The sequence below is a fragment of the Desmodus rotundus genome, chromosome 1 (genome assembly GCF_022682495.2).
Source record: "Desmodus rotundus isolate HL8 chromosome 1, HLdesRot8A.1, whole genome shotgun sequence".
In the NCBI taxonomy this organism is placed as follows: domain Eukaryota; kingdom Metazoa; phylum Chordata; class Mammalia; order Chiroptera; family Phyllostomidae; genus Desmodus; species Desmodus rotundus.
In genome coordinates this window covers 168,749,187-168,870,664 of record NC_071387.1, presented here as the reverse complement: position 1 = coordinate 168,870,664, position 121,478 = coordinate 168,749,187, and the positions used below count along the sequence as shown (strand labels likewise).

The window sequence follows — 121,478 nt, the reverse complement described above, 5'->3', positions numbered from 1 at the left end:
AGATAGTTAACGTGACCTAAAAAGAAAAATAATATGTACCAGTGTGGTTGGAGGGGCGGTATTGAAAGGGTTTCCTACATGAACCACAATATGAACCCCAAACCAGGTGTTCCTCCGAGCTCTGCCACACCAGGGTACATGGCCTCTGTCACATCATCACCATCTAGAGCTTCCTTTCTCACCTGTAAAATGAGAGGATTTGACTACATAGATGGTCACACTGGATGTCCCTCCCGAGGCTGACTCTGGGGCTCTACAAGGCCATCATACTCAGCGGTTGCACCCAATATCTTCTTTCTCGGGGTCTCTTGCTCAGTGACAGAACAAGCCGTATATAACGTAGTGTGCTGTGGATTTGACTAACACCCAACAACTAAGAAAGCTGTTTCAGAAAAGTGATTACAAATAAGAAAGTATCTGAAAAAAGGAGGAATTCCTCTTAGTCTCAGATGATTGTACCTTTATCTATACCCAGCAATGGGCAATACTGTGAGGACTTAAAGGTGAACGAAACACAATACTGTCCTAGGTGGGGTGACAAGGGCTCCCAAAATTCAAGGGTAAGCTTCGGTGACTGTAGAAAAAGCTCCAGAAGTGATGTCTAAGCTGAGACCTGGCATGTGTGTGTGGTGCACAGAAAGCAAATCCTAGGCAGAGGGAACAGCTCACACCCAAGTTCAGCGGAGAGCAGGATCAGCGTGCCGGGGGCCCAGAGAGCTCAGAACGGGAGGGCGTAGAGCGGGAGGCCTGGCGTCTTGATTCCCTCCAGGTGGCTGCAGAAGACGTCCCCATGGAGTGCTCGGCAGAGACCCCCAGGATGTGGCCTGGCAGTCTTCAGAGGTAGTCTTTTGGCCTCAAAAGGCCAGTGCAGCCTGTCCTGAGTCAATGACATTCCTTTGTCACACATACTCCTTTTGATCTTACACTGTGCTCCCAAACCATGGGGTGTTGTTGGCCTATCCCATTAGAAGTCACTATTTGCCAGAAATTGAAGTATTTTTCAGTTTCTGATTCCTCCAGAAATTGAAGTATTAAGCAAACATGTGAAAACGCAGGGTGGGAAATCATCACCAAAAGATTTTAATTACATCTACCAGACCCACCTTAAATAAGTATGTTGTTTTCTATTCCACTCTAAGACTGTTCAGTTTCAAGAAGGCTTCCCGGCCTAAACCTAGGGTGACCGACCATCCAGGTTTGCCCGGGACTACCCCGGGTTTAGCTCTGAATGTCCCGGGTCCCGGGAGGCCCCTCTCCCAGGGAAGCCCTGACAGTTGGCCGCCCTACCTGAACCCCTTCCTGTGTTTATACCCCAGTTCCCCCAGACTTAGGCGCATCCCCGATGGGGAAGGTAGTCTTCTCCAGCTGGTATTTTTCTGCACATTGGAGGTAACTCTTTTCCACTTTTTTTCCCTGTCTTCCAGGCAAATCAACAAAGGTCTATTAAGGTACTGTGCCTACATTTTTCTGTCATTGTAATTGTATTGCTCGTCTAAACACTTCCCTGTGTCCCTGCGATGATCGTTGATACATTCTTGACTCATGAATTGGTCTCCTGCATAACCCCAGATCTCCATTTTCTCTTTGATGTTATATTTGTACATCTTGAAAAGTCACTGGAACCAAACGTGCTGACGACTGTTGGTCATGACCAGTTCCTTTAAGATGAGCAGGTTGGCCAGTTCTCTGGGGGTTCTCGGCAGTTGCACAGAGGCCATGTTTGTGGGGTGACCTGGCCATACGGTGTGTACAGTGGGCACATCTCTATTTCACGGCTCGGACCCTCCCCGCTCACACTGAAAATGCGTGTTATTTTAATGCCATCCCATGGATTTGAATGCTGTGTGGAAACTGATGACTTTTACAATTTGTCTCCAGTCTGTACCTCTTCCCTGATCTCTAAACTCATATATCCCGCTGTGCACTAAGAGCTGCATCTGTAGGGCTCTTTAAACCATCCCAAATCTAACATGACCCCAAACAAATCCCTGAGCTCCCCAAACTACTTCTCTCCCTAGGCTCTTCTGCCTCAGCAAATGACAAATACATCTTCAGTTGTTCCAGCCAAAAGTCTTGGCCCTTTAGCAAATCGGATGGCCCTGCCTTCAAAATACATGCAGTGTAACCCTTTCCCCTCACATTCACTGTTAACTGCCTTTGTGCTAGCCAGTCACTTCTCCGCTGGATTCCTGCAGCAGCCTCCCAACTGATCTTCACGTTTCCTTCTCTGTCCTCCCGTTTATTCTTCACAGAGCAGCTAGACTAACCCTCTAAACATGTTAGGTCACACCGTGCCACCCAGTGCTCCAAACCTCCAAATGGGTTCCCGCCTCGGAGCAAAAGCCACCACCCTGACGAGGGGCCAGGGGCCTTGTCCCATCTGTCCATTGTCTCTCTGACCTCATCTCCTGCAACTCCCCCCGATGGACACATTCCGCTCCGGCCAACTGGCCTCCATGCTGTTTCCCCAGACTCTCTGTGGGTGCTTCCACGTGGGGCCTAGGGGCTGTGGCTTTCCTCAGCCACGCTTTTCCGCAGGTGACTCCGTGATTCTCCACCTTCTCCCGTGGGTCTACGCTCAAAGGTCATCTCAGGAAGCCTTCCCTAAGCACCGTTTTCAGCTCCAACCTGCACCACTTCGCCAGCACTCTGCTTCCCATGTTTGTCTCCACACCACACGTCACCATATGACAAGTTCCATACTTATTACCTGTAAACGCCGTGAGGGGAGGGATTTTTGTCTATTTCCCTCCTCGCTGTATCTCAGTGACTGTTTTAACAGTTCCTGACAGGTAGTAGGTGTTCAGTAAATATTGGTTGAGTGAATGAATCAAGGTACTTAGTGTCAGGCTGACACAGTGGTTACAGGGTGGGTGGAGTTGTTGGAAAGTGGGTTTGGAATTAGACAAACTTGGGTTCAAATACTGTCCCTGCTACTTAGTGTGTGGCCCTGGGCAAGTCACATAAGTCTTAGTTTTCTACTCTGAAAAAGGAGTGTAATAAACCCTGTCCTGCCGGACTGTTGCAGGAATTAGGGAGGGTGTGTTAAATTAGGCAGGAATGGACAGTCACACAGAGTTGCTGTTAAATACAACTTTTGTAACCAGCCTGGGCATGTGATTGCTCGTGAGCCAGAGCCTGGGAAACACCGACACCCAGCGGGGCCCAGCATCCTGTCACTGGAGGAAATTTTAATGGGCCCTCTGAGGGTTAAATGTGGAACTCTGCATAGATAACGCAACATGGGAACCAGAGGAGCAAGCAAAACTCTCCCGTATCAGGATACAATGTCCTTTTGTAGAACCTTCGTAAATATTCCTTGCGTCCTTGACCTTGCTTTTAAAGCCCGTAACAGAATTTATTTTCAGATGCTTTTCTGTAAGAATAAACTGTTTTCTGAACATGTCCAGCTTGGATCTGGAATCCCTAACATTCACGCACAGTAAGCACACAGCCTAAGTGGCTGTTTTGTGTTAAACAAAGACCCTAGTGGTAACTGCCACAGCCCAGGGGCACTGCAGCCTCCTGTCTGGACTCCCTGTTCCATGAAGGTGGTAGCATCCTCAGGGCCACCGCAGTGTCAGCAAAAAGGCCAAATCAGTTGGGTGGGGTGGGGCTGTGGGGTGGGGAAGTAAAGGTTATTTTCAAGCCAAGAAGCTGTTATTTAGAATAAAAGGCCATTTTCCTGACATAACTATGTTGGAAAGAATTCCTCTTTCCCCATTTTGTAAAGCATGATTTTTTAAATTTATTGTCAGAGTTTGAAAAGTTCAGCTGAAGTAGAACTCTGAAAAGTTGGGCTCTAACCACTTATTGAAAATATAATCACACCACATATTTTGCTTTTAGGATTCGCTAAAGCCAAAGCCCTCTGAGCCCATGTAAAAAACTCCCATCCCTTCTGCAGCCACGCAGGCCCATCGGATCACCGGCTACAACAGCGTCGGTTCCACTGACTTGCTGGAGGTCACATCACAGCGACTTCATTTTGGCTCAAGACTCCTGATGCCAGTTACACACCCCCAGCCAGCAAAACCGTATAAATCACCACGTACAGACAGCAAAACCGTATAAATCACCATGTACCCTTTTCCATAATGGACTTTGCTCAGGAAGAATAATGGCCTATCCTGTGTCACCAGCTATTTTACACTCATGTTCAGTTAGATAAGAACCCAATGTTGTTTCTAGCTTGATAAATGTCCCTTGTAAACGAACCATTTGCACAAGCATTATCCTAGGGTCTCATCAACATCACCGCAACGATTCCTCTGGCTCCGCTGCTCATACACCCTAGGCCGGGGTTTCTAGCCCTGGCGCCGTTGACATTTGGGACCAGACAGTTCTTTGTTGTGGGCGCGGTCCTGTGCACTGAGATGCTCAGGAGCATCCTTGGCCTCTACTCACTGGATGTGATTTCATTCAAAGTGAAAACATGCCTTTAGTAAACTAATTTTTAGGGCCTTTGACTACTTGTAAAATCTATAGCAACTTTCCTACCCATGTACCTTCTATCCACAGCCAGCTACAAGGCATGAAAACAAAACGCAAAGTTTGGTGCCAAGCTAGCGCAGCTCGATGGGGAGGAGAGTAGTGTGTGCATCTCATTGTTGTTTCTTCTTCTTCCACAGCTCTGCCTTTTTTCCATTTCCCCCCAAGGTAGGTGTGGGTCGTGAGCCAAAACAGGTTCAGTCTGAATTGTTCATTTTGATTCAATGTAAAATAGTATCTCTTCAGACTCTGAGGGGAGAAGGCTGCTTCCACCCCAGGACAGTGTGAGACAGACCTGTGTGACTAATTCACAAAGCGGTGATTTCCCTTCATTGGAGCTTTTTGCATCTCCGGGCTTGACGTGTTCTTCCTGCGCACACACACGACTTTATCTCCCTCTAATACTTTTTAGCCGTGCACTGGTAGTTGTGTAGATGCCTGCTTCCTCTCCCTCACTGCAACGTAAGTTATTTGAGAGTAGGATCTGTGTAAACTCCACAGCACTTACGATGGTGCCTTGCACACAGCGCACGCCAAACAAATGCTGCGAGCACACAGACGCGGTGCTAGAACAGACACAGGTGGGCGGCTGTAGTCACCACGCTTATGAGGGGTGGCCAGTGGCACCAAATGGAGCAGAGGGGAAAGGACCACTGCGGTTGATGTGCAGCGAAGTGAAAGCCATTTTTAGAGTCTAATGAATAAGCAGCGAGCCAGTACGTGAGGATATCTTTTTAAAGAAGTTTGGTGGCAAAGGAGAGTGACAGGTAGTAGCTTGATTGATGGCAGGATAAAGGCTGTTTCTATAAGAGAAGGTCTTGCAAAAGGGAAGGCTTGATGGTTCTGGAACAGGCAGACAGGCATGGGGTCAGGTCATAAATGAAGAAGCTAACCCAGCAAAGGAGGGAGGGGGTTCACCTCACTTGGAAGGAGGGATGAGGGAGAGACCCAGCAGGGACAGAGAACTGTTGAGCTAGAAAGGAGGGAGACTGTGGACATATCATACGGCTTAAGTTTTCTTGGTAAAGCAGGAGTCAGGAACACCCACTCAGAGTTCTGGGGGCAAAAGTCTGGGGCTTCCGCAGAGCAGAAAGGCGAATGAGGTGAAAATGATTCCGGGACAGAAACAAAAGGACTGTCGGGTTGAAAAGGGTAGCTGTGAATGTGTAGAGGAGTCTATTAGCCTGATGCTACGGCTTTGTATACAAAGCTTTGTCGTCAGCACACAGAAAGAAACGACTGCTGATGTATTGGGTCCCGGGGTTGCTGTAACAGAGCCCAAACCTGGGCGGCTTCAGAGAACAGAACAGTACTGGAGGCTAGAGGTCCAAAACCAAGGTGTCAGCAGGAGAGCACACCAGCCACGTGGTTCTCTTCTCCCCGAGTGTCTTCACCTTGTCTTCCCTCCCTGTGTGTCTGCCCAAACTTCCCTTTCCTGGGGACACCAGTGATGCTGGATGAGGGCCCACCCGAATAATCCCAATATAATTTGGTTACCTCTGTAAGGCCCCTATTTCCAACGAACAATTCTAAGGTACTGGGGGTTAGGGACTCAACGTATCTTTTTCGGGGGACACAATTCACCCCATAACAGGTGGGTCCAGGGATGGCAAGGGGGCCTTGGTAAAGAGAGTGAGAAGAAATTGAAGACACTGAGCTCATTGATGGGACAGTCGACCTTGGGGCCCAGTGTGGGAGGAGGGTGAGGAGGGTCTGAATCCTGGAGATCACGGGGGTGAGCAGCAGGGTACAGGCTACAGGCTGGCAGGGAGAAGCTGGCCGAGCAGTTGTGGGATGAGAAGAAGGGGAGACCGGGAGAATGGGACTGCAGGTCCTAAGCTCTTGGGTTGGTGATAGGAGGTCTGGCCACTGACTACTGGAGGTTCGCTAGAGGGAAGGTACTCTGTTCAGTTAGGGTCATCCCAGAGGCCAGGGTGCTGAAAGCAGCTTCCACCCACATGGAAGAAATACAGAAGGTGGTATTTAGGAAAAGGACAGAGGACAACTGTTCAGACCTCACCATCATCCAGGAATGTGGAAGTATGCTCTATAGCTCAGGAGGGAAGAGCCTGGGGAAAGGGTGGTAGATTGGAGAGGAAAGACTCCCAGACGGGACAGTTCCCGAGAGGGAGCGAGGCCCACGTGCGGGAGGAACCCGAGTGGGTGCAGCACCGCTCCTGCCGGGCAGCAGCACAGGGGGGAGATGGTCTCCTTCGGTGAGGCCTGGAGAAGTGAGATGGGGATGCGTTGGAGGGAAAATGAAGGCGACATTATGAGCTGAATATTAGCTAGATGCTTCATCCGTGATGGCTATTCCTGAGTCAAAGATGCTTCGTGATTTATCTTGTACCTTCCTCTTGCTACAATAAGGGAATGGCTGAAAAAGTGCTGCCCTTGATAAACTAAAATGCCAGAGCAGACTGGGTCACAACCCTCTCTCTAAGGCAGATTCAGCTTGGCTGGTACAGGGCCCGTTTTGGATTAACTGCAGGCAGGTGGAGGCAATACGCAGGGTGAGGGCCGGCGGCAGCCAGACCGCACACAGGGGACAGTTCCAGCTTCCTCACTTGGAACTGGGGTTCCCGGCACCCCCCGCATGGGGTTGCTGGACTGCTGGTGTGCACGGAGTCCTTGGTCAGTGTGGCTGGCTGTTGTTCTAAAAGCCACGGACTGAGGGAGAAGGAGGGGAAACATGTTGCTTAAAACCATGGTAACTATGATGATGAGATTCCCTGTGTCTCTCTCCCTTTGCTGAAAGATAAAGAACATGTTAAAAGGAAAAAAAAAAAAAGAATACATCAAAAACATCTTAGAATATTTATTTCCACAGGTTTCTGATGAAAGAACAGATCCTGAATAAAATTACACCCTGTGCTTAAAGGCAAAATTACACAGCAAGCAAGAGCTATCCCCAACCCCTTTCACTACGAAACTTCAGGAACTTCCCGCCTCCTGAGACTTGTAATTACCCGTGGCTCCCATGCACTGCAAGCCCCAATCTTCTCTCTCCCCTGCTTCTCTGCCTGAAACGTGTTTACATGTTGTGTGTATGCGTGCACGTACAGGAGGCCCAACTGACCTACTTCATGAAGCAGCTGAGATGATGTGCTGGAAAAGTTACCCCAACACGATGGAGAAACTACCAGCCAAGGAAGCTGGCTTTCTCCTCTAAAGTCCTTACAACATTCCAAAAATGCCACTACAGGTCCCTGAAACCTGAAAGCCAGTGGGTCTTGTGTTTGCACCTGTACTGCGCTTCTCCCAGTTTGAGTCTGGTGGTAAGACACAGGGGAAGGAGATGTGGGGACGAGTGGACACTCACAGCCTGCTCAGGCTGAGTGCTTGCCCCAGAGAGAAGGGGGACAAGGTCAGACCCAGGATGTGCAGCTTGCCTTGGCTGAAGGGAGAGAGATGATTCAAAAGCCTGTGCTTGAGACCTGATACTTAAACCATGGCCTCTCCGCCACCATCACTAGGCCTCAGGAACCTTCAACGTTCAAAATTGGCCCCTGTCCCTCAGGAACTCCACCGTGAGCCTCAAGAGCTCCTTTTAAGGTATTCAGCTGGTGGCTTCAATCTGAGCACTAGCCACGTTCACAGTTCTGCCACCCTTGGAACTACATGGACAGGCAGGGACAGGGCCAGCATATACAGGACATGACGGCTTTCACAGCACACATGGTCTGCTTTAAGGAAAGGAGAAGGCGGACGGAGGAGCTGAGGCAGCCATCACGGTGACGAGGAGTCCCCTGATGGGGGCTAGTGAAGTCCCCGTGGCGGGCTGGGGCCTATGGGGCCCTGTCAGGCAGACGCCTTTGCTGCTCTCCGCGCCTGGTGCTCCTGCTTCGCCCTCTCCCTCTGCTCCCGCTCCCTCTGGATCAGGTAGAGCCACTCCTGATGCCACTGCTGCAGCTTTTGCTCATAGGTGGTGATATCCTCTGCTTCACAGGCAGGGAGCTGTTCTTTGACGAGCTGGGTGGTCAGAGTCAGAAGGCTTTCTGGCTCAACTTTGCCCAGCGCCTGAAGTTGAGAATGTAAGGCCTGTTGGAAACAAAGACACAGAAAAAGAGAAGGAGGTGTGTGTGGGGGGGGAGAATGGGGGCAGATGGAAGAAGACTACAGAGGAAAAGAGATTACATCGCTTGCAAAATCTCCACATATTCCGCTTGTAGGAAAAGGCACTTTGCTGGGAACCTGTCAGGCTGCCTCTCATCCAAGCCCTGTTAGCTTTGGCCCTTTTTGTTTCCAGCCTAGCAGGTCTGCTAGGATGCACTACATGTGATTTCCCCCCCTTCACTTGCAAACGGTAAATGGAACTCCATATGCTGTGATTCCCTCTAGTTTCCTGTTTTAAATCACAAAGACAACATAAGTATAACAAATCGCATTTCCACTGAGTTGCACAGAACCAAGCAGCAAACCCCAAGAACAAAGAACTCGGAGATGCAAACAAAATGGTAGAAGCAGATGAAAAACTGGAAGCACATCCCCATCTTTTCCTTCAGAATAACTGAGATAAGTGTTTGCCTGACGCGTGTTCAGCAGATGGAAACCATTTCAAGGGCCCCTCGCTAATGGCTTGCTGAACAGCTCCCGCGAGCTCTCGCACCGCTATGGGCTTCCACCTGCTGTGCTCGCAGAAGGTCAGCCTTTGCGAACTGACTGCTGACAGCTCCATCTGAAATGGCAGCTTGGTTTGCTCGGACTGTGTTCCCGGAGAAGTGAAGTAGGAAAAACACTAAGCTACTTAAGTGCCTTGAGATGGAGATCATCAGAGAGAGCCACTTACGGCCTGGCCGGCTACGGCTTACACCACACCCCCACGTCCCACAGACAAATGCAGCTCCCTGGCACAGGTGGTGGGGACTGCGCTCATGGGGAGCGGAATGAGGCAGGCTCATGGGCTTCCAGGAGGGGCCAGAGGTGCAGTGTGACGGGTCTGTCATCAAAATGGGCCCCAGACAAATAACCTGAGACTAACAGATATCAGGCAACAGAAAGAAAAGGAAATGTAAACTGATGATCACCATCCACGTGGTCTGAGGCCGAGGAGATGGCTTGTGACATCGGAATAAGGGCACAACTCTGAGCCAGAAAACTGGTTCAAATCTAAGGGCTGGTTTCTCTCAGCCCTGGTGTCGTGTGCCGTGGACGAGTGGAATTGGCCACGTGAGCTACGTGAGGACAGGTGAAATGCGGCGGAGTCTCCCGCACAGCTGGCAGTCAATAAAGATTTGCCTCTTGTCTTTTCTTGATTTAAAAAAAGTGCTTTGGAAGAGTGAGGGCTAAGAATTTAATGCAGGTGCAGATTTCCCTCCTCTGAGATTAAATACGTAAGAAACGAGAAAGAGGCGGTAATTTTAGGAAAGGTGTGACAACCTCAGTCAACATGAATATGGGAAATGATAATTTTCTGCTTTTTATTTAGCTTTTCTAAATTTGCAATATTATGCAAAGTTAAGAGGAAAGAACAGGAATGTAGTTTGTTCTACTGCTAATCCTCTGTGAGCCTTGGGGGCATCGATTAAACTTTCCCTCTCCGTTTTCACATTATAGAAGAGGGAGGTTGAGTGATGACCTTACAGAAAGAAGTACTGGGAGAAACAGCTGCTAGAAGTGCAGTAGAATCCCCCTTCGGCTGGGGTCGGGGCAGGGAATGGGGGGCAATAGGTTTCCCAAAGCTGATTCAGTATAATTACAGAGAAGATTTGAAGGTAAAATATACTGACAAAATTTACACTCTGTCCCCAAGTGTTATAATCGGTCAGCTGGCATGGATCAGAATTGTTTTCTGCTTCATACAAAGAATTCTCCTCAGGCAGCACTACTTTCTCTCAAGAGGCCAAGGGTTTAAACCTTGAACGTGACTCCTCTTCCCTGATGAGCACAGAGTCCTTTGGGGTGTACATTTGCAAGCTACCAAAGGCACCTTCAGAGCCAGGGCTGTTTTGAAAAGAAACAGTGGAAGCTTGTCTCCATCTTCTGTGTGATGCAAGAGAGCACTTCTCATGGCCCTAGTGCACAACTCCGAGCCGCCAGGATGGGCAAAGGCAGGCGCCCGCACCGCACCTCCGCCACTCTCGACGTGGCTTTGCATTTCTACCCGCATTTCTGGGCTGTCAAGCACGCTCAGTGCAAGATGCGGAAATGGCCAGATCCTTTCCACCCAGGGTTGGAGTCAGGTGGCTGCTAGAAGCAGGCAAGCTGTTACCCACCTATCAGGCACATGTCAGGGATGAGGCAGTAATGACATGCTGCCTCAGGGAACAAAACTGTGGTCCATTAGCTCAAGTACAAAAAAGGATGTAGAAATTCCATTTGTTTCTTTTAAGACCACTTTCTGTGTGAAGCAATAAAAGTGCAATTTTCGATCAGTCTTCAATGCCTTTGTGTGTGACATTAATGCATGAGAGCACTGCTTGTCAATCACTAGGGCAGAGCTGCATGTTTAATGCTCAGCCGAGAGGGACTCCGTTCCTGCGACTCACCTGAAAGCGTTCCAGGTACCGGGGAAGCTTGGACTGTTCCGTTTCCTCCACGTCCAACTGCTCTATCAGCTCCTGGGAGCCCCAGCGGTCCTCTCCTTTGTGGGGCTGCTCCTCTGGAGCCCCGGGGGCCGGGGCAGTCAGAGCCCTCAGGACTCTGTCCAGCACGTCGAGCTGTGGGGCACAAAGGGGGCAGGGCCTCATCAGCCAGTGGCCCTGGAAGCCCATCGTGAAGAGGGGCTGGAGAAGGGAGAGGAAGGGAATCTGGGATCTAAAAGTCGTGAGAAGAGTTCTCTTATCAAATTATAGGAAATGGAAATGGTTATATAATTTCACATTAGAAACACCCTGTTGGATGGCATGAAAAACTTAGTATGAAACAAACAATACAAATAAGCCAGCTCAGAATTGTTTGTATTTAAGTCAGTACAATGGCATTTGGTTTTACTTTTAATCAACCAGGTAGGACTCCAGGAATTATGCTTGATGGGCAAAAAGAATCCCCCCCACCCAACACCTCCATGCCTTTCTTCCTCAATTGGTGTGGAACTGGGAGGGGGAAAGAAAAACCCGTACAGACCGCAACCAACAAACCGCAACCAACAAAGGGCCATTGTGAATGCACCCGGAGGCCTCTGAGTCTAGGCCAGGGCCTCCTTCAGAGGAAGATCCTAGCTCTCGGGTCCGTAAATTAGGGACCAGAGCAATCCACATACACTGCTGGCAAAGACCCAGGAGGCACACATGAAAACCACTTTAACGAGGTGACTTCTGCAACTGAGAAAGTAAGCAAATTACAAAACAGAGGGTTTCTTTTTGTTTCGACCCCTCTGCCTCACCACTTCCACCTAGAGGCACACCTCGTGCAGCAGGGAGGGACTAAGCCTCAGAGATGGGACGGAAACAACCGCATGGCCAGCATTAGCACCTGCTTCAACATGGATTAATTCTGTCCTTGTCACAACAGAACAAAAATCCAGAAGTACCTGGAGGCCTTTTAATGCCACTCATACATCACGCCCAAAGTCGGCACATGCCCCACTCTTGCCGACATCCGAATCACATTCGTATTAAGTCAGAACACAAAGCATGCAAATCTAGCTCAGATTGGAAGGAGTATTTCCCTGGCAAAGTGTTTATGCATAATTTTGTTTTCAATCACTAGTACCGACTATAGCAGGGCTAAGTAGGAATATATATTTAGAAATGCTTAGTCATAAATGCCTGGCAAAAAACGTAATGATTCACTAGAAATTAGTATAAGGAGGCCCTCTAGGAACCAGACCTGCACATCTCTCGACTGGAATGAGAGCCAAGCCATCAGGGTCAAGACAAAACAAAGCAGCGGCTCAAAGCTAACTTTCACGCCCTAGTAACAAAACCACCAAGGTGCTTCCAGTCTTCTCCGACTACACAGGCTGCTTGGACAGGAGCGGACCCTTCGGCTTCCTAGGGCCTGTAAGTGTCATGTGGCTCTAAGATGCTACATTTCTGGTAGCCTGAGCTAAGTCTGGTGACTTCATAGTGTCAAGAGTCCTAGGTGACCAAGAGAGATGAGCCCTGGGGCTGAAGGACAGGTTCCTAGTCCAGGCAAAGTGAATTCCTGAGAACTTTGAAAGGAACCTGTGACCCAGACCTCAACACCGTGCTCCCAGCATGGGAAGGTTTAATGGAAGGAAAGGAAGGCTGTCCTGTCTCTGGTCCCCAGACTCTTTTCTTGAGGGTTTGAGAAAAATGACCGTGTGGTCTCCCAGGACTCTAAGGGAACAGAAAGGCCAAAAAATCTTAAGTGCAGTCTTAGCCTCTCCTAGCCGCCCCTGCAGTCTTACTGGGGAGAAGGCAGTATTTATCAGTCAGGGAGGGGGGGTTTGAATTTCAGGGGAGGGGAAGACTTCTAGACAGTGAGCTATAAAATCAACAATAATCTTATTTTCTAGGACATTTTGTCAGTAACATTGAGAAGGTTTGTCATTTTTCATTCCCTTTCAATTGGATAAGTACATGATTCTACAGAGATTTTTTAAAAAGTAGAGGATGGGGGAAACAAAACAAATCTAAAACCTGACGTAGGAGAAACAGGAGATGGCTAAACGCCACTGAATCGGGACCGAAGACGTACCGCTTCTCTGCACAGCTTTCCGTCTTCCGGGCAGGAGGCCGCCTTCTCCATCACCTGAAGAGCTCTGTCAAGGTAGCCCGGTCGCCACAGCAGAGGCATGTCGTGGTACACAGCCCGCAGCCCGCGCTGCAGCTCCACCTTCCCTGTGGCCGAGAGGAGCAATGGAGGGGGCTCAGCCTCGCCTTCCCACAGCGTCTGCGGCTGAGGACTCCCAGGCCCGCGTTCGTTTGCACCCAGCAGCCCTCGGACAGGGAGGGATCACTCACCTCCATCCCAAGGGCCCCATCCCACCCAGCAACCTGGTGGCATTTCGGATGGATGACGGAAACGTGGTAAAATCCACTGCACGTGTGTTTTACTACACACTTTTATAAACTTGTTTTTCCTCTTTTCCGCCTGCACTGGCGGGGATCATCAGGAGGATGTCTGGAGCACAGGGCTGAGGGAAGCTGAGAGAGGTTGATACATCTGCCTCTAAGCTGGAGATAATACCCTTGTGAAGTGAGTCAAACAATGAAAATACTATTTTTGTTTTAAGAACAAAATTTTCCTCAGCAAAGCAGATTCCACAGCTTCTCTACAGTGAAAGTCTTGTCAACACTGGACAACTGGCCCTGGCAGGAAATGAACGTGTGACATTTTTCAAAATGCTCCAAAACATCCCACTGACTGTCAGTGTGAAAAAAAGAAAACACACTCCTTTTATTCTTCTTTCCTTGACTTGAGCTCTGTCAACCTTCAAGCACGAAGTCCTCATCACCCTTTGCCTCTCAGGACAGGAGTGTTTCTCCTGGTGCCTCAAACCATCAGCCCTGGAACTCAAGACGTGGCCGCCGGACGGCAGGGTCCTCTGGTGGGGGAGGGGCTGTCTCTACCGCTGTGGCGCAGAAGCCCTCTCTGTGCTAATGAGCAAGGTCACCTTGAGCTGCCAGGTCTTAAATCCACCTTCACTCATCTTTCCTGGGGAGGAGGATTTGGAAGAGCTATAGCAGGGCATAAATAGACAAAGCTTATCAGGTGACAGCTAATTTTAGACCTTTAAGGTGCTTGGGGCAAGACTGCAGCCACATTCTGGGAAGCCGCTTCCGTCTGGGTTGAGTGGGGCTGCCCAGCAGGTGATGCAAAGGGAGAGAAGAGCTTCTTGAGGTGACTGACGGCTGCCAGGCCCGACGCACGGGGCCTCTGCTCAGAAACAAGAGTAACTAAGTGCATTTCCTTAGCCAGACAACTTCCTGCAGTATAATAGTCCTGAATGCTAATCTGGAGGCAAAACACGTAATAAATCCATACTGAAAGTAGATGGCAAATAAGGAGAAAACGATTTTTAAACTAAAAGTGCTGGACTCTTTCGTTAGTCTGATGGTCAGTCTGGTGAGCTCTGAGATTCCTCTCTGAGTCAGTTTATATCACAGTCAGTACGAATCAACTTCCATGCAGCCAAACTGCTATAACTTTGACGATTTTCAAGAAACGAAGGTAAGCAGAGCAATGTCTAATCGAGAGAAGGTGCCATCTCAAATGCCTGTCACTTGAGACAGAGAATGAGAGAGTGATGAAGTGATGAGCATTTAATAAACCTCTGGAAAACGGCACACTGAACATTGAATGTTACTTGCCCAGAGTCCACACAACCAGGTTCTGAGGCCACAGCTCAGAAGGCTGCGTCCTGCTGACCTGCCTGATCACAGGGCACTAATGTTAAGCTACCGCCGCCGCATGGCACAGCCACACGGAACCAACGAGTCCCTCTCGCCTTTCCCCAAGTGCTACCAGTTGTGCGGGGTTTCTCCTCCCTCACCTGAAAACAAGGCCCAGGAGAGAACCTCCACCCTAACTCTTAATTTCTCCCTGGACTTCAGATCTAGAGAGAGAGAAAGATGTTTGTTGATACTGGCAAAGATTCTACTGGCTTGTTCTCCCAAAAGAGGGCCAGAACTGCCCTTTCTCTACCCCTTCCTCACACCGGCTGCATGATCTACAGACACCAGCTCTGGTTCTCCATGTGCAAGTCAGGGGCAGGTCTGGGACCCTCTTTAATTCCTCATGCCACAACTGTAAAGCTGTCAAAGTCTGTTTTTTTGTGTGTGCCTAAAAATGAAAGCTGTATAGGGATTTCACTAGCAGATTTAAATCCAACTCTGATTTTATTACGAAGTGATAAATACAATAGTTCTACCCGTGAAAAACAAAACTGGTGAGGATCACTTTGCTTACCAAGAAGGGCATAGCCGTACAACTGAGAGCTCAGCCCCACCGAGTTCTTCTGCTTCAGGCCCGGGAGCAGCAGGGACGCACCGAAGTCCCTCTCCTCTTCCCACTGCAACAGAAGGTGCCAGGTCACGGTCCAGACACGCAACGGATGCTCAGTGCAAAAGTGTGATTTTCACTTACCCGGAAGAAAAAGAACTCATTATAGCAGTTAAGTTAAAAAAGAAAAATAATAAAGCCATAGATAGATATATTATAATCCCAATTTTGTAAGTAAAAGGTATTTATGTTTAGTGAAAAATACAGAAAGGAAGTACCCTTAATGTTAACAGAATTCTGGGTAGTAAAATTATGAGTAATTTTGGTTTTCCTTTTTGTACTTTTCTTTATTTTCCAAAAATCTGACAATGAATAAGAGCTCCTTTTACAATCAGGAAAGTAAAACAAAACAAGCACAAAGAGTATGCTCTGGACCAACACTGCCTCGAGACAATCAGAACCTGACCCACTGCTGGCCGTGTCCACTCACGTGGCTATGACACCGCGGAGCAGGCTTTTCAATTCTAAACAATTCGGCAATGACACGAGTCCTACTTGACAGTGTTAAAATAAATACCACTATTAGGTTGCTTTTAGATAGATTTGTGCCTCTCAAAAATAAATTAGGTGATCAGAAACACTTAGTGATCATTTCTTTCCACCCAGGGTGCAAAATTACACTTCAATAAAACTGGAGCCTTTTGAGACAAGAGAAAAATGGGGCAAACCCATAAGCATGGATCAGCTTGCTGCAGAACAGTGACGGCAGGGACTGGGGATGGAGACACACTGGGAAAGCAGGGCCCAGAGGAGAGCCTTGGCAACTCCCCAGACATGAGAGCTGTGATCCTCTCGGTGCTCTGTGAGTCCGCCCGGGCCTGAGCCCTGGCTCTGGCTTGGAAATACAGCACACAAAGCTCAGGCTGCCCTGCACTGACCAGTCTCTGCACCCAGAGGTCAGGGAAGAAGCGGAGAGTGAATGCGGTCTGCAGGCTACAACTGCAGCCCGGTGTAAGTGAGGCACCCGGGTGGTAATGGGCACCCAAACCTTTTCACTGGGGATGGCCTTTGTGGGAGGAAAGGGTCATTTTTGAAGGTCTGAAAAAAGCAAAGACCTTGGGAGGAAAACAAAACCTCCCCAGGCACTTCTGCAGCACAGATCCGTGAAACTGCTGGTAATTAAGGAGCAGGTCATTCCACTTGCAAAAGCAAATCACTCTAAGGCTTGACTTTCTCCTGCATAAACTGCATGAAAAGGGGCCTGGTGAATAACAAATAAGGAGCCTTCCAAACATTTTTTCTTTTCTTCAAGGGAAAAAATGAATGATTTATAGCATCAGAACGCAACAGGACTAACAGCCAAGTAAGCGGTACCCTTTCTGTGCTAGGAGCCCAGCAGGGCGGTGATGGTGACAGGAATGGTGACACTCCCAAAGGACTTTGAAAAAGATGAAAACAAACTAACAAACATGAATGAATGTCTCAGAGGGTTTTTCCACCCCAATGGTCTGGGAATAAATGCAACCACTGCTAAAATACTAGGTCTGTTCTAAGCCGCTAGCTTCTGCTGTAGGTACGGACTAAGCCAGGTGCTATTTCACCAATGTCCTCCTGTAGGTTTTCCCATTTTATGCTTCTGCCTCTCACATTGATACAAAGCAAAGTGCCTCATTTCCCCTCTTCCCCCTGCTCCACTCCACCTCACAGCTAGAAATCTCAAAAGACTTGCTTATTCTAACTCACTCCACAATCCTCTCCACAATCTGCTCCAATTTGGTTTCCTGCCCCTTATTCTATGGAAACAAAGGTTACAATTTAGTGCCTTCCTGTTGCTAGATTTAATGAATTGTTCAAAAGTCCTCACTTACTCAGAAGCAGGCTATACTGTAGACCACTCTCTTCCTGTGGATTCTGTGGCCCCACATCCCGAATTCTCCTTTTGCTCTTTGGCTGTTTGCAGACACTCACATGTGCATGTGTACATTTGATAAGCACTCCAAATTTTCCCATTAAGATCCTCATTTCCCTTGTGCAATCTCTTGACTGTCTCAAAATGCAAACTCTTCAGAGCCAAATTAATGATTTTCCCCATAAAACCTCTTCTTTTTCCAGACTTCCCTTTGCGAACACATGGAAACCCTTCTGTCCAGATATAATACACAAGTCAGAAACTGAGGAGATAAGATTTGACCCCTGCTTCCCTGGCTCTGCATCTAGTTCATCATCATGTTATTTGCCCCCCAAATATGTTCATCGGCTACTCTGCAACTCCCCCCACGCCCGGGTCCCCGAATGACCACCACCCATTGCGCACACAGCCATGGTCATCTCCCAAGTACTCGGACCACAGTCTCGCCAGCCCGCTCTGATCTGTGATGCCCATTATAGCCAGAGGCATCTTTCAAAACACAAATCTGATCATGTTACCCCCTCTGCTTAAAACTTTTCAGTGGTTTTCCACTCTTTTTAGGATGAAGACAAAATGGCTAACTTAGCGTGCTCGACATTTTCCACCCTTATCCCCCCTGACGGCCATCCTACCTTCTCTCGGTTGCAGCTACACTGATTATCTTTCTCTCTTTTTCCAGCCCCTTTCTGCTCACCAAGCTCTTTCTGCCACAGGGCTTTCGCACATGTCATTTCCTCTTTTTGGATTTTCTTCCCCTCTTCAGTCAGTTAATTCCTATTTGTCCTTCAAATATTAACCCAGGAACCATTTTCTTAAGAAAGCCTTTCCTAACCTAAGTTGAAAACACAAACAAAAATTCCCTATAACATAGGCTTTTCACGGACAACATCTTTGTATTGCTCATCATAGTCGTAATTTTGTATCTGCGTGTCCCATTGTTTTTAACGCCTCTATTCCTCTTAGACCATAGGCAGGAAAGGTTCGCTCGCCTCTGGGAGCGTGTATGGAACGTCAGTGGTGCTTAGTACAGATTTAGTGAGACCACCAATGCGGTGTTTGCATAGGCTATGACCCTCACCTTAGGAAAGCAAAGCACACCATAAATTCTTTAGAATGCAGGCTGGACTAGATGACATTTTCAGTTCCTACCCAAACTGGAACGTTTTTAATGTCATACTGAATGAGGGGCAGATATAGCACCAGACTTCCTCCATGAAGTGGCTTCAGGCTATTAACTGACATCTCTGTGCCCCAGGCTTCTTGTCTGTATAGAGTTGTGAGAATTAAACGCACTAATAAATTTAAAATACCAAGAACACAGCCTGGCATAAAGCAAACGCTCTTTCAGTAATAGTTATTGTTGTTATCACTGTTGTTATTCTTAGGACAGCGATAAATAATGACTAAGTACCTAACCTAAGGGATAACACCAAAACCCGGTATTCTGGATTGACCCGGAGTAACCTTAGGAAAACACTGATATAAAGTGAGTAATTGGTATTTAATACCTAAGGCTGAGGTCTAAGTCAGCACCCAATCGCTTGTTTGATACGCCACGTCCAGCTCTCACCATCAGTTACCCGTTTCTGAATGTCCGAGGAAGGCTGGAACTAGCTCAAGTTTCAAAATGTGCACAAGCACATTGACTTGAGATTCTCGCGAGTGGAGGAACGTCCAGGTCCACTCTGTTAGAGGCCAGCAACTACAGCGTACAGAGTGGACACTCATTCCTGGGTGGCCATGGCCCTGGGGCCGCACATCGGACAGCTCCGTCCAGATTCTGACAGCCGGAGCTTCCTCTGGCCACCTCATCCCTACTGAGCAGCCACGACTTGCTTTTCTTTTTCCTCCGGCTCTCGGGACTGCCTCAGGGTGGATCACTTACAGTGAAGTCCGCCTTCTTTGCCAGGCAATGGTGTAAAACATGGAGGGAGAGGAGTTGGGTGGAAGGCACTTCAAAGGCTTCTTGCATCATGACCTCAAAAACCACGGATAAAGCATCTGGCAGGGAGATCAAAGTACACATGAGAACAAATTAGCTGCAGGTAACATCACCGTATCTGTGTTTAACTATAAACACTCATAAAAATTGGGGGTGGTGGAAAAATAAGCAGAATTAAGAAGTAAAAAAATGTGGTCTCTGGTCCTTTTCTTCCCACACCTGTGGTTTCTGCTGTACACACGCGTATTTACTACACCAGGTGCTGCCGCACCACTGCCCTCAGGGGCACTGAGTAAACCACTTACAGTCTCCCAGTGTCCTCTTCCCAATGATACAGTATCTTTGTCCCATCTACTTCAAAAGACTGTGGGACAGTCCAACAAGATAACACATATGAAAATGCCTCATAAACTGAGAAGCAAACTGAAGGCATCATGTCTATCAGCTGGAGGAGCTAAGACACACAGAAAAAAAGGCAGATATACAGGGTTCGCCATAAATAGTGCCCCTTTTTTATTACAAAATCTCTTATTACAAAGTCATAAGCATGTAACTCTGTAACATAATAATATCACACTCAAGCACACCGTATGACATTTTAGGTGAAATGTTCAAATTAAAACAAATTATTACACCCAAATTATTACCCTACCAACCACACTCAAGCAGGCCTTCCTTCTGCCAGACCCTGCATTCTCCAGGTTACCCTGACAGGCAGAGCAGGGCTGGGCTGACTGCACCTTTCTGTGTTCTGGTACTTTCTTGTTGGGGCAAAAGAGGGCAAATGCTAGAGGCAATCCTAAATCCTAGGTGTTATTTCAAAGATAAAAAAACTAATGAACACAACAAAGACAATCGAGCTCAGTTTAAAAGACCTGAACGAAGGGAAAAGAAAATGCTTATTCATAAATTATAAGCACCTGGGTATAATACACAACATACTCGTTTCCACAGGAACACTGGTCATCGGGGATCAGACCTCGAGCAATCTTTAGTTTCCCTCACTACTCCACAAAATAAACAGAAGCCAAGAAAATCAAGTTCAAAGAATTTCCTTTGTTCTTTCTTTTTTAAAAATCCTCATTCAAGGATATGCGTGTTGACTTTTTAGAGAGAGGGAGAGAGAGAGGGAGAGAAGCAGCGATGTGAGAGAGAAATATTGATGGGTTGCCTCATGTAAATGCCCCGACTGGGGACTGAACCAGCAACCTAGATGTGAGCCCTAACCAGGAATCGAACCTGCAAACTTTCAGTCTATGTGACAATGCTCCATCCAACTGGTCCACACTGCCCAGGGTCAATTTCCTTCACTTAATATTTGTTGTTACACATCCCCTAAAGCAAGGGACATAAAGGAAAGAATAAACAAATGGGACCTCATCAAAATAAAAAGCTTCTGCATGGCTAAAGAAAACAGCACCAAATTACAAAGAGTACCAACAGTATGGGAAAACATATTTGCCAATGATACCTCAGACAAGGGCCTGATCTCCAAAATATATAAAGAACTCACTCGACTCCACTCCAGGAAGACAAACAACCCAATTAAAAAATGGGCAAAGGACTTGAACAGACACTTCTCCAAGGAAGACATACAGAGGGCCCAGAGACATATGAAAAGATGCTCAGCATCACTAGCCATCAGAGAGATGCAAATTAAAACCACAATGAGGTATCATCTCACACCAGTCAGAATGGCCAACATAAACAAATCCACAAACAAATGTTGGAGAGGATGTGGAGAAAAGGGAACCCTTGTGCACTGTTGGTGGGAATGCAGACTGGTGAGGCCACTGTGGAAAACAATATGGAATTTCCTCAGAAAACTAAAAATGGAACTGCCCTTTGACCCAGTAATTCCGCTGCTGGGATTATACCCTAAGAACACTGAAACACCAATCCAAAAGAATCTGTGCACCCCAATGTTCATAGCAGCACAATTTACAATAGCCAAGTACTGGAAGCAACCGAAGTGCCCATCAGCAAACGAGTGGATCCAAAAACTATGGTATATTTACACAATGGAATTCTACGCAGCAGAGAGAAAGAAGGAGCTTATACCCTTTGCAACAGCATGGATGAAACTGGAGAGCATTATGCTAAGTGAAATAAGCCAGGAAGTGAGGGACAAGTACCATATGATCTCACCTTTAACTGGAACATAATCAATAGAAGAAAAAAGCAAACAAAATATAACCAGAGACATTGAAGTTAAGAACAATCTAACAATAGCCAGGGCGGGGGTGGGGGGTGGGGGCGGGGATAGTGGGAAGAGGGTATTACAGGAACTACTATAAAGGACACATGGACAAAACCAAGGGGGAGGGTGGAGAGGGGGGAGGGAGGTGGGTTCACCTGGGGTGGGGTAGAGGGATGGGGAGAAAAGGCATACAACTGTAATTGCATAACAATAAAAAAAAAAAAAAAAGAAAGAAAATGTCAGGTAAAATTAAAAATTTAAGACCCCCTAAACATTTTTTAGCTTGTATCTTAAAATTACTCCTAATATGAAATATCTTAATCATATCAGTGGTCTTTAAAATGACAAGGTATATTTCAGTGATCTGTACTGTGATCAATTATATGTGTATTTTTCCTATTACTATTTGAATTAAAATCAAACTACTACTTGGTAAAAAAAAAAAAAAAAAAATATTTGTTGTTACAGAATGTTGGTCTAAAATGTGGTGCCTGCATGTAACAGGTACAAATATTTTTGACTGAGTTGTTGTGTTAACCAATTTTCGCTCACACTCATAATTACAAGAGTTAGCAGTGATTTGATATTCAGAGAATAAATTATGAAAATTAGATTATGTGAAAGCAAATTATCTTTCAATTGAATTCAGGAAGTGCATGTTTAAAACCGAGTAAGAATGGACAACAAGGGATAGTCAACATTTCGAAAATAATATGCAGCAAATATCCCTTGGTAGTCAGCAACTGTAAGCCTGTGAGAGAGAAGATAAAGCGGAGATCCAGAGAGAAGGAAAGAGCGGGGTGCCCACACTAAGGGCAGAAGTGGCCAATCCCAGCCTAATCACTGAGTGCTGATGCAGGGGAAAAGGCCGAGGGTGCTGGCATGCAGGGATGGAACCCCAAGACAGGATCCCAGATGGCAAGGACACGTAAGGGACCACCAGGGCTCACTTCAGCAGCACATACACTACAACTGGAACGGTACAGAGATTGGCATGGCCCCTGCGCACGGTGACGTGCAAATCTGTGAAGCATTCCATGTTTTTAACTAAACAAAATAGAGGCAAGCAATATACCAGATGCAGAGTGCAAAACATTTGTTTTAAGGATGCTCAAGGGACTTAGGGAAAGGATGAATGAACTCAGTGAGAACTACACCGAAGAGATAGTAGGCATAAAAAAGGACACTGAAACCATAAAAAAGAAAAAAACAAACCAGTCAGAAATGAAGAGGACAATATCTGAAATGAGTAAACACATTAGAAGGAATCAACAGCAGACTAGATGAAGCAGAAGATCGAATCAGCGATTTGGAAGACAAGGTAACAGAAAACACCCAATGGGAGTTCCTAAGTGACCCCAGTCCACATTCACGGTCCTGAGGAAGTAGCTACCCTAACACAGGTGTGGCTCCCTCAGGGCTCCTGGGGACCAACCTGGCCTGGGCGAAACAGTGGACGTGGAAAGCCAGTGTGTGTCTTCATACAATGGCAAGGCCTCCTCTTTCCTGTCTGACTGTCTGCACAGCTGCAAGCACAAGTGTGCTCCACTGCATGCACTCCCGGTCCCCTGGAGACTGGCAGGGTCCCCCCCGGCTGCTCTGTAGGGTCAGCTGCAATCACCATCTTTCCCTGGCCTCCCTTATTGCAGCTGAGGTTAAGAGCCACTTTAAATTAATTTCACAGAGTTGGAGGATCTGGGGGTTAAGAGATCTCAGAGATCACGGATCCACTTATTTACAGATGAACTAACAAAATTCTAGGGAGAAAAAATGACTTTCCTTCATAGTGAGGGTACTGCTCTTTCCAGGAGAAGTCAACTGATTTTATGGTTTTGTATTTTACATAATACAACAACTCTGATTTAAATAAAATAAAGGTAGCAAATGGTGCCAAAAAAGGGGGGCAAGCTAATAACAGCATTACTATTATCTTAACTAGCCATGGAAGCTCAGGCAGGGTTTTTTTGCTTAACTAAATTCACTGTCCTTTGCCTAGAGAGAGATGAACAAATAAACTTGAGGAACTCAGAGGAAAACACCCGGACATAATTTTCCTCTCTGGCCAAGTGGCATGGTAAATCAACTATTTCTGAGTGATGTAAAGACAAGTCATTAAGAAATGTAACAGGGAAAGTGACCACATTTACTTCTCTCTGGGAGCTGAAACCCCATTATAAATGGACCTGGGTTTGGTTTCTTACCTTTGTAATTGTCTTTCTTTATGAAATAATCCATCAGTAAGTTGAATGTAAAGTTATCTGGAAAAATTCCATATTGGACCTGCAATGAAAATGGAAATAAAAGGAAAATAAGAGAAAAATATCCACTTTGATTTATAATGTATGCCTATGTACTACTCAGGACAAAACTCGCCACCATTAGCTTTACAGTCTTTGCCTATCACTCTCCAGCATCTGCGACCGCGAAGCAGGCGCTTGACCCGTAAGTTCTGGTCACTGGAACTGCTGGTCGGGGGGGGGATGTTGTGAGGAGGTGTCTGACATAAGACTATTGGTATATGAAACATAAAACTCAATTCTAACATGTCATAGCTCAAGAAATAAATCAATACCCCCCCCAATACTCCATGGGTTCAGAGATTCTTTTTGTAATCTAGGGTACGAATATCAGTGTAAAAAAATGGACTCCCATTTTAAAAAGTCAAGGCAATAGATTCTCCCCAAAAGCTTCCTAAAGAAACACATCCCTGCCACTACCTTGACGTTAGCTCATTGACATGTTTCACACTTCTAACATCCAGAAATCTAAGATAACAAATTTGTGTCATTTTAAAGAAAAGGACTCCCGTAAGAAAGCACACATTATCTTCCTATGCAGCATTTTTTGGTCCTCAGACAGCGTGTTCCTCAACTCTACTGAGATTTGATTGGCATATAACATTGTGCAAGTTTAAGGCATGTAACATGATGGTTTATACGTGTTATGTGGAGAAGTGATTGCCATAATAAGGTGGGCTGGCGCCTCCGTCACACACGTTACATAGCAGAGGAGTGCTAACTACAGTCCCCATGTCGTCCACCAGGCCCTCCAAACTCACTCATCTTACAACGGGATGTTTGTGCCCTCTGCCCACCACCTCCCGTTTCCCGCACCCCCAGCCCTGGCACCCACCATTCTACACTTCGCTTTTGAGTTTGTTTTTTTAGATTCTACATATAAGTGATATCATAGGGTATCTGTCTTTCTCTGATCGACTTATTTCATTTAGCATAACGCTCTTAAATTTTGTCCAAGTTGTAACAAATGGCAGGATCTCCTTTTTTATAGCTTCCTAATATTCCACTGTGTATACAGACGCACCTTTTAAGAAAATCCATTCGTTAGTTAATAGATACTTAGGTTGTTTCCATGTCTTGGCTTTGCAAACAATGCTGCAATGAACATGGGTATGCAGGTATTTCTGATATGGTGATTTCACTTCCTTTGGATATATATCCAGAAGTGGGAATGGACAGCTGGATCAAATCATAGTTTTATTTTTAAGTTCCTGAGGCATCTCCATTTAGTGCACAAGGCTCCCCTTTTTGCCACATCCATGCCAGCACCCCTTTTTGTCTCTTTGGTTTTTAAAGACCCAAGAAACATGCCAATAAAATATTACTAATCAATCTCCTCAGATGTCCTCTTTGTTCACAAGCAGCTGAATATCCGAGAACCCAGATTTCTACAAACGTGGACTGTTTAGCATCTGCACCAGGATTTTCTAGGCACCCACTTAACAGGGCAGATTCTTAAGCCACAGACTTACAGAATCAAGATGTCTAGGAATGAGGCACAGAACCCTGGATTTTAGTGAGCTGCCCATCTGATTTTCATTTGGTCAAGGGTGACTAATAATGATCTAAATTGTGGTTATATTTTTGTTTTAAATTCTTACGTCTGTAGGCTTACACACCATGCTCCATACCGCCCCATTCTTTCCCCACCAACCACCAGAATTGCCTGAGGACATTTTTCACACTATACCATCCTCTTGTATCCCCTTGAGACATCCAGATGGTCCTAACCAGCGCCCCCATCCCCACCCCAGTAGTGAGTCACTGCTGAGCTGAGTCACTGCTGCTGGTAGGCTGGATGGGATGCCTCAGGTGTGCTGGAATGGAAAAATGTCTGTAAGCCGTTATTTGAAAGGTTGGAGCTCATGGGTGGCATCTGCATTTCTCAAAACCATCATCCAAATCAGCATTAATTGTAGGGGCAGGGTGAACATAAAATGTTTTAGAATGATACATCATTAAAGCTGGAAGGAGCCTTAGAGATCAACCAGCCAGTGTTTCGCAGCTCGGGCTGCAAATCAGAAGGCACATGGGAGCCTTAAAAGGATACCAATGAGGGGACGTACAGCAGAACACAAGAGGATTTCAAATGTAGAAAAACTACGCTGATGTTGTGATAGTAGATACATGTCGTACCCTTGCCCAAACCCATAGAACGTACGGCACCAAGAACGGCCCTAACGTAAACTGTGGACTTTGGGTGGTCACCGTGTGTCAATGCAGGTCATCAACGGTAACAAACGCACTGCTCTGGTGGGGGATGTGGATACTGGGGGAGGCTGTGCAGGTGTGGGGCCAGGGAGCAGACAAGACATCTCTGTACCTTCTCAATTTTGCTGTGAACCTAAAACTGCTCTAAAAAATTCTATTAAAAAAAAAACACATTTAAAAACCCATTAAAAATACTAATGCCCGGGCGTCAGAAAGATCCATTAAGTGAAAATCTTGGGGGTGCATCATACATTTTAAAGGCTGCTTTTGTCCTCCTAGTGGGCAGCAGGGTTGGAAACCACTGACTTAGTGCCACTCCCATGACTCAGAGTTGACAGAACTAAGACCTAGAAGGGTAAACTGTTTGCCCGAAGTTACAGTTCACTAGTGAAACTTACGGGGCTACAGCCTGGGTTTTGGGCTCCTTGCCCAGTGTGCTTTCCACAGAAGAGCAGGAATAGCAGGAAGTGAGACAGACTTTCCTGCCTTTCCAGACCCTTCTTGCTTTGTTTTCACAGGCATCTTCTTTTTTTAGTATAATCTGTGTCATCACACTGAAGAGAGCAGGATTCAATCTGTTCTTCCCCTGGGCCTAATATTAGATTTATCAGTGAACCTGCTTACCTGCCGTATTGAATGAAGAGTTTCCTGAGGGTAAGGATCGGATAGGACATTGCTCATTTTTGTGGACACTGCCATACCCAAGGCAATGCCTCACATATGAACTGTCTGCAACGAATATTAAGTTGAACTGGGGCCAGCTCATGTGAGAAAAAAATTCCCCCAAACAAAATTAGTATTTCCTTTAAAAAAAATGTACGAACATTTGTAGTATCTCCTTTTGAGTTTCAACATACAAGGTCTAACGATACTATAGGCATAATGCATTTTCATGGAAATATTGTTAAACTCTTTTTATAGGTCATAACAGTGTTGCAGCTTAAGAATCAAAACAACAATGTTCTAAACTTTTGCTTATTTCGTACTTTATCCCTTAAGGGGAGGAGTCAGGGAATTTGGAAGACATGCTTTGAGTGACCAGGAATACATCTTTTTAAAAATGTGTAAGGGAGTCTGAACACCAGGGTCTCGACCATTCCCCTAAATATCACCAGGGGACCAGGTACGAAACCGCAGGCTCAGCGATCACGAATGAATGAGCGCCGGTGCAGAGTCCTCACGGCCAGACTGCCTGAGCTTCTGCCTGTCCACTTCTGCATCCTTACGCTGGGAACAGCAGCAGCCACGGGAATTTTTACTTTTAACCTGTTGATTAATTCACACCCAGCTCCATTCTCAAAAGGCTATCTGAGGGCAAATAATTTAAAAAAGTTTTCTTGTACTATTTTTGCTATACTGTAACAGTTTCAAACACTGTATCATCTAAACTCAAAGGAATAAGCTGTCAATGCCAGGAAAGCACTCACTTTATTCACAAGGGTATACAGGGCTTTGTCTTGTGCACCGTATTTTAGGCACTGCCTGATCCAGGTGTGGATAGTCCAGTCTCTCAGGTACCAGCAGTTGGGGCTGTGTCGGAATCTAAATAAAGCGTAAGAGAAGAGAAAACTGGTGTTAACTCTTAAATGTCAATGCCAAGTTCCATCTTTCACCAGCGGGTACTTCTCTTAGGTATTTACAGGTGTGCAGTCCACGTGACCAAAGTCATGAGTCAACAGTCTATGAAAACTTGAAGATAAAACTTACTAATTATCAAGTCTGAAATGGGAAAGAGAAGGCAAAATAATAGTAAGTAACAAACAAAAATATTGTAAAAGTTGTATTCCTTATTTAATGCCCCCTAAATCAACATCCTGTTTTCATATGAGGTTTATGAAAAATGATTTGGAAGAAATACTAACCATAGTGTTACGTGAATACACAGCTCAGCAGAAGAGAGATGTGAAGCTGGAGCTGACACCTTAGAAGTTCATAACAACACATATGAAGCAGAGAGCAACAGAACAGCATAGCAACTCCATAAGGAAATTAGCTTTGTGTTATATTGGTAGTTCTTGTGGTACTTAGGAGAGACTGGGATACTTTTCACTGAACCAAAAGGAAAAAAAGAGGAAAAAGTTATAAAAATTAAGCAAAATTTAACAGGCAGGCCCTCCAGGTCTTCAGGATCCACAGTCCCACTGCCTTCTTCATAGCTCTACTCTAGCTCCTCAGCCTCTCTCCTCTGGCTCCCGCTGCTCCCGGTGTGGTTTTAAAAGGCAGTCCAAGCTAAGGTGCATATGGTAACAATGTTGCCACAAAGAAAGGAATTTGCAATACTACTCTTGCCTTGAGTTTGCACACACTGGTCACGTGTTGGGTCTGAGCCTTTCTTCTTGCTGCTGGCAGTCCAGGCCACAAGACCCAGTGGGAGCAGACAGTCTGACGGGCTTTGCAGTCCGCTCTTTGTTTACCTGTTTTGATTGGGATGGATCCTCAAACATCATACATATGTCAACTAACATGCCCACTTATTTTTTAACCTGATGGAATTAGAATTAGGTCAATCTCTGGGCCCTATAAAAATTGAATTGTTTTCTTAAAAACAAAAAGGCAAGACAAAAACTTGGAGCACAAGGATTTTGTGCCAGATTTGAAAGTCGGGGCTCTGGGCTTGTATCAGTTTTCCAGAGGCTGCTTATGCTATCTGCCACCTGCTAGTCCCTGCCATCTGCTACTGGGAAAGTTTCCTGCTGAACAGGCTCTCTTGCCAAAGAGCGAGCAGAGAAAGAGAGAGGAAAAGTGAGAAGTAGTATTTAATTTAGGCTATTTATTAGTGCTCTGGTTAGAGATTTAGCAAAAATAAAATCTGAAGATTTTTTATGGATTTAGAATCCTCTAGCCCTCTTCAGTCTTTTGAATATCTTAGATTTGGCTAGAAAATGTCTCTCTCACTGCCTTTCTCTACAGAATTAACCCCTTTAAAAGCATAAAGGTAGAAATTGGTCAAATTATGTTCAGGCTGAGAGTGACCTGGCCCCAGAAAGGCGTTGTACCAGGGCCCGAGGAACCAGATCTAATGAGACCCTCTGCACAGAAGTAAAACAAAACGTTTTTTATTATCTCAGGCGTTCCCTCACATTTTTAAATCAGTTTTTGAGCCACTTGAGCTCCTCTCCTTGTACTCAGAAAAATCTGAGATCTAAAGTATAATGGCCAGTAAAAACTTAGTTTTAGTTTTTTTAAGAAAACAAGTCGTGGCATGCCAGCTGTATTGCCCGAGTGATGGCGATGCTTCCTCCCTAGCCTGCAGCCTCCCTGGGCAGGCAGGGCAGGACTGGCGTGCTCGGCACCGACCCTCAGTGCCCGATGTGATTCGAGGCCCGTGGCAGGTTTCAGCAATAAAAAAAGAGCTTTAATCAGCATGTGGGTTAAATGCTATAATGTACTGATCATTTTGCCACCATCTACTACATGAAGAAATGTAAATTCCCTGTTTGGGGCATTTAAAATCTGACCACAAAAACGAAGTATACAAAGTTTAGTAGTTTCACAAGGTGGAACAATAAATGCTAAAAGGGCACTGCTAGTGGCCAAGAGGTGTTTTTGGTGGTAGGTTCAGTACATTTTCCCTTTTAAACACAAAACACAATAAAAATGTCAATTACTTTCTTTACCCAAGATTATTTTAAACCTAATCCTCATTTATAATCTAGTCTTCTGCATTAGGATGTCTCCAATGACCACTAAAATGAGGACTTTCCTTTTTGATGGACTTTAAAATAAGAGCGCCACGACCAAGTCCAACCAAGCACCCTTTCCTCTCATTCATGAGCAGCAGACCATTTTTATAGGCTTTGAGCGAGAATAGCGAAGACTGAAAGGACCTAGCTACAGAGCTTCAAAGCTTAAATTAAAATCTGTTTAAAGCCATTTGCTAAATAACCTTCTGAGGCTAACTTTCACACATAGAACAAAAAAGTCTCTTCGTCTCACCCTCTATTTTTTAGAAGCCTAAAGTGAAAGTTACTCAAGACTTCCCACCTCCATGAAAATCGCTGCACTGCAGCCCTCTGAGAGATTTGTCAACAGGCTCAAAGGGGTCGTTCCTAAGTCTCCTCAGTCTCCCATCCTGGAACAGGGCTGTGTGGGATGATCTCTGCTCTCTAAACCTGATAATCCAGATACACAACCATGACTAGGACATTCTCAGCTAAGTGGCAACATTAAATTGGCTTAGGAGTAAGAGGGAAACATTTCCACATAATTATGAAATATGCTGCCCGACGTGCAATTCCTGAATTTCTCAGCCAGGCAGCAAATACACCCCCATCAGTGGTAAAAAGAAATTAGGACACAACGTATGGGAGTTGCTATTTAGAAAATAAACAACTCAAAATATTGAGAGAGTAGGGTCCACCTTCAGATGGTGAGTTTGTAAAGAATTCCTCCGTCAATGATTTTTGAAGCAGTTCAGACAGATTAACTTGGGCCCTTTTCAGAACTGCCAGGGGTAATATAATATGACAGGCAGGTAAGTCTCAGGAATGGGTTCTTGCCTGGAACGAGTCTGCAGACTGCTGGACCAGCATTTGCCCTTCCAGCCAAGAGAAAGGCAAAGAGACAAGAACACAACTAACACACTGGTTTTCCAATTTGCTTGCAAACAGACTGGCCTTTGTTCTCGCCTGCTCTGACCACGGGCCTGCCAAGCTAGAGGCAGCCACGCAGGAGTCCCCTCTGTGCCCCATGCCATCAGCTGTTTGCTCTCTTCAACAGAGTGTTATTATTGTCCGGCCAGCAGGCTGCCACGCTAGGCAAACCTTGTGCGTGGGGAAAAGATAAATGCAACCCGAGTAACCCCGGCACTGTGCTCATGAAGGCAATGGGCATTCTGAGCTCCCATTTTATAAAATACAAGAAAACTTACAGCAATTTTAAAGACATTAGTATTTCTTGGAGGAATGAGTGTCTCCAAAAGGAGGAAAGAATAAAGGAGTAAGCTCTCAAGTCCCAGCTCTAGTTCTAAAAGCTGGGTACCAAGGGCTGAAGGGATCTCTGTCCACGGTGCTGAGTGGGGTTGCCAGGTGAGGGCGGAACCTCCCGAGGAAGCCAAATCATGCCAATGAAATGGCAGGAATTGAGAAGCTGCCTCTCCTCAAAACTCAGGCTACATTCAACTCTTCAGGGCACCTGCCTGCACTGTTGCTCATTCAAGACTGATGTTGACAGGAAGGACGCAGAGCAGAATCACAGGCTACAAAATTGACAACGGGGCAAAAGTCTCCGATGCCTTAGAGATATCTTAGGAGGGAAGAGCTGTTACATAAAAGAAGTCAAGAGTGAAGGGAAAAACACCAGAGACTTACTATGATTACATAGAGGGTAGTTTATTTCTGTAAGTCACATGGGATTTCCTATTTGTGACCAGCTTCATCCTCTCATTAAAAAAGTAAGTGGGATAGAGCCTCTCTTTCATGGGATTCAAATAAAGGTTGCTGCTGAAGGCAAAAGTGGCAATGCTCACCAGCTCTCGCAGTGTGACGGACAGAAGTGCCCCTGGCCGAGCAGGGCCGATGCACAGATGCCAGAGCCTGGAGCTCATCTGCTCCACCACTTAGCGGCAGCACCAGCTCTTCCGTATGAATGAGCAAGCTTTCCACAACATTCATCTGATCATGACAGCCACCACCCTGAAACACGCACATGCAGCTTTCCCTCCCCCGAGTGAATCTGAATTCTGTGTCCTGCAGCAACAGGCTTCACAGATGGAGACCTCAGTCCCTGCGCTGGGCCGACGTGGAGATGGGTAATCGGGTAGAGGGAGGGAAGAAAGAATGCCAAGAGGAAAATACAGCTGGTTCCAGCCCCAGCTGGGTGGATCAGTTGGTTGGAGCATCGTCCCACACACCAAAAAGATGTGGGTTTTATACCTGGTCAGGGCACATATGGGAGGCAACTGATCAATGTTTCTCACATCAAAGTCTGTCTGTTTGTCTCTCTCACTTTCTCTCTCCCCCCTCTCTTCTTCTTTCTCTAAAATCAATGAACATATCCTTAGGTGAGAATTAAAAAATAAAAAACAAAACAAAACAAAATAAAATAAAATTACAGCTGGCTCCAAAGCCCGTAATGCGAACTGGGAATCTTATCAATGAAGAAAAGTGTGTAATCATTAAAAGGTTTGAGTGCGTCGTGAACAGAACCAAAGGGGGTGTCATGTGATGATTTAAAACAGAATCTGATTCAATCACTGCCACCCACTACAAAGATAATGAACTCTTTTGCATCCTGCTGGAAATTCTGCTTTCATCAATTGCCAGTTGCCCCTACCTACCACAAATAAAATAAAATTTTGATGAGATCATTTTCTAATGACTATATTTTTGTCGTTTTAAAAAGGGGGCAGAGTCCAACGTAGGAAGTGATAATTAAGACATCAGTGGATTAAAATCCTTTTTCTGCTTGAGATCCTAGATGCTCACTTGTAGGGAAACTTCAGCTAATTTAACTCTCAGTAAACACGCCCCGAGAGCACTAGGCGAAGCCACGGGAGCAGGATCCCCTCCGACGCACACCCCGCCGGCCCACTGGTCGACCAGTCTGGGCTTGAACACTTCCAAGTAATTCATTATCTACCTCATGAAGCAGATGGAAATGTCTTTTTTTAAAAGTTCCAAAACTTTTTTCTTTTTTAAAAGACAGCCTTACAGAGGTATAAAGCACAAAGTAAAATGTATACTTTCAATGTACAGGTCTATGAGCTTTGACAATTGCAAACAGTTTTGTAACTACCACCGCAACCAAGATACAAGAACAATTTTGCAGTCCCTAAAAATTCCCCACTGCCTCCTTTGCGGCCAACCCTCCCAGAGTTTGCTGTCAATTTCAGCAAATTTTACATAGATAACCTCCTTGGGTCTCTTTCTAACCCCACAGTTATTAATTTTGCAAGAGGAACAGCAAATAAAAGTAATAAAACTACAGTTTTTATCTGTTAGTTTATAATTTATGTTCTGTCAATTCCCAAAAAGAATCTGAAAAAATTATAACCCAGTTTGGAAGTAGTTTTCTGAGTCCTATATACAGTCCTTAGACTTTCTGGCATCACTGCTTGTCATTCTAAAAAAGGGTGACAAATAAGTGAATTTTTCATAGAGAATAACACAGGCATAGAACCTCACAAATTGTGCTAAGTAAATGCAGCATAATAACACATTTTTTGAAGTGAAGATGGATAAGAGAGGCTTGTTAGGTATCAAAGTCAGAGTCTAAATTTGTCAGACCCAGGGCTTAAAAATGAGGTCATTAGCATTTCACCTGAAAATACTAATATGATATATGAGAAGCCAGGAGAAATGCTGTATTTTCCATGTCTTCTCATGGACCAGAAAGAAAGCAGTGACAAGCAGGCCCTTATGCCCCCAAATTACTTCTCTTCTCTCTGATCTGGCAGTTGTTCTGCCAGACCTTTCTCAGTCTAGGAGACAAATTTCTTATTCACAAAGTCAGTGTGTGCCAGGCACAATGATTCCTGTCCTATCCCTGTCGGCCACCCAAGCTTCTCTAACTCCAAACCACCTTAAAGATGACATCGCCCCATCCCTGATACACAAGGAAAAACACCAATAGATTGACCAACCTCTGTTGCTCTTTTTTTCAAGGAAGGAGCCAGTCAGAACGAAGCCAAGCGTTCTTTGTTTGAAATGCTATTTTTACCAGCTTCCAAAAGGTGATATATGTGGGTAATAGGGGAGAATTACTTGTGGGGTGGATGGGAAAAAAGTATTTACAGTGTTGGCTGAGGTGCCCTCTTGGTGACGGTCTAACCAGAAAAAGTCTGTGTTTGTGGCCAACTGACTTCTCAGTGGAACTGTACCCAGAGGCACCTGGTGGGGCCACTCTGGCCACTTTAAACCTGGACACACCATTAGCCTCCTGCCTGAGGGACACTTTCTCAAAGGCAAGGTAGGGCTAAAGGGAGAGGGGCCTTTAGCTAGGATCAGCAGGAAGTCAAGAAAAATTGGATTTGGGAACCAGTCATATTTGTAAAAGAACATAAAGTTGTGGGAATTGCTTGGTTTGGGCAGAGATAAGGAAAATATTTCTGGTTTTGAGTAGGAAATCTATGCACAGTGAAAAACCAGTTTTAATAAGATACAAACATTTCCTGGTGTCTTCTAAAGCTTTGGCTAGGAACTTCAGATAACATGTCTGCAAAATCATGAGTAATATAGTGACTAAGATGGGAAATCACATATGTTAGTTAATCACCAGTAAGCTGTCTATCTGAACAGTTATGGGGAAAAGAAAGGTCAGAAAGAAAAGAGGAGGAAAACAAAAGACTAGAAATCAGAATTTCTGGAGTATATTCTAGGCTTAATGAGGTTGTCAGGATTAAGTCTGCCAAAAAAGAAATGAGCAGGCAAAGACGCCCGCCAGTATAGAAGCACAAAGAAGCACAGCAGTATAAAGGCAGGGGAGAATTGAGCTGGGTTTGAGCAGATTTATGGGTTTGTGTGTGAGATTATGGATTTCTGTAGGGGTATTTTTGAGGAAAGAGAAGCTCGGCATTAATCTGGATTTCTTAAGAATCAGATTTTTTCCCCCTTTAATAATGCATCTCAGTGTTTTAAACATTCTGATTCTCTAATTCACAGAAAAGTTGAATTCCTAATGATTCTCTGTTTATAGCAAAAGGTAAGACTGGATTTAGTTCCAATTATACAACCCAAGTTTGTGTCTACTTTCTGTAACTCTACAAACTCCTCTGTTAAGCCTTTAAGTTCTTACAAGGCAGGAGACACGTTTCCTGTCTTTCTGTGTCCTACAATAGAAGCCGCCTGATGAATGGTGACAGTGACCAGGCCCGCTAAGATTGTATGAACGCCGGTAATGTGCAGGGGTGGGCAAAAGTAGGTTTAGAGTTGTGTGTGAAACACAGTTTATTCCCGTATTATTATTTATATTTATTATTGAATTACTTATTTGTATTATTTCTCATTATTATTATTATGTAGTATCATTTATGATTTATCTTTTAGGGAATGATGGCTGGAAATTTAACCTACTTAGGCTCACCCCTGTGTATTGAAGTTCATGAGTATTATTTATATTTGAAACAGTGATCCACTTGGTTTTGAAGTATCATCCTGCCTGTGAATGGGTGAAGCGAGGAGGAGATGCTGCCTTTGCAGCAGAAAGGAGGACGGCAGAGGATGTGCAACAGGATGTGGTCAATCTGGACGGCTACCTACTCACTTCTCCCCCCTGCCGTCTCCTTCCCATCACACAGAAAGGGATGCATGGATTCTGTAGGACAGTAAGTTCAGGGAACAGACAAGCTGATAGGAGAGTGAAACCGAAAAGATGAGGACAGAGTCTATGAGTTCAAAAAACTCCCCTAATAAGTTCTAAATCAGAACACTTAGGCTTCTCTCAAGATTGGAAGTGACCTTGAAAGCCATCTGTGTCAAATAAATTGAGGATGGGGGATGAAGAAAGTTTACACAGAATTAGAGATTCTATAATTTAGTGTTGGTAGGCACCTTCAACATCCACTGCTTACTGAAATATTTATTGAAAAGCCACTATTTACCAAGCCCTGTGCTGGGTCATGTGAAATTGTCTAGTCTAATTCCTTTACTTTATAGATGAGGAACATTGGTGTCCAGGGAGGTAAATGATTTGCCCAAGATCATCAGTTAGCAACAGGACCTAAACTAGACTCTTTACTCTTGCTGTTCCACCACCGCCTCTCACTTCTTTTATCATGTTTGTAAGGCATCTTTAAAAAGCATCCCTTTCAAAAGCAGTCTGACCAAGGTCTCTGGTATGCTGAAAAACAAATAACATCTCTCCTAAACTCAGAAGCAGAATTCAGGGAAAAACACTCAGGCTGTGAAACAGTTCTGAATTGTCCTGAACTTGCTTTGGAAAGTCACTCAGTCCTCCAGGGGTTCAGTTCCTATAACTATAAAATGAAGAGACAGGATTACCTGGATCACAAACTCAGAAGCCTACAGGGGCCAGTCAGTTAACATAAATGCAGGAAGAATTAAGACAATAGGTGCAAAGCTGCTCATATCGCAACCAAGCAAACTGGTTGCTAGTTATACTGTTTTTGAAAACATATGATATGGGCCAAACTATGTGGCAGAACTGTGGACTACACCAGACGCCGAAACTTCCAGTTGCAAGTTTAATGACCCTAAAGAATAGGAAGCCTCCTCCACTCATTAAAACAGTTATTTACACATTTCTATTGAACCAGAAAAAAGGCAGTGAACACAGATTACGGGGTGAGCAGACCCTGCCAACTGGCATCTAAAATTTCGAGAGGAAATGATACAATCATTAAAGTTAAACTCAGGTCCCAAAGACGATTTAAATTGGAGATCAAGTTTTGTAGGAAATAAAATTTTAAAGTATTTTCCACTCAAATGAATACTTCATTGTATTCAATTTATAGCTAAAAGTTACCCATCCAAATTAACTTTCTTATATAACACAAATTGTTTTATATGTTGCTGCGGTCTTTTACTCCTTAAGTGAATTAGTGTAAGCCGTCATAATCATCCAAACAGTTCACCACCACACCTTACTTATTTTTGGTATGAAACCCCCTGGCATCTGGCAAGGCCTAGGTCAGCAATGGTTGAACCCTTTAAAAAAAAGAAGGCATTAGATAGGGATGCTCATAGGGACTCTAGGAAATTATGTGCCTGTTTCTGGAACCATAAAAGGACATAATCACTTTTTGCAGCTAAAAAGGAAAAAAATTAAAAAACTGAGATTTAGATTTGTCAGTTCAATTGTTTTTCAGGAAGCTTTAATTTACCACTTACCAAAACCCCTTATTTATATATGAAGGTAGAAAAAATTAAGGTGATCTTTCTTTTTTGTTCTGCCAAATTATAAAAATTAGGATAACTGCATTTAAGAAGCAGCTCCTCTATTTAGCTCAAGTCAACTCCCTCCATATCAAAACCAAACTTATAAAAAACTGAATATTTGGAATTGTACAAACAAACATAATATGCTAAAAAAACTCTTGAGAATGACCAAATGCAAATTTCATGCCATTGGAAGGCTAAGGGCCAGACAATTCCTTTTTATATGCTAATGATCATAAGAAAGAATGATTATGAATTTTAAGCAGGAAAGAGCTAGTTCTTTAGTAAAATACCAAATACAAAGGTCCAGGTTCATCTGTTCTGCTGGCAAACCTTCCATAAGCCACCATGCTACAGCTAAACAAGAGCGCCTAGGCTGGCCCAGAAGGAGGGCACGGACAATCTGAAAAGCATCTTTTACTGCATGAGAACATTTTTTGAAATGTCTGAAAGTGCCAGGAGAGCTGTCTGCCTCAATGCGACTGCAGGCAGCCTTCCAAAGCCCCTCTGCTTCTCTACGTCTGAGTCATAGGGAGAGGGGAGCGCTCCTTGGCAAAGCAGTCTTTCCTCTGGTTCCACCCTCCCTCTCCTTTTATTTTATTATATATATAAAGTTTGATGGATAATAGTAAAAAAGACTCCAGACAGGCTTAACTGAAGAAGTCTGAACACCAGGGAAGCAAAATATCATTGCTAAAGTCTCTGCTGTTGCCACAGTGAGCCACGGGCACAGGGACGCACCTTCTGCACCCCCGAAAGGGCTGGGCCCGCTGCTCGTGGGCCGGTGATGACTGCACTTCCTGGGAGAGGAAACGAGCCATGAGAACACCTCCCCTCCCCTAGCTTCTAAACATCATTAGCTCATCTGCCGGACAACTCAGCGAGCTAGCTGGAAAGAGCAGACACCCGTCCTTTATGAGTGCACGTTAAGTGGAATCCCAACTGCAGCAGCTGCAGGCTGTCCACGCGTGTCTACGTGGCTGCTACAATGCATGCGGCCTTCAGCGAACAGGCGCAATTTTTCAATCACGAACTTTAGGCAAAAAAGCAAGGGAGCTAGTTAAAAAAATTTTTTTTTAAACATAGAGTAACATTAAGGAAAAGCTGAGTGTTGAACTAGAGAGAATGACTCCACTTCTGTACCCATGCGGAATCACGCTGACGCAGAGTGGAGAACTGGCGAGGGCAGAGCTGCTCTGCTCTGCTCTGTGTGTGATCGTGCACCAGCCCACTCTGAACCAAGGTAACGTGCTGGGCACCAAGTGACGGAGAGAAACACGCACGCTTCTTGCCCTCAACGAGGTTAGATGTGGATTGTCAAAACCAAGTGTTTTCGTGGGCGTCTAAAACAAGCTTAGAAGGTTAATTCAGAAGCATCATATGCAATCCCTCACTTGTACAACATTGACTGACTGTTTCATAATACGCTGGCACTGCACTTTTAAAAATTGGCTCTCCATAGAAAAGGAAATTCAACTTTTCTCTCCTCTTCCCAATAATCTGTCTTTTTATTTGTTCTCTTTGGATATATTTAAGAAATACAATGTTACAGAATAAATAAAGCTGTACTCACCTCCTTCTACTTTCCAGAGGAGAAAAGTTGGTGTCCCTCATGCTCATACACGTTTTTATACCTGTATTATATACCTGTATTATACCTGTATTTTATACCTGTATTATGTGTCCTGTGTTGGGTCCTTTAATTCAGGTACACAGGCCTTTTACCTCTGCATCTAAGGGCCTGTCCTATAGAGGCCTGGGCCAAACACAGTAACACATGCTTCTTCAGGAGCAGCAGAAACAAAAATTTACTGCTGTCTCCGATGTGCGGAGGCTTGGAGGCCACCTTTACTGTGGAAATTGATGAGCACCACCACCACCACAGGAACCCCTGATACAGTGTTGGCTTCTCTGCCTTTGACTGGAACCCAGCCCTGACTCACTCACAGACTGGGTGAAATCAGCGTAAGAATGAGTTTTGTCATTCATAAAATAGAGGTGGTAGGTAGTACCTTCAGCACTGGGTAACTCATGGAAATCAAAGGAGAATTAGGCAAGTATTTTGACAATTTTTAATCCCTTTTGGAACCAACGAAAGTAGAAATATGCACACAAACAAGTAACATTATTGTTACAGTCTATCTACTTACCATAGCCGCAGACAGACGTCATTCCTACTGTATAACCCCAGGAAACTGACAGTACAACCCCAGGATCCCAATCTGTAAAATGGGAATAAAAGTGGTGCCCACTTCCTGTGGGACATCTCTGAGCTGGCGTGAGGACTGGGGCAATAGGACCTGTGAACTGCTTGTACAATGGTTAGCACACAGCACTTGCAGGCAACCTGGACAGAGCAGCTGGCAGCAGCCGCAGGCAGAGGGTCACTGAGTTCAGTGTGAATGCAGGACTATTTCCCTCCACACGGGATGTGACTTGCATAGTGCTGGGGACATGCGTGCAGCAAATATCTGACTGCCACTGGCCACCTGGGATAGGATAGAGTGGGAAGGACGGGGTCATTCAGAGGGTAAAGAGTCCTGTACCCCCCATTCCTCCAGAGGCAATCTCAAATGGGGAGCTGGAAGGTGGAGCAGAGGGGACAACAGAGAGGCTTTTCACAATCACAAAGGCTCAAGGCCAAACAGAACAGGGTGTGCCAGTCAGTCTGATGACTGGTAGCAGGGTTTCTGATCTTTCTTATGATAGAAGAAGGTCCAGACAGGGAGAAGGGAGTTGGAAGGTGACCTAATGAGGAGTTATTTTATCCATCAGTGCTTTTCTGCCCTTGGTCTGGTTTTCATAAGCTTGGCAAGGCAGTTATAACACAACAGAGTTCATGCCTGAGTCCTCTGTCTGTTCAGTGCCCACCAGCCCCTGGCTGGAGTCGACAGTTAGGGAGAATGGACACCTACTGAAGATAAAACGGACCACTCAAACGAGAAGCTGCAAAGTGCATGGCTCTGTCTATGCTTGGGAAAGAAACCCAGAGGAAGGAAATAGGTATTGATATCTACGTAGGTCATGCCACCTATTCAAGCCCAGGAAATAAAGGAAAAGAGCAACAAAGGCAATGCATTTGCTGCTGAACAAGCCGCTGTCCCAGCCCACAATCTCTGCACCCGCTGAGCAGCCAAAAACCCTCTTGCTTTATCACTTATCCAGCCCTGGTAACCCCGAAGAGGGAGCCCCCATCCAGCCCCAACCCAAATGGAGCCCTCAGCCCTTCTTTCGGATGACCTGGAGAAAGCACCTGACAGCAGCCACATGACTGCAAAGGGTCAGTGAGTTAATGAAATACCTATGAAAAATACGTAACGGTTTTTCTCATGCTGGAAAGAAATGTGGACTCGACTACCACTACTAACTGTGTGTTTAGGATCCTGTGTTAAGATAGGGAAGAGAGAGAGAGAGAGAGAGGTACATGCGCGCAAAGACAGAGTGAGCTGTTGCTATAGTGACCACAGAATTTGATCATTTCTAGAATTTTCCAGACTCCCATGCAACCACAGGAAAGTCTAATTTATTAGCAATACTTGCACTAATTATATTTCTATGAATAAATGAATGAATACTTATAAAAGGGCCACTTACTAATAAACAGCTTGCTTTTTTGAGTATTTAGAAATATTGCCAATTATGATAACATGGATGTGAAATCAGGCAGATGGAAAATAACAAGAACCATCTAACTTCACTCACATGTGGAATATAAAACAGAGAGCAACAACTGAACAAATAAACTCATAAACACAGACAACAGTAGGATGAGTATGGGGGGGGGTGGGAGAGAACGAAGGGGTTAAAGGGGTCAAATTCAGGGTGGGGCAGCAGTAGGTTTATAGTTGTTTGTATGGAAAATAATACAGTAATTAATATGTAATAATGCAAGGATGAGCTTTGTTTTGCGTACTTACAACTGTAAACCTACTTTGCCACACCCTACACAGTGAAGGAAGATTAGACTTTGTATGAGCCACAGCGTAATATACAGATGGCATTTTATAAAGTTGTACACCTGAAACTTCTACAATGTTATCCAATGCTACTCCAATAAATTTAATTCTTAAAAAAGAAAAAACAATAAAAGTGATAATTTCCTTATATATATTCAATATTCGGAAATAAGGATAGCAGATGTGGAAAAGGGCTAAGAGTCTGTACGTCAGTGTCTAACCACCCCTGACGTAAACACTCACTGCGTAATTGCCGCAACAATTTTTTTCCGTTAGGCAACTGAAGATGCCAACCCACAGGTGATGTATTCAATGATGAAATCAGCACCCAACATTTTTTTCAACTCTTACATTATTCCAGTCACTGTGCTAACCACTTTCTAAAGACAGTGTTCATTTACGTATGTGAACAACTATACATAAGGTAAGTTATTATTATACCCATTTTATAGATAATGGAAATTGAACATCAAAGGATTAAATAACTTCCCCGAGTTCACACAGTTAAGATAAAACAAAGCCAGGATTTAAATCCAGGTAGTCTGACTGCAGAGCTCTTGATCACTGAGCTACTGCCTGATACTACAAAAGGTGATTTTAGGGGCAAAGTCTCTGTTAGCTTTCTACCCAAAACTGAGACCTCTTCAAGCTCTAGTCAGGCATCAACGATGAATGGGAGGCACTATTCTAATTAAGATCACCCTCTTAGCAGAGGGCATTTGGCTAGAGAACCTTGCCTTTCCGAAGTCAGAGAAAATCATTTGGTTTGAATCATACTGTATTAAAGTCTTTGTCATTTCTCTCCTGATTCTGGAATAAAATATTATAAAATATGGTTAGCAAGGTACATCAGCCCTACAGTTTCCACTATGACTCACTAATGACAATCAAATGTCACCACTGGCTATGATATCTCCCCAAGGGCTATATGCATCTAATGGTATCACACACATGCGTATCTCTGTCTCCCTGATATATTTCCATGCGTAATAGAATTATCTTATTCCCTTACAGATATACGCATACACTCACATACGAAAATGCTATTAAATGGATAATATGTATCTCATATTTAAGAAGCAGAACTATAGCCATTCCAAAATTTAAATACCTAAAGGTATTTGTAGAAGAATGAGTAAAATAAAACTTAAGAGGAGGGGTAGGTGGGAGAAAGGACCATGCTGACTCAGTGGCAAAGCATCCTGTTATCAGAATACTGTAGAGCTGGAAAGAGGCTCTGCAAATGATCTGTTCAACCCCTTCACTTTCTTCAGTACCAAAAAGTGAGCTTGAAATGCTTATGCAAACTTGGCCAAGAGCTCTTGGACAATTTCAATGTAAATTATATTATCTGAGCCTTAATGTGTTGCCCTCGTTCTTTTCCCCCAGCTATCCAACGTCATTTAGCACTGCAGTGGGTGTGACTGCAGAAATACAGGGGTGAGGCAGAGTGGAGGCAGTTCAGAAAGAAGCCTCACTGAGGAGTGGGAGTTACTCCATGTGCTCTGATTTTAGGCCTTTGCCTAAGTGATCCTCAAAACAGTAAGTCTGTTATGCTCATTCCCTCATAGAATGTCTGCCAGTTCTGCACTTGGTGCCTCTATGCTGACTCATGCTACGCTATCAGATCAGAAGAAAAGATGAAAACGGTATGAGAGTCCTTAAAGCCTAAGGCAGTCCTCCACCGATCATCAGAGGATATTGCTGATCTTAAGGACGCTGTCTGTGGTGTGTTCCTGTGCAGAACAAGGAGACATGCCATTCCTGGGAAGCTCAGGATTTAGGGCCGTCCCTAAGATGATTTCCTAAACACAAATGTAAGAGTAAGTATAGTAGCTGTGCAACACGTCCTCTACATATCACTGTATGCAGAAAGGAAAACCGCCCGTAAGGTGTCCCAGGTACCTGAAAGTTCAGCTTTGATTCCTCACCCCACTGCCCATTTTAAAAATAACTGTAATGACTTTTAGTGGGAATTTTAGAACTGTACCCTATTATAAATAGCTTTACCTTAGGGAACACTGCATTTTTAGTGCTTACACTGTATTTTTCTCCCCATACTAAGATGATTGCAGACTTTTTCCCCCCCCGGCTGACAAGTCTTTTTCTCTCCTCTCACTATGGGCTGCTAGAGAGAAACTGACCGGTATGCCTGCTACATTCACCCACAAGCCTGAATCAATGAAATCTGGCCTGGTGGGAGCTCCATTGTTTTCATGGGAATTCATGTGCATGGATTTCATGGGTGGTGTGTTCCAGAAGACCAAAATTTCATATTCCAGGCTACGTGGGGAAGAAAGAATAAGAATTGAATTTTTACGACACCCCAAATGGAGTGGTATTTCACTACTGTTATATATATTTATTAGGTATGAATTGGAGTGGTGGTAGTAAAGAGATTTTAGAAATCGCTGTCTCAGTTCAGATAGGACTTTGTGTTTCTATAGAGTAGTTAAATGCACTGCTTATTCACCCAAGGGTTTGATCAAGACTTGGAGAGAATTTCAAAGATCAAGAAGAGTACACGACAAGAAGAGATGACATCAGAGATCTCTAACCAGAGAAGCTGCCAGGAAAGCCCATGCATCGAAGTGAAGGGACCTGCTGTTCCATGATGCACTGATGCCTAATGTGTGATACAAAGGACCCTACTATATCCTCTGATTTTTTACAGGCTTATCAAGCAAAAGGATTCAACGAATTTTGTGCTTTCCATGATCCAGGCTAAATATGAACCATTCTGTCTTCATGATTTCAATGATTAAAGACCTTGGGTGGACATGTAGGTAATAAAAAAGCTTAGCTGCAGGTTAACTATTGAATCCACCTCTCCAGCCCAAGTATCTCCCAGAGCTCAGGCCCATATACTCAATCGCCTCCTAGACTCTACTCGAGCTCCTGTCCTCCTTTCCTCAACCATGCTTAAACTTTCTGCATTCTTCATCTCCAGTGGTCTAAGGCCACTTAAGATCACTAGGATCACCCAATCCAGAAAACTCTCTGCTCTGAATTCTGCTACCAGACCTCCTGAACATCTGTTAGTCTCCATTCTACCCAGTTAAAAAATCCAACTCTTCCCCAGGAGCAAATTCTTCACAGGCTTCCTTTGAAACCCTTTTTTTTTAAATTGCCAGCTATCTCTTCTGACATAAATACAATTTTCCTGTAAATTTAACTATTATAGAAAAGTACAGAAAAGGTAAAATCACGTGAATTCTCACCACCCAGAGCTAGTTTTCCACTGTTTATTTAATGAATCCTCTAGTGATTTACCCTAATAGTGATGGGCACTGTCACCACTATAAACAAATTACTAGTTTTCTTGACCCATGTACTTGTCACCAAGATCACCCAATGCAGAAAAATTTGTGCTCTGAATTCTGCTACCAGACCTCCTGAACATCTTTATTTCTCCTCAGAATAAATTCTTTCAAAAAAGTACCAATTTAATTTCCTACCAGTTTGCTGAGAATGTCTGTTGCCCTGAGAATGGGTATTGATAAACTTTTAGTCTTCCTCAACATGATGAGCAAAAAGCATTTCATCTGATCATTTATTTACATATTCTATTTAGTGGTAAGGCTGAACATCTTTTCATGTTTATGGTCTACTTGTCTTCCTAGTTTCTAGAATTACCATTTTAATTTTTTTCTACTGAATGTTTATTTTCTATTATTGATAACTGAGAACTTATTTTAAAGGTCCTTTGCTAATTGTCATGTTTTATGAAACAAGGTTTACTCAAAATGCAGATAATCTCACAAACTGATACTATCACAAAGGTAGGCCACATGTGGCCACCGTAACCTGAGTGCCTTGAACTAAGCGTGAGTCAGGGGGTCACTGCTGGCTGGAGTGACCTGAAATGGCATCATGAAGTCTGGGCACTTAAGATTTGGCAGACTTTTTATGGGAAAGAAATGAATCCCCAGGGCAAGAGCAGGGCCTGCTTTACAGAGGAAACATAACTAAATTTGTTGAGCAAAACTGAATGAGTCAGGAAAGATAAGTCCACAAATGCAGGGTTTATGTTAGAGATTAGTAGTATCCGGCTGGAAAGTTAAGTTGGAACCAAATTATATAAACAGCCCGGGCTATCCTTGAAATATGTGGCATCGGAACAGGACTGAGCTTTATCAAGGAGATGGGGAGGCTGCATAATCATCCTATGGCCCCTCTAACTTCCAATCTAGTAAATGATAGCGGACCTACCAATAACTGTCAGTGCATGTGAGTCACACTGCTTTAGCACCTCCAAAAGGAAGTCCACTCGGACAGACATCTCGTCGAGTGTAAAATAAGTGAATGCTGATGTCCACATTTCTACTTTACAACTGGGACTCGTAAATACAAGAAACCATGAATATAACTTGGAAAACAAAAGCGATGTCTAGTGTCTTGACTGAAAAAGGAGCCTGGTTCTGTTATGAAAACCAAGAATATGACTTCAAGTAGATCTACAACATTAAAATAAGACCAAATACCTTATTTTAAACTAATGATTAGATTTTTGAAATAAAAGAGGATTCTGATTTGATATTAGTTACTGATATTTTCTCTTCTTTGAAGTTTTGCTATAAACAAGATTTGAGTAAGGACACTAGAAACAAAAACAGAAAATAGGTTAGACCTTGGCCTAGGATGATATTCCACGGGACAGAGAGGGGGGAAGATACCAAAATGTGGAGGGAGAAATAACAGGCCCTGTAAACTAGATAAAAAATAAACCAAAGTTGCTGGGGTATTAAAAGTAAATCATGGCCCTGCCCAGTGTGGCTCAGTGGGCTGGGTGTCGTCCCGCAAAGTAAAAGGTCACTGGTTCGATTTGTGGTCAGGGTGCGTATGAGAGGCAACCGATCGATGCTTCTCTCTCACATCAATGTTTCTCTCCTTCTCTGTGTCTCTAAAAATAAAATAAATAAAATCTTTAAAAAAAAGTAAGTCATGAAGAAAGGGGTGGCAATTTAGAAGGGTACATATATCTGCCTACCTATGCAGCAGTTTCTTTGTTCTCCAAGAAAAGACATCGAGCCTAGAACATCAGATACCCACAGAGCCTCCTCCCACGTCTAAGGCCCGCAGCTTCCTGGTCTGACCCACTCCTAACGTGTTGTGGAAGGGGGTGTCTGTATCAGCTTCCCTCCAGGATCACTCCCTGCAGGGCATGCACGACCGCCTCGTCTCGGCAAAGGGGCTCAACAGCAGCCTTCCCGCGGCGGGGATCTGAGTGTAAGGGAAGTCCCCACAGTGGCATGTGTGCTTTTCATGCTCTATGTCCCCGCTGCCAACTCAGTTCCTGGCCAGACGGAAATGACAAGGAAAATGTTACTGAACTACAAAAGAAGCGGAAATAGAAAGGGAGCCAGACATGTACTGTGCGTTACCATTAGGTTCATGAACCTCTTAACAAAGCAGAAATCATGTTTACTTTGTGGCAAAATGGCCCCCAAGCCTCCCCAAAGTGGGGCTCACGGCTCGAGGGAAAGCCACCCAGAGAGCACAGCCCCCTGCACGTATAAGACGCTTTAACCTTTCCAGAGCATTTCTATAAGTATGAGCCGAGTGATTCCTACACAATGTCTATCATTGTTGTAAAGGTAAGAAAACCGAGGTTGGCAAGGCTAAGTGACGTGCCCAATATCACACTACGGTCATTTTGGGGGGCCACATGGAACTTCCAATTCCAGTCTGTGGCTCTCTGCCAACCCCACGTTCCCCGACTGATAACTCTGCTTCGAAATGAGATTTATTTGAAACTTCCTTAAAAAACAGGTCCAAACAATGTATGAACAGAGGAGGACAATGGATATGCACTAAGAATTTTAATTAGCATTACTTTACTTATAGACTTCTGTCATTCATTCGACAAAGACTCACTGAGGCTCAGCTATGTTACAGGCATGGCTGAGTGCTGGGAATACAGAATCAAGTAAGATATCATTATCCTTAAAAAGTTCACCTTAGATTGGTGGTTTTCCAGAAATACATTTAGTCCAAGTCAAAATGCCCACAGTCAAAATCAAATTTACTGCTGCCAAATATGTCGATATCAAAACAAATTAAAAAGAATCTGTACTATCTTGCAGTAGTAAGATATCAAGATCTTTAAAAAATAAAAATGTGTGCTCAGATGTTGCTTTCTAAATGAATATCCAGGTGAACTATGTGAATCACTCCAAAATATTCTGCCAGAAAGATCTGACAGTACAGTCCAATGATTGCTATCTGCAAAGAAAGGTAATACTTGGAAATGCAAATGGAGAGGAAAAAGAAAAAAGAATCTACAGGCATTAAAAATGACAATACTTGCACAGGGACCCCCAAGCTCAATAAACCTGGGCACCAGAACCAGCCCCAGCAGTTTCCCTGCATAGTTGCAAATCTGTATTGTCTCCACAGTTGAAAGCTGACTTTGTTTCTATGGTAGGGAAAGATCGCCCTAAATAAAGCAATCTAAAAGTCAACCCCTTAAAATATAATACAATTTTGGAATCATAAACATGACAAACTTAATTTACCATAGGACTGTATCACAATATAACCTTACTCTCAAAATCACTGTCTTTCAATCTCCTAAAAGCCCAGAGGCTTATGGATCTCTACTAACAAGTCAAAACAAATTCTAGGCAACTTTTGCCTTTGTCCTTAAAAACATGCTATTATTTTTGCAGCATGAGTGTTTCTGAATAGGAAGTAAAGTGTTCTGGCACCACTAAGGGAAGAGGATATGGACGTGCCAGAAATATGAGCATATACTTTGAGGAGGATGAAACACATCACCACAATTTCATGATGATTTAAATTTAGCCGACCTGGATGCTTGTGGGGCTGACAATGTTTTTGTGAGATTGGATGGTATGGGAAATGTATTCTTTCAGCCCTGGAGAAAGAACTCTGAACCTCAGAAGACCTAAGGCCTTCCGCTGCCACTGGCTATTTGGCCTTGGAAATCTTCCTCTCTGGCTTACTTCCTTAATCTACAAAAGAGGGCAAAACAATACCTGCCCTTTCAGTTTTGCAGGATGATAAACAAAAATGACATGATGATGCATTTTTGTATAGGTACAACGATTATTACTGTCTGACTTTTAGGGTGATGACGCACAATGCCATTCCAATTGATAGGTGGCCCACTGGGCTTCTGAGAGCTTTATTCACTCACCCCAAAGTAAGCATTCCCAAAGGCAGGGCATTAGTGTGAACAGCCATTTGTACTTCCACTTAAGGAAGCACATTGCTCAATGATGTAATTAGCCAGCTCTGGGGCTGGCAGCTCCAACGGGAAGGTGGGGGCAAAGGAAGGAACGGGCATCTGGCTTTTCTGGTAATTCTTTCACTGACCTACATTGTTTGTATGGTGCACTACAATTCAAGATCGTTTCAAACAGGTCTGCCTGGGAAAGTGGTTCCTTCTGAGCACTGCCTGAATGTGTGACTAGGGATTACATTCAGCCCTAGCAACTGTATAACCAGTTTATAGGGTTGCATCTTTCAGAAAATACTACTTTCCCCCTAATTCATTTGTCTAGAAAAGGCAGTTTTTCCCTTATTTGCACAAAGATGCCCTAAAGGCTGTGTGAGGTCCTGGTCACACATCCGAGACTTTCAACTACCACTTTAGCTTTCCCACTAGGAAGAGAGCAGAGAATGTATATTTAAATAAGGTATTTGGAAAATATTTCTTCTTCTTTTTAAAAAAGATCTTATTCATTTATATTTAGAGAGAAAGGGAGTGAGGGAGAAAGAGAGGGAAAGAAACATCCATTGGTTGCCTCTTGCACCCTGACTGGGGACCTGGCCCACAACCCAGGTGTGTGCCCTGACTGGAAATTGAACCGGTGACCTTTCCGTTTATAGGACAATGCCCAACCCACTGAGCTATACCAGTCAGGGCTGGATAATACTTCTAACAATTAATGAAATAAACAGATAAAAGGGTAGTAAGAAACGGTTGAGCAAAAAGGTAGACAGAATTGTGGCCTTTTTCCTCAGATAAAACATAGTAGGCAGCAATAATAATTAAAACAAGTGTGATGCTGCTGAGTGAAAAAGCAGATCAGCGGAACAGAGCGGGAAGTTCAGAAGACAGACCCAAACACAAACAAGAAATTAGCATATGACAAGGCAGCAAGCATGTCATATCAGTAGGCAGAAGATGGATTATTCAATGAATGGCATTAGGATAACTGAATAGCTATTTGTTTAATGACTGTGCAGGAGTACATGTACTTAGGAATCTGTACCTCACATAATTAAACCAAAATAAACTCCAGTAAATTGTATATTTACATGTTAAAAACAAAAGCATACATTCACTGGAGGACGAAATGGGAAAATTTCTTGGGATGGAGAATGTCATTCTTAATCCGATCCAAAAGCCATAAAAAAATAGACTGATAAATTGAGTTACATAAAAAATAAGAATGTTTATATAGCAAAAACTGCCATAAGGCAAAGTAATTTAAAAAAAAACCCAAAAGAAATAAGAAAAATATTTATCAATTCAAGACTATTTTCTTTTCTTTTCTTTTCTTTTTTTTTTATAATAGGGTCCCATTGGGGATGCTTCCTTTTTAAAATTTTTATTTATTATTATTATTATTATTATTATTATTATTATTTTTAAATTTATTTATTTTTATTCAGTTACAATTGTCTGCATTTTCTCCCCTTCCCTCCACCCCACCCCAGCCAGTCCCACCTCCCTCCCCCACCTCTACCCTCCCCCTTGATTTTGTCCTTGTGTCCTTTATAGTAGCTTCTATAGACCCCTCTCCCCACTGTCCCCTCCCCACTCCCCTGTGGCAATGTTCATAGCAGCACAATTTACAATAGCCAAGTACTGGAAGCAACCTAAGTGCCCATCAGTAAATGAGTGGATCAAAAAATTATGGTACATTTACACAATGGAATTCTACGCAGCAGAGAGAAAGAAGGACTTATACCCTTTGCAATGGCATGGATGGAACTGGAGAGCATTATGCTGAGTGAAATAAGCCAGGCGGTGAGGGACAAATACCATATGATCTCACCTTTAACTGGAACATAATTAACAAAGGAAAAAAGCAAGCAAAATATAACCAGAGACAATGAAATTAAGAACAAGACTATTTTCTAAAGATTAAGAGAGGTCCTACAAACCAGTGAGAGAAAGACCAACAATCCAGCAGAAAGGATATAAGAAAGTTCACCAAAGTATGACTCGTAAGCATTTCATAACATGTTAATCTCATGAATAATAAAATATACAAAATAAAACTACTTTGAGAAACCTCTTATCTGCTCTAGAATATCGTAATTTAAAAATCTTCTCAAGAAAACTCTAGGCCCAGATGACGTCACTGGTAAATGCTAACAAACATCGAAGGAATAATATGAATCTACAAAATTTCAGAAATAAAAGAGGGAACAGTTCCCAATATGTTTTATGACATAACATAATCCTGATGCCCAAACAACACAAAAATGTTATAAGCAAAGAAATTTAGAGACTAATATTACTGACAACATAAATGCAAATATCTCTAACAAATATTAACAAATTAACTTTAAGAACACATTAGGATAGTACGTTCTTGGGACTTAATCCCGATAACACAATGCTAAATTAACATTTGAAAACCAATCAAAGAAATTTATTAAAATAACAGAATAAAGGTGGAAAAATTCACATGATTATCTCTCCATTCATAGAAAAATATTTAGCAAAAAATTAGCACCCATTCATGATAAAAACTCTCAGCAAACTAAGAATAAAAGGGAACTTCCTCAGCCTAATAAAGATCATCTAAGAAAAACCTACAGCTAACATCATTTTTAATGGTGAAATATTAAACACTTTCCCCTAAGACTGGGAAAAAAACAAGGATATCTGCTCCCACTATTTCTATTCAACACTATATTGGAGGTCCCATCTAGTGTAATAAGGAAGGCAAGAAAAAGAAATTAAAAGGCCTAAAACTTGGAGAGGAAGATATAAATGCATTTCTATTCACAGACAACATAATTACATATGTAGAAAACAGTAAGGAATTTACAAACAGGTTTTAGAACTAATAAATGAGTTAATCAAAATCTCACAAGACAGGCACAAGATATAAAAATCAGTTGTATTTCTAGTAGCAAACACCTGGAAAATAAAATTTTGAAAAATAACTTCAGTTACTTCAAGATCCATAAAATACTCAGAAATAAATTTATAAGACTTGCAAGATGCCTACACTGAAATTTACAAAACACTGCTGAGAGAAAGTAAAGAAGACCTGAAAAAAAGTTAAACCATGTTCATGGGTTGGAAGACTCCATTTTAAAAAAGATTTTACTTTATTTTTATTTTTTTTATCCTATCCAAGGACATGTTTCCACTGATTTTTAGAGAGAGAGGAAGGGGCAAGGGAGAAAGGAGGGAGGGAGGGAGGGAGAGAAAGAAATGTGAGAGAGAACCATTGGCTGGTTGTCTCCCTTACACACTCCAACCGGGAATTAGGCGGCAACCTAGGCATGTGCCCTGACTGGGAATCAAACCAGCAACTCTTTGGTGTGTGGAATGATGCTCCGACCAACTGCCCCATGCGGCCAGGCCAGAAGTCTCAATATTTTATGACATCATCATTATTAAGACACAATTAAGATGTTGATGCTTAAACTAATCTCTAGATTTAACAAAATCCCAATCAAAATTAGGGACAATTTCTAGTTAATAGAAATTAATGATCTGATTCTAAAATGTGTACATAAAGGTAAAGGACCTAAGGGAGTCGGAACAATATTGAAAATGAACAAAACTGAAGGACTTACAGTATCTGGCCTCAATGCTTATAGTAATTAAGACTGTGGTATCGACATTAAGAAAGACAGATTAATGGAAAAGGATAAAGAAAACAGAAACGTCCATGTAGAAAAAAAATGAATGTCAACACTTACTCCATACACAAGAATTGGTTTGAGATATAAAATTAAATTGAGGCACAAAATCTAAAATGGTAAAGTTTTAAAGAAGAAAACGGAGGGGTATCTATGACCAAGGGGCAGGCAATAACTACTTAGGACACAGAACCGTAAATTATAAGGTAGGTAAAGTAGATTTCATCAAAATTAAAAACTTCTCATCAAAACATACTAAATAGAATAGCCGTATATTAAGAGAAAATATCTGCAAAACAGATAGATGACAGAGAATGGAAATCAGGTTTCTTACCCTCAGAGAAAGGAATTACAAAATAAGGGACCGGTTAAGACTAAAATGAAACCTTAAGCGTTACACTGAAATAGGAGGCACCAGCAGGATGGTTTAAAACAGGTGGCAAACACGAGGCCCGTGGGCCGAATCCTGTGCTCCACCCTGTTTTATCCGGCCCCGCACCTTGTTTCTACCTGGTGGCAGCGCCGAGCTCTCGCTTAACTGTTAAGGAGTAGTTACATTTATACAGTCCTAACATTACATTGGGCCTGTCAAAGGCAGCCGCCAGGCTGATGTGGCCCCCGGTGAAAATGAGTTTGACACCCCAGGTAAAACAGTATGAGGGAGGGGAATCCAAAACCCCAAGAATTTTTTAATAAAAAACTGTGTATTTATCCTCACATGTTTAAACTTCAATCACCTTCAAAGTACTCTCCATTTGATCCAATACTCCTATCAAGGCATTTTTTTCCACTGCTCAAAACAGGTTTTGAACTTGTTGATTATGATGCCTTTTACTGCTTCTGCTGTTTTTTGTTTCATTCCTTCCACACTGGCAAAAAATGTTTCCCTTTGAGGACATTTTTCATCCAGAGAAAGAAAAAAATTGCCTGGGTGAGATCAGGTGAATAGGGAGGGTGCAGCACGGGGGGCATGCTGTTTTTTTGGTCAAAAAGTGCTGAACACTCAGCGCAGTGTGGGCAGGTGCACTTGTAAACCCATCATGCAATGGGCAAATGCATTGAAAGAGTCTTCAAAAAATTTTACTGAAGCCCAACACAGCCTCTCACAACACCAGCTAGGGCACTGATACAACGGGGTTCCTAGAACTCTCACCTAGCGGGGAAGCCTGTACTGCAAGAGGTTTGCCCTCCAGAAAATAATTCTGGTTTTTTTTGGGTCTCCCCTCATATATACAGGTGAATAGATGCAAGGACAGACTGATGGATTTTCTAGCTCTGCCCATGGAGAAAGCCTGGGAACAGGGACCCTCCAATAGCAACGAGCACAGTGACATGCTGATTTTGACTTCTGAATGCCATTCTCCTCTAAAAAGAACCAGGGCTCTTTGAAAAAATGGCTAATTCCAGGGCTGGGGCAGATAAAGTGAGACTAAAATACATCTTTGTGCTGGAAAATAATAACATGCTTCAAGGATGATGGGGTCCTATCAAAAGAAGAGTCAGGGTCTCCACTGATCAAATCTGGGACATTTTGAGCCTCAGAGTGATATGGTAACTTACTGAATAAAATAAAATCATGAGTCATTATGGTAGAAATGAACGTATAAATAAATAAAAGAGGAGAAAGGACAAGTTCTTTCTTACAGTAGAATGCTAACTAAAATACAGAAGGAACGATGCAGTTGGAAAAATCATCAAATGCCAATATTAGTGGGTGAAAGTCTGTTAAGAAATATATTTCATAATCTTAAAGTACCTACCCACACATTACTTACTAACTCTAAGGGGAAACAGTCAATTTATAGTGGGCAAATGTTTTAGATACCACCTTAGTAAGGCAGTCAAAATTAACACTACCGACACAGGAACAAACTGTCACCATGCCCCTGCTGATGCTGACGCACTGGGAAGAACACGACATCACTTCTATGGCACTCCTGCCCACAAACCCCCTCCTTCCTAGGAAGCCCCAGAGAAAGTGCATGGAGGGACATTCCACAGAATAGCTGGCCTGTACTCTTCAAAAATGTCAGAGTCAAGAAATACATGCACACAGGCTGTGGAGCAGTTTCCAAATTAAAGGAGATTAAAGAGATATGACAACTGAATATAACATGTGATCCTGGTTTGGATCCTAGACCATGAAAAAAATGTCCATAAAGAACATTAATTAGGCAACTGACAAAATTTGAATACCGACTGTGTATTAGATTAGATTACAGTTAAACATTCTGACTTTAATCATTGTGTAGTGATTATGTAAGAGAAATGCCTAAGTGAAAAGTCAAATTATCAGCATCAATAAAAAATATTCATGTAGGTTAGGTGTCTCCCAGCCTTTGTCTTATTCTGGAACCTGAGTGAAAAATGAACACAAGCTACACACCTGTCCCAGGGCTGACGATGATTCTATTTGTGTTCGTCTGGGGATACAAAATAGCCATCCGACTTACTGTTCCTCCTCAAGCTACAAGTTGCAAAATCAGATAGCCTGGGAGTTGAAGCTTCAGTCTCTGGTTTTTTCCCCTTCAAAATCAAACAAAACAGTAAGGATGAGTGAAAAGACACACTGGGAGTTTCCCTTCCAAACATGTTAAGAAAAGGGAAGTAGGTGAGAGTATATAGATCATGGGTTGGCAAACTGGGGCTGATGGGCCCTATCCGGCCTGTGGCCTGTTTCTGCACAGCCTATGAACTAAGAGCAGCTTTTAGTTTGTAAATGGTGGTACACAGAAAGCAGCCGTATCAGGCCTGAGACTTAGAAAGGGGGAATTATCTGGCCCAACCTGGCCCAAACACATCACCCCGTTTTTCTTGCCAAAGTGGACTTTGACCGCAGTCTGGCCAGTCTTACCTCAGGACTTTTCAAGAAGGATGTGAGAAGGAAATAGCCTCAAATCTGTTCAAATAAATATGTTTAACAAGTGTGGAAACAAGTTTTTTTTTTTTTTCTCTGCTATGAGAGAAGAGATTAGGACATCATAAAGTATTCAAACACTCAGGAAAGCACAGAGAACAAAACACTCACGTACCCAACTGCCTACCTTCATCAAACTCTAAAATCTGTCACACTTTTTTAACGAAGCAAAACATAAATATAGTTGAAGCCCCTCTTTGTGCATCTCCTGATGCTATTCCTACCCCCACTCTTTTTCACAGGTAAATAATACCCTGAATTTTTTGTTTATTGTTCTTGGGCATATTTTTATGCTTTCACACGTGACCCACGTATCTATATAAGCCTAAGCTGTACATACTTGCAAACCACAAAAATGGTATCATACTGCACAACGATCCCACTTGCTGTGTGTTTGAGGTGACTGTGCTGGTGTGCACAGCTGTAGCTCCTTCATGCTTTCTCACTGCTGCATGGCATTCCACTGTACGAGTCTATCACACTTTGTTTTCCTGTTGGTAACATTTTAAGATGTTTCCAGCTTTTTACTATCATAAACAATGTAACGAGGAATATTCTTATTCTTATAACTTATTCCTTGTACATGCCAGAGTTTCTTTAAGGCATCCATCTAGGAGGACACTACTGAGTAGAACGCCAGGCCCATCCTCGCTTTCACTTCATCTTGCTGTTATGCTCTTCCCGGTTGCTACATGACGTTCAAGTCCCACCGGCAGTTAAATCCGAGCTCCCCCTGCTCGTCTTCTTTGCCGTAATGACGACTGTCAAGACTTTCATTTTTGTTTCTGATCAATGGGAAAATATGCAGCATTTTAAACTGCAATTTAACTGATCACTAATGAGAACATCTTTTCATATATTTATGGCCATTCTGCTTTTTTATTCTGTGAGTTATTGATTCATATCCTCTATCCATTTTTCTGTTGGATTATCTTCTTACCTTATCGATCCATAGATATAGTCTAGATACTAACCTGTGTCAGTTAGATGCAGGGCAAATCTTTCCCTTGTCAATGGCTTGTTTTTTAATTTGTTAATGGTGTCTTCTGTGATATACTTTTAATGCATCAAAATTGATCAATTTTTTATCAGTTAGTTATGTTTATATCTTGTTCAAAAAAACCTTTACATGTCATACAAATGTAAATACTCTCCCATATTTCTTTCTAAAAGTTTTATGCTTTGCTTTTTCCATGTAAGTTTTTAATCTACTTTTAAAAATGTGCATGTGTGTTTGAGGAGTTTTTTCCATATATATAATTAATTGTCCATGTACCATTTATTAACTCATCCATTCTTTCCCCCTCCGTAACTGTGTAGAACATCTCAGTTTCCGTATGTGTAGAGATCCATTCTGGGCTCTCTCTGTTCTGTTCCACTAGTCTGTTTGTCTAAGCCAACATCTTATTTTATTTATTACAGCTTTCTAAGTCTTATTATCTATCTGGTAAACCAATCACTTTATCTTAGTCTTCCCAAAACTGACTTTGTTATTCTTGGCCATTTACTCTTTCATTTGAATTTTACAGTCATCTTCTCAGATTCCACACAAAATTCTGCTGAGATTTTGGTTGGAATTGCATTACATTTATAGATGAAATCTGAGAGTTAGAGTCAAATAGTTTAAAACAAATAAAATGGAAATATGTAGTAAAAAAGCTGGCAGGAAACACTAAGAAATGAGTGATGTTTCCTTTACAAGTTGAAAAAAAAAGCATGTGGTACTTTTTTTCATAAGTAAAAAGTAATTTTTTAAATATGGGAAAATTTATATGTTTTAACCTATCCTGTAGGGCCATTAAGAGCCCAGTTTTTTATATAACAACAGGCAACACAAAGAGAAATTCTTAATTTCTGTAGCAGGGAATAAACCAATAAATTAAAATAAATAATGGGGATGGCAATAATATTAAATATCTTTAGACATTCTAAACTGTTCTTGTGCCCTTTAGACAGCGGAGCTAAAATCACTGAGAGCAGTCCCTCAATTTCAATGTCAACTGTTTCACCGTTTTCCTGTCATGCTCCCAGTCCTTGGAACAGACCTCTCTTTCTGTGTCTGGTCTACAGTTTGATTACTGATTCAGTAACATCTTATCAGAGATGGGTTTTGGTGCAGGCTGTTTCTAACTGGGAATAGCCGCCTTTCTGTTTCTCTCTCCACAGAAGGGAAGCAGATGACTTTCTGCTGCCCCCTTCTGGTTTCCGGCTGCTGGAAGCTTAGTAACGCGAGTATACTTATGAGACCTTCGATTAGGGTCAGGCAGCTTCCTCCAAAATGTGACATTCTTTTCACCCAGGTGCTGATCTACTAGTGTTCATAAACATCTATTTTCCCTGACCCCGAGTCGTGACCATCTTTGCACCTTCATGCCCTTGGGGTGGGGGTGGTGGACACAACCAGGGACTGATTATCAAGTCTTAGAAATCAAAACTGGAGCTTAAGGTACCTTTTCTCTAAGGAGAGATATATGGGAGGGAGTAGTCTTTGTTTTTCAAGACGTTATATCTATTACAGCTGACATTAAAGCTAAAATTTACTGAGCATTGTCTTTCTTTGTCCCGAGACTGTTCTAAGGGCCTTATTAAGCATTCATTTCTTTAAGTTACATAACTATCCCAAAGCACAGGCACAATTTTAACCCCCAAATATATGAATGAGGAAACTGTGGGACAGAGAATACAAGTAACTAAACCATACAGCGAATAACAGATGGCACATCTAGGATTCAAATCTAGGCGGACTGGCTCCATCGGCCATGCTCTTATCTACTGTAATATACTGCTTATCAAATAAAACATAAAAAAAGAACCACATATTTGTGATTAGTCAAAAAACAAAACAAAGTAAGCACCCCTGACTAGATTAAAGAAAATTCTATAGAAGGGGGTCAGAGAGAGCACATTCAAACAGTGAAAATCATGCAAGTTCACGGATGTAGCAGGATTTGGGACCGGCCTCACTAGACAGGTTATATTCTGTCAGAAGAAGATGGGGGACAGGGAGCTTGGAGGTACATTCCAAGAACAGGAGTCTGAAAGCACTGTGTAAGAGGGCCCCGCACCCCCACTGTGATTACCTGCTAAGTCAGCAAACAGAGGGCTTCAGTAACCTACATGTACGAGATGCACACAATTCTCATTTTTACAAATAGTTTTGGGTTCTTTCTATCAAAATTCTGCCCAGGCGTTTATCAATGAAGACTGAGGACCAACTTGAGTTTGCCTCTTGGTAGCTTCGTCACCGGGCTGTGTGACAGCCAGTGGGTAATAACCACACTGTCCATGTGTTATAATGGTCTGGACTGGAGGACCTGCTTTAAGTCCCAGTCTTGCTCATTACTAGCCATGTAATTTGTGATCCCATTTGTCTTAAAACCAGCATTGCTATGAGAAAGACAGAAGAGACCTCAAAAATATGAACTCTGTCTGGTAAAGAAAACCATAACTGAAATCTATCTTGGGAATAGCAGCAGCCACATCAAACACTTCCTGCTCCTCCAGCGTCCGCCTGCCTAGACACACAGCATCTGGAACTATTCTGGGATTGATTTGCCAGGGGCCTCAAAACCAAGGAAGCAAACAGCAGAAACTTCTGTTCCCACAAACCTCTTCTTGAAGCTTCTGTTTCTCTACTCATCTGCCCCTTAAACAGTGCACCAGCTCCTGAGATCTCTTAATTATCTTCGAAACCCTACTGGTCTCTTTACTAAACACAAGACAATATATTTACTTATGCCTTTCTCTCTGCCCTACAACTGTAATTCCTATTACCTTTGTTGTGACTTCACGGCTATGAAAATAGCCAGTAAAAGGAATTTTGGATCAAAGGACTTTATACTGTGGAAAAACCAACTTGGGATATATCTTTTTATAGGAAACGGTATGAGTTTTCTAGGTTTAGTCCACAAAGGGTTGTGCAGTTATTAAATTCCATCTAATTAAACTTTCAAATCCTTTTAAGTCCCATGTCTGGTAACATCTATTAGTTTTTTCTTTCAATATTCACAGTTAATGTGGCTGAAACTTCAATTCCACCGTTTAAGTCAGTAAGGTTGAATGAGAGACTAAAGACAGACCAGAAGCCCATGCTTTCACAGTTGGGCTTCTGGTGATAGAAAGTCTAGCTTCTGTTTCAGTGAGATGGAGAAACACAGAACTTTAGATTTGTAAGGTGCCTTGGGAGGCCAAGATCAGCGGTTCCTCTAAGGAAGCTGATGTTCAGAGAGTTTATTAACTTGTTCCAAGTTACAGATCAAAGTGGGAACTCACCTGGTCCTCTGAAATCCAGTTTATCTGACCCTTTCTCCTCCCGTCCTGATTTCTTCACAGTCTTTTCAGCACTTTTTAAAAATCTGAATGATTATGTATTTTTACTGTGGAATCTCTGTATATGCTAAGTTTTTTCTGGGTTTAATTAATTTCCTGTCACTTTGTTGTAAGGATTTCAGTCTTCACTGAGTCTGCATCTCCTGGTTTATTACTTAGACTGCCTTAGGAAAAAGGACGGGCACAGAGAGATACGCTGGTCTAGCCAGTCAGCCTCCGCACTTGTAGTCAGGCCTTAATCCTGACGTAGTCTGGACTTGGCACAGGGCTCTAAGAAAGTCGCTTGGTCTTCCCAGGTCTCAACTGTACAAACGCTGACAGTTGGTAGAACTACAGAGACCACCTACTCTAAAATACCCAGATGGGGCCAGGACGCCAGGAAGACCCTAAAGTAGACATGTTTTGGCAGCTGTTCTTTCTCCAAAGGTCTGAGGCCAGTTCCTCTCAAATGGTTCAGATGTGGTCAGGAGGCCTGGTGATGCAGCAAACTTAGAAATAAACCTTTATGTATATAATATAAAAAGGAGAAAGAAAAGACAGAAGAAAAAACCTACCCTCTTGCTGTCTTCTAAATCTGCTTATAACTCAATATTTCTATCAATGAAGTAGCCATTTTCTCATTTATTAAAGATTAATTTTCAGTTCATTTTGGCCCTCCTTGTTTTCTGTCTTTATATTCAACCTGTCATTAATCCTGTTGATTGATTTTTCCCCCTCCTATATACAAAAGATTTCTCTCTTCATTTCCACTGTCAACTACCACAGGACAGGCCCTTTAGCACCTTATACATAGACAATGTCCCTCTAACACACTTACTCCTTTCAACCCAAAATTTACTGTAATTAATATTCCTGAAATATTTTTAGTATGATGTGTACTTCTAATGTACTTCTAAATCTACAATGACTAACTATCCTGTAGATCTTTTAAAAAAAATATTAATTTGAACCCTGGCTAGTGGATTGAGTGCCAGACTGCGAACCGAAGAGTCCAATTCTCCGTCAGGGCACATGCCTAGGTTGTGGGCCAGGTCCCCAGTAGGGGGCATGCAAGAAGCAACCACACACTGATGTTTCTCTCTCTTCCTCCCTTCCCTTCTGTCTAAAAATAAATAAATAAACATCTTTAAAAGAATGTTGTTTGAATAAGTAATATGTATTTATGATATACAATTCAAAAAGAATAAGAGAGAATTCAGTGAAGTCACCCAGGTCTTTCCCCCCTAAGAAACCAATGTTACCAGTTTTTGTGTGTACATATGTATGTATTATCCCAGAGACAGCCCATGCGCACACACACACATATCGAAACACATACATACATATTACATAGAAACACACAGAAACCACACTTGTAACAGAAAAGTTCTATACCTGTTTTTTTTTCACTTAATGCACTTTATAACTTGTTCCATATGAAATACGATTCAAACTGCCTCATTCTTCACTATACAGTATTCTATCGTATGGCTATGGAATAATTAATTTAGCCAGGACTCAATTGACGAATATAACCTTTTACTTTTTTGTAGTGAATATTATTTCACATGTGTGCAAGTGTATCAGGAGGCTAAAATCCTAAAGTTAAATGATTGTGTCAAAGGGTATGTGCATTTGTAATTTTGGTAAATTAAAAAATTCTTCTCTTAAACCTTCTATTGGCTTCAGAACTTCCCTTATAAACAAAGCTGAGAATCATTCTGTCTTACAAACATGAAATCTGTCTTCAGGTATTTTCATCTCAAATTCTGTTAGAAACGTTTAAATTTCCCTTAAATGGGCAAATAATGCTTACTGACTTTTGCAAAATCAATCTCCCTTCAGATCCCTCAGAATCTTACTTCTTACCCTTCATGTTTCTAAATACGTACTAGGCGTCTGACACACATTTCTAGAGTTGACCATGCTCCTAATTTCACTACAGTAATAGTGTGTGTGGGAGAACACACTGAGACAGGGTGGTGCGAAATTTGATATGGGATGCAAAGGGCCTAGACTAGCCAAAATAATATGAAAAAGAACCAACATGATTTCAAAAAGAACTCACACTAACTGATTTCAAGACTTATTACAAAACTGCAGCCATGAAGACAGAGTGGTATTGGCATCAAACAGACAATGGAACAGAGATCAATGGAACAAAACAGACCGAAAACAGACTCACAAATGGTATATGAACAACTGATTATTGACAGAGAGTCAAAGGGAATTCAGTGCAGAAAGAATATTCTTTTCAACAATTGGTGCTGATACAACTAGGTATTCTTATGCCACAAAATTAACTTTGATCTTTGCCTCATAAAAATAAACAATTCAGAATGGATCACAGTTCCAAATGAAAACTAAAACTATGTCACTTCTAAAACAAAACATAGGAGAGAAATCCTTGTGATGCTGTGTTAGGTAAAAATGTCTTTGTTGTCATCAAAAGCACAATCCATCAAAGAAAAAAACTGACAAACTATACTTCCATCAAAAATAAAAACCGCTTTGAAAAACCCTGTTAATTGAATGAAAAAACATGACTGTAAGAAAAAAAATTCTCAAAACTCAGTAAGAAAACGTGAGCACTCAACAGTAAAAGGCCAAAGATCTGAATAGATACTTCACCAGAGGAGATGTATGCGTGGCTGAGAAGCACATGAAAAGATGTTCAACATCATTAGTCGTTAGGCAAATGCAAACACAAATCACAGTGAGACACCACTAAACCCCATCCGCATGGCTAAATGTGCTGGCAAAAATGCGGAGGACCTGCAACCACTGTCGGGGTTGTAAGGGGTGTAACCACTTCGGAACACAGCTTCGAAAACACACCTACCAGATGTTCCAGTCATTCCAGTCCTAGACATTTATTTCCCATTCCCCTCGTCCCATAAAAACATACGTCCCTACTTGTACATAGGTGTTTGCAGCAGCGTGGACTGCTGTGGAGTCCTAGGATCAAAACCTTCAGGGGATCCATTCATCACACTGGAGGAATAAAGGAGAGTAACTATCCAAGGTGTGAGAGCACTCTGGGAAATTAGGTGGAATGTTAGCACTGAAGCCAGGAAAATACCCTTGAAGGTTCCCCTGTACCTCTTCCATGCCTTCCATGGTCAGGCTCCAGGATGAAACAACAAGAACAGTAGGGAGAGAAGTACAAAGTCTAAAGGCTGGGGAGCTGAGGGTTCTCACTCACCCTAACTCCCATCACAAAGCTCCACTGAGGCTCCTACAAGGCCAGGACAATGCCCCTGACAATCAGCTATTCTCTAGTGCACAGTAACAATAAGAACCTCTCCCAGGCCCAAGGTAAGGATCAGCAAATAAGAGCTAAATAAAGCGCTTGGCAATATTAGAGTCTCTAAAAAATTCTCCAAGAGTCATTTAACTCCCCTAAGACTCTTACTCTTTTCCCAATAATGTTCAAACATAATGAGAGCTGGCAATATGCTAACAGAAAAAACTTTAACTCCCTCTCATTGATGTAACACACAAACAATCTCTATGCCCTCAAAGGAAAATTATTACTGCTTCAACTCATGAATGCTGTTTTGTCCCCAACACCCCTCACTCCCCACTTTCTATAAGCAGACGTGCATTCTTACAGTATAGGCCCGGGGTAGTACGCTGGCCTTCCAAGGAAGCATCAGAATATTTTTGCTTGTTTGAAGTGAAGTTATTTTGGTCCTTCCTTTTTAGGCTGGCTGCCAACCAGGACCTGGAGACACGCAGGCTGCCATCTGCCTCACCCCAGCTGTTCCTGACCTGCCATCCGTCTCCAACCAGGGACGCCTCCTATCTGCCAGGTCAGGTGAACAACTGATGAAAGAAGCTTGAGGCCAAGGTACAGCGTGGATGAATGTATCGGCAGCACACAGCCTGTGAAGCAAGCTTGACTTCCTCTCATTAATGGGTGGCATGCCACTCTCCATGACAACACAGAGCTGTATTCTGAGGAAAAGAGACCTTCCCACAGAGCTCGGCAACAATCTTTTCTTATTGTATGACAGTTAATTCAGCTAAAAACCAAAAGGCTACTTGTTAAAAAATGTTATATTCTTAAGACAGAATATGTTACATGTGTTACAGATTTCTATCACCTATCCTTTAGGAATGACTGTTATGATGCAGACTAAATTAACAGTTCTGATTATTGGTGCTCTGATAGTAAAAGAAGCACGTTTAATTTCATGTATCTCTAAACTGCCGTGGTCCCAATATGATTTGAAATTCTAAATAAGCCTTTCAAAATGTAATTTGCATACATCCTTGGTGAAGAGGAGGATACCACAAGGAAAGATGGAATTTTTATGGCTTGAGGTTGCATTCTACTAATGCAATAATCAAACACTCTTACAAGGATTTGTTAAAGCTCGTTATAACTACGGAAATAATGGCTTTTACTGATGCTATGATTTTACATGCAGTTTTATCTCCCGGAAGGGGAGACACAGAGCCTGCCTCAGGGCGCACTAGTCTGCACACATGGGCTTGGGAGGTGCTGAGCTCAGTACAACTGACTAGGTGCCCAAGGAAAGCGATTCTCTCCACAAAATGAAACAGGAACACTCTAGATAAGCTCACTGTAAAACAACATTGCCTCAAGCTGACCGATCCCAAAAGGGGATTATTTTGTGAAGGGAGAAGCTAAGATGATGGTTCTTACAAAACAAACAACAAGATACATGGGATTTCCTCTTAGCTCCTCACTTCAATTCTCTCCTGCTCCACTATGCTCTCATCTGGGCTCTAGTCCCATACAAGCCCTTCAGTCTCACTCTCCCTGTTTTCTTCTTGGTCTATTTTCCCGCCCGCCTAGCCATATCTACACATATTTTATGAAGTTCCTGGACCAGGTCCTTCTTATCTTATTTATTTATTATGTTTTTATTCTTATTTTAACCATTTTCTGTATTTTGTTGCTGCCCAACAGTTCTTAGCGTGCCTTGTCTTCTTGTTTCTTAGCTTTCACATTTTGTTTATTTTACTTCCATTTAGCCTTTTTACTGTTTTAATCATTTTTACCCTTGGTTTATTTTCCCTTTAGACTGCGTAGAGTATTAACAGGTTTTGTTTTTTTTTTAACTGTCAACCTGTATAGTTTCTGGTATTAACTGCCTTAATCATCTTTATTCACATTATTCTTTTGTTTAAAGGATCATTTCCCTTTTGTTGGTGTTTCCAGGCTTTATTCACAAGCAGCAGGATGGAGCTGATCAGAGGGCAGTGGCCTCCAGAGAGCACCACACAGCCCAGTCCAGCTAGGTGGTTACATATTTGTTCTTCCTCCTAACATCTGAATAGCAGCCTTTCCAGCTCTCCTTAAAAGCTCCCTGGGATTCTTCAATACTGAAGCCCCTACACTTTCAAACCTTTGTACTTCAGGAGATGCAAAGGCTGAAAGCCTCTCCAGGGATGACAGGATGATAACAAGCTGGCTCATGTCAGCAGCATCCTGAACTGTTGGAACCTGGAACTGCTGACCTGAGCACCTGATACAACGGGAGAGGCTCAGTCAGCTCTCCACGGGTCACTCAAGGTGTCCACACCTCTTTGGCTCTAATGCCCTTTGCACGATCACTGGGGAGATTTGATCACTAGACGATGGGACCATGTCGCAGCTACACTGGGCGTGCAGTGTCTGATCTCTACAGGCTGAGGTGGGGAAACAGTTGAGCTAATGACAGAGGTGGCCGCCTGAAGTCCTGCTGTGGGCCTTACCACCCTCAAGATGGTACTGGCTGGGGAACGAGAAATCCTCAAGGCAGATCAGCAAAAAGCTGCTAGTTGTAGGATTAAGAAAGAGCCTCTATATTTCCTCATTCTAGACCTGTGATTGTAAGCTGACTCTGAGATGTGTAAAGTGATCCCATGTAGAGACACTGGCATTGCGACCATGGCATGCTGAACACCTAGCAGGTAGAAATACTACAGGCCCTCGGTGTCTTCACGATTAACCCTCCTGATTGCAATTAATGGAGATAAACCCCAAGAGTTCACACCTGTAACTTTCCATTTTGCCGAGGCATTACTGTGTTTTGTATTTATTCTCTGAGCTTGGAAAGCAGTAGTGAGACTCTTAGCTAATGGGTAAATCTAGCCAACCTCTATTATCTACAGCTGAATGCAGCTTTATGGAGTTATACATGGTCTCTTATATGTATAATATTCATCTTAAGAAGTCATAAAACCACATTTTTCTTTAAAAAATATGCTGAGGAAAAGAGAGCTAATTTTCTTAGTAATAGAAGGAGGAGAAAGAATAGGAATAAAAAAGTGATGCCATAGTTAAAACAGTTTTAATTAAGCAAAGGACAGGGAGATAAACAGAGGCTCAGATTTAAGACGGACAAGAGTCTTTTGTATGAGCTATACAAAAATAGGAAATAGAGATTTTGTAAGAACTTTCAGTAAGACTCTGGGCCATATAAAACTGGACATCATGTGAAGATTTAATCACAGAAGACCTCAAAGGTAGGATTTACATTTCTCAGTTAGCACTTGTTCATCACTGTATGTCCAGCACGGCGGACAGAGGCTGGGCACCCACTAGGCACTCAGTAGACACTTGTTGAACCACTGAAATCGATGACATGTTACAGAGGTACTCTGGGACAGAAGAAAACTTGGCACACATTTCTTCCAAGACTATGGCACCATGTTCCACAGGACAGAATTCTACAAAATAGTTTCTACTGAGGAGTTGAAACTATTTCTGCATTTGCCATAAATAAAGCAAAAGAATGACAGTTGGGCAGGTGCCAGTCCAAATACACCTTTTGCCATAGGCAAAAATAACTACCAAAGGAGCCCCACCAAGGCCAATGAACCACTAAAGGCAGGGCTTGCTTTCATCAAAGGATCCTTTCATGTTTGTCTTAATGAAGTGTAGGAGGGCACGTACAGTTATGGTTTCAGGGCCTAGAATTTAAACCTACTGTCACGGGCACTGTTAAGGGCACCCTTAGATTTAAAATAAAGGTTTCTTTACTGTGTGGAATCTAATCTACTTGGCATGTATATTTAAACTGAAAACACCAAAAAGGTGGTAGAATTCACCCAATTCAGACAGGGAAAAAAAAGTCTCATTACTATTTTGAAAATGAAATAAAAGAAAATTGAGTAAGTTTTCACTAATATAAAGAAAGCTTTTAAAAATGCACCCAGATGGAAATAACTGAAACTTTCTTGATCAAAACAAAATACGATCAAATGGGAAATTCTAATGTAATGCTTACTGGAAACACTTTAAATTTCAATCTGAGGCTATTTTTGGAACCAAGGAATTGGTACAAATCATAAATCAGATTTTTAAAATCACAATAAGGAAACACCACAAGAAGTTAGTTGTAAAGTACCATTTTGACAGGTAGTTGATAGGTAGAATATCAACTATAAGGATAAGCCATAATTTATTTGGCCAGTCACTTATTTAATGCGTTTGAGGTTATTCCAGGCTTTTGCTGCTATCAACGGTGCTGTACTGAATATGCTTCTTGTACACGTGGGTGAGTGTGTCTGTGTGCCGTTCACAGTGGGGTTGCTCACAGCTGAGAGAAAGAATGAAGTAACTATCACAGTGTAGAAAAAATTTAAATATAGTATTAATTAATAACAAGTGCCAAGTAGTACATATAGAGTATATTTACCTCTGAGTAAAAAAGAAGAGATAAATATATAATTTTTCATCTATCAGATTATCAAAAAAATCCGAAAGTGTCACTCCTATTTGCCAAGCTGTAAAAACAGGCCTGTCTCATATACTGCTGGTGAGAACAAAAACTGGTTAAAACTGCAAAGGAAAGCAATTTGGAAACAGCTATTGAAATTACAAACATACATACTCATGAGACTTATGTGCAAAATTACATATGTTTAAGGTTATTAATTACTACATTGTATATAATACAAAAAGAGAGAGAGAACAACCTAAAGACCCATCAGCAGGGGACCAGTTTAAACACTATATTTGTGGTACGGAGTATCATGTAGATCTAAAAAATGAAGAAGCCTCCTACATACGTATAGGGAAAGATTTCCAAAACATAAACTTACAAAGACAGGTTTTGAAAATATACAATACACGCCACCGTTTGTGCTAAAAAGAGGTGTGAAATAGGAGCGCACACAGCCCGATGAAATGGCAAACTTACTTGTACAGGTAATACTCTGCATGGTCTATCTCCTCTCGAGATGAAATGTTGTCCACAAACTGAAAGACGAAAAAGAAACCTTTGGTTGAATACAAATTATGCCATATATCGGGCCTAATTCACATAATAACCTTAAAAAAGACAAAACACCCATTCTGTTGGAGCAAGGTTCACATGGAGTGACTCCATCCCTGAGACCCCTTTGTGCTAATCCAAACAAAAAACACCCAGGGGTTTATCTTTTTCTTTGTATAGAACAACTTTGGTCACGAAAAGATGTATCCGAAAAGTCAAAAACTCTAATGGCTAAAAAATATGGCCCAAGAGATGAAAATCTAAATTAGGGAACTCAATCTTGGAACCATTTTTCTTACTCTCACTTAAGTTCTGCTATGGACCAGTCAACCAACAAAGTCTCCCTTTGAATCATAAAATCTGTGAGTGTGCTCCTTAATTCTAACCCAAACAAGCAAACACAAAGGGCTGTCCAAGGATAGATTCTACCCTAAAGCAGAGACCCAGAAAGATGGAGTGAGAAGATAATGCATGTGGTGAATAGAATTAAAACCTCATAAAGAGGGAGAGAAGAGTAAAAAGGGGGGACTTTCTAAAAATGCCTCAGGCTCACTTGATTTAGAAATCTCATTAAAGGGCAGATAAAATATGGTGCAAACACAGGCACTCGAGGTTGAGGACGAGCTCTCCTGATTGCTCGCTGTGTGGCCCAGACAGGTGGCAGAGCCCCTCTGGAAGTTAGTTGCTCCATCCGCACAAACAGAATAAAGGCACCTGTCTCACTGGTCTGAGGCTCCAATGAGAAAATGTATATGAAAGCTTTTTAAATTCTGCAGTGCTGCCTAAACAAGTATCAGGTATTATGACAACAGAGACTTCATTCATTATGTAAGGGAAGAACCAGTGGTCTTTCCGTTCCCCTTCAATCTGAACATTATGAGTCTATAAAATTTAAGTTATGACATAGTTAACCTCTTCCCCTACTAAAGGGAGAATATCAAGAGCCGGAAAGAACCTAGACTAAAAAGAATAGTTTCTTTCCTTTTCCTCTTCTAGATTTAACAATAACACTGAATTTTATGGTGCTATTAATTTCTACAAAGAGCTTTCACAACTAAGATCTCTTTTTAGGGTTGCATCAGCCCTGCAAGGGAGATTACCATTGTCCTCATTTTGGAAATGGGGAAAGTGAGAGGGGCCCAACTGCCCAATGTCACAAAGTTAATTCATGATAAAGACAAGCTCAGATATTATTTGAGGGAAGAGAACATCAATGTCATAGAGACCTGGGTTTGAAGCCCAATTTTTCCACTTAGGACCTTGGTGAACTTGAGAAATTTATCAATCATTCTGAGTCTTGCATGTAAAAGGAGATAAAAATGCTCATCACCTACAGCACTGTGAGAATTAACATATGAGATAATGTATGTTAAGAAACCAGTACAACAGATGGCATAGAAGGTGTTCAGCAGCGGTTACTATCAATTACCATTCCTGATTTCCTAGCCTAATGTTATTCTCTATTCCATTGCTTTGCATTAACATACATTCTTTTAAAGACTTTCTCAGCCACCAAAAATAACTCCCAATATTAGCAAATAAATACTATTCATCTGAAGGGTGTATAAGCCAAGAAAAAAAAATCATGATATTATATGACAGAATACCATATCTGGAAAACTCAAAATAAATCAGATATGTAACAATGATCACTGATGGCAGAGTCTGGTAAATTAGCTTTTATTTCAGTCAAAGAAATTTGCTACTTCATCATAAAATATCTATTAGTAACTACAAAAACATACCATACTCTGGAAAAGTATTTCCTATGAAAGATATTCTTTATTCGCATAGCCTCCTCTATATAAAGAACAGTTCTTGTTTTCTTCCACCTTCTTATTTGAAAATACATATATTTAAGTTTTCTTACCCGTGCTATTGTTAAAGAACTAACAGGCAACTTTCTCTCATATGTCTTATCCATTAAAGATGCTAGATCAGCTGTGAAGACAAAGAGGAAAAAAGAAGCTTGTTACATATACATGTTTACCATGGAAAACCTAACAGATACAACTCCTGCCAGATGGCTGTCATCAGTCTGGAACGAGAATTAGAACAGATGCACTTTCTTGCTCTTTTTAGAAATTATTTTTGTATAAATTAAAGAGGATAAAAATATTAGTAACATTTAAAGCTGATTTATTTAATTGCAGTAAGGATAATGTTTAAAATGCCAGCATATATTTAGTTTTTTAAAAATGTATCAATAAAGCGTCTCTGGAAGGAGACACAAGAAAGTGTTACTACTGACAGACTCTACTCACAGGAGTACGTGGCCAGAGGCCAAGGGAAGAGCACTCTTCACTGTTTGCATGTTAATTCCTTTTGCACTTTGAAACAGGTAAATATATTAGCTATTCAAAAAATTTTAAATTGGAATTTATGAAATGACTTTTATACTTTCCCTGAGCAAATCAGAGAAGGCACCCTGGCTATACTTAGTGATTCTCAGCCTGGACTACTCCTACTGTGGTTTCTTTTAGTACAACCTCCACATGAATACTCGGTATTCCTGAGATTAGACTGTTACCTCTGTCTAAAACTATTTGAAATCCTAGGCAACATAAATTTCCAAACTGACTGTTTCACACCTTTTCATTGCTTCTCTAACTTCTAGTACTCTCTTTCCCCCCTCCCCTCACTCTCACTCTCAGCTCCTGATTTTGTGCCTTATTTCTGAGTGTAAAACATAGTCAAAGGAGAACTTCATTCTCCTAGCATCAAGTCTGCCAGGCTACTAGCATTTGGGCCCATATAATCTTCCTTCTTCTTGTTCTTGTTTTTCTTTCTTTCTTTCTTTTTTTTTTTTTTTTACAAAGGATAAACTTCATTAAACAAACCAAAAAACAAAAACCTCCCTTGACATCATATCTCCCCCTAGTTCTCCTGTGCTCTGCCCCCCTCAGTGGCAAGACAACTCGACTCATACCCGATTCAACGGTGACTGCTTCCTTAGTTCATTCTCACTTGAACTCTCTCAGATCAGGTTTTGGTTTCCAGCACTCCACTAATCCCAATGCCCCCCTCCCCATTGTTAAATCCAGTGGTAAATTCTTTTCCTGGCTACTCATGAGCATTTGATATGGTTGACCTTTGTGAAATACTCCTCTCTCTCTCTCGGGTTCCTTTGTAGGATCTCTGCCTCTTCTTGAGTCCTAAATGTTAGATTACCCTAAGTCTAAACAGTAGACTCTTCTCTTCCCCACACACTCTGAGAGCCTTAATCATCATCTCCAGATTACTGACTCCGCACTTACATGTTTGCCCTGCCTCCTGCCTGTAACTCCAGGCATGTATTTCCAACTGCAAAGGTAACATCTCCATTTGAGTGTCTAGTAGGTAACTAAACACTACATGTCCTCTTTATTCTCCATCCTTCCACTCTGCACCTGCTTTTCTCCGAGCCTTTCCCATCTCAGGAAATGACCACTACCTTCAGTGGTTCACTCAGGCCAAAGATCTGGGTGTTATTCTTGACCCCACTGTTTTTCATACTCTATAACCAACTGTCAGCAAATTTTATGGTCCAGACTTGAAATATAATTACTTCTCACCACTACCACTGCTAAACCACCAACATCTCTCCCCTCCTGACTAGTCACCCTAACTATGACCCCCACACTTACAATTTAATCTTCACATAGCCCTTTAAAAGATAAATCACATCCTCTGGAGAGCATTATGCTAAGTGAAATAAGCCAGGTGGTGAAAGATAAATACCATATGATTTTACCTATAAGCAGAACCTAATCAACAAAACAAATAAGCAAACAAAATATAAGCAGAGACATGGAAATAAAGAACAAACTGACAGGGACCAGAGCGGGGGTGGGAGGGGATAATGGAGGGAAAAATGGTAAGGGTTGTCAGGGAACATGTATAAAGGACACACGGACAAAGCCAAAGGGGGATAGGATTGAGGATGGGAGGTGGGGAATGGCTGGGTGGGAGGGAGTGGTAGGGGGAAAACAGAGACAATTATACTTGAACAACAATAAAAAAAAGAGAGAGAGAAAAAAATACACAGGAGGATGTTAAGAACAGTACAGGAAATGGAGTAGCCAAAAAACATGCATGACCCATAGACATGAATTAAGGGGGAATTGCTGGAGGGAATGGGGAGTACCTTGTGGAAGGGGGCAAAGGGGGAAAATTGGGCAACTGTAATAGCATAATCAATAAAATGTATTATAAAAAAAAGATAAATCACATCCTGTCATTCTCTTTTCTCAACCAGCTAATAGCCTCCGGTTGTTAGGGTGGAATGAGGGGCCAGAGGGGAATAAAGGCAGGGCCCTCAACATTACAATCTAACAAAGAACTTAATACAGGAGGCTGGAAGCAAAAGCTCACACGATAACCCAGTCATCCTGAGCCTGGTCTGATAAGGCTGCCAGGCATCTGGAACAACAAGTGAAACTATGATAGTGTGTGTGTGGGAGCCCTGAAAGTCTGTGTATCACCCCCACTGGCTGGAAAAAGGAAAACCTTGAGACTGTGTATTCATTCCAAGGCCTGGAAGGGAGCAGGGGAGGGAGTCCACAGTGCCCAAAGAAAAAACCTATAAAACAGCTTTGGTTAATTGCCTGCCTCCCATCACGTATGCAAAATGAACAAATAGACTCTAGAGAAAGATAAGGATTCAGGCTAACAGACCCCCACCCATACCTACGTTTGGGCAGCCACGGCTCCCTGGGAAAGCTGGCACCACCTTTATCCGTCAATCAATATGTAACTTCTTCACCCCCACCCCAACTACGTAAGTCCTCAGATCAAATGACTCTTTTGACCTCCTCTCCTGGCCTTTTCTCTTGGCCTCGTGGCTTTCTTGCCACACGGGGGACCCCTGGCCAGCCAGCCTCTGGCCAGGGGTGGGGACCCTGGCTACCCTTTTTGGCCACCCGGCTTCTAGCCACATGGCCCCTAGCCATCAGGGTGCCGGCCACCCAGCCTCTGGCCACCCTACTCTTGCCACCCCTGCTCTAGCACGCTTGCTTTGCTTTCCTATTAGAACTTAGCGCTAATGAACTTCATGTGCACGCTAGTAGGCTCACTGGCCTGTAATTCTTTACTGTACTGGCGAGAAGAACCAAGTTTCTGGGAGTTTCTTCCGTAACACTATCACACTTACAATAAAATCCAAAATATTTCCTATGATTTGCAAATGCCTATAAGCTGGTCTGTGTTTGTATGTATGTATGTATGTATGTATGTATTTATTTATTTCTCTCTTTCATGCTTGTAAGTAAAATCCATGAAGGCAAGAAATCAATTCACTGATAAATTCTCAGTCTGTAACAGTTCCATAAAAGGCACTCAACAGCCATGGCTGGTGTGGCTCAGTCGACTGAGCACTGGCGTGTAAACCAAAAGGTCCCCAGATGGATTCCCAGTCAGGGCACACACCTGGGTTGTGGGCCAGGTCCCCAGTACAGGGCATGCGAGAGGCAACCACACATTGATGTTTCCCTCCCTCACTTTCTCCCTCCTTTCCCTTTGTCTAAAAATGAAATAAATAAAATCTTTAAAAAAAACGAACTCAATAAATACCTAAAGAAATGAATATACGAAAGAAAGGGAAAGGGGGAGGGGGAAAAGAATGGAAAGGAGAGGGAGGATGGAAAAAGAAGTAAGTGGATTTCCAAGGGTTTTTTTATGTTCTATTTTTTCTGTTGTTATTGTTTTTTCTCCCTAGTGGAAGAAACCAGCATCAAGTAATAGGAGACAGAGGTAATCAATGGACAAGTATTTGCTGAAGCCCCACTGCAGTGTATTTAGCCGTTTCTTCCTCTCCTTTCCTGGAGGTAATGATCTCAGCAATTCAGTAGCTACTAGGGGAAAGCAACTTTGCGAAATCCCTAAAACTTAATATGATATAAAAGTAATTAGCTTTTCTTACGACTATTTTAAAGGCATTAACACCAGGTGATTAAAGAGTGGTAAAGACAGCTCCCCCCACACCCACTGCCACACGAACATGCAAAGATGTCCCTAAAACCCCTTCACACGAAGGCAAATTAATACTGTTACATCTATTTGCTCACGGCACATTAAACAGCACTCCCACGACACCAAATCTTTGTAATCCCTTCACAATGGAGGCCCTGGTGTTGAGATGATAGGCATTATAAAAAAATAGGTACCCTTACCCCAAATCTAAACTCTAACTTCAAAAAACATGGATCAGGATCTACTGGCCTAATTAAAACGGCCTCCATTTCCTTGTGGGTTTCACGGAGGGCACGACGTACACTTAAACATTGGATTAGAGTGGTTTCTGTAGAGTGGTAACTCAAGATTCCATTCTGATCCTTCACACCAAGACATCTTCAGCCAAGTGAAATCGGCTGGGGCCTCAAAAAGGGCAACAGCTGCAGGCTCAGCACCTGATGAGTAACATTTGCATATTACCAGTCAGAGGAAGGTTTGCTGCTAAATATAACATGTGACCAATCACCTCGGATGATAGTGTTGGCGTGATGAATGAGGCAGAAAACTGCATGGAGCAGGGCCGGCCAGGAAAGCTGGGGCAGCCGCGCCCGCAGAGGGCCAGCGCCACAGGCTTCTGGACTGTGGGCCTCAACAGTCAAAATCACACTTGGCGTTTCACTGAGGGGCGAGCAGATGCCCAGGTTCCGTTCAAAGGGATGTGCTACAAAAGATGCTTTCCTGCCTGTCATTCAGCTCCTCTGGGGTACACATAACAAACACTATACGGAAAACGGATCTGAAAAATTCTTCATTTAACAAAACATAAAAGCTGTACAGATAATGTAGATTATGTCCAGAAAATGACGTGCAAACTAGTGCAAAATGCCCTTCTCGTTTGGAGACAACAATACCACTGACGATCTAAGGACATACATGTTGAGCACTCCACACTATTTCAAAGATAGGGCTGTGATGGGTCACAAACCTGGTTGAGGATCTGAATCATCCGAAGGGCTTCAAAACTCCAGATTCCTCACCTCACGCCCAGAGGGCAATTCTAACTCTGCAGGTTTGAGGTAAGACCAGAGGAATCCAAATGTTTAAACACAGCCCAGGAGACTGTGAAGGCGACTGCTCACAATCTGCAGACTAGAGGGGATTACGTTTGAAAAACGCCATGGAGGGAACGCAAAATAAATCTTGGATATTCCTCCTAAGCTTGAAGAATATACTAAATGGAATTTTGTTTCTGAATAAGGTGGAACTAAATATTCTTTAAAACATTCCTCCTCCTATAAAAACACTTAAATATTTCTAAAGTTTCTTTCAAATATGGCTGAGCTTGGTTGCACAGCTCTGTGAATGTACTAAAACCATTAAGTTGTACGTGTTAAAGGGTGTATTTTATGGTATGTGAATAAATCTCAACAAAGCTGTTACTAAAAAAATATTTATCTGCGCTTTCACAAAGGGAGATGTAATTGTCAGAGGCCAAAGGCAAGAGGGGAGCGCAGACCGCGAATGTGCAAGGGAGCAGTGGTGGCAGTGGCGGTCACCTGAGAGCACCGCAGGTCCCCAGTGACACAGAGCTTTGGTTTGGCGGCTTACAGGGGACAGAGGGTAAAACCAAGGACTCTGCAAGACCACAAACTGTTTCAGAGACCCTCAGGTAAAGCCAGGACCAGCTAGGGCTGCACTTGCAGTGACAGGTGAATTAGCTAGAAAATAATGCACCCTGAGAAGATCAACAGCAGGGACGCTGCCCCTGAGGATTCCACACGACAGAGTCAGCGCTCACACCTCTGAGGCCCTAATTCACACTTCCTGTGTGATGTAAGGTACACCAACCTGAGAATTTTGTTGAAAGTGGTTTAAGGAGGTGATTTTATTGCATAAAATTATACAAAATGCAAACTAATCTATAACGACAGAGCACATCAGCGGGTGCCTGGGACTTTGGGAGGGTGGGCAGGAGAGGATTAGAGGTGTGCGAGAAAACCTGGGGGTGGCAGGGGCACCTGTGCTCATTTTGATTGCGTGATAATCTCATGGGCATATACAAATGTACACATGTCAAAGCTTAACAAATTGTATACTTTAAATGTGTGCGGTTTACTTTCTGTAAAGACTACAATAAAGCTGTAAAAAATAAACAGACTTCCTTCATGCTGCCTACAGAGGTGGCAGCCATCTCTTCCTCGGCACCATGGCGGCCGTCGGACCCCTGGTGAAACCCAAGATCATCAAAAGGAGGACCAAGAAGTTCATCCTGCACCAGTCAGACCGGTATGTCAAAATTAAGCAGAACTGGCGGAAACCCAGAGGCACTGACATAGGGTGTGCGGAAGATTCAAGGGCCAGACCCTGACGCCCAGCGTTGGCTGTGGGAGCAACAAGAAAACAAAGCACACGTTGCCCAGTGGCTTTGGGAGTCCCTGGTCCACAGCGTCAAGGAGCCTGAAGTGCTGCTGCTGCTGCGCAACTAATCTTGCTGTGCTGGGACTGCTCACAACGTCTCCTCAAAGAACCAGAGCCACTGTGGACGGAGCAGCCCAGCTGGCCATCAGAGGCACCAATCCCAATGCCAGGCTGCGCAGCAAGGAAAGTGAATAGACAGATTGTACGCACATTGTATCTGTGTTAATAAAACCTCAGAATTCTGCAAATAAATAAATAAATAGAAACTTGATCGGTAAATTAAAGAACAGGTTAGACTCAGGTGAGGTGAGAGTCAGTGAATGAAAAGAAATTACACCCAGTGCAGCAAAGACAGATCAAGAGGAAGAGTATAAAAGAGGAATAGAACATAGAAGAAGGCCTAAATTACCCTTACTTGAATTTCTGTAAGAAGTTAAACACGGAGAATGGGGACAAGTGGTACATAATAATAGCTACATAAATTTTAGGACTGACGAAAGATATAAGTTTTCAGATCCAGGAAACATAAAATCTCAGGTCACTTAAGTAAAATTATACCCACATCGTGATACACATGATTCACATCATGAAAAATAAGGGGATTTTAAAAGTAGCCAGAAGAAAAAGATAAACTACTTACAAAGGAAAAACAACTACACCAATGGGTGTTTTCTCAGTAGGAACAACAGAAGCCAGTAGAATAATATGCTGGGAATAAATACTCTCATAGATTAACAAATCTAGTAATCTTCTCTTTTAAAATTATGGGGAAAATGAGATGTTTTTAGACAAACAAGAATTGAGAGAATTTATTAGCAACACACACTTACTAAAGGAATTTTTTGAAAGTAGTATTTTTTTAGAAGAAAGAAAATGATCATTTCAAGAAGACTTGAGATGCTAGAAGGAATGGTAGGTAAATAAAATTGCTTAAATTCTAGGGAAAATTGACTGTTTAAAATAATGTCTTGCTCTGGCTGGTGGGGCTCAGTGCTGGCCTGTGAACCAAAGGGTCGCCAGTTCGATTCCCAGTCAAGGCACATGCCTGGGTTGTGGGCCAGGTCCCCCGTAGAGGGCACATGAGAGGCAACCACACACTGATTTTTCTCTCCCTCTCTTTCTCCCTCCCTTCCCCTTTCTCTTAAAATAAATACATAAAATCTTTTAAAAAATGTCTTGTAAGTGTGTATTTTAAAAGATAAAACTTCAATATTAGGCAGAACATATGGTTGGGGGGTATGTGTGACTGGACTAAAGGACGCAAGAGTGTGATTAACACTGGATTTTAAGTTACATGTGTGTGTCAGAGTCACAGAGCAAGATGTGTATTTAAAATGGTGGAATCTACCATTCTAACAGAGTAGAAAGTGGGTCTATCATTTTTAGACCAGTAGGAGGAAAAATGTAAAAAACAAAAACACAGGTAATCAATCCAAAAGAACATAAGAAAGAAGAATCACAAAAAATGACAGAAGTATATTCAAATATGCCAGTAATTACGGCAATGTAAACAGACTACACTTTCTAGTTAAAAGACAACCGTCGGATTGCTTAAAATAGAAAACCTAGCTCTATGAATCACATGAACACAGACGAGTTGATAATAAACGTACAAAAACTACACGAGGCAAACAGCGGCCAAAAGAATACTGGTATAGCTGCATTAGTCTCAGACACAATAGACGTAAAGGGAAAAAGCACTTTTTTATACATATATGGGTCATTACATAGTGATAAAAATACTCATTTTTCTGGGAAGATCATTTCAACCTGGTGTTCACCAAAGCATCACAGCTTCCAAGTATATAAAATGCTCGGGGGCGGGGGGCAGGGCGGGGGGGAAGGCAATGTCCTAAATGACCAGAAAATCTGTAGTAGAGAAGTGCTGGGAAAGAGCCTCTTACAAAAGAAGGTGGTGTCTAGGTCAAAGCTGTAATGAGGAAGTTCATTAAAGCAAAGATGAACCCTGTATTGCATCCTGGGAACTTCAGGTGAGAAGCTACTGGGTGGTTTCAGCTTTCCATGATTCCTATGTAACCGTACATCACTGTAATCCATTTGGTCAACAGTAAGCTCTTTCTGGGCTCAGGAGCGTCTGTGCACCAATCTAATTCATGTAAGAAAGAACCAGACACATTATTGCACTCCCTAAAAGAAGTGATCTGGAACACAGGCTGAAACTGTGGTTTTGTCTCCCACGTTTAAAAAGAAACACAAGGACAGACAACATGTAAAATGTATAGAAGTAACAGAAGGAAGGAGAAAAAGCTAACTTAAGAACCTTTTAAAATATAGATATTTAGATTAACTTCTATTTGTCTCTCTCTATGTCACCAGAAACTTTAAAACAAATAGTTCCGGTAAAGGACAAATGTGAAGGCAAGCTCTGCACATTCACACACGTAGGAAATGAGCCAAAGGAGGATGATGTGCCTGGTGAGGCCATCTCCAGAGCAGCCAGCAGATGGCAAATATGAAACCTGGAAAATGAATAGACGTCAGGGAGCTGCAAACACGGAACTGCCAAAGTTGGGAAGGCAGGCTTCACAAAATCCTCACCGGGCTTCGAGAGCAGGATTGATGACAGCAAAACAAGCCTCGGCTGAAGGAGGACGTGTCAGTAAGACAGGACCACAGTGCTCAGTCTCAAACTGAGTGCAAACGTGTCAACGGTACGCTCCACTTCGGATTCGGAAAGGGAGCTCTTAGAATAAATGAACTGATCTCGATGGAGCATGCCAACGCCTTTCCCCACCGCTTCTCCCCAGGTGCATTTTCCTTGTCTCTCTTTTTCTTTCCTCAGCTCCAAGGGCCCTTCTTTTGCCTCTGTGACTTGTTTCCTGAGCCCATTCCTTCTATAACTCACTTATTCTACCTCTGTGGCTTTTTAAATAAACATTCTATTAAAAAAAATAAAAACACACACACACAAAAAGTAACCGAAAACCAAAGATGTCCCTTACTTTATGATTACTTATAAACTGAAAAATCAGAAATAAAATATTTAGGTCAGTAGGGCTCAGGAATCCAATTCAGTAAGCAGGGTGACCCAAGCAGACTTCCTCCCATAGAACCTAGAGAGCTTCCCCATCAGGCCTGTCCATCTACCTGAACCATACCCAGTTCCCCAAATCTGTTTTCTCCTAAACCCTATTCACTGTGGATCCTAGTATGAAAATAAACAGTTGCTAACTGGCTAATGCTAATAACTTTCACCCTGTACCCCCGCAACAGATCTGCCTAGTTGAATTTAGAGGCAATGCTTTAATTCAGTGTTTATTTTAACCAAAGGGAAGCCAGTACAGAAACAGTCTAAAACTGAAATCATCTGACTTGAGTTGGAAAGCCCAAGAACTCCTAGGTTTCTATAGACAGACCTCAGTGGATTAAAATGAGTGGGGTACTTAAATCCATGAATTCATGATGATATTTAAAAAAACAACAAAAAACAAAACCTTATCGATCGTCTTTGGAGTACAGTAAGGGCAGTTTTCAACTCATTACTGAAAACCGTCTCTTCCATACAAAGTGAATCTCAGGATAACTAAGCTGATGATAAAAGGAAATTCTTTTACAAACATTTTCTGGGTGATAAATGAGGAAGGCATGGTAGAATTAGAACAGCAGCCTTGTGCAGTTCCCAGTGAAATAACGGATCTAAGCAGCGATCAGGAATGACCCTTAACATACGGGGCAACCAAGTGCTGTGTGTCTCCTGACAAAAGCAAACAACGCTGACGAAGTACTCACGCCAAAAGAAAAACAGAAACAGAAAGACCTTGAATTTGATCAAGCTTCCTTCTCTGACAGTTTTATAGGGCATATGGAAGGTAGAAGAACACGTTAAAACCACCGTAAGGATAAACCAGCAAATTCAGAACGTGGGAATCTATATAAAACAAAAGGCCTGGTTTTATTCAACAAGTAAATTGCAAGAAAGAGGAAAACCTACAGATTAAAAGATACTTAAGAGACTTTTCAACACATTACAAACATGGACCTTATCTGGATCCATTCAACAAACTATAAATTAAAAAGAAATTTATAAGATATTTGGGGGAAATGTGAACATTAATGTAATATATAATGATGTTAAGGGATTAGTAATTTTTAGATATGAGAATGGTGTTATAGTTATTTTTATAGTTATAAAAAACTATAAAACTATAAAAATTGTGTGTGCAAAATATAGTTACATATAAAAACCTGTATCTTTTAGAGGTACATATCAAAATAAATATAAAATGATCTGGTAACAAGGATTCGTTAAAAAGTAATCTGGTGATAGGGTAGGGAATTGATGAAACAAGACTGTAACAGGAAAATTGTAACAGTGGGAAACTGTAAACCGCCCCCCCCAATGCTTTTGACATTGTTTCTGTAAGTGCTGACTCTGACTAGTATGTGGCCTGTAGACGAACAGCAATGTTTGTATAAGAATCCTAGGAACTAGTTGCAAAAGATATAAACTCCCATCTTCAAGCATCCCAGCTCTGGGAAATTTGCTGACCTTTAATCAGGGATCCAGGATGACGTGGAGTCCGGATGACTAAACTAGGCTGACGCACGCCGGACCATCACTTGCCTTATGGGAATGCACTGTGCTCGTCTGCACGTAGAGAACTCTTCAACCCCCCCGCCCCCCAACCTCTTTGTTCTGTTCTCCTCTCCCTCCTCATAAAAAATCCACAGCCTCCAATGAGAGGTGAAGATGGACTTTGTGACATGAGCTCCCATCTTCCAGGAGATGGGCTTTGAGACTTGAGTCTCCCACCTTCCAGATGGCCAGCATCTGCAAACAAACCACTTTCCTTTACATCAGCACCTGCCTCTCGAGTACTGGCTTTTGTAGGGCAGGCAGCCAGACCTGTGTTTGGTTGTAAGACTGGCAGGGAATTGATAACTGCTAAAGCTGGGAGACAGTACCTGGGGCTCATTATACTACTCTTTCTACTTCTGTATATTTCTATTAAAAAAAAAAAAGACTTTAAAAGAGGCAAGAGAAGGGAGGGGTCAACAACATAACCAATTGTACCGTGTAGACCTTATGTGCAACCTGATTTGATCAAACAATTTATGGCAGTATCAGGGAAATGTGAACATTGACTGGATATTTCATATTTAAACAATTATTAATATTTTAGGTGTGATGATGGTATTAAAATAACCTAATCTTTTAGAGGTATACAAAAATAAATTAATTAGAATATAATAAATTACTTATGGCTGAAATGACATGCTACCTGTGATTTGCCAAAATGACCCAAAGGCTCAGGACCGGGGAATGAAAAGTGGAGAGGAAGTACAGATGGGCCATGGCTGAGAACTGTTGAAGCCAGGTGATGAGTAAAGGGGATTCCCTGTACCACTCCACTTTTGTATGTTTCAGATTTGCCACCAAAACATGAAAACATTAGCCTATGGTGTTGTAAGTCAGGATAACGGTTGCCTTTGAAGAGGAGAATGAGGGCTGCAATTAGGGCTTCTGGGGTTGTTAGGGATGAATGTTCTATCCTACATGGGTTTGTTCACTTTGCGATAACTTATCAATCCATGTATTATGATTTGTGCACTCTTCAGTATATATTACACTGCAATCAAAAGGTATGTTTTGTTTTGTTTTTAAAGCAAGAAATCCACAGCTTTGATGCAAGGGAAGGGCTCTTTGGTAGAACTGCAGGTACTACAGCAATCACTGGGAAAGGGATTTTTGAGTGGAAAGGCAATAGAATATAGTATGGCCCCAAGCAAATGTCTGAATGTGGCATTTCATCTCTGAAGGGGAAGAGCAGCAGCTGTCTTTGCTGGCTGTTGAGCATTAAATGGAATGATGCGCGTGAAATGCTTTACACAGAACTAGCACACAACCAGCAGTTAACAGACGCTGTCTTTTGATTTTTATCTGAGGACCTGCATTGCATTCATGGCCTGTTTGCCCCCTAGACTGCACTGCAGATACCCTACAGTAAACAGAACTCCTGGTGCTAATCAAGATCTCCTTGGTAATAAACTACCCTCATACTGTGAGCTGGACAGATCCCCATCAGCTCTCCCTGAAGGCTCTGATGAGTCTCAAGAGTGGAGGCACCATAGCTGCATACCTACCTGGGAGAACCCAGAACGTCTGTTCCACAGAATTCGGCATGGAGGAAATCACTCAAGCCAATGGAAAATGCAGACCCAGACCCACCGCGCTCCACTCCACCCAATGCCCTCCAATGGGGACGCGTGGAGTGAAAGCTTCACATCGTCCCTCCTCCCTCCCCCAATGAGCGGCCGTACCAGATCACCGCGCCCAATCACAGCACTCCACATGCTTGAGGGCTGGCTGCCCTCCGAGCACACGCACAAGGAGTCTTCCGAAAGGCTACTGCAGGCTGCGGGGAAAAGGCTCGGACCAAACGGGTGTTGCACAGGCTGCACGGTGGTCTCCGAAGAGGCCGCACTGCCACCTACTGCCCGATCTTCCGCAGGCCGCATCAGCCCCGACCACGCTCCGCCTGGCCGCGCTGCCCTCACTTCTTAGGGCCAATATCCCAACCCAAACACTCAAATATGTCTTAGGGAAAACATGTAGTAATAGCATGTACAAGCGAATATGTGTTTTAATCACACAGTAAGGGAAAAACAAGTCTCAAATAGCCTCTTTTCCTTCCAACCAGTTTGAATTTCAAAACCTTATTCACCCCTACGTTTTATATAGAGGTAAAATCAAGGGACTAGGGCTTGTTCTTTCCACCTATTTCTGAAGCACCTGCTGTACGTCAGCGTATTGTTAGCTGAGGAAGGTATTACCATCATCCCTAATTTATAGGTAAAGGAACAGAGGTTAAGTGACAGAATTTTGGAAGACTGGCAGAGCTGGCGTTCACACCTAGATGTCGGTCCCCCAGAGGCAGACTCTTCACCACATCACACTGCATAACCAAGTGTTGTGAGAATAGAGGGTGGGGGAAACTTTATTCTGACTGGGTAAGGATTCAGGGCGTATAAAGGGTATTCTAGATCAGGTAGTATTCAATAAATGGTAGCTGGTACTTCTTTTCCAAGCATGCTAATCTTAACAGACAGGGAGATGATTACCCCAATATACTTAATTTGTTGCAGATTATTATGCTCATTCTTTGGCAAACAGCTTTTACTTATTCAGGAATCCATGAGAACGTTCCCCTAGATTGGTCCCAGAATAAAAGGCAGCTGACTATACCCCATCCAAGGTGCCAAATATAACGGTATCATTTACTAATCTTCCCTTCGCACCTAAGACAGTGTTAACAACAACTTACCTGAAATTCTTCACTCTCTCCTCTGTACTTCCATAGCACTTTCCTTTTAATTTGTATGTAACAAGCTTTGCAATATAACTGAGCCCATGTTGGTTTCATCACTACAAAAATGTTTCCAAAAGGAGTATTACTGGCCCTGGAGGGCATTTGAGAACATACGGGGGTATTTTTTGACTGTCGGAGTGACAGCAGGGCATTACTGGCACTTAATGGGCAGAAGAAAGGAAAATTAGGTAACCTGCAGGGCCGAGACTGTCCAACACATCAAAACATCGTCCCTGCTGGGAGCCAGTTTTCAGTATGGAAAGGAGACACAAATACGGACTAGGGCAGGGCAAGGAAGAACCCGTGGGGATGCACTGGACTCTGAGGTTTCTGCACGAACTTGTTATTTGTGAGGTATACACATGCACATATGCATGGATGTGCACATCTATCTGTGTGTATATGGATACATATTTTCCTGGCTCTGTCCACTGAATGGGCCAAGAAGCAAAAACCTCACAGTGACAAGAGCACATCTAGTATACCGTGACTTCTAATACCATTCCCTACTGAAAGGAACTAGGACTCCTTGGAGAAATAGTTAATTCCAGGGCTAGAGCAGGAAAGGTACAAGATAAGCCTGGAACATTGAGAGTTGGCTTGAAAGGGCTCCTACTAGCCAAATATGGGATAACTTCATCACCCAAATAATTAAGGATGATAATGAATCATAAAAAAAAAAACCCAAAACAAGGAAAATCCACAATCCAGAAGACCATAACAATAATGAACAGATAAATATAGTTCAAAGAAATGGGATAAAAGGGAGGGTTCGTGCTTATAGTAAAATACTGTGTCCTAACTAGTAAATGTGGACGTATTAACGGAGTTGGAAAACCATTATTTTGCAACTGTCGTAGTAAAGACTGATTCAGGCAAGATGCTTTAACGGATGCTAAATCTACGGGGAAGGTTTTGATAAACAGGATATTTGCATATTAAAATATCTTCCCACAGAATGTCTCTCAGTCACAAGGAGAAAAATAGCAACTCTCCAGTGGGGAAATCAGACACACTTGACTGGGTGATCAAGGTTAACACCACCAGTGAAGGCAGATGGACAACAGGTGTCTCTAGAGGTGCCTCGAGAAGGACAAAATGTCACTGACAATATTCTGACTGGGAAAGCACTTCTTGAATCTAATCATGAGGATATTTCAGACAAACCCAAAAAGAAGACTATCCTGTTAAAAAAAAGGGACTGGCTTCTGTAAAAAAAATGTCAGATAATACATACTAAAGCATTCAGGATAAAGGCCTATAATATACGCAAAAAACTTAAATGGTTAAAAAAAATGTGCACATACAGAGAATGAGAAAGCAAAAAGAAATGGGTCAAATGGTGACGAATCATAAATCTGGGCTAAGGGTATAAGATGCTCTTTGTATTATTCTCATGCTTTTTTGTAAATTTCAAATTATTTCCAAGTAAAAAGTTAAAAATATTTGGTCCACATACCAAGCCATGTATGACATGGCAGACATTCACACTATTAAAAGGATACCTGTTTGTAATTAATAAAACTAACTCAATTTTACATATAAAAACAAAGTACTCTGGCCGGGGTGAATTTTCCATAAATGCGAGTACTAGGTAAACTGAGGAAAGAAGGGAAGACAGCACTTTGATTCGTTCAGAACTTTACCAAGAGTTGTTGACCATTTTGTGAATATAACTGTGTCACTTATGATAACGTCATGATAAAGCAAATGGTACTTGATTTTGCCAGCACACCGTATCTGTATTCATCTGCACTTCTATCTGCTGTTCGCAGTGATTCTACATCATCAGTGCAAACGTGCAGTTACTAATCCTCACACTCTCTGCAGCTGTTTTGGCCGGGCCCTGCCCACACAGCCAATTCCAGGTCTCGCAAACCCACTTTAATGTGCTCTTGCAATCACACAGTTGGGGAGAAAATGATGAGTTCTTGGAACACCCCACCCCACCCCGCCTCTCCAAAGGTAGCCGTTACAGGTAGCTGTAACAGAATCCCGCTCCTCCACCCCGGAGTTATTGGAAGAATTGATAAATACAGGGGGACTTTCTTCTTATTTAACATAAGCCCGAAAAATGCAGAGAAAGAAATTTGGGGGAAAATATTGATCAACACTGGAACTGGTCCAAAAACTACATTATTCCCATAAAACTGTCACAAATTGTCTGACTTTATCAAAATGACGTTATGTATATAAAGTAATATTACATGGGGGGAAGAGGATAATAGTGGAAAGAAGGGGAAGGGACTAGTTAAAGAACATATTTGAATGACCCGTGGACATGGATAACATTGTGGGAATTGACTGTGGGAGTGGGGGTGGGATGGGTGGAGCAGGACAAAGGGGAAAAATTGGGACTACTATAATAGAATAACAACAAAAAATCTTTAAAAAATAATATTACATATATGTAGCATGTATATTTCTATAAAATATTCATAGGGTCAGTGATTTCTTTTAGGCCTTTGTAGTTTATAAAAGAATGGCTGCTAACCATGTAATATAAGGAACAGGGGCCTATAATTAGTAGCCTACTGCATGAGATGTTAGCCAACTATTTTTCTTAAATGGTTTATATGAGATTATAGCACTGCTTTCAAATCTACCTATCACCTGGCAATGAAAAGGAGGAGAATCAAAACGCTTTCTGAAGACAAGTTAAGGAATGACAATAAAAAAAGATAAAAGTATAAACTATATTTTTGTTCACAGATAATGTAAAACAGAAACAGGCTGCAGGGTAACTAACTTGACTATACAATAGAAACAGAAAAAAGAAAGAATTGTTTACAAAATTTAGGAAGACTACTCATCAAGGCAAAAAAAAAACCAACAGAAAAAACCCCTAGAAGGAGAGGAAAAAATGATTCTGCCATATGTGAAACAAAAGTCTAATTCTTTTTAAGACCTAAAGAGTACTTATCTGAATTGGATTATCATAAAAGCACCATATGAATATGTGACTATATGATCATGGACATATGGCGTGGCTGAAAATGACATGCAGGTACCTACCGAGGTGACAATCTTCTTTCTCTCTTGCTTCCCATTTGTGGCTGTCTACATAGGCTGCAGAAAGCAGGCATCTTTTGCCTGAGGAAAAGGACAATATTTCAACATGCACAGTTTCACAACAGGCTCAGCTTATATATCTGTTTTATTAAAAATATCATTGTAATACGTTCAGTTTACTAAATTATTTAAAATTCTAACATGATACTGAAACCAACATTGCACAGTTAACAATTCAACTCCTGACATGATGCATTTCATTCATCCTCTAACAAGAAGATGCAGAAAACTGGAAATCTGGCTGAACTGTTGCTTAACTCATTAATTGAATGTTTCATAGTCATTGGTTGGTTCTCAAAACATTTCCATCTGACTTGGACCAGCATGTTTACCCGTATTTCACATAAAGCGAACGGCAATATCTTACCTAGTAAACCAGCACCAGAGGGGTAAATAAAGGAAACCCAATATGCCAAATTTGACGTAACTCACAAGATGGCACAGCTGCATTACCAGCCCCTGGCACAATGATTGGCATATGACAGTGCTCAATAAACATGCGTTCAAAGAATGAATGAGAAAGAATAAATGGCCACTTAATCAAAATTAAAAACTTTTGTGCTTCAAAGGACACTATCCAGAAAGTGAAAGGGAAACTCATAGAATAAGAGAAAACATTTGCAAATAATTATCTGATAAGGGACTTGTATTCTAAACTTATAAATAAGTCTTCCTACTCAAAATGTATTATTTTTTAAAAGATTTTATTTATTTATTTTTAGAAATAGGGGAAGGGAAGGCGAAAGAGGGAGAGAAAAATCAATGTGTGGTTGCCGCTTGGGTGCCCCCAACTGCGGACCCGGCCTGCAACCCAGGTATGTGCCCTGACTGGGAATAGAACCAGCGGCCCTTTGGTTTGCAGGCCAGCGCTCAATCCACTGAGCCACACGAGCCAGGGCTCTTCCTACTCAAAATTTAAAAAGACAAATAATCCAAATGAAAATGGACAAAGGATTTGAGCAACTGTTCCTAAAAAAAAAAGTATGCACACGCACAAACATACACATACATACAAATGACCAGCAAGTACATGGAAAGATGTTTAGTATCATTTGCCATTAGGGAAATGCCAAATACATTGAAATGCTACTTCACACCCACTAGGATGACTATAATCAGATAATAACAGTCACTGATATAAATGTAGAGAAACTGGAACCTTCACACATTTCAGGTGAAAATGTAAAATAGTGCAGCCACTTTGGAAAAGTTTGGCAGTTTCTGAAAATATAAACATGAAGTTGCATACAACCCAGACATTCCAAAGGGAAGCAGTGTGATTGTGGACTCAGATGGACTTGAGAGTCACAAAGTCGAAGTCTGAATCCTAGCCTTGCTGATAAATGCTATGAAAATGTGGGCAAGTTACACCAGGTCTTGAGCCTCTTTCCCCATATGTAAAATGAGGAAATAATGTCTACCTTGTACCATAATTTAAATGAATGCATACGCGGTATTAAGTGCTTAGCCTAACATCCCCTGTGTAGTAGGTGCCCAATAAGTTTCCTTCCTCTAGCCTCTTCATATCGTGAAGTCATTTTTTGGTTCATCTCAATAAATTTTCCTTTTGCTATGATGTAATTACGGAAAATCAATAGAAGCACCAAAGTGTTTCAGATATTGATTTGTCCTGAGTTTGCACAAAGTAGACTATTTTTCTTCTCTTTCCTCAAGATGTTTTGATGACTTAAAGTCAAGCTCCTTATCAGCATTTTAAAATCCTGGGTGGTCCACAATGCACTATCCTACTTATTTATATTAATTGCCTTACAGCCTTCATTTCCTAATTGCAAGACTCCTTTCACCTATGGTCTAACCCTGTGCTTGTTCAATATACCTTTCTATTGATATAACGATGGAAATGTTCAATTCTGAGCCACCCAACAAAGTAGCAACTAGCCCCAGGTGTCTACTGAGCACTTAAAATGTAGACAGTGTGACTAAGAAACTGAACTTTAAATTCCATTTAATTTTCACTACTTTCAATAGCCATATACAGCTAGTAGCTACTACAATGGAATAGCACAGGTATATAACCTACCACAAGTTCACCAGTTCAACCTAAGACCAAAATGCGAACTGGGAATTCTCTCAATTCACTCTTACCTAATCTCCATTCCCTTGTTAGAATGATTGTCCCCAACATTCTAAGCAACCACAATATCCTCCCTAATAGACAATCTGAGGTCTTGTTTAAATCGAAACATTTACCAACAACCATAACTAAACATGCTTGTAAATAGCTACAACAGCTAATTCTTACTGAGGTGCCAGGTACTGTGCATACCACTTTACCTAACATGTGGCATTAAATATTTTCACCAGCTAGGTCAATCAGTTAATCCTCAGAACACTTCTGGTGGCCAGCTCTGTGATTTCATTTGATGTTTAATGGCTGTTCCTAAAAAAGTGTCAGCCAGAGGGTATGTGTTGCTTTTTTGTAGGGGCTACAGGAAGTATGTTGGAAAAAAGAGTAATAGGCATTGGAAATATCAACTGTGATTATCGCATTTTAATCAAATAATCACATACACTTGTCAGGATTTAGCTTCTGGAAATGTGAAAACTTTTTGTCCAATGTCTTTATCAGCAGATCATTAAACAAGTTTGAGTAGGCTGCCATTCACTGAGATAATCAAAGTACTTTAGAAGTAACTATTAGCATTCCTTGTCTATAGGTAGAAAACTGTAGCAAAGGAAGGTAAAAAATTGTGTCCAAGGTCATCAGGTACAATGAGATTACTACAATGAAAAATTCTTCCACCAAGTGAAGACCAGGGGTTCTGGCCAACTGTTAAGTGGGGAGGAAGGAGAACGCTTTGGACGCCTCTCCAAGGAAACCTCCGGAGGGAGAAAATTTTCATAGCCCCATTTGAGCTTTTCAGGGTCGGAAAAAGACAATAACCCTAACACAAATCATACGCAAAAACGCCCAGGCCTGGACTTTCTCCACACTTTATACCTTTAGGATGGGCAGGCACTATTACTTTACAAAAAGAGATGGGTCAGAGACCTTATCTCCCCTTAGTGTGTTATCAAACACCCCAAGTGTTTTCTCTAGCAACTAGATCCCCGAAGTATCTCCTCTCCTTTTGAAAGCCCATCGCCCCCTTCACTCAAGGGACAGAGTTTTCAGGGATCTAATGAAGCAGCTCCACAAAGGCAGCAGCCAGCCACCAACCTGCCAGAAAGAGACGAGACAGACGCACTTTCCCCGCCAGCAGGATCCCGCGCCGCACCATGGGGGCCGCCATCTTGGAGCAGACCAAGGAGAACGCCGGTCCAGGGGGGTGCGGGCAGAGGAAGAGGTGGCGTTCCAGTCGGGCTGGGTCTCCGCCCCCCCGGCTCTGCAGTTGGTGCGGCCCGGGACAGCATGGCTACTACTTTTCGGCCATCGAAGCTATCCCGATTGCAGGCGCTGCGGTCTTTGGTGTATCCCAGGGTGGGAGGTTCAGGCTCCACCTGCTGCCGTTGTCCTCTCGGAGGTATCCGCGGCCTCGGGCGGTGAAGGAGGGAGGGATGGGAAAGAAGGGATCTTTATCCCTCAACTGGCATCACTTTGGAGAAATAACTGCGCCGCAGGTACTTACTGGCCTGCGGCAGCCGAGCGTGCCTTTGCTCTCTGGCTGGGCGTGGGTGCAGCGGTGGCCCCTGAGTGCTGTGGTCAACCACGTACCTGAGAACCGAAGAAGCCGAGCTGGAGTCTTGACCTTGGGGCTGTAGTATTCCCTTGGATGGGGCAAGGTTGCCCTCCCAAAACACCCCTTCCCCCTTTGGTTGTAGTGTCCCGCAGTTTGGGAGCCGAGACCCAGCTCCGCAGCTAACAATCTGAAAGACCTTGATGAGATTTCTTCATTTGTAAAATTATCCCTTAATATCTTTATGAAGATGGTTGAAGTTGAAAATGCTGATGAGTGATAATAAAATACGTAACACTTTGTATCAGGCATTATTCTAATGCATTTTACGCAGATCCCTTTTCTCGTCACGACACCCAGTGACGGAGTACCATTCTTTTCTCTGTTTACAGAGGAGGAAACAGCAAGTCCGACCTCATTTCCCTAAGGTCAGAGGGAAGTGGTACGGAAGAGATTTGAACACAGGTAGCCTTCCCGTACAGTCCCACTGTAACTCCTCTGGACTGACTTTCTATATAACAATTTTTACTGTCACCTTGTTTATTGCAGTACCCAGAGCTCTTTCAGTGGATGGTGCTTTGGCCAAGCTCCACTCCACGCACAGCCCAGCAACCTAAAGAAATGGTGATGTCCCCCAAACCCATCTTGTGATCAGTGATTTCTGATATGTCTTGGGGATACTGCTAATCCAAATCTGAGAGGCAATACTCCTCATTTCACAAGTGACTGAACTGGGAATTCCAATGGTCACGCTCTAGCTTTTTCCCTTACACTATGTGCTTCTACCTACATATACCAAAACTAGATATTCCTATTCTGCATAAACAATAGCCTTTAGTTTGTTTACAAATTCCCTAATTATCTCTTAACCACATGGTGAATGTCTATATGTCTTTCAGATCCCAAGTTCCTGTCAACCCATCCCCACACACAATCACTAGCTTCGTTTACACACAAACATAACTTGCCATGCAGGGGATTTGCATTTTCTGGTAGTTTGGAGACTTTTTTCCGACCAGGGTGACTGCTGTATTTGTACCCATCTAGATGGAGTATTTATATACTACATGAAGATAAGATCAGTTATGAGAGGCAGTCAAGCTCCACTCATGTTATAGTAAATAAACAATAAGTATAAAACAGTCAAAATGATTTTACTCTTTTTCTTTCTCTAATTTTTAGCTAAAAGATATCTACTTACAGATGATATTGTGAAATTAAGAGAATTTCAGCATACGAAGGTGGCTATTGCACACAATCTTCCTGGCACCAAAGGTAATTGAATCTATTTTGTTCATCTGTTCATTGTTCTGTGACTTAAGTTTCCTCTGTCTCTATCCCCATTCAGTCCCTTTTTCAGTGAGTTTATGTCTCAGGAAAAGTTGAGGTGATTTATTTTTAGTTTCCTAGTCTACCCTTAAATGCACCTTTCATCTCATTCTTCACCGGCAGGGTCTACAACTTTCCTCTTACCCCTTCACCCAGGATCCCAGGGAAATACTATGACCGGTCCCCTCCTGATCCATGACACTCAAAGGTTCAAGGGTCAGCAGCAACCCGGAGGTTGATAGAAATCCCAAACCTCAGGCCCCATACAGTTCTTCTGCACAATAAGGTCTGAGAAGAACTACTCCAGATGACTGGCATTCAAACTTTTTGATGTAACCCTTAATAAAAAAAATTCATTTTATTTTAAATATCTACTATACACATACGTATCTACATATAAGTGAAATAAAATAAAACAAAACAGTGCTATGTATGGTGATGTATTTTCATATTTTCTACCCTGTGCTGGAAAAGTCAATGGGCTAGAACAAAGATGTCTTTTAAAAATTAGCAAAATATTGACAATTGTTGAGGCTGGATGTTGGGGGTAGGGGTTCTAGTATACTGTTCTCTCTACTTTCAGGTATGTTTGAAATTTTTTATTATAAAAAACAAAAATTACAACAACACCCTGTAGGTCCTGTTCCCTTTCAGCATCTGGGAAATCCTGTTGCATTTACACTGTCTCCTGCACATTGAGTCATTCCCAGTCCTTCAGATTTCTTTATAAACACAGCAAGGCTCTCCTCTCTTTTAATAACTCTTTTATTTGTCTTTACTGACTTTTTCAGCTCTCCTTCCTCTATTATCAAATGTTTATGAACACCTAATTAACACTTCTTGCTTCTCTTCACTCAGGGTCCAGCCCTCCAAAAATGTCTTCCCTCACTGCTCTGCCAATCACACTGTTGCATAATCTCACCTACAGAACAAGAAAATAAGCCTTAAGTGTGGGGGAGAGCATATAGCAATCTCCAGTTTAGTAGACTCGATCTAGATTTTACTTCAGACTTTTCCTTTTACGCCAGGTCTTTTGGAGCTGTGTGGAGTTGCAAAATTAGGGCTCCACAGCATTTTCTAGTTGTTCTCTCCAATTGTCATAGTCTCTTTAAGGCTGTGACAGTTGTGCATATGTTCTGAGCGGCAGCTAATATAATGAGTGGCAGTGTACTGCATTGTTAGATTTGGTATTTACAAAATCCTGTCCACGTTTCATCCTTGTACAAACCTACGATGGTACTGCCTTATATATGACATCATACAGACTTACCCTCTGGCTCCCTGGCTCTGCCATAATGGACCTTACCTTTTCTGGAACCGTTCCAAGCGTGGGAAATGTGGTTCAGCCCCCACTTGGAAAAGCCAGTGGGGAGCGAGGTTGGCGGGCAGGACCCATGTCCATGGATAAGTTCTCCAGTGGGAAATCAGGCCTGCATTGTACCCAGACTGCTATGAGACTTGCTCTTGCTAAAACTCCCTCACCCTGAATTGAGGAAGCAAATGTTTACGGAGTATCTTTATCTTCCTAAAATCTGGGCTAGACCCTCCAGGTATCGGACATAGCCATTTTGACTATTTCTCCCCTTACATTGCAAATATCCTCCTTTGATGTATTCAGTGACACCCTCTCCTTTGTCTGCAAAAGATAACCACCCAAAACAAACCTTTGCATAGTAAATGAGGACCATCTTTGATGTTAGGGGCCTGGAAAGCCTATAAAGGCTGGTCAAGGCAAGGCTCTGGGCGCTCCCCCCTTGAGGGAGTGGCCGAGGTGCTCAAGCCTCTCCTCTTGAGAGAGTGGCCGGGCAGTCCCTTTTCCCCCACAGGACCTCTGTGTGTTGTGTATTGGAATACTGAAACCTCAACAGCAGATCTTGTGGGCCGAGATCTGCGTCACCTTATATATGACATCATATAGACTTACCCTCTGGCTTCCTGGCTCTTCCATAATGGACCTTACCTTTTCTGGAATCCAGTGTGATTTCCTGTTCATCTAGTCACAGTTCTCTCCTCACCACCTCCCCCTGCTGCAAATTCTGTGCTGTTACTCCTGCTGGTACCTAGAATGCCCCCCACTTTGCAGTTTCTCCAACTCCATCCAGCCCCTTCCTTCCTCTCTGGTACCTTTCCCCTCCCACCAGGCCTGGTCTGTTCCTGCCCCTCTGATTTTTCCCTTCTCTAATATTGTGTTTATAGTCAGTCATGTGCCATCTATTCCATCAATGTTTTCGAATAGCTTTCTATAAATATATCTTTTCTTCTTAAATAGACTTTATGTTCTTTCAGACAGGAACCATACCTCTGAGTATGAATATGTGATAAGCACTTACATCTTCATAGATTGACTTTAAAATACAAATTATATCTGTTGAAATTTTGGATTCTTAAGGTTTATTAAGAAGGATGAAGTTGTAAAGGCATCCCATTGAAATCTTTTATACTAGAAATAGTTCTGAAATATTCAAAAGAACAAATCCTCTTAAATCGAAGAGGTGTTGGAAGGAACGAAAATAAGACTAATGATGTCTGTGATTAACTGGCAGTTGCTCCATGCCAGGCTCTGCGCTGCGTGCGGTACGTACATCATCTCAGGATGCCCTCAGGAGGTAGGTGTCATGGTCCTCACTTTACACATAGGAATCAATCCGGTCTCCCAGAGAAGGATCTCCCTGTAGTGCGCAAGTGGCAGAGCCTAGATTTTACCCCAGTTCCTTCTCTCTCTAAAACCTTTAACCATTAAATTATGTGGTTCTGTAAGTAAAGATTGGAGGGTCCGCTACAGTTAGCGGGCCTTCTTTTCTTGTAAATCGAGGGCAGTGTCTGCCTCAGCTTCCAGATCACGCACTTTTAATGTATGTTGTGCCACCCTTGCACAGCGGTCCTTAAAGCTCTGGGCCTCGGAGCAAATCCTGTAGACTTTTCTTGGCCATTCTGTTCCTGAGAACAGCCGTGCCTTCTGGAAAGCAGGTGCTTGCTCGGTGGTTGCCTTGCATCTCACCCCCACATTCTGGTGGGAATACAGTCCCTTCCAAATGCTAAGAAGCTATGGTATGTTTCTTTCTGGTGTTTGTTCCCACAGTTGATCGGACATAAGACAAGGGACAGAGATAGAGTAGGATCAACTAGAAAAGACTGGTGGTGGTTTTTGTTTTTTTTTTAATTGATTTGAGAGAGGAAGATAGTGGAGCGGAAAGAGAAAGACATCAATTTGTTGTTCCTCTTATTTATGCATTCAGTGGTTGATTCTTGTATGTGCCCTGACTGGGATTGAACTCGCACCCTTGGCATATTGGGGATCATGCTCTAACCAGCTGAGCTACCTGGCCAGGGTAGAGTGACTGTTTTTTATTTAAAACACTCCTATGCATTATATAGTCTGGTGCCATACTTTCCAACAATGGTAGAGAGAGACCAAGAAGAATGTAGGTGAGGTAAAGCTGGACCAAATGAAAGAGACATAAACTATTTCCGAGTCATGTGAACCAGCCCCTGTGGGCAAAGCCCCCTTCAGTTCCCATTTTCCTTTCAGTTTTAATGCTCGGTGCCCTGCCAGTTGATGGTTTGGTTATCTTGGTTACATTTTCTTTTTTCCCCCCTCCTGAGTCACCTGTAGATACAGTTCTTTGGGCTAAACCTCTGGGATATTCTCCAGCTTTTGTGTGCACGAAGATCACCCAGGTAGTCAAAAATACATATCCTGTTGCTCCTGTCCTCGGAGGTTCTGCATGAGAAAGTCTTGATTGGGGCCTGGGCTGGCGCCCCATGACACGGATGCTTTGTGTCATGCATCTCCGACTCTGTGCCCAAGGGGGCCAGCCCATGGAGGGAGCTGGGTGGCCATGAGCCCCTCCAGTGCCCCTTTGCCACAGGCCAGGTTCAGGCTTCCCCTGCCCCCTGAGGTCAGACTCGGACAGCCCCAGTCAGCCTAGTGATGCCCCCCCCCCCACTGTGCTTTCTTCCAGAAACCTATCTGAGACACTTGGAAGAGAAATTGACCCAGAACAAGCTCATCCTGAAGGAGGAGTTGAAAACCTTACTTCATTTGTGTGAGTCCCGGGATGATGTGGAACTGGCTAAAAATGTCATTTACAGGTGAGGCATTTCCTTAGAATCCGCCCAGCCCTTGTCCCTTCTCACTCTGTTCTGTGTCCTGAGCAACCTCATCTGCTTGCATGGTTTCGGCCATCACCTGTACACCGGTGACTGCCAAGCCTTTTGTCCGGATGCCTGCCCTGAGCTCTAGACATTGATCTTCATTCTTTTTGCAAACTTTTGTTGGGTTCCTACTGCATGTCAGGTGCCAGGGATAGAAACAGATAATCCATTCTCCAAGAACTCACCAGCTATTCAGCAACTCTACTTACATGTCCCATAGGTCCTCACGCTGAACTTACACAAATTTCTTTCTCTTGCTGTGTTTTCTGTCGCATTGGCCAATCACTCACTACAGATTCCAGGGAGCCCCTTTCCCCTAATCTCATTTTCTTTCCTCCCTGGCAGGATAAGAGCTCCACTGCTTCCACTTCCCTGGCATCTCTCATCTCTCGCCTTCCTCTCTCTGTCCCTGCTCCAAGTGTCTTAGTTCAGGCCTCGGCGTCCTTCGCTGGGATCACTGCAGGGGCTTCCTAGCTGGTCTCCCTCCTCCGGGCTAAAGCCTGTCATGTTCTGTCGTGTCGGATCCATTGTCAGGGTTTTCCCTGTCAGAAGGAACTCGCACGGAGTCATAGTCTGCTTTTAGGAAACCCAGCAAAGGTTTCGCTTCCTTGGGAGAAAATCAACAGGCTTCATTTTGGAAATTAAAGTCATTGCTTCTTTTCACCATCCTTTAAAGATATATTTCTGTACATGGACCTGCATTTATATTGTGCATTTATAGAGAAATACAGGGTATTCATATATAGAATACTGGAAGAATATATGTCAAAAGTTAACTGTGGTTCTCTGGGAATTACACTTTCCATATTTTTTGATTGTCTAAATGTGTACTTTTCTGACTTCTCCAATTTGTCTGTAGTGGACTTTAATAATTTTATAATGTGAAAAATTTATGTTATTTTTTTGAAAGGAAAATAACAAAGTTACAGAAAATTAATTGAAAATTTGAAAAACACCAAATAAGTAGAAGGAACAAATGTGTTGCAAGGTGCGCTGTTTCAGATGCCTATTGTTGCGCAGCAAACCACACCAGAGCTCAGTCACTCAAAACATCAAGCATTGCTTATTCTTTCTCACAATTTGGTGGGTCAGGAATCGAGGCCCGTCTCAGCTGGGCGGTCCTTTCTTGGCGTTGATTAACATCACTTGCTCATCTACAGGTCACTGGGCTGAGCCAGAACGTCCAAGAAGGTGTCATCTGCATTTCTGATCCCTCAGTGCCCCTCCCTGTGGCCCTCTCTCTCCTTGGAGTATCTCACCATTCACGAGTCTAGCCTAAGCTGCACCGGCCCACAGCACAAGTGGAAGCTGCGGCCTTGTGGAGCTGCCCAGAACTGGCACAGCCTCATTTCTGGTGCATTCTCTTGGTCAAGGCCGGTGACCCTGCCAGCCCAGATTCACGGGGAGGGGAAAGGCTTCCACCTCTGGATGGATGGAGTGGCGTGCACAAACAGGGAGGGAAGGGCTTGATGGTGGCTATCTTTGGGGCCTATCTCCCACTTCCAAGAAACCAATGTTAATATTTCGATATACTGTTCACCCTTACAGGGGTTAGGAGTGCTGAAAATTCTCATGTAACAATTTACAAGTTAACATCACAGATTATAAATTAGCATAGCAGATTCCCAACTGCAGATTGAATATACACCCTTACCATTTTCATGCAAAGATTTTATGATTTGATAGACTTTATCTTTACATAGTTATAATTATTGCTGTATATATTGTATAATGATATTTCCTTGTTTTCTGATGAGTATTATAGAATAAATGTTTTTGCTTGTTAATCATACACTTAGGAATCGTATTTTAATGAACACTTTTTAAAAAAGATTTTATTTATTACTTTTAGAGAGGGGGAAGGGAGGGAGAAAGAGAGGGAGAGAAACATCAGTGTGTGGTTGCCTCTAGCGCACCCGCTACTGGGGACCTGGCCTGCAACCCAGACATGTGCCCTGACAAGGAATTGAACTGACGACGCTTTGATTCTCAGGCCCTCACTCAATCCACTGAGTTACACCAGCCAGGGCTAATGAACATTTAACTGTGCCCCTGTTGTTGAGTGACTAAGTGATTTCTAACTTTTCACGAGTATACATAACACCGTGATGAGCAACTCAACGCATAAAACTTATTCTTTATTTCCTCTGTGGATTCAGAGGGTATGAACCTTTTGAAACTTGTTGGTATAAATTGCCAGATTATTTTCCAAAAGAGTTATACTGATTTAGTCACACTGTATCAGCAAACCTAATTCTGTTATTTCAATTTCATGAAGGTGAATCATTTAGGACCCTCTGGCCTGCTTTACTACCCAAAGCTATCAGATGTTTAAAAGAATTATAAAACAGGATAAAATTTTGAACACTCTTTCACTATTTTTCCCATAAACATTCAAAGTATGGCTCATCGTTCCTTTTGATGCTGATAAGTCTCTGCTCGCTTGCTGTCCCTCTCTCTGCTTGTGGACAGCTGGACAAGTGGGAAGCTGGGCAGGCCAGGGCGCAACCAGCCTGCTCCCTCTCTTCCTGAGACAGGTGGCCCACAGCTGGGAAGAAGAGTAGTGAGCTGACGTAGTCTTCATTGAGCCAGAAATGAGGAGCAACTTAATCCCATCCTACCTTGACCACATTGATTTACAGAGGGACGCAGGTACTCTGACTGGAATGTCTCTCGTCAAGAAGGTGGTCGTTATTTCTGTGGCTTTCTAGGACTTTTAATTAGTGTGTCATTTAAATTGAGAAATCTTTGCTTTTGCTTTGTTTTGTTTTTAATCTGGCATAAGTTTCTCATGAGTCTGTTTACTGAACTATATTGATTTTTAAAGATGCTTCCTCAGCATTCTTACATTTTTAAGCACTAACATATGTGGAAGACTAGCTGTGTGCCAGGGATATCACCTCGGTCAGTCCTCACCAAGACTCCGAGTTCTCTTCTCGCCGCCATTCACAGAGAGGGAACCTGCAGCACGCAGTGGTGAGTTAGTTTGCTCGTGGTTACACCGTTAATAAGCAGGAGAGTTGGGATTTGAACTGTGAGTTTGGGGTGAGAGTCTAAAGATCCTTATTTACTACGCTATTTTACCTTTTAATAACTTACTTTTTTCCAGCTGTATTGAAGTGTTATTGACAAAAATTATATACAGTTGAACCTCGGTTCTCAAACTTAATTCGTTCTGGAAAACTGAGAAGATTTGTCCCCAAACCGAATCTCTTTTGTCTGTCACCCAAGAGACATATGACTGATCACACGGGTATCAGCATGAAAGGGGCTTTGGGTCGAGAATTGAGACCCAAAGTTTTGTTCAACAACCGAGACATTCTTCTGTGAACAACTTGGTTCTGGTAGACAACCGAAATGTTCGAGAACCGAGATGTTCGAGAAATGGTGAGGTTTGACTGTATATTTAAGAGGTAACAACTTGATTTGATATAATAACTTAATTCATAACAGTTGTAATGAAGCAGTGAATATTTTTTGTAGCTTCTATAATTGGAATTTGAAATATATCTTTAAAGGTAGGCATCACCATTCTAGTTGGCAGTGCGTGTGTTTAGGACGGACTCTGTTCATTACATTGCTGTGCTTTCCTCAGTGACTTCAGCAGGTTAAAAAGGATTCTGTTTTTTAAAGTTAAAACTTGCCCCTGTAGTAACTGGGATTTATCACACAAAGAATGAGTCTTTCTGAAGTCTCATTTACATGTAGTCATGAAGTACTTGTCTTGTACCAGATTGTCTTCTTAGGGACTAAGGTGCAGAGAGTTGGTTATTGAAAGTAAAATGATGCTAGCAATTTGCGGTTTTGTCGTTCTAACTGACAGACTGGCCTCTGGAAGAAATCTCAAGCCACAAATAAGATGTCACTGTCTTTGAAATTTGCCTTTTCCTAAAACTAAAATTTCAAACCAGCATTTAGCTTGTTTAGCTAGGTGATTGTAGTCACATACGCCTTTCCAAGCTGAGGAAAACAGAGAGGTTGGTGTAAATTGTAAAATGCACCTCTTGGATATCTGCCATCCGAGGTGTAGCTGGAGCCAGCCGTGATGGGGACAGGGCATCACCCTACCCCTTTCCTTTGCTCCTCTCTAGGTGGGGCCCACACAGAGACAGTGCATTCTGCGGGGCTTACAGGGGCGCGTTCCCTGACGTAGAGTGTGCTCACACTTAGTCAGTCCTAACTGGGTCCCGGTAAATTGAGATGATTACAATGTATACTTTTCTCTCTTTGATTTTGCAGGATGATAGGGCCTCCAACAAACCTCCTCTGTTTATTTGCTTATTTAAATACCTGGTGTATTTCTGCACTCCAGGGTTCCTCTCATTATCTTCAGTCTGTAAGCCTCCCCTCCAGACTGCGAGAATACCTCACTCTTTACTGGGTCCCCACAGCTGGCAGAGTGCAGGCCGCAGTCTGTCTGCTCTTTCAGTGTGTCCCACCATTTGGCTCACTGGATCACTTTGATTACCAGGTACCATGCAGAGACCAGAAATGTCACTTTGGGGGAGTTCAAGTTTGGACCACTCTTCATGAGGCTGTGCTACGAGTTGGATCTTGAGGAGTCTGCAGCAGAGCTCATCAGAGACCAGGTGATTGTCTCCTGGTGGCCCTCCCTGCCAACCTGACTTCCTGTGCTGAGGGGAAGGTGTTTTATAATGGGAGGAGAGGCATCTGCCTGTGCCCATCTTGTCAGAGAAAGGCTGCTGGGCTACATGGATGAGCTCTTCGCATGTTTAAGATTTCCTTGGAGTCAGTTCCCGTGAAGAATGTCTTTATACACAGGTATAGACCAGGTGTGGAAGAGGGGCAGGCACAGATTACAAGGTACCTTCCTGCCTTGGCTGTGTGTCTGCCTGGGACTGACATCCTCGCTTCTGAGGAGTGTGTCCTGGGGACAGTGCGAGACAGGCGCTGTTTCAAGACTGCCTTTCCTGTGCTCTGCCTGCGCTTTTCTCCTGTTTTTGTATTTTTATTTTTACTTCTGGTTGAAGGCTATGTTGTAAAGTACTTTTCGATTTTCAAAATGCTTTCACGTATCCCAGTTTCCTTTTCCTAAAAACAATAGCAATAATTATTTTTAAATTAGTTATTGAATATTTACTGTGTCCTCAGCTTAAGTACTTTACATGGTTCATTTCATTTGTTTCTCACAATGGCCCTGGTAAGCCAGACACCATTATTATTTCCATTTCACAGATGAGGAAACTAGGACTCCGAGACATTATAAATTTATCCATGGTCAGAAACACTGGTTAAATTTGGGGGCTGGGGCTGGCCACCTGGGACACTTTAAAATTTGGGGGGACCACCATAACTAAGTTGTCCTCCTGTCTCTTACTGTTTTTCATATAAAGGGTGCTGTCCACGTGGAGCTGTTAACTCTCAGCTTGCCCCTCTTGTAAGGAAACCTGTGCATTAGAAAGATGACCGCAGTATATTAGCAATCAGAGGAAAAGTGGGTTCAGAACAGTACGCGTTAGTCTGAGCCTATTTTTTCTAAAAGAAAAGATATACATACATATTTACCTTTCAGTATATATGTATTAAAAATCTGGAAGGATAGACACTGTGTATCTTTAGAGGATAAAATTACAGGAAATTCTTACTTTTTCCTTTATATATTTTTGTATTGTTTGACTATTTTACAATAAGCATGTGTTAATGTTATAATTAAAAGAAAATGAAAGTTTTAATATAATAAATTATATCCATGAGTATAATGTTAAAAAACAAATAGAAAATGATGTAAGAACATTTAAAAAATGTTTTAATGAATTATTATTCACTAAGTAATAATTATTGAAGTGAATTATTTGAACAAGTGAATAATCTACTTTGTATTACTTGTTTCCTAAAAGAAGATCACAGTTACTTCAGACTTTCTGCCTTAGTCCTCAACTATTCCTCCAGCTGCCATTTCCTGTTACTATGCTACGCCCAGGTCCCAGGACCACCCCCACCGGGGTTAGTTGGCTGTTTCTTTTCTCTCAAGCATAGCGGAACCCCATTTCATGAAGGTGTTTTTCACTGCATTTCTGAAACCCAGAGATCTCTTACTGTACCTCTTGCTTCCTGTTCAGTGTCTACATCGCCAAAGGCATAACGCCCAAGGGAGTGGGCAGCATTTTAATTTTTTTGAAAAAGAAGTCCTTGGTATATCAGAGATTTATTAGAGAACTCAGGAGGCCACATGAATAAGATGTGCACAGAAATAAGTCCTGGACTGATAAGATGCAGTAGAAGAACAATAATCCCTTAACAGTTTTAATTTTAACCAAGCTGTATTGTTTTTCTTTATTAGAATTTACGAGGTTTCTTCTCAGACTCTACATCATTTAATATTTTGATGGATATGTTATTCATCAAAGGGAAATATAAAAGTAAGTATTGCAATTTATATTAGCTGAAAAATTCCACTCTCTTTGCTGGCATAGCAGTTAGGAAACACAACGGGCCAGGCAGAAATGATCCGAACACCCCTGGTGAGCACCCCTGGTGAGTGCCTGAATCAGGGAGGCCCGCTGCTTCGAGTGTGAAACATTGTTGCATCATATGTCATGCCCTAAAGTGAACACCTCAGATTTTACTTATGCTGAAATTATAACAGCTTTCTAAATATTAGTTCTTCCTGTATGACCTTATCATTAATTTGGAAATTTATTTCATTGCTAAATGACTTTGACAAATAGCTTTTACTGTGCTAAATACACTTTTTAGTGGATGGTGCTGATTAGAACTCTGGGGATGAGCAGTAGAGGACTCTGAATTCACTTGACTGCATTCAACACTGCCGGCCCACTCCTGACTTTTGGCAGGTGCGTTGGGAGTATTGATTGAGATGAAAAACCAAGATGTGAAGTTCAGCAAAGATACTTATGTCCTTGCTTTTGCAATTTGCTACAAACTGGTAAGACTATCTCCTATTAATCTTTTGAGCATTGTGGATAGTGTTTGAAAGAGGATTTTTTTCCTCTGCAATACAATTCAGTTCCTCAGAAGTCTGTTTTCCAGCTGGTGCAGATTCCTCCATTGTAAATGTCTTCATTTTTAGAAAACTCAAGTTAGCCATGTCAGACCGTTTTATCATGGAAAAAGCAAGTTTATCATCTCTCATCCATCCCTGGCAATTGTACAGATAGTGAGAACAAGAAACAGTGTGCTGGGTTCAGACTGCTTTCGAGTGGTCTTGCCAGTAGGCTCCTGCTGGACTCCACTGGGTCAGTCTGCTCTGTGGGCCTCTCCTGTGGAAACCGTACCTCCTTCATTGGCAAACTCCAGGGCTGCTTTGTCCTCCTCTGTCAGTTTTTCTGTGATCACCTGAGCTGGGAGTTTCTCCAGCGTCCCTTGACTGCACTCTGTCTGTATCACATGTGTGGCACTTGTGACACTGCCTGAATTTATCCTGCATACATGCACGGCTCATCCCCCCACCGGAGTGTAAGCTCCATGAGGCCTCTTGGCAGGCCAGCACCTGGCAGAGCGCCTGGCACACGACCAGGCTTTAGTAGATGTACGTGACTTTAAAATGAACTCTTTTTGAGGAGAGTGTGACTTACAAGTCCCGGTGTCATTACTGTATCAGGATTGTTTCTGGCACAGAGAAACTACTTCTGTACCATTTAATGAATGAACGAGTGATGAAATAGTCCAGTGACCAAGGTCCCATGCATAACTATAGTCATTTATGCCATTTAAACTCTGGAAACTTAACACACCTTTTAATGCTGAAAACAAAGGAACACCAAGCAAGGTAGAAGAACATGGGCATTGAAATACTCCTCTAAAAAGTGTAGCAGTACCGATTTTCCAAAACAAGAGGGGAAGTTGAGTTACAGTGGAAAGAAAACTAATGTGGAAATTGAGAAACTTGGAGTCTAGTCTCAACTTCAGCATTAACTGGCTTTAAACTGGTCATTTTCCTCATTTGTGAAATGAGGGGGTTAGATTCGGGGTCAGCAAACTTTTTCTATAAAAAGACTAGATAATAAATATTTCAGGCTTTGGGGCCCACATGTGATCTCAGTCGTATACTCTTTGTGTTTTTACCAGCCTCTGAAAGGGTAGAAACCATGTCAGCCACAGGCTGGATTTGGCCTCGGTTTCAGTTTGTGGGTCCCTGGATTACGAGGCGCTCCTTTCCGATCACACCATTTATGGTCCTGTGAAACAGAAGGCCAGCAAAACTCCAAATGCTCCAGCATCGGCTGTTCAGCACTGTGACACCAAGTTTTCTGACCCACTTAGAGAGACGTCCCTGAGTGTATGCTGAAGTGGAGAGAATTTAATTCTACCACTTACGGAGGGCTTTCCCCCCTGGCTTGTGTCCAAGAATAGCTTGTTTCACGCAGGGAAATCGAGTTGAAAAATTGAACTGGTCAGCCATTCCGAGGTCCAAGCCAGTTCTGGGAACCTCCTCTGTCGTCACATTCAGGTTTTACTTGAGGATTTGAGTTTGAGTCGTGGCATGGCAGGTGCACATGGATACAGAGCCGGGGAAGCTCTCATGAACCTAATGTACCTGCAGCTCAAGGGAAGGGGAGGGTTCGCTTTCCCTGGCGCTGTCTGTAGCCTCGTGTGCCACTCACGTTCTTGGAGGGGTTTCTTCTTCAAGGGTTCCGTTTTCTGGAATTCTTTCACAATTAATGTTCAAATTAGTGTTGGTGGTTTCAGATATTTGACTTACGTGGATACATTCACACTGGAAATCCCCTCAGGAAAAGTTTCCCCGCATTGCTGAGCTTTACTCTATTATTTAATACAGTAGTAGCAGGCCGAATCTTTATATTAATACTTCCACCTTATGGGACTCATGTCTAGAAACCAGCCCACCCAGATACAATCTGTATGTTTGCTGCTGAAACCGCCCCAAGTCAGAAAATGGACAAAGAGCTTTAAAAATAAAGTTAATTTAGACTTGAGCTGCCAATATATAGATAACCTGATATATATGCAATAGTCTCTGTATGGTTCTTAATCATTTAACAGGCTTGAGATAGGCTCTGGGGAGTTCTTGGAAGAGGAAGTCCGAAATACGGAGCACTATTCGTCATTTTTTCAGCGCAGAGCTTTATAGCATGTATTTACCGAACAACCCTGCCTCCTTCTAGAATAGCCCTGAGTCTTTTAAAACCTGCACAGCGCTGAAGGAAGAAGCTCTCGTCAAAGGAGAAGTCCTTCCCAGGAGAGCGTCATGTTTTGCTGTGGCTCTCGCTCTGAACCAGGTAAGGGCCTGGGGTGCACGTCGGTGAGCTGGGACGTCACTTTATTTGTGTATTGTTCTCTTCTGACTGTATCAAAAAGAAAATGTCTCCACAAAGAGACCAGTGCCTTTGGTGCCATGGCAACCTGCATCTGTTCGTACGCCTCTCCTCCAGAGAATGTTCCCACTTATGGTTAAGGACATCACATGCATTGCTGCTTACTTAGAAGGGGCTGGCTGAGAGCCTGTGGAGAGTCAGTGAGGGAAGCTTCTCTGAGAGAAGTTTCTCAAAGTAATTAAAATGAAGTTTCCATGTGAGCTGTTTGCTGTGTCACGTTCTCAGAGAACAGTTGAATTTAATGCTCTCCAAAGCTGAGTTCACCTCAGAGGGCTGAGGACTCCTGCAACGAGCCCGTTGTAGAAATGGGGTCCATCACACAGTTCACAGACAGACCCAAACGCTCTTATTTGGAAGAGACTTCAGTGGTCCTTCAGCCTACCCCTCACTGGGCGGATGGACGCAGCTGAGGCCCAGAGAGAAGAGAGACCTTCCCCTGCACATCTCAGTGAAGGGCCGTCACAGCTGGAACGCTGGAGCACCCCCTGTCTGGAAGAGCCCCTCCCAGGATATCCTAAGAAAATGTGTAACACTTTACGAATATGCATAGGCTTTATTTCTCCCTGGCCGTTGGCATGGAATTGGTTTTCAGGAAACTAATCTCTTTGCTGCTGCCCTAGTGACACACCGCTCCCTGCAAGTATGGCTCGTCTGCATAAATCCTTGCTTAACTTCACCTTGGCCGCAGAAAGGATCTGGAGAACTTCCCATTACTAGTTCTACACTCTGTTACCGTCACTGTAGACAGGAGTGTACGTTTTGCCGTTCAGGCTGTGCCCCTCACCTGTGAGAACTACTTTGCGGGCTCTGGCCGAGGCAGGCAGCGGTGTTCTCGCCTCACTGCCTTCTCCAGGACTGACCTGTGCCGCGGCCCCGGTGCTCTCCCTCTTCCCTGGTTTGAGGTTTCTGCTGTCTTCTAATTGTGTCAAAGATGTTTGGTTCGTTTTCTTTTTTCTTTCTCTCTCTTCCTCCCTCCCCCCTTCCTTCCCTCTTTTTGCTCATTCTAGTAGGAAAAGGGGACATGTCAACTTTCTGCCTCCCTCTGAAAAACTGGAACTCAGGCAACGTGTGAAAACATTTAGTAACGTGACACTATAGGACACATTTTATAGAATATTTATTCTTGATTACCAAAATGCTTTTTGTCTCTGTGTACCTCAAAGCTCCAGTGCACCACAAACAGGAATATCCTGACACGTTTAAGTGGTCTTTGTGATAGCAGAGTAATGCTCATATGACTTAGGGTGTGACTTGTTTTTCTTCTTTGTAGAACCAGGTGGGAAAAGCTGCATCCATTTTTTCTCAAATCATGAAGCCAGAAAACGTAATCTGCACTAATTTAAATGTAAGTGATTTCTTCGTGGTTTAAAGAAAGACTTGAAATGTACTAAAATCCTGTCCAGAGTTTTTTGTCTGTACAATGACTGTTGATCTCCCAAGGGCTTCATTCAGTTTATTCATTTATTGAGCTCTGTGTGAAAGTTACATGAGAGGAGTCAACACAGCCTGTGCTTCCAGCAATTTATAAATAGGTGAGACTTGTAGATATCCTCAAATATGAGGTGTGAATAAATGCTCCAGGCATAACACATGACTACAGAAGGTGGTAGCTGTAGAGAGAAGGGCGGTAGGCCCTCCAGTCTCGTCACTAAGACTCACGAGAAACCTGTGTGCTGATTGCATCTTATTTCATGCTACTTAACTCATGGAGTCAATGTAACTATGGTGCATACAGTAGTGCCTGATGTGGTAAGTGCTTGCTCAGTAAATGTTAGCTATTTCCATTCTTACATTGCCAGCCTGCCATTTGCCCCAGAGAGCAGAGTCACCTACCCCTTCCCGTCTCAGGACTGGGCACCTAAGCAGAAACTGTAGGTTAGAATGGGCGGGTCAGCCTGAAAAACTCATAGGCTCAAGCAGGTCTGGGAGGCCACGGTGGCAAAGGTCCCGAGTCCAGGAGTTCAGGTCATTTGAGCCAGCAATACCAGCAAGCCAAACAGACTAGGAGGCCTCGTCTTCCAGCAGCTGCCATACATCTGGTAACTTCTATGCTCCCTACTGGATATGGAACCTCTGGGGATCCCAAGTGTGCTTCTGCTCCTGAGAGAGAGAGTGGCCTGTAGATGCACTCATCTCACGATTGGACAGAAGTAGAATTGCTAGGATTCCAAGTGGTTCAGAGCATCATAGGAAAGAAATATAGGTGAGTGGTGAGAGGGGTTTTACATGGACTGTAAGTGGCTTTTCCTAGAGTTGAAGTGAGGTTGTGGGGATCAGTCCATAAGGATTGGTGGTGAGACACTGAAGGGAGTGAGACTGGCAGGATTTTAATATAATTTAGCTACGGTACCATGCTAGATACTTTATATTTGTTGGTTCACTTTACACAACGCTGTCAGAACAATGTCTCCATATCACAGATGTGAAAATGAAGATTCAAAGGTAAGTAAATTACCCGAGTTCTTGCAGTTCATTAAATAGCCTGGAGTTTCCTCATCACTCCAGACCTACAGGGATAAGAGTTGTGTCTCTTCTCCAGGACAGGGACTAGCTGCTCCTCCTGAATAATGAAAAGGACGCAGGACTGGATGTCAAAAATCGACTCTGCTGTAGTGCACATATTCCGTGCCCGCGAATTTAGATTCCTCATCTCTTTCAATCCTTGGCTCTAAAAGTTGTTACGAGAACGTTGTAATTTTTTTTTTTTCCCAATGAGAAAGTGCTTTGGTGGAAATAAAACATGAGCTTCTGAGAGTGGAGCTGCCCTCACAGTAGGAGGAGAAATCCAGAGCACGGTGAGAAGTGCGCTCACGGGTCAGGCAGCCGGGCCAGCTCCTTTCCCCTGGGAGCTGGGAGGGAAAGCAGCTGGTAACGGTGGTGGAGTGGGGGCATGAATCAGACAAGGACTATGTCAGGAACCTTGAGCTGGTCTTGAGTATGAATCATCTTCTCTGTGAACTGGGCACAAAATTACCCATTGTCAGGAAAGTTAAAGATAGGTTTATTGTTTAAAAATTCACACTTAGGAAATTCTTCCCGATGTCCAATCTAAATGTCTCATATTTCAGCACAGGTCAGCTGCTTCTCCCTCAGGAAGGAGGAAAGAGATCGTTGCCACTCTCGGGTTTAATAATCTTCCAGATTCTGGGTCTCTGTTATTAGAACAGGTTTTTAAAAATGTAATGTAATAGGCCCTCACCTTCCCAAGGCTGAGTCATCTACTTGGAATCCCTGAGGGCAACTGTTAATTTTTAAGAAATGGAAACCTGACAATTAGGCTGAGTCGAGAGTCTGTTCAGTCAGTATTGCAGGAATAAATGAAGTTTTTGCCTGATCTGCTTTAAAAATCAATAAATACTTTAAAAAATAAATCTTTTTCTGCTGCCAATTGGAATTTGCACTTACCCAATTGTTCCCCCACAATTTTCTTTTCACTGAACTTGCTCCTGCTGCCAATATGACCCAGAGGGTCTGGTTTCCCATTTGCCAGCTAATGCGTGTTAGGTATTGCACGGAGTTAGCAAGTGATCTCATCAAAGCACGTGCGTGTTGACTCTGCCCTGCTAGTCTAATTTTAAACCCGTCAGTCTCCAAACATCGATGGCCCCCTTGTTAGCAATGCTGTTTAATATCAAAGGATTAATTTCTACTTCCGAATATGTCTGAAAGTATCAGACACCAACTCGGGGTAACTATCTAGTTGGGGTAACTATCCACTGATTCTCTTTTATTTCTAATAATTTCTCCAGAAGTCTCGCAGTCTCCAAATGGAGACTCATTTTGGAATTGAATTACCTTTCAAGGGAATTGACAAGTGGTTGGTTTTGCTGCTCTTATCATTTATTTATTGACACAATTGAATGCTTTAATGCCCTTTTTTACTACCCATAAGGTCACCCTAAAGTCCTAGCTCATGCTGGAAAGTCTCTGAGGCTGCACAAGCAGAAAAGAGGAAGGACTCATTTCTTATAAATCCCATGTGGCAGCATCTCACCTGTATGTGTAAGTTAAAAATTGCATTTGAGTTCTGGCTGGTGTGACTCAGTTGGTTGTAGCATCATCCATAAACTGGAAGGTCGTGGGTTCGATTCCCAGTCAGGGCACATGCCTGGGTTACAGGTTTGGTCTCCAGTTGGGGTGCGTCCAAGAGGCAACTGATTGATATTTCTGTCTTGCATCAATGTTTCTCTCCCTTTCTTTCTCCATCTCTTCCCCTCTCTCTAAAATCAATAAGCATGTCCTAGAGTGAGGATAAAAAAAGAAAGAAAAGTATTGCATTTGTGTGGGAGCAATGTAGACTCCAAAAACAGAAGAATCTGTATAAATTAGAGGCTTTCTTTCTCTGTCATGTAGAAAACCAGAGGCGGTCAGTCTAGGTCTGGGCTGACATTCCACGATATCCTCAAGGACCCAGCTTCTTTCTGTATTTCCACACCAGCATCCTAAGCACGTGACTTCCATCTATTAATTGTATTGCTATTCCAGCAGGAAGTAGGAAGAATAGGAGGGCAAAGAACTTAGCACCTTAAAATTTTTTTTTATTTACTGATTTGAGAGAGAGAAATATTAATTTGTTGTTCCACCTGTTTACGCATTCATTTGTTGCTTCCAGTACTCGTGCTGACTGGAGATCAAACCCACAACCTTGGCATATTAGGATGCCACTCCAGCCAACTGAGCTATCTGGCCAGAATTTAGCACCTTTTAAGGATACTTTCCCAATTGTCTTACATGTTATCGGCCAGAACTTAATCCCCTCGCCTCACCTATTTGCAAAGGAACCTGAGAGACAGAGCCTCCAGGTTCCATACGTGATAGCATCAGTTAAAATTAGGGAGTCCACCATATGATCTCACCTTTAACTGGACCATAATCGACAGAAGAAAAAAGCAAAATATAACCAGAGACATTGAAGTTAAGAACAACCTAACAATAGCCAGGGGGGAGTGGGGAGGGGACAGTGAGGAGAGGGGATTACAGGAACTACTATAAAACACAAATGGACAAAATCATGGAGGAGGGCGTAGGTGGGGGAGGGAGGAGGGTTCAGCTGGGGTGGGGTGGAGGGATGGGGAGAAAAGGCATACAACTGTAATTGAATAACAATAAAAAAAATTCGGGAGTCCTATTATCAAAGAAGGAAGGGGAGAGTGGATGTTGTTTAGAAAACTAGCAGTCTCTTCCACACTGTGATGTTCTGTTTCAAATGTGCAACAACTTTAAAAGAAAATAAAAGCCAAAAATGCAAGTTTCCAGCATGTTTAGAAACCCTTCCCTTCCTACCCTTCTTTTTGGTTCAGAGGTATCCGATGATTTGTCACCATTTCCCGAGGCCTCAGAAAATCAGAAGGGTAGGAAGTATGTGTTCTTTTAATAGTTTTTCTTACCAAAAATTCCCCCTGCTCCTTGCTAATTCAATTTTCCTAGCCTTTTGTTTGAAAGCTGTGAGATTAAAGCAACGTGCTGTACCCTAATTTAGCTTTTCTTAATTGCACCCTGAGACTTCAGTTTGAGACAAGCTCCTAGCTTTAAATTTTCTCTTTGCCTTTCATCAGTAACCACCTCATCTATATTGCTCCTCATCAGTATATTCATAAGGTATTGACCTTCCTCTTGAAATCCCTACTGAATCAGAGATAGTAGCTGGAGGCAAGGAGAGAAGTTGAGAAAACTTAGGAAGAAAAGCCGAAATCTTCCAGGAGCACATCATTAATAGTTTTTAACATGGAGCTCCAGGAGGTTTATCCTTGAAAATTGCTGTGCTCCCCTCTTTCATTATTGTTGAGGGTTTACTAGGTGCCAGCCACTGGGGATGGTGCATTTAACAAACGTAGACTTGTCCTTGACCTCAGTAGGACAGTCCACTGCCATCCAAATTCGGGTTTTTTTAACAAGGATGTTAAGAACTGTCTAGAGTAGAGATTTTACCCTACTTCCAAACTAACGCATTCCATGGATGCTGGTAGATGCAAGACATCAAGCACTGAGGGATAGTTTATTACCCACCGCAATAGCAGTAGCCAGAGGATTAGCAGGTTTGCACTAGTTCCCTGAGATTCCCACAGGATGACGTGAAAAAATCTATATGCCACCTGTGTGCACAGGGGCTTCGTTTTAACATGAATTGGGGGAGCCCAAATCTCTCGTAATGGGCAGTAAGCTTTCCTGCCCTTTGCTCTGGGTGAGGTTCTGAGTCTCCTCCCAGGCTGCTGGTTGTACAGACAACCTTGGGAAGACTGGAATAAAGGCTGTCAGGGCTCCTGCTCAAACGTGGGAGACCCACGGAGGGGTGGAGGGGTCTCCCAGCAGCGGGTGTGCCCGTGATTTGGCCCGTGCTTTCAAGCGCTGAATGTCCATGGGGCCTTGGGATTCAGTCTGCTTGGGATCCTTTCATTCTGTTCTGCAGGACCAGAGATGGCCCTTCCTCCTAGTCGACTGCTCAACAAACATAAGATATTATGAAATGGACTGTTGAGAGAACTTGGCTGGTTTGGTGTATAAAAGAAATAGCTCTTCCAAAAAAACCTATCTTTTCTCAGGGTCAAGAGCCTTAAAAATGTTCACACCCTTTGACTTTGCTATTGCACTTCTGGGAATTAAGTCTAAGAAATTAAGTTTATCTTTTAAAAATGTATACACATTTATCAATATGGTAAAGGATGTATTAATTTATTTGATGCATTATTTATATGATGGATTGCTATGCGTTCATCATTACAAAAGAGATTTTCTCTTTTTTAAAAAATTTCTTTTTAATGTTATAAGAAAATGTTCATTGTATAATAATTGACAAAAAGAATCAAACTTTGGGGGAAATTAATATGTTTGGAAGATATGTGAAATTATAAACAATGGTTAACATTAGTTGGTAAATTCTAACTTATTCTTATTTAAACTTTTCTGTATTTTTTGAAATTGTACTAGTGCACATTGGTGATGAGAAAAATGTGTTCTTTTCTCATGTTGTTCAGTGTGATGGGAGGTGATGTTTTGAGTACTAAGTACAGTACCCAGTTTTGAAAGTTCCTTAACAACCACAGTCTAAATAGAAGTGCCTCACTAAGACTTTAACCAGCTTCCACTGGTACCTGCAACAACTATGCGCTTGGAATTTCTTAACCAAAATACCGATAAATAAAAAAGGCAAAGGTGTATTTACCCTCCAGCCCATTTTAGGAGATCATCTGATTGTCAGAGCCTCTGAATCTAGAGGCAATAAGGAGGAAGAAACTGTAGTGTTTATTGAGTACCTCCTGTGTGCTGGTCTTTAACTTAATTTTCACAATAATTCAAAATATGAGATGTAAAGGCATTTTCCTCACTTTACAAATAAAAAAAAAAACAACTGAAAGAGAGATTAAGTACCAGCCAGAGTCACATAGCTAATAATTGCCAGTGCTGGAAATCCAGCCCAAAGTCCGTGTTCTGTTCTTACGCAAGCTCTGCAGTAGCGGCATTTCGATTTGCCACTGGAAAACCAGCTTTGGTTGGCGAGCATACGTTTGAAGCATTTTTTTCAACTTGTGCAAGCAAATGCATTAGGACAAAGCATGAAAATGGGGTGGATGCCTAGAAATTTAGGCTTATCTTCTGGTACACTTCTCCGTTGAAAGCTGGCTCAGACTTGTTTTTGCTTTGTCTTCTTTTTATTCAGCTTATGATCCATGCCCAGTCCAGTATGTTGGAAACTGTGATAGAGATACTAAAGGATGCCGCAGAGGGAAATTTATCAAGATTTGTGAAAAAACTTAAATTCTCAGAAGAAGTGGTGAGTGTGTGGCTGCTGCAGAAATCGTTTAAAGGGGAAGGGCACTTTTTAAAAAGGCCGCCTCCTTAGAGAGGTGGTCAAATTTGCAAACTCTCTTTGTTCCTTTTGTAAGCTTTCTCTCTGTGGGTGCAAAGATTTTTTTCCCCTCAAACACAAAATATCCTCCAAAATGCTAGCAAAGCTTTTTCCCTTTATTAGTCTTTTCCCCAGATTGTTTTCGTAGGCCCCGGCTCTCCCTTTTTTCTTTCTTCTCAAGCCTCCACTGCCTTCTCCCCACTCCTCACTCTCAGTCGATGATCTTGCTTCCTGTATCATGGAGGAACCGGAAGCAGTCAGAGAGAAGCACTGGCCCTCCACAGCCTTCTGGCTGCTCCCTGCCTGCTCAGCCCTGCTCCCCGCCTGTGTCCTGGAGCAAGTCCACTCTGACCCACTCCAGGGCATTGCTCTAGAAGGTGTCTCCCCCTCCTGTGAGCATCATTAGCATCCCTTTCCATGTGGATCATTCCCATCAGCAAACAATAGGCTGTAGTATCTCTCATCTTTAAAAAAAACTCCCCTATTTAAACAAATGAAAAGACCAACATGAGTTTAGATAGGAACACTCAACCTCCAGTTATTAAACCGTACTAAAGCTTCTGTCATTAGAATTGTTGTTTTAGCTCCTGAGTAAATCAACTAATGGACCCGTATAAATGCTTTGCAAAATTCTAAACCAAAATTAAATAAAAACGAGGAGAAAGAAAAATTGAAAGCAAAATGAAACAAAGAACCCATGTGTCACCTTGATGGCTTAAGCACACAAAGAGGAATTATTATAAATCATTTGAAATTTAGTAATTTGTACATTGCTAGTAGTATGGAGCCTAAGGGAAAAAATAAGTGTGAGGATATTGTTAGTAATGATACTGGTGCTGTCATTTTGACCACGAAGGGGCCTGTTGGGTGGTCCTCCCACCCTACTTTTCTCTCTCCTGCCCTTGGCTTTTTATATGCTGGTCCCACCTGGTGTCTGAGACGGCAGGTCTGCAGCAGAGGACAGGTGGCTGCTTTCCCCTCTGCCACCCTGTTGCCTCCCAGTCCTATTCCATTTCCTCACTTCCACCCAAAGGCTTCTTCCTGCTGTTAAAGGGAACAGAACACTAGCTGGATATGACTCAATTTAAAGCTTCCTTGTGTTTGAGGTCTTAACTCTGTGAAGGTCGTGACCCACTGAGATCCTTTTGGAATATGACAGAAAAGCAGCAGCCCTGGAAATGTACACAGTTATGTGCACGCGTGTGCAGTACAGACACACGTTAACCAGTCATCCCGCAGATCTGGTCTGTTGATACGTTTTCCAACTTTATGACTGAAGAGTCTGTCATCCAGACAAACTGCACATTGAAAAATGCTGGTTGTTTTTATCTGAAATGCACCTCCCAAAGCTGTAAGACTGACTGACACAGAAAGCTCGCCCTCTCGTTCAGCCCGTCCCATGGTTGGGAGACACTCAGGGAGCTGCTACTTGTGAAATGAAGCGGTCCTGTACTCCAGGTAGCCTTTGAGCTAGCTCTGAGTAGGTCTGTGAGCCTGCATGTGCAGCCTTGCATTGCATAGCTCTGCATCTCACGACTGCTGGCTTTAGTTTTTACACCAGCAGTGACTGACCGGGTCTCACCTGTGGAGGTAAGGTGGTTTGCCACTAGAGGGATGGAGAGAATTGGTTATTCTCTGCAGTGCTGGGACTGCCACCACTCAAACAGCTGTTTATTCACTGATTTCTTTCTTAAAACTAAATTAACAAACAATGTGGTATGATCTCTTTTCTGCTGAAATTGTAAAATGGTCCTGATGACACCATGTAATATTTTTGTAGTGGTGTAAGGGGACTGGTGTTGTATATGCAATTAGAGCAAAGTTGTCGATACCTCCAGCTCGGCTCACTTGCTGCGCTTCTTTTGGAAGCCATATGCTGCACAGTAAGTCACTTCACCTTGAACATGAGGACTAAACAAGCTGTTCCTTTTGAGAACATTAAGAAGTGCTTAAACTTTTTATTTGACAGTTCACTGGGGAGCCCGTATTTGAAAGGAAGGTGTGCAGGTAACGAGTAGGATGATGACGTATTAGCAGATGACCAAAGGATACGTTAGGGACTTTGATTACAATTAAATCTCATCAAGAAACATTGTTAGGTTATGTTGTTAATAAGGATTGAACTACACAGGATGTTGATTTTGTTCAGAAAGTAGCTTCACATTCTAATTTAGAACTCACCCACTTTTGTAGAATTAATGCCATTCATATTCTTGCAACTCTGATATTTATACCTCTGGTCTAGTCCTGTCCTCCATGTTTTATCCTTAAAAACATCCAACAGCCTCTTGGCATATCTGCTTACCAGTTTCACAGGCACCTGAATCACGTCCGTAGCAGGACTCTTGGTGTTCCCTCCCCAAATCCGGTCCTCTCCTCCTCCCCATCTCAGTTAATGACATCACCCTTCTCCCAGGTACAAAGCCCAAGTTGGGAAGATGTCTTTGGTGCCTCCCCTTTCCTTCACCCCTTCAACCATACATCCTTAAAAGTTTAAATCTAAAGTACATCTCACATACATCTAAGATCCATCTTTTCTGTATACTTCCCAGTCTTAACCATCCATCATCCTCTCACTGGGGCTACGGTGGGGCCTCTGGGGCAGACTTCACATTCTCGCATCTGCCACGTCTCCACACAGCTCTGTAAACCTAGACCAGATCGTGCCCCAATTTGGACCCTCTGATGGCTTTCAGAGTAAATTCCAAAAAAACTTACCATGCCTAACACCAAAGCCCCGGCATTCAAAGGATGATTGCAGTAAGAGGGAAGAGGAAATCCAGGCCAGAGAAGAGGATGTGAAGGAGAAGCAAGTGGCCTGTGGAGCTGCGTGGACTCTGGAGCACAGAGTCCCTCATACCTATTTTCTGCCATTACCAAAAGTCAGTGGCTAACAGGATGCTAATTAAAAGGAACATGGCCTCACCCATCATTATAAGAATCTGCACATTCAGCCTGTCTCAAGACTGAAGATGTATTCGTTCTCACCTCAAATACACTCTGAAAAATGCCAGACTGGAAAGTGTTCCTAACCCAAAACAAAACGCTTTTAAAAAAAGAGATTTCCAATCTCTGAAAACAAACTTAACATGCGCTATAAAGCCCTACATAATTTGGCCCTGTCTCTTGCTCTGGTCATTAAATTGGACACACTTGGTCTGTTGCTATTTGAGCTCCTTTTCCTGGTATGTCTCATTATCCAGTATGTGCCATTTATATCCCCCTTTTATAAGCTATTAGGCCCAGGCAGTATGGCTCAGTTGTTCGCAGCGTCATCCCGTAGCTCAAAGTTTGCAGCTTCAATCCCTGGTCTAGGTGCATGTGGGAGGCAACCAATCGATGTTTCTCTCTCTCCATTCTTCTCTCCCTTCCTTTCTCTCTAAAAGCAATGAAAAAATGTCCTTGGGTGAGCATTTTAAAAAAGGATAATTAGGTAAAATTTTCAAGGACTAATTCTGAATTTTGTGTGTAGCTTGTGGGATCCCCTTTCGCTGGTCATACCTCCATGTGCCCCAGTACCCTGGTTTTTACCATGTTAGGGGTCCACTGTGCATTTCTATACATGTATGTCCCTGCCTCCTGGAGGGTAGAAAGAACAAGGAAAAAATTGTGCGTAGGTATAATGATTTGCATTGCTTTTATTTTCCAGCTGGCCAAAGTGAGAGAAAAAGTGAAGGATGTGCCGGCCCTTCTGGCCAGATTTGACGAGCTGTATGGGAAACTGCACATAAACGGCCAGGTCACCACTTACAGTTTGGATGCTCTGCTCTGCCACATCCCCAAGGACCTGAAGTCCCACGTGGTTCTGTCCAACAAGAAGACAGCCAGCCGTCGGACCTTCCAGCCCCTCAGCCAGTCCCTGTGGGCTGAGTAACCCTGGGTCCAAGCCCCTGGGGGGTGGTCTGAGTTGGATGGGGCCTGCTTCCAGTGAGTTACGGTATCCTGAGAAAGCAGGCACCGAACTCCAGTGGACATTGTACTACCACTTGGTCTGCTCCTAATTTCCGTGTTCACTGCGTGCTGGCAGGCCCACCTGAGAAGTTAATGCACTGTGCCACTTTGAAGGTCTGGGGAGAGGTAAGCAGAAAGCCCTGCTCCCTCAGAAAGGAGGCTGGCGCTGGCAAACTGTGGCGGGTTCCTGAAGGAGCACGGTCACAGTGTCCAGTCTGGCTGCTGGTACCAGTGTTCCCCGTAAGCAGTGGTGGAAGGAACTGCACTGTAAGTGGTCCACCCCGACCCCCTTTCACGGAGTGGCTGCTCGCTGACTTCAGGTGGTATGAGCTCCTACGCTGGGATACTGGGGAATAGCCCAGGATCCTCCCTCTGTTTCTGTCGTCACTCACTGCGACCCCAAAAAAGATACTTGAGCCCTTGTTTTTCCACCCGTAAGATAGTAGTGCCTATATGAATCTGCATGTTGATTTGAAATTTTCATTCAAAGTTCAGTAGGGCCACATTTTCTCAAAAAATAAAAAAAATAAAAAACATTCCCCAAACTTCTTGGGATTGTATTTTGTTTCCTCAGCAGAACAAACAAAACTGGAATTAGCTCTCGGAATTGGTGAGTCAGTCAGCATTTAAGTGAGTTCTCCTTGGCCATGGGTAAGCCATGTGCGTTTCAAAATAAGTGCCAGTGAGAACCCCATAATGTTCTCTGCATTGCTTAGTTCTCTGTGCGGGTCACAAATTTTTGTTTGTTAAGGGGTTTTCTTTTTTCTCTCAGTGGATGTTTTATGTTTTGGTAAACTTGAATGCATCACGGTGGCGGGTCAGAGCTTTCTCACACTGATTTGTTATTCACGGTTTGACGCAGTCCCTGGAGGGCCGTGCCCTGTGTTTCTGAAGGCCTGGGTGACCCTTGAGCCTCTTAGCCCCCTCCCTAGAGTGTGGCAGACTCCAGTGCCAACTTGAACTTTATCGTTATTTTGAGGCAAAAATTGTTCATAGAATCAGAAATTTTATTGGAGAAGGAATCTTCTGAGTCTCCTAATTTAACTCCCTCATCTTTCAGGTTGAGGAAATGGCTTGTCAAAATTGGGGTAGTTTGAGGAGGAGCTGAAACTCAGATCTGGACTGCTAGTCTCATACCCTTCCCATTATCTGCATTATGTCCCTGCAGAGAAGAAAAGGGAGAAGCTCTTCAGAGGCCGAGTACTAAGGGCTTTTCCAGCCCGCTGTGTGGCATGGGCTCACCTCGGTTCCATTGCTTGTTAAACGAGGGATAATAACAATACCCACCTCCTAGGCTTGGCCAGAGGGTGGGAGGAGTTAAAGCAAGCAGGCCAGCGCTCGGTGCAGAGTAGCTGCTCTGTGAATGTTAACTGTTGCTGCCACTGGCAGTAGCATTTGGAATGTTTGCACCTTGTTGAGGAGTTATGTAAACAAATGAGTTCTTCCTCCTGCTCAGAAATATCAAAAGAATTTCTTGGCTTATGTTCTGTGAAACATTAGTCTCCCCCTTTAAAGAAAATTCTGTGCCTTCACAGACTCTTAATTGCATCTTGTGTGTCTTGTGTTTTGCCAAAAAAAAAAAAAAAAAAAAAAGGATCTCTCTACCTTCAAAGTCTTCGGGAATAACAGGGCACACTTCCTGTGCCCAGCTTATCATTTCTGTGTTCCACCGTGTGCAAAGAGCCCTCGGTAATGCTACCACACCCTGGGTGGATGTGGCCCTGGTTGTTAGAGCTAACACCCACTCATTAGCAAAAGACAAAAGAGAGTTTTGGAAGTGAGAAATGGCAGCGGTGACCGACGCGAGGCCCACTGCTCTAAGCTGTGGGCACCCAGCGCTCTGCTGACTGTAAGAACTGGGCTGCGTGACCTGCCGCCAGAAGTCCTGCTGGGGGCAGCCTAGGACAGACGCAACTAACGGTTGTGGCATTTGCCCCAAAATGATAGACAATTCCAAAGGCTAAAAAAAACTGCCCCAGTATGTTCATTTAATAGTGAGCATTTTATTCTTTCATTTCTTTGAAAAGTGGTGTTTCTTTGCATTCAGTAATTTGCCTAAAGCATCTATTTACTCTTCAGCAGTTTGCCTGAGGCATGTTTTGTGCCTACTCTGTTAATGAGAACATTTTAGTGGACAGAAGATCTCATTCTCCAACTCTGTATGTGCCTCTGTAGATCACCTTCACTTGTAAATGTCTATTGCTCCAGAATCCAAACATCGTCCTGGTGAGTACAGCAAGGTCTGAAAAAAGACAAACATGTATCTCTTTAATTAGGTGATGTTGGGAACCGCCCTGCCTGGTTTCAGAAGCTGCACACCCCCATGGCTAAGGCTGAGTGAGAGACCTTGGGACCCTAAGCCACTAAGGAGACAAAGCTTATCTCCCTGGCAGGGGCGGCACCTTTGCCCACTTTACCTCACCCTGCCTGCCCCCCAGTGCATGACCAGTTAGCCAATGGTGGTTAAGATTCCTCAAGGGAGGGATGACCTAAGACAGGCACGGTCATGAAGAGGCTCTCAGGGAAGGACTCGGGGGACTATAGAAAAGGGGTGACCTCGCCCTTTGATATAGCCTGAGTCCTCATTCTGTCTGCAAGAAGTCTCCTAATTTCTTGGCTGCCTTACTTCCGCTGCCTGACTTAAGCCTGAAACAATGACAGAGGGTGGTGCAGTCCAGTCCCTGGAAAGGGCAGATTCCCTGGGGCGATCAGGCCTAAGAAAGAATGCATAAAATCCTGTGAAACCTGTTTTGCTAAGAATGCCCTCAATCTTCTGATAAGCGTCCAAGCATAAAATGAGTTTGTTTCCCAAAGTTTTATGGCCCTTTAGCTATCTCAGAATAAGCCCTCATAGTTTTTTAAATGTTAGCTATTGTTTGATCATTACTGCCGGACAATGACTGATGAGCTTTACCTGTATTCCTGTGCAAATTGAACCCAATAAAAGCCCATTGAGGAAAAGGCTCCTGGCCCTTCTCCTTTGAGAGATGGTCCATCCTTCCCCCTCAAGCAGATCATGTCCTGGTAGACTTACTCTAATCCGTGGTGCCAGGTGGGGGGGAAGCGGGGGGTGGGGGGGAACCTACAGGTGGAGCCCCACCACAGGGTGATATCAAGACAGGCAGGGTCCTGGTTATCTGTTGCTGTGTCAGAAACACTCCAGAATGTGGTGGCTTGACACCACACCAACCATATATTTATTTCTCTTTTGCTGCAGAATTGACTGGGCTCAGCCAGGCAGTCCTTATGCAGGGTCTCATGTGGGTGCAGTCAGGTGATGCCTGGGACTGCAGGTGCCTCAGAGGCTTCCTCACGCCTATTCCTGGCAATTGATGGCAGGGCCTCAGTGAAGCTGCGGCCGCATCATCTACCGGCAAATACACACGTGCATGTACCTAAGGTGCCAGAGGGCAAAATAGCATGGGCCTTGACAAAAGTAACCCAAGATTCAAATTTGTAACATTTCTACCTACAGATTTGGGGAAATGAAACTCAGTACAAAAATATCCATTGAAAAAATTACAGTGGCAGAAGCTATGATTAGTCGAATTGAATAGGCATTATGCATTAAAAATACATGCTGAACCAAATTGTGAACTGATTTCAATGGAAAGATTTCAGAAAAGTAAAATAAATTTTTTAAAGGAAGTAGTTTGAATGTCTTACATAAAAAATGGATCAAGGAACAAAGTTGACTTTAATGGCATTACTTTAAAAAGTATCTACGGAACAAGAATTGATATTGGTGTAATTCTGACTGAAATATTTTTTATTTGCTAATATGGAGTCAAAACAATGGGATTAAAAAATGCTCAGTTCTTTTGGAGCTTGCCTTGTGCGGGAGGAGCAGAGATTAAATAAATACCTGTGCAAATGACCACGTGATCACACTGCGACATAACAAATCCTGGGCGATACACCACCCTGCGGCAAAGATAGTAAATGGCACGCGCACGCGTGCTCACACACACGGTTAGCGGAGGACCTTTCCTGGTCTCATGGCAGCAACTGCGTATGTCAGGGATTTTGACATGTACAGTACGTTGCCTTGTGCTGGTCCAGAAGTTTTCCCTCTATTTACATAGTGTCTCCTGAAGGCCAAAGTAGTCTACATTTGCTTTTCATGACCCCAGAATGCCTGTGTAGCACATTATACATATAATGGGGCTTTAATATTCGTTGTAAGAGTGAATTAATTAATGGCAGATTAGTTAATGTGTGTAGTCTGCCACGATATGCTTTTAAGTACTTCCCAAGGTTTTCATAAACTGGTCATTCTTTTTGTCCCAGTTTTATGAATGACAGAGTCAAGACCTAGAGAAGTGGAATGCCTGAGAAGGGGGCCCACAATCCCTCTCTCCCCGTTGTCCCCTTCCCCCGTTATTTCTAAGCACTCAGCTAATCTGAGTCAGAAGTGATTTGGGGAGGAAGCAGTGTAGTAGAGGGAGAGCACCAGGGTTCCAGGTGAAACTTCCACGCTGTTAATGAAAGATCAAAACGCTGCTGCATTGCGCACGCCACCCATTTGCCAGCTTTGCTCAGTTAACCCTTCTTCTGAGAGCTGTGACCTCCAAGGGCCTCAAAAGCAGCATTGTCACTGATTAAAGGTGGAGTTGGGGAGAGAAGGCCCAGAGGGAAATAAAGATCCCCAAGCTTGGCTGCTAATCACTGCTGTGCAACTGAAACACCCCCAGGCTGGCTGCCTGGGGAGAGGAGGCCTCCTTTCATCAGCTGTTCATCAGCTCCGGGAGGACTACGCCCTGGGAGTCCCTGCAGCCTGCCTGGGAAGTGCGCTGCGGGATCATCTTCTTGATTCCTTTCTCCAAACGGTTAAAATATGCATCTGTAACACATACGTACACATATATGCATGTTGCACACCTATGCACACATACATAAATGTGTGTATATGTTTGTTTCCAATCATTCCTGGCTGGCCGTTTGTTTTGCTCTGTCACTAGCATACAGCTGAAGAACTTAGAGTACCCAGCAGAGGGCGCTCAGAGTCACTTTTTAAAAGGTGCTGTTAGAAGCACCTTCCATTTCTGGAACAGAGAGAACAGAGGTCCACAGGAAAGGTAGTATAGATAGACTTCAGGGAAGGTACAGAATGTTTCCTTCCCTCGGATTAAGAGTTATCCGGTTTTGAAGGGATGCCTTTGGAAGAGAGAAAAACCAGTGAGGATGATCCTCTGCAGATGCTAATCAATATAAGTGTACATGTGCATAGCTAGGTGGATGTTTCGTGAGAAAACATCCAACTCAGGTCCTTATGAAAGAAAAAGGGTGGTCCTTGGTCTCACCTGGGGAAGAGTTGCCTCCTACAGTAAGAAGAAATCCCACAATGAATTGTTTGCTCCCCTTTTCTAAAATCACATTGGTATGTGGGAGAAGTGAACGGGACTTGGGCTGTTCATTATTTCTGTTGTCTTTCTATCCTACTCAAACCCATCAGCTGATAGCAGCCTCTCTGTGC

At 42.9% G+C, this 121,478-nt stretch overlaps 2 protein-coding genes and 1 non-coding gene across 7 annotated transcripts; 2 read left to right on the top strand and 1 right to left on the bottom strand.

Annotated features, from left to right (window-relative positions):
• Positions 1-7,294: 7,294 nt before the first annotated feature.
• Positions 7,295-89,068, bottom strand: MRPS27 (mitochondrial ribosomal protein S27). The gene is made up of 11 exons (XM_024578545.3): positions 88,951-89,068; positions 85,713-85,790; positions 68,888-68,958; positions 66,943-67,001; positions 27,329-27,443; positions 23,595-23,673; positions 19,137-19,252; positions 15,310-15,412; positions 13,096-13,238; positions 10,980-11,150; positions 7,295-8,532 (listed from the first exon to the last, which is right to left on the bottom strand). Exons 1-11 carry the CDS (start codon positions 89,021-89,023, stop codon positions 8,293-8,295), a joined length of 1,248 nt encoding a protein of 415 aa, XP_024434313.2. The 5' UTR covers positions 89,024-89,068; the 3' UTR covers positions 7,295-8,292.
• LOC112321232 (U6 spliceosomal RNA) lies at positions 22,336-22,438 on the top strand. Its single transcript, XR_002976510.2, has one exon. It is a non-coding gene; the product is annotated as a U6 spliceosomal RNA (small nuclear RNA).
• Positions 89,069-89,118: 50 nt separating the features above from the next.
• On the top strand, positions 89,119-116,563 carry PTCD2 (pentatricopeptide repeat domain 2). Of its 5 annotated transcripts, none has more exons than XM_045186278.3 (12): positions 89,119-89,254; positions 89,800-89,872; positions 90,590-90,682; positions 94,699-94,828; positions 97,749-97,867; positions 99,363-99,480; positions 101,193-101,271; positions 101,707-101,798; positions 103,999-104,112; positions 105,479-105,553; positions 111,863-111,976; positions 115,701-116,563. In XM_045186278.3, the coding sequence occupies exons 5-12, from the start codon at positions 97,758-97,760 to the stop codon at positions 115,923-115,925; spliced, it is 927 nt and encodes a 308-aa protein (XP_045042213.2). In that variant the 5' UTR covers positions 89,119-89,254; positions 89,800-89,872; positions 90,590-90,682; positions 94,699-94,828; positions 97,749-97,757; the 3' UTR covers positions 115,926-116,563. The 5 variants fall into 5 exon arrangements, with proteins under 5 accessions (XP_045042213.2, XP_045042214.2, XP_045042216.1 ...); XM_045186279.3 differs by having other exon boundaries at positions 97,719-97,867; XM_045186281.3 differs by lacking the exon at positions 97,749-97,867 and having other exon boundaries at positions 89,125-89,254.
• The last annotated feature ends 4,915 nt before the right edge of the window (positions 116,564-121,478 follow it).

Coding starts and splice junctions, on each gene's coding strand:
- MRPS27 (XM_024578545.3), bottom strand. CDS start 89,023: ATGGCGGCCCCCATGGTGCGGCGCGGGATCCTGCTGGCGGGGAAAGTG. Junction 23,674..27,328: donor TGTATACCCTTGTGAATAAA/GTGAGTGCTTTC, acceptor TTTTCATTGCAG/GTCCAATATGGAATTTTTCC. Junction 11,151..13,095: donor GAAAGCTGTGCAGAGAAGCG/GTACGTCTTCGG, acceptor TGTGCCCCACAG/CTCGACGTGCTGGACAGAGT.
- PTCD2 (XM_053912781.2), top strand. CDS start 89,143: ATGGCTACTACTTTTCGGCCATCGAAGCTATCCCGATTGCAGGCGCTG. Junction 94,829..99,362: donor GCTAAAAATGTCATTTACAG/GTGAGGCATTTC, acceptor TTTGATTACCAG/GTACCATGCAGAGACCAGAA. Junction 105,554..111,862: donor TAATCTGCACTAATTTAAAT/GTAAGTGATTTC, acceptor CTTTTTATTCAG/CTTATGATCCATGCCCAGTC.